General features: G+C 42.3%; 6 protein-coding genes across 8 annotated transcripts; 4 read left to right on the top strand and 2 right to left on the bottom strand.

Moving 5' to 3' along the window:
• Window positions 1-3,143: 3,143 nt before the first annotated feature.
• LOC114139283 (uncharacterized) lies at window positions 3,144-5,556 on the top strand. Its single transcript, XM_028009110.1, has 2 exons — window positions 3,144-3,808; window positions 3,900-5,556. The coding sequence occupies exons 1-2, from the start codon at window positions 3,688-3,690 to the stop codon at window positions 5,207-5,209; spliced, it is 1,431 nt and encodes a 476-aa protein (XP_027864911.1). The 5' UTR covers window positions 3,144-3,687; the 3' UTR covers window positions 5,210-5,556.
• Window positions 5,557-11,260: 5,704 nt separating this feature from the next.
• LOC114139657 (uncharacterized) lies at window positions 11,261-18,646 on the top strand. Its single transcript, XM_028009697.1, has 2 exons — window positions 11,261-18,122; window positions 18,571-18,646. Exons 1-2 carry the CDS (start codon window positions 12,274-12,276, stop codon window positions 18,644-18,646), a joined length of 5,925 nt encoding a protein of 1,974 aa, XP_027865498.1. The 5' UTR covers window positions 11,261-12,273.
• Window positions 18,647-28,018: 9,372 nt separating this feature from the next.
• On the top strand, window positions 28,019-35,477 carry sting1 (stimulator of interferon response cGAMP interactor 1). The gene is made up of 7 exons (XM_028009827.1): window positions 28,019-28,143; window positions 29,278-29,504; window positions 30,035-30,227; window positions 30,564-30,672; window positions 31,555-31,793; window positions 32,865-33,051; window positions 34,143-35,477. Exons 2-7 carry the CDS (start codon window positions 29,278-29,280, stop codon window positions 34,382-34,384), a joined length of 1,197 nt encoding a protein of 398 aa, XP_027865628.1. The 5' UTR covers window positions 28,019-28,143; the 3' UTR covers window positions 34,385-35,477.
• A 6,119-nt stretch (window positions 35,478-41,596) lies between these two features.
• On the top strand, window positions 41,597-42,907 carry LOC114139187 (DNA damage-inducible transcript 4-like protein). Its single transcript, XM_028008942.1, has 2 exons — window positions 41,597-41,862; window positions 42,170-42,907. Exons 1-2 carry the CDS (start codon window positions 41,685-41,687, stop codon window positions 42,601-42,603), a joined length of 612 nt encoding a protein of 203 aa, XP_027864743.1. The 5' UTR covers window positions 41,597-41,684; the 3' UTR covers window positions 42,604-42,907.
• Window positions 42,908-43,656: 749 nt separating this feature from the next.
• On the bottom strand, window positions 43,657-59,502 carry brd8b (bromodomain containing 8b). 3 transcript variants are annotated; one of them, XM_028008939.1, is made up of 19 exons: window positions 59,392-59,502; window positions 58,693-58,789; window positions 57,311-57,380; window positions 57,134-57,183; window positions 56,910-57,032; window positions 56,678-56,758; window positions 55,923-55,987; window positions 54,744-54,910; window positions 54,469-54,660; window positions 54,167-54,260; window positions 52,358-52,500; window positions 50,877-51,312; window positions 50,746-50,783; window positions 50,468-50,667; window positions 49,222-49,314; window positions 48,983-49,051; window positions 48,591-48,876; window positions 46,395-46,439; window positions 43,657-44,785 (listed from the first exon to the last, which is right to left on the bottom strand). In XM_028008939.1, exons 1-19 carry the CDS (start codon window positions 59,408-59,410, stop codon window positions 44,726-44,728), a joined length of 2,328 nt encoding a protein of 775 aa, XP_027864740.1. In that variant the 5' UTR covers window positions 59,411-59,502; the 3' UTR covers window positions 43,657-44,725. The 3 variants fall into 3 exon arrangements, with proteins under 3 accessions (XP_027864740.1, XP_027864741.1, XP_027864742.1); XM_028008940.1 differs by having other exon boundaries at window positions 50,468-50,658; XM_028008941.1 differs by lacking the exon at window positions 46,395-46,439.
• A 1,883-nt stretch (window positions 59,503-61,385) lies between these two features.
• gpc4 (glypican 4) lies at window positions 61,386-108,345 on the bottom strand. Its single transcript, XM_028009056.1, has 9 exons — window positions 107,296-108,345; window positions 78,195-78,353; window positions 68,204-68,601; window positions 67,705-67,870; window positions 65,486-65,616; window positions 65,257-65,403; window positions 65,057-65,181; window positions 64,259-64,431; window positions 61,386-63,790 (listed from the first exon to the last, which is right to left on the bottom strand). The coding sequence occupies exons 1-9, from the start codon at window positions 107,450-107,452 to the stop codon at window positions 63,573-63,575; spliced, it is 1,674 nt and encodes a 557-aa protein (XP_027864857.1). The 5' UTR covers window positions 107,453-108,345; the 3' UTR covers window positions 61,386-63,572.
• Between the last annotated feature and the right edge of the window lie 320 nt (window positions 108,346-108,665).

Genomic DNA, 108,665 nt, shown 5'->3' with positions numbered 1-108,665 from the left:
AATCAGCCACACTGGACGAGAGTCAAAAGCCAGCTTACGCCGACCAGGACAGCGGGTAGGAAGCCGACAACCAGGGCGACGGGTAGGCCGCCGTCAGCCAACGACGAATAGCCAGGTCGCAGGCGGACGGACCGTCAACCAGGGACAACAGAGTACGGGCAAGCAGCCGGCCAAGGACAAACAGCAGCGTCTATCAAACATACATGTCAAAAATAGAATCTGGAAGCATACGCAAAATGAGCTTTCGCTTACCACTGAGCTTGATGCGTTATGCCTCTGGCAGGGAGAAGAAGCAGTCAGCTGGTACAAGTCACCTAGATGTTACAAGTAAAGCTGAGCTAAACTTACAGATATTAAAGGTGTGAGAAGCTTCTTACCAGAAGAAGGCTTGAACAGCAATTAATGTCTTAAGCGCGTCAGTCGTATAGCGCCAGTAAACAGTGAAGTCTGAACCGGAAGGAGAACGTGTTGTCTACCAGGTGAGGGAGGGCCCTTTATATGCAGGCAGCGCTACAACCAATTAAAGTCAGGCACTTGTGTGGTGCGTTCAGGGCCCACAGGGCATACTGCCACATTCCACCCCCCCAAACTGCATCGTCGTCCCGACGATGATCCAACTTAACACCAAGGTCGAAATACCGCAGACATGGTACTGGATGAAGGCGTTTCTCTTACGGCTGGCCTTGGAAGATGATGGAGATTATAATGCTGGCCAGCAGTTGATCGTACAGATTTACGCACCGACACCCTGCTGGGACCAGACTCTGCAGCTGGTACAACTGGTAATGAGGTAGGTTGATTTGTGGCCACGCTAGGAGCCACAGCAGATCCTGAAGGCCTAGGAACCGCATCAGAAGCCACAGCAGCAGGTGGTGCAGATGTTACCTGCTCTTCAGGACATGGCCTCAAGAACAAATCACAGCTCACCATCTGAAATGGAATAATGTTCAGGAGATGCAACTTCAACAGAAACTGGAATAGGTGCATCAGCACCCATTAAAACCTTCAGCAAGGAGCGATGTACCCTTCTTACCCTGGTCTGGTCATGAACTGGTGCCACCGAATACACTACCCCGCCCTCTCTTGGGACTTGAACAACTATGTGTTTCACTGAACTCCACAAATCCTGAGTTTTCTGACGACCTTTACGCCCCAGATTTCGGATCAACACAAGCTGGCCCTCCTTAAGAGGAGCTTCTCTGATGTTTTTATCATGATTAGCTTTTCTGCGTCCTGCAGAAGTCCTCAGTTTTTCTCTAGCACCCTCAAATGCTATTTGCAGGCGGGTCTGATGTTCTTTGACCCACTCATGAACAGTTCCAGCAACTGGATTTTGAACTCTTCCCAACAAGAAATCAACTGGAAGATGTGGTTCTTGACCAAATATTAGGAAAAATGGTGACTCACCAGTTGATTGATGAGGAGTGGTGTTATATGCATAAAGCAACTGGGGCAAACAAACAGTCCAGTTTCGTTTCCGGGACGTGGGCAAAGTTCTCAACAGGTTGTGAAGCGTCCTGTTAAAACGTTCACATTGACCGTTACCAGCTGGATGGTAAGGCGTGGTACGAGATTTAATGATACCGTATAGACTGCAAAGCTGTTGGATCAAATTGCTTTCAAAGTTGCGGCCCTGATCTGAATGGATGCGTGCTGGTACTCCAAATTTTGCAAACCATTCCGTGACCAGGACCTGCGCTACAGTGGAAGCGCGCTGATCCCTGGTTGGGACAGCCAAGGTATACTTGGAAAAAACATCGGTCATTACCAGTACATTCTCTAGCCCAGATGGAGTTGGCTCTAACAAAGTAAAATCCATTGCCAGAATTTCATTTGGTTTCGATGCAAGCAAATGGCCCAAGAAACCACGAGCAGGTGGCTGGCTATCTTTGGCAACCTGGCACCGCTCGCAGATTTTACACCAGTCTGCTACCTCTTGTGACATACCTGGCCAATAACAGCGAGACCGTAGCAACGCTAAAGTCCGATCCACTCCCTGGTGTCCATGTTCCTGATGGACCTGAGTCAGTACGTCCTTTATCAGGGCCTTTGGCAGGAGAAGTTGGTACACTGCCCCACCACCATCGGAACGAAACACCTGCCGATATATTAGGCCATCCAACTCAGTCAGGCGATCCCCTGGCTGAGCAATGCAAGAGCAGATTGTGAAAGCCCTTGCCGCTCAGTACGGTTTGGCCGCTCTTTTCTCTGCCAGAAGGAAAGAACCTCTTGAAGAACTAGATCAGCCTGCTGGAGAACACGGAGATCACCAGGGTCAAAAGAGGGAAAGACAGTTACAGAGGACTGGAAGATCTGTATTTGCTCACTTTTCACAGCTTGCTGTAGTGGCTGAGGCACAAGAGTACCTGAACCCAAAGAAGTCACTTCCGGGGGAGCCGGCCAAGGCCGGCGAGACAAAGCATCAGCATTTTGATTGGACTTAGCAGGCCTGTATTTTAACTCAAAGTTAAAGGAAGCAAGCTGGGCTGCCCAGCGCTGCTCTACTGCTCCAAGCTTGGCCGAGTCCAAATGGCTCAGAGGATTGTTGTCTGTATAGACAATACACCTGTGGCCCAAAAGGTAATCTCTAAATTTTTCTGTCATTGCCCATTTCAGGCCCAACTGCTCCAATTTCATTGAGCTGTAATTTGACATATTTCGCTCGCTAGGTCTTAACCCGCGGCTAGCAAAAGCAATGGGTCTTATCTTACCATCTTGCTCTTGTGACAAAACTGCTCCCAACCCACTGTGACTTGCGTCCACCTCTAAAATGAAAGGGAGGGAAAAATCTGCATAAGCAAGGACTGGAGTAGAAGTGAGCTTGGCTTTAAAATGGCTGGGTTTTCGATTTCTCCCCAGAATGGCTGAACAGGGCCAAAAGGCCCTGAGTCCACCCTGACGACTCTGATGGCTCAAATTAGCTTTCTTCTTCAATTGTAAATGTGGCCGTTGACCGTCAGGCCAGAATGTAGGAATGTGAATAGTCCATGTTCGAAGCATACATGAAGTGTTTTTGGAGAGATGTGACCTTTTGCAGCTGATCCATGATGTTGTGCTGCATTATCCAGGTCATTTTGCCAAATGTACATAGAGTTTGCAAAACATACAATCTGTTTCAAAAAATATGCAAAGGTTTTTCTAAAAGAAATTAGTAATGTTTCTCTTTGAAATAAAGCTAAGAGGGTATAACATGACAGTTTAGAAATAAACTAACCAAATTAATTGTGTTGATCCACCTCAAAAAAACATGAAAAAAGTGTAAGCAAAAGAGATCTGGGTCTCAGGAGGTTATAATGATTTCATTGTGCTTTGGTGCACCAGTAATGGCTTTATTTACAGAACAATACGCCTGATGAAACCAGATTATAGAATGCAGGCTAAAGTTCTTCAGGTCAGGTCAGACGACCCATCTCTGGGCTACAAAAGGTAGAAATGTAAAACGACCCTTATCTGGTCATTACCGGGGTTTTTGACCTCCCCCCTGAATACAGAAACTGAGATTGGCATCCCTTCTTCAAGTGTGAATGTGGCCATTGACCGTCGGGCCAGAAGGTGGGAGTGGAAAATCATGCAAAACGTGTAAGCAAAAGAGATCTGGGAGACTTTGCACATGCAAATTTGCATGCAGCCTTTTGTGCTGTGGAGTATAAATAGGGGACTGCTTCACTGTAGTCCACAAAAACCAAAATGCAGAAGAGGATCTCCGCTCAGCAGGCATTGGAACTGATTCAGAGCAGTGCTAGCCCTTGGGAGTCAGATGGAGAAGACATCGACCTTCAACTGGATTCGGACTCTGAGCTGTCTTCAGGTTAGATTTCTCAACCTACCTAATATATTTTCCTGACTATTTCTTATTTAGAACAAAACAAAAAGTTAATTTGAAATTTTTTATCTTGCAGATGAGGAGACTCTCCCTCCACCTCCACCACAAAAGAGAGCTCGTTTGAGGAGTGAGCCGTCGGAGACAGCGAAAGATGGCACAGTGTGGCGTGAACAACAAGTGGGGACACATCTCGATTTCACCCCTATAGAACCGTACGCCACAGATGGAGAGCCAAGCGCTAAGGCCAGAAGAAGTATCCAGAGTCGCCTTCACAGCTTCCTCTGCTTTATCACCATGGACATGCTTCGTAGCATTCAAGAATGGACTATTCAACATGCACGTCACACGGAGCAGCAGGATTGGTTCATGGGTCTCCCGGAACTTATGGCATTTATTTCCGTCGTCATCTTGCGGGGGGTGTCCAAGGTACCATCAGTAGGTGACAGCTGGTCAGCAAACCTGGGAAACCCAAGGATCATGGCAACTATGACCCGATGCCGCTTCCAAAACATCATGCGACACCTACGCTTTGATGACATGCGTACACGCAGAGAGCGAGCGGAGACTGATAAGTTTGCTGCAATTTCCGATGTTTGGAGAGCGTTTGTCACCAACTGCATCGCATCCTTCAACCCTGGTCGACACATCACTATTGATGAACAGCTTTATCCATCAAAGACTCGCTGCTGTTTCCTGCAATACATTGCAACAAAACCGGACAAGTTTGGCATCAAGTTTTGGGTGGCTTGCGACTTGAAAGCTAAGTACATCTGCAATGTCTTCCCATATCTAGGCAAGGACCCCAGTCGTCCCAGCGGGGAGAGACTGTCCGAGACTGTAGTGATGAGGCTGATGGAACCGTTCATGGACAAGGGCAGAACTGTAACCACGGACAATTTCTTTACATCACTGTCACTTGCACAACGACTGCTTAGCCGGAAAACCACTATCCTCGGCACAGTCAACAAGAGACACCGGGAAATTCCTCAATCCGCTAAACGGAAGGATCGCACTGAATTCACCACTCAGGTGTTTTCAACCACTGGTGCCACGCTGACGGTGTATGTGCCCAAAAGGAAGAAGGCCGTTTACATTCTCAGCAGCATGCACAGCGTTGTTGAGACTGAGGATACCACCAAAAGGAAGCCAAACACGGTCACGGACTACAACAAAACAAAGTGTGGTGTGGATGTCATGGACCAAATGGTGCGGGAGTACAGCGTGCGTGCAGGAACACGGAGATGGCCAGTTGCGGTGTTCTACAACCTGATTGACATGGCAGCACTGAATGCACATGTGCTTTATCAGGCATGCACTGGGGTGAAGGAGAGACAGGTAGACTTCCTTGTTGAACTTGCTAAAGAGTTGGGTAACTCATGTGAGTGAGAAGAAGGCACACAAGGAGAAACTGCTTCGGGAACAACCTTCCACACCCAGCCCAGGCAAAAGGGCGAAGTGCCAGGTCAACCAGCGATGCAAAACCAATAATGCGACTGTGAGATGCGCTGCCTGCTACAAGTACACATGTGGCAAATGCACCAGGGTCATACCCTGGCTGTGCCAGGTATGTTCCGACAGTGCAGACGGACTGTGAGTGCTGAAATTCCAGTCACACAAGGACATGCCACTCAGCCCCCCACTGTGCCTAGTGTAAATATGTGTGGAATTGTTTTATTTCTTGTATTTTTTGTGTCGTTTTTAATGACAAAAATAAAAAGCATTTCAACAAATAACAGTTGTTCTTTTGTATTTCTCTCAGGTCATTTTGCCAAATGTACATAGAGTTTGCAAAACATACAATCTGTTTCAAGAAATATGCAAAGGTTTTTCTAAAAGAAATTAGTAATGTTTTTCTTTGAAATAAAGCTAAGAGGGTATAAAATGACAGTTTAGAAATAAACTAACCAAATTAATTGTGTTGATCCACCTCAAAAAAATCATGCAAAAAGTGTAAGCAAAAGAAATCTGGGAGACTTTGCACATGCAAATTTGCATGCAGCCTTTTGTGCTGTGGAGGATAAATAGGTGACTGCTTCACATATTTAGTTCACAAGAACTAGGTACCTTGCACATGTACATAGCTAAATAACTTCTATTTTACTGTCAGTCCTGCACTTTATATTTTATATTTAGATTTATATTCATATTTTATACTGTATTTTATTTTACTCACAACATTGGAACCTCAAACATTATCCTGAGCCGTATGCAACGAAATTTCGTTCTGTATACACCCTGTGCATTGAAAATGACAACAAAGTCAGTCTAAGTCGAAGTCGAAGTCTAAGGAACAATTGTGCAACTGTGAGATGCGTTGAGGCCATTACCAGGGTACTTCTAAGGTAATGGCCCTAAGTAATGGCCCTATTTACTGAACAAAAGGGCTTCAGTGCAACGGGCTTCAGGCCAGTTGGACTATCTCTAGCCTGAATAGGTATATGTCCAAATGGCCTAACTCCAGCCATTCTAGTGTTAAGAGCCTCAAAACTCTGTTGGCACTCCTCAGTCCAGGCTCCAACAATACTCCGAGTAGCCTTCCTTTTAGGCCCTAGTTACTAGTTAGCTCTGCTGCTCTACGATGCAAGGGGGCAGCCATCTTAGCAAAACCTTCTACAAACCTACGGTAGTAGCTAGCGAATCCCAAAAAGGAACGCGACTCAGTGGCTGTGGTGGGCACAGGCCAATTTGCTACCACCTTGATTTTAGCAGGGTCAGTGGCTACTCCCTGGTCAGAAATTACATGGCCCAGGTAGTGCACCTCCTTCTGGAAGAAGTGGCATTTGCTCAGTTTGGCTTTAAGGCCCTCCTTCTGCAGCCGTCCCAACACCACATCCAGCCTCTCAAGATGTTGCTGTATAGAGGATGAAAACACAACAATGTAATCTAAATACAGTAAAAGGGATTGGCATTGCTGGTCACCAAAAATGCGCTGCATTAAGCGTTGGAACGTGCTCGGGGCATTGCATAGGCCGAAAGGCATGCGATTCCACTCAAAAAGCCCGAAAGGTGTACAAAAAGCGGTTTTATGGCGATCACTTGCTGTGACAGGAACCTGATTATAACCACTAGCCAAGTCCATAGTGGAAAACCACTGGGCCCCTGTCAAAGCATCAAGGGACTCCTCAATGCGAGGGAGTGGAAAAGCATCCTTCCGTGTCTTGATGTTAAGTTGACGATAATCAACACAAAGCCTAATGCTGCCATCCTTTTTGCGCACAAGCACAATTGGTGATGCATAGGGGCTGGAACTTTCCCTAATGACCTTTGCTGCCAAAAGCTGATTTATGTGGTCCTTCACAAGTTCATACTCTGATGGAGGAATTCGACGGTACCGCTGCCGAACGGGAGCGTCATCAAGAAGGGGAATGTCATGACTGATCAGGTTGGTGCAACCCAAGTCCTGATCATTAGTGGCAAACACGGAAGTGTATTTACCCAAAAGTGCTCTCACCCGACCCTGTTCCTCCGCAGGCAAAGATGATAAATCAATTGCCTCGATCCCATCTGCGGCAGGAGCAGCAGCTGTTTGGGAAGACACATTTACAAATAATGGGACTTCAGTTACGCCCGCTGGAAGACTCACCACACTAACACTATTTAAAGTTCCCACAGTGGTACGAGGGTAAAGCAACACATCAGTGTGGCCCACATTTACCACTGGAACATAAGCAGTGCCCCGGACAACCTGAACTAGCGCAGGGGATGCTAACAAACCAGCTGGTAAGCCAGATTCCGATGATTCAAACAAGACAGTAGTGCCTGAGTATTTCTCACAGCAGGTGGTAGGCACAATCTTCATTACACCTCCTGGAATGCGGCAGGCCCTCCCACCACGCACCCTAACCTTAATAGGCTGCTTAGGAGTCTGCTGCATTTCAGCTGCATGACATTTCTGTAAAGCATTAACCAAGGGTTTGGGAGATGCCACAACCGGAGTCGTATTAAACAAAGCATGACCATGCTGTCCAAATAGCTCTTGGTAACACTTATTTATGACGTTCATCCCCAACACACCAGGAACAGAAGCTGACCCACTATCTGGAGGGTTTCTCACCGCCAACACCCCACAGTGGGGCACCAACTTGCCACACAGTTCAATAGATACTTCCAAATAGCCGATGTAAGGAATAGGGAGACCATTGGCTGCTTTTAGCTGTAGCCAGTGGCAAGCTCTCAAACGCTCTTCGCCCCAGGGCTCAAAGAATTCAATAAAAAAGCTCTCTGTAATAGTGGACACCATTGAACCAGTGTCAACCAGGCACGGTACCTTTACCCCAGCCATGTCCACTTCAATGTGTGGGCAAGAAGCAATTAATTTAGGTGCATCTGCTGAATACAAACCATTAGTTGAGCCTATGAATGCCCCACCCGAGCTGTGGCTCTGCAACGTGGTGGGCGCTAGTTTTCCGGAAGCTGGCTTCCCTGACGTGACCCTGAGAGAGATTGCTGACGGAAGGCAACGCGGGGCCCCCCACACTCCCTAGCAATATGTCCGGGCTGTTGGCACCGTCGACATATAATAGGACCGCGACGTGGAGAGCGGCTACGCCCTTGTGCAGTTTGAAGGAGGGAAATGCTTTGAGTAAGCTGATTAAGTTGCTCCTGTTGCTGTTTTAAAAGCTCTTTTAACTCATTAACCTCTCTCTGAGTGGGGCCAACAATAGATGGTGCCCCACCACGCACAGCAAACTGGACGCTAAAGGCAGAGAATTACTCCTGCCTCGCATACTAGCTGGCAACCCCTCTAATTCCCACCTCATTGCCTCACCTCTGACATCAAGCAGTGTTGATGTATGTTCAGACGAACATACTGTTTCAGCGCACGACTGAGCGCACCATCAAGGACATATTCTATGAACTGGTCACGCAGGAGAACTTCAGTATTAGGCATATCCCTAGGAGCCTGTGCTTTTACTTTCTCCATGAGGCTCATCAAAGCAAGGGAGAACTCTTGCAATGTTTCCCCTTCTAATTGCTTTCTGGAGAAAAAGGCCTCCTGTAATGCAACATGTGACTCATTACATCCATAGAGTTCCTCGAGGATAGAAATAATTTTAGCTGGATCCCCTCGTTCCTGACTAGAGCGATATTTGATTTCATCCCTAGCCTCTCCTTCTAAATGGTCGTAAAAAAAGAAGGCCTGATCTGCTGCTGACAAATTTCGTGCCCGCATACACGCCTGTACCTCCTCAACCCACTCGCTCACACTAATCCCCATCCGTCCCCTAAACATAGGACACTTACGATCACGTGGGACAAGCACTAACCTGTCTGTTACTTGGGCAGCAGAGGGTGCAGAAGCTGAAGATGGCCCAGCCCTGGAGCTAGATGTGGAAGGCGAACGCTCTGCACGCAGCTTCTCATTGTCAGCCTTTAATTGAGCAATCAGGGTCTTCAATTCCAGTAGTTCTTCCTCCATTACTACAAATAACCAGCTCAAGAAAATAAATTAACCGCTGCTGTTTGTCCTTAGAACCAAAAAAAATAAATAAAAATTACTGCTTGACCATTAAATAGCACAAAATACAATGAAGTAATGGAAAAGTCTCAGCCTCAAGATTGTAAAAAAAAAGAATCCTGCTCACAACCCCAAAATGTGACGGTACCTATGCTTTCCCGATTGGCAACTTGAATTTTAAGATCACTAATTTAATAATACTGTAAAGTTACCTTTAAGGCACACAGGCCCGCTACATATGAGGCACGAGACAATTCCACTCAATCCAATCAGTTCATTTATTTCAATTTCCTAGTCAGAAATATATTAATCTAAAATCACTCACACATTAAAATGACACTTACGGCTCAACTCGAAGCTGGCAGGGACCTACAAAGAAAACACAGCAAACCAAACAAAAGAAAATCGTGCACCAAACCAAAGAAAATACCACACGGAAAGTCCACCACCAACACCCCGAGCTGGCCGTTCCTATCAAAAAAGAAGAGACATTCAAATTACGTACATTTCTTGGTTATACAGTTCAGTCCTCACAAATCAAGCAATAGCAGTCCAAGTTAGGAGTCCGTCCTGAGACAAACCGCCGCGCCACCGCAAACGCCAGCCAGAGTGGCACCAGAGGGATCAGGACGAGCTGGTCATAAACCAGCCTGAATCAGCCACACTGGACGAGAGTCAAAAGCCAGCTTACGCCGACCAGGACAGCGGGTATGAAGCCGACAACCAGGGCGACGGGTAGGCCGCCGTCAGCCGACGACGAATAGCCAGGTCGCAGGCGGACGGACCGTCAACCAGGGACAACAGAGTACGGGCAAGCAGCCGGCCAAGGACAAACAGTAGCGTCTATCAAACATACATGTCAAAAATAGAATCTGGAAGCATACGTAAAATGAGCTTTCGCTTACCACTGAGCTTGATGCGTTAGGCCTCTGGCAGGGAGAAGAAGCAGTCAGCTGGTACAAGTCACCTAGATGTTACAAGTAAAGCTGAGCTAAACTTACAGATATTAAAGGTGTGAGAAGCTTCTTACCAGAAGAAGGCTTGAACAGCAATTAATGTCTTAAGCGCGTCAGTCGTATAGCGCCAGTAAACAGTGAAGTCTGAACCGGAAGGAGAACGTGTTGTCTACCAGGTGAGGGAGGGCCCTTTATATGCAGGCAGCGCTACAACCAATTAAAGTCAGGCACTAGTGTGGTGCGTTCAGGGCCCACAGGGCATACTGCCACAAATGTTAGAATCTTTTTGTGAAATATCTGAAGTTTTATATCTTTCTTTAGGATAGAAAGGCGCCACAAACCTACAATATAAACAGAAACCTTCCGTAAGTACGAAAGAAATAAAAACACATTATAATTTGGAGTATTTCTGAGTTATTATCGCAGGTAATAAATCATCTGACAGTTTTGATTGTGTCTCTGTTGTGTTCTAGTCTGAATGGTTTAAAGAGCTGCTTTCAGTGCCGCTCCATCTCAGCCTTAACAGACATAAACATGCAGTAAAAAATAAATCAATTTTCAATCAGTGTTTTGCACCAAACAGTTTTTACTATTAACAAGTTTTTATTATTGTAGCCCAGTGATAAACTGAGGTTATGGTAGTTACTATTTGTTAAGGTTACTTTTACATAGTTCAAAATAAGATACAAGTATATTAAAAGTAAATTACTGTTTACTCAAACATACATTGGTGAACAACTAAGTGTTTAGTATTCTTCTTTCTGAAAGAAATACATTGGTATTGTCCTTCACCTTAATAGTTGAATAATATAAAGGTCACTATTGAGTAATTATCTTATTTGATGATTAAAACTATTGTTTGTTAGTGAGCTATTGTGTAAATATTGTAACTGAAAGAAGCAGTGTGACGTAAGCTGCACTGCGCATTCTCTGATCTCACCATTTTCATTGGCAGTGGGGACAGTTTGTCCGGTGCGGGATGGGGATTGGTGGAGAGGAGGAGGAGGCGGGAGCAATGGAGAGAGTGGTAAGGGTGGAGAACGGAGGCGGACGAGGAGAAAAAAAAAAGACAATAACAAAAGAGGAATAAATAAGAAAGAGAAGAGAGACGAAAAGGAGAGACAAAGGGACAACAGGACGTGAGAGCACGGAAGTCGGGAGAAGTTGAAGGAGTTCAGTTGACGCTGGAGGGACGAGCCAAGAGGGGACCGGAGCAAGTGGTCGCGACGGACTTCGGGCTAAGCTAAGTGGGCTAACGCTTTAGCGCCACGGTCCTGCGGCAGCCGTTGAGCCGCTGCGAAGTTGAGAGGAGGGAGGCATCTCAGCGTTTCCTATGTTTTCCCCGAATTGCACCGCTCTCAAATTGTTTCTTTCATTCGTCCTCCCTCTGGGATTTCAACGTCTACTCCTCGTTGGTCACAGGCCTGCACCGTTGGGTTTTCTCGGGGTTTTTTTTCCCATTTCTCCACCACCATTTGAAGGTCGTGAGTAGAACTGACTGTTCAGGACGATATATTAGCTTGGACATTGCTTGTGAACATTAAGTGTTTAGTGGGCCTGCCTTATGTGCTGCCTTATGTGAAAAGTATATGTTGTTTTCCATTTTTTGTTTGTTTTGTTTTCCTAAAACTTAAAAGTATTCACAGCTTACAGTTCAATGGTGATTAACAGTGAGGGTTCCCTGTCACCGTAGTTAATAAAGTGAAGCTGAGTAATTTTGCCTGAATTTCTATTTCTCTGGGTCATATTTGTTACAAACCAGGTCAGTGGTATTACCTACATAATGGGGTACCTCATTAATGTCGAACCCAAGCACCCACCATTTTAGTTTTTCTCATAGAGTGGTTTAAGGTGCTACATAAAGTGGTGGCCCGTACGGGGAAATGTAAAAATAAATAAATAAATAAACTAAAATAAAATATTTCTAGTCTGACCCAGAGAAACAAAAAAAAAAAAAAAAACTAGTTTAAACTTGCTCAGTTTGCTTAACCTAACCTAACTAAGCACTAATCCTATAGAGAACTATAGTAAAGGTCATGGGGATGGCTCAGTTGAGGCACTGGTGTAAGGGCGAAGGTATTGACCCAGAGTATGCCATATTGGTTAAGAATGTCCCAGAAGAGGTAGAGGTGAATGCCATTGAAGAAACTCTGCAGTCAATCAAAGCACTTGGTCGGGTTAAAGTGAGAGGCAGGATGTATGATCCGCAGACTCAACGTTTAACTGTGCTGTGTGAGTGTAGGCAGAAAGTCAATGCAAAAGCCTGTCCACTGGATGTCTTGCCAGAGGGCTCAGATGAGCCATGGAGAATCTTTGGACCTTCTGAAGAGGAAAATGAACCACAGAACTCTGGAAGTGGATGTAACCCATTTGTTGACTCGGGTCAAGATTCCCCATTTAGAACATCCACCCCTGAAGCCATTATAAGAGCAGTTGGTGAAGTCCTTCAAATGACAAATCCTCGTTCAAGCAGTGAGGGAAGCCCTTACCGACGTCTACGCACTTTCTCTGGAGTGCAACCCACTCCTCCAGGGGAGGAGACATTGGAGAACTGGATTGAACAAGCCAGGCTTATGATAGAAGAGTCTGATCGACCTGAGAGAGAAATGAAAATGAGAGTTATGGAAAGTGTGAAGGGTCCAGCTCTGGAAATATTGCAGGCCGTTCGATTCAACAACCATGATGCAACCGCTATGGAGTACCTCGAAATATTGGAGAGCACGTTTGGCACGCCTGAAACTGGAGAAGACCTGTACTTCACATTCAGACAGCTATGTCAGCAACCGAATGAGAAGCTCTCTGAATTTCTGAGGCGCATGGAGCGAGTTCTCAATAAAGTTGTTAAAAAGGGTGGCCTGCAGTCAGCTACCGCCAACCAAGCACGTATTGATCAGCTCATTAAAGGTGGCACTCGATCAGATCTAATGATGTTAAATCTTCGACTGAGAGAACGCCGGCAAAATCCCCCTCCATTTCTACAGTTGTTGAATGAAATACGGCATGAAGAGGAACACGAAGCTTCCCGTCGTAGATTACAACCTCCCAAAGCTGTGTATGCTAAAAGTACCATTGCAGTGCCAGACAAAGAGGTGATGGATCTGAAAGCCGAAATACAAGGGCTCCGCACGCAAGTGAGTGAATTAACTATCTCATCATTCACGCCAAGCACTGCTGCTGCCACTTCTGAGCTAACAGTCAACCCACCGAAAGTGACAGTAGAAGATAAAAGCATGCAAGCTTTGAGAGAAGAAGTTAGAGAGCTCCGAGAGCAAGTTTCTGTTCTGTCTCTTCGACCCAGTTACCGCTCCACTACAATGTCACATCACGATGAAGTCAAGTCAAATTCAGTATCCCAAAGACCTTTCACACCAAGGGACTCGAGTGATTTTTTCTGCTACTGGTGTGGGGAGGATGGGCATTTTGCAACTAAATGCACAGCCCCAGAGAACTACCCTAAAGTAATACAAAAGTTGATACAGGTGCAAAGAAAACAAAGAACAAACCAGAAACAAAACAGCAACACAAGAACAAAACCTACCAATGTGGATGTAAAGAGAAGCGCTATCATGGTAGAGACCAGTGGCTTACCAGAGGGACTAATTGGACCTCCTTCCCTTGCCGAAGTGAAAATCAATGGCAAGATTTGCACTGCTCTGATGGACAGTGGGTCCCAAATAACCATCATCTTTGACAGCTTTTACTCAGAACACTTGTCACATGTCCCACTCCACCCGGTTACTGGTCTATCCATATGGGGCCTCAGTGAATCAAAGAGTGGTTACCCATACAAAGGATACATCCACATTGATCTGGAGCTCCCTAGGCAGTCCAAGTCTGAAAAAATCAAGTCAGTTCCGGTTCTGGCTTTAGTGTGTCCTGACCCACGTTGTTCTGAGACCGTACCAGTCTTGGTCGGCACAAATGTCAAAGGGATTCAGCCTATCAACTTGAACCCAGAAGTGAAAGGCTCAGAGCAAGTCCACTCAGCCAGAGTCCAAGTGCAGGAACAAAGTTCTTTACCTGCCCATAAACCACAGCTTGCAAAAGATATTAAAGACTTACCTGTGGCTGATGTAAAGTGGACAGGGCCAGGCCCACTAATCATTCCTGTTGGCACAGAACACATTGCCATTTGTAAAGTCAAAGAGAATAAAACAGTAGGAGACAGCATACTAATAACTGAACGTGCTGCCTCACCTGCTCTTCCACCAAGTGTATTGGTCCAGCCCACGGTACTGTTCTCTAAGATGCTAGATAAGAACAGCTTTCTGGTGCTGCTGAGAAATGAGTCATTAAAGCAAACAGCTATTCCATTGGGCACCATTATTGCTCACCTGTATGTAGTTGACATGGTGATGGATGCCCCAGGAAGGAAGGTCAATGCTGTTCCACCCATTGACCCTTCTTTGTTCTATTTTGGAGATATCTCAATCAGCAGAGAATGGAAAGAACGACTACAGCACCAGCTGTCCCAGCATTCCAATGTGTTTTCCACTGATGAATGGGATGTAGGTTTGGCCAAGGGTGTGGAACATCATATCCGTCTGACTGACAGTACACCCTTCCGGGAGCGTTCCCGCCGCATAGCTCCTGCCGATTTAGATGACCTCAGGCGCCATCTTCAAGGGCTGCTTGCAGCAGGCATCATAAAGGAATCAAGAAGCCCCTACGCTTCACCCATTGTCCTTGCCCGGAAAAAGAATGGTCAACTGCGGATGTGTGTCGACTATAGAACCTTGAATCGCAGAACCACCCCAGATCAGTACACTGTGCCCCGGATCAACGATGCCTTAGACTGTCTGACGGGCAGTAAGTGGTTTTCTGTCTTAGACCTCCGCAGCGGCTACTATCAGATCCCTATGGCTGAAGAGGACAAGGAAAAGACAGCCTTTATATGTCCTCTGGGGTTCTATCAGTTTGAACGGATGCCGCAGGGGATAACAGGGGCTCCTGCGACATTCCAAAGGCTGATGGAGAAAGCGGTAGGAGATATGCATCTGCTGGAGGTCATAGTGTACCTGGACGATTTGATTGTGTTTGGCAGAACCCTTGAAGAGCATGAAGAGAGGCTGCTTAAGGTCATAGCACGCCTTGAGGAGGCTGGACTAAAGCTGTCCCTTGACAAGTGTCAGTTTTGTTGTTCACAAGTTACCTATGTTGGCCATATTGTCTCTGAGCATGGCATTGCTACTGACCCCAAAAAGGTGGAAGCTGTAACCCGGTGGGAGCAGCCAACCGATCTCTCCTCTCTGCAGTCGTTCCTTGGATTTTGTGGCTACTATCGGCGATTCATAAAGAACTATTCCATCATCGTCCGACCTCTTACGGAACTATGCAAAGGCTATCCCCCCACCCAAAAGAGAAGTAAATCTAGTCAGGGGACATGCAAAACCTACTACAAGGTTAATGAGCCTTTTGGCAGTCGATGGGATCAATCGTGCAGTGAGGCCTTTCACCAGATCATTCACTGCCTCACAAATGCACCGGTACTGGCGTTTGCCGACCCAACCAAACCCTATACCCTCCACATAGACGCCAGTTTGCATGGCCTGGGTGCAGTTCTGAATCAGGAATACCCTGAAGGAATGAGGCCTGTGGCTTTTGCTAGCCGGAAGCTGAGTGCATCTGAAAAAAACTATCCGGTGCACCAGCTTGAGTTTTTGGCTCTAAAGTGGGCTGTAGTTGACAAATTCCATGACTATTTGTATGGAGCTCAGTTTAAAGTGCAAACGGATAACAATCCGTTGACATATATTCTTACAACAGCCAGGCTCAATGCCACTGGTCATCGATGGCTTTCTGCCCTTTCAACATACAATTTCACATTGCAGTATAGGTTAGGGGCTCACAACATCGACGCTGATGCGCTATCACAAAACCCCTTACCAGCAGAAGATAAAGACTGGAAAACTATGCTGCCTGAAAGTGTCAAAACACTGTGTAAGCAGGTCAACTCACAGAAAGTTTGCGATGAGACAATCACAATAGCAGAGTCTCTAGGGATCTCCCCTGATGGCATACCTGTCTGCTACGCTTATCCAGTTCACCTCGATCTGGGTTGCTTGATGCGACTTAGCCACAACGACATCGTCCAAGCACAGGATGCAGACCCAGCAATCGCTCCCATCAAGCGGTCACTTTGCCAGGGTATACCATTCTCACCAGGGGATAAAACTATGGCTAATTTGCTAAACAGGGAGGCGAGTAGACTGGTCATCAAAGATGGTTTGCTCTACAGAAAAGTTAAGAGACCCTCCGAAATGGAAATTTATCAGATAGTGCTCCCTAAAGAACATGTCTCCATGGTGTTAAAATCACTCCATGATGAGTCTGGGCACCTGGGAGTGGAGAAAACTGTCGGACTCATCCGTGACAGGTTCTATTGGCCCAAGATGGGAGCTGAGGTTGAGCAATATGTAAGAAACTGTGGAAGATGCGTCACTCGTAAAGCACTTCCACAGCGAGCTGCTCCCTTAAAACAGATAACTAGTCAAGGCCCTCTTGACCTTGTGTGCATTGATTTTTTGTCACTTGAGTCGGACTCACAGGGGTTTTCCAACATCCTAGTAGTGACAGATCATTTTACACGATATGCCCAAGCTTTCCCAGCTAAGGACCAAACAGCTGCCACGGTGGCAAAGATCCTTTGTGAGCGTTACTTTGTCCATTATGGACTCCCAGTAAGAATACATTCGGACCAAGGGAGGGATTTTGAAAGCAGGCTGATCCGAGATCTCTTGAAGATGCTTGGGATTCGTAAGTCAAGAACGTCTCCCTATCATCCGCAAGGAGACCCACAGCCCGAAAGATTCAACCGTACACTTCTGTCAATGCTTGGAACCCTTGATCCAAAGCAAAAGAACAAGTGGAGTCAAAAGATAAGTCAGTTGGTTCACGCCTACAACTGCACTCAAAATGAGGCAACAGGGTACTCGCCCTACTTGTTAATGTTTGGACGAGAGGCCCGGCTACCTATAGACATATGTTTCAGTGTGTCGGATGAAAGTCAAAAGTCTGTCTCCTATCATCAGTATGTCACCAAACTGAAGAAAGATCTCGAGAGAGCTTATGACTTGGCGACAGAGACAGCTGACAAGAATCATAAACGGAACAAAGCAGCCCACGATAAGCGTGTGAAAGAACAAGTTCTGGAAAAAGGGGACAGAGTTCTACTGAAAAACTTTGGTGTTGCAGGAAACCAAAAGCTGAAAGCCAAATGGAGACCCATACCCTATTTTATTGTGGATAAATTGCCCAATCTCCCCGTTTACAAGATTAAACCTGAACGAGGTGGGGGTGCAGAGAAGACGGTTCATCGGAATCACTTGTTGCCTATTGGATACCTTGTGAGACTTCCATTGGATGACAGTGGCACAGAACCACCAGAAAGATGCAGACCAAGAGCGCAACAAAAGGTGGGTGGACGCCTGAAGTCTTCCAACAATGAAGAGGAAATGTACCCAGAATCAGAGTACGAGGAGGTATTCTTACCCAAGCCACAGGGTGTCGATTTGGATGGACTACTGACTCATCCAGAGTTGTCCAACAGAATATCTGGGCTCACTATCAGTGAAAGTGATAAAACAAGATCAGTCCAGGATTTGGGAGAACTGGAGGCAGTCTCTAGTACCTATTCAGACATTACTGCTATTCCTGATCCAACCCTTGATCCAGTGGAGGAAACAGACCTCTATCCACCACAGATCCCTGCTAAAAGATCACAGAGAGTTGCCCGACCTGTAGTTCGGTTGAGCTACGATGAACTCGGAAAGCCTTCTGACCAGCCGGTGACAGTCTTCAGCCATGGAGTGTTGGTGGGAAGTGGAATCTACCAAGTCCCTAGAAGCCAGTTTTGCCATACCTTCTGGTGCCACCCCATGGCCATGTGTGAAACATGTTCTAGGCCGAGTTCTTATCAAAACTGTCCTCTGTTAGTTGTCTCTCGTTAATTTTGATGGGGACATCAAAACCTTCTAGAAGGGGGAAGATGTAGCCCAGTGATAAACTGAGGTTATGGTAGTTACTATTTGTTAAGGTTAATTTTACATAGTTCAAAATAAGATACAAGTATATTAAAAGTAAATTACTGTTTACTCAAACATACATTGGTGAACAACTAAGTGTTTAGTATTCTTCTTTCTGAAAGAAATACATTGGTATTTTCCTTCACCTTAATAGTTGAATAATATAAAGGTCACTATTGAGTAATTATCTTATTTGATGATTAAAACTATTGTTTGTTAGTGAGCTATTGTGTAAATATTGTAACTGAAAGAAGCAGTGTGACGTAAGCTGCACTGCGCATTCTCTGATCTCACCATTTTCATTGGCAGTGGGGACAGTTTGTCCGGTGCGGGATGGGGATTGGTGGAGAGGAGGAGGAGGCGGGAGCAATGGAGAGAGTGGTAAGGGTGGAGAACGGAGGCGGACGAGGAGAAAAAAAAAAGACAATAACAAAAGAGGAATAAATAAGAAAGAGAAGAGAGGCGAAAAGGAGAGACAAAGGGACAACAGGACGTGAGAGCACGGAAGTCGGGAGAAGTTGAAGGAGTTCAGTTGACGCTGGAGGGACGAGCCAAGAGGGGACCGGAGCAAGTGGTCGCGACGGACTTCGGGCTAAGCTAAGTGGGCTAACGCTTTAGCGCCACGGTCCTGCGGCAGCCGTTGAGCCGCTGTGAAGTTGAGAGGAGGGAGGCATCTCAGCGTTTCCTATGTTTTCCCCGAATTGCACCGCTCTCAAATTGTTTCTTTCATTCGTCCTCCCTCTGGGATTTCAACGTCTACTCCTCGTTGGTCACAGGCCTGCACCGTTGGGTTTTCTTGGGTTTTTCCCATTTCTCCACCACCATTTGAAGGTCGTGAGTAGAACTGACTGTTCAGGACGATATATTAGCTTGGACATTGCTTGTGAACATTAAGTGTTTAGTGGGCCTGCCTTATGTGCTGCCTTATGTGAAAAGTATATGTTGTTTTCCATTTTTTGTTTGTTTTGTTTTCCTAAAACTTAAAAGTATTCACAGCTTACAGTTCAATGGTGATTAACAGTGAGGGTTCCCTGTCACCGTAGTTAATAAAGTGAAGCTGAGTAATTTTGCCTGAATTTCTATTTCTCTGGGTCATATTTGTTACAAACCAGGTCAGTGGTATTACCTACATAATGGGGTACCTCATTAATGTCGAACCCAAGCACCCACCATTTTAGTTTTTCTCATAGAGTGGTTTAAGGTGCTACATTATTAAAAACACGACAAACTAATGATGGTAAAGGGATTAACTCTGGGTTAACTCGGGGAATCTCATCTGTCCGTGTATCAATCAACTCCAAACCTTTTCTTTGTTCTGTCACAATTATCGATTTATTCCATTTTGATGATCAGGCTCCAAACTTTGCAAGGACTGACCGCCCCGCTCACCGCTTCCTAAAACACACAAAGCCAGTATCCTTCCCATTCATACCTGGTGACGTCACGTCGACACACCTAAGTGTCAAAGCCTCCTGCTCCTGTCATATCAATAATTACTTATTTCATTTATGGCTCTTATAGAGCCTCAGTGAAAACTTGTTTATTATTATTAACTGTTTGGTGCAAAACACTGATTGAAAATCGATTTATTTTTTACTGCATGTTTATGTCTGTTAAGGCTGAGATGGAGCGGCACTGAAAGCAGCTCTTTAAACCATTCAGACTACGAACACAACAGAGACACAATCAAAACTGTCAGATGATTTATTACCCACGATAATAACTCAGAAATAGTCCAAATTATAATGTATTTTTATTTCTTTCCTACTTACAGAAGGTTTCTGTTTATATCGTAGGTTTTTGGTGCCTTTCTATCCTAAAGAAAGATATAAAACTTCAGATATTTCACAAAAAGATTCTAACATTCATGGAAAAACCTCACATAACCTTATATTAAAGCAGAAAGTACGGCGCCCACCGTAAGAAAGGCTTACAGTATTCAATTATGCTGCATAACTGACCAGTACAGTATTGCGAGGGAACGCAAAGGTTTTGCGAGGGAACGCAAATGAAAAAAACTCCCCCATGTCCCCTAGAGGGCTCCGTACGCTTCAGCCTTTCACATCAGCTCTGAAACGGCCATTTTTCTCTCCTCTCCCTCGGGATATTTTTTTAGCAAAGACAGAGTGTTTGCTCTTGAAATGTCTTTCAACATTTGACTTCTTGTTGTTTGCCAGTCTTTCGCCACATATTAAGCAGACTGGTGAACCAGTTTCATCAGCGGTGAAAGCAAAATGATCTGTCCACGTAGCATTAAATGTTCTGCCATCACTGTAAGCATGGCCCATGGGACGATCCACTTTTTTACTCTTGAATAAAATATGCATGAACCTTTGGGATGGATTATGAGTCTTTATTTTTCATTGAGCACACACACATTCTTGTACCACTCAGAGGACTCTCTGTGTATTGACTTCCATTTATGCCAAATGGAAGTCAATATATATATTTTTCCTTAATCCTAACAACTGAGTATGTTCCTAACCTTAATCAAAACTAATCAATAAAAAATAATCCACACCATACTTCTAGAATTGAAATTAAAAAGTGAAGACGGGAAAATGTTGTCACTCCACAGATGATCTTTGATTGTTGGTGAAAAATGTCCTCTATATGTAGCATATACAAGCTCACACAAACACACTGACCACTGCAAAGGGTTCTTCAGAATCTATACAAGCTCTTCTTTTGTCATTGCCTCCTTTTTTTTATTTGTCTTTTTTTCTACTTATCTGTGAAACATTATTTGTAAACCGTATAAAGAAAACCTGTGGATAACACTGGGTACTTGTAAATATGTGATCAAATGCATACACAAATATGAAGGAATTACAAATAAAAAATAAAAAGTACACAATTACAATTTCTACAAACGTTAAATTTCTGCAAACAATTTTTTTTAACTACAACCTCACAAATCTGACCATTAGGAATTCAAACCCTCTCTTAGTCCTACAAATATTAAAGAAGTTCGCACGAGTCGCCTGATACACAGATAAAACTGCATTTACGCACTGATCCGGTTATGAGGACAAAAGCACTTTTGACTCATTTCACGCTTCAAACAGCCTCAGATTTGTGCACAAGTGGTGCGTTTAAATGCTGGTGAAAAGCTGGGTCATATGATTTTTACTCGCAGTCTAGTGTTTTCATCCTCTGAACGTTTGTCACTGTGCTTGTGTCGAAGTGGCAAAGACGTTATTTCGTTGGAAAAGGGAATATTTACGTACTTCTTTATCCATCTTATTCCGAGCCCCCATGAAGCTTTGTGTGATTTGTGGGCGCGACTTCCGCCGCAAACCGGAACCGCCGTTTGTTTACATGTTAGCAACTCGCTAACCGGCTTTCGTCAGAGCTTTTAGGCTGTAAAACATGTGGGAACTCCAGCTATCACAGCTTAAATGTGGCAATATTGTTTTACCGCTACCTACAGCTAATGCGGGGAGGGATGGCGACTTGAAGAAATGGCCGCAAATAACCCGCACTAGCATGTTTAGCTACTTCACTGGCTCAGTTGCTTCGGATGCAGATGCGGGTTTTCTTCCGTTGGCTTTTTGTCCACACAGTGAAATGATCACATATGAAGCATTTTGGTTTCTCTGTTCAAGTTTAGAATTTTTAGCCAAATTCTTTTTGTTTCCTTATCTGTCAGTAGGCGATGAAAACTTGCTGCAGCCACAAACTAAACTTGGTCTGATTAGAGTACAACCAGGAGCAGCACAACAGTTACCCCCCAAAAACCTTCCAGGAATAAGGTGGATAATTCTCCAAAATTGTTTATAGACGTATTGTGCATTTTTGAGCGATACAGATTAGATTAAAATCGATCGTTAATCTCTTTGTTAAATAAATAAAAAATATTACTTATTTAACCCTCTATGTAGGGCAAGTCTAGAGTATTCACTCCCCTGGTTGGAAAATCCACATACTGGTTGAAGGGAGGGAGAACAGTCTTCATGTTGGCCTGGTTAAAATCCCCCAGCAAAGACGGATAGATATATCTATTTATATATAGTAATGGTAATATTAATAATAATTATTATCATTATTAACATCCATCCATTATAAATCACACTAAATCTTTTTGGACTGTGGGAGGAAGCCGGAGCGCCCGGAGAGAACCCACATATGGACATGGAGAACCAGAAAACCCCATGCAGACAGAACCAGGCTGGGATTCAAACCCAGGACTTTCTTACTGCAAGGCAGCAGTGTTACCCACTGAGCTACTGTGCAGCCCTGATGTTTTATTCACACCAAAGGAGAATTTAGAAACTAATTAACCAAACAGTGATGACTTTAGCTTGTGGCAGGAAGCCGGAGCGCCCGGAGAGAAACCTGCATACAGGATGTTAACTTTTGATAGTTTATTCGCAAAATTCAATGTTTCTTCCTCCTAGTGTCCCTTATATGACAGTAGGCTGACAGGAAGGAGAGGGGGGGAAGACATGCGGCAAATGTCGTCGGGTCCGGGAGTCAAACCCGCGACGACCGCGTCGAGGACTCGAGGCCTCCAAATACGGGTCGCGCTAACCCCTAAGCCACCACGGCACGCCCCCGGTCCCAACTGGTTTCCTCTTCTTCTGAGGTCGAGCTATCCCAAAAGTAGTAGGTTTTCTTTGGGGGAATCAGTAACATCCTGTTATAAATTTCATGCTCTTCTGGGGTCAAAGTGCACCGTCTGGGGTAGCTTTTCATTTGGGAACTAGGTACTTGTGGTTCCAACAGTCTTTCTTCATCTTTTGACTTTGAGGGGTATCTTGTGCCCTCGTTCAGGGCAGTTTTCTGTTTGTGGACTGTCTTACCTCCTGGAGCTCCACTGCTGCTCCTGCGTGTTGAACCTGACGCGCCGTCTGGGGAACATTTAAGGTCAGAGACCCCGGAGGATGTGTCATTTCTCGATGTCTTCGCTGAACACTCCGGACATAAAATTGTTGAAATCGAAGGCTGAGCTTTGAGATTCGCCGCAGAAGAAACTTCCCCAGCCGGGTCAGCTTGATCTCTGGGAACCGATGGAATCCCGTCCCAAAACAAGTCTCCCTCAACATCCTGGGAGCTTGAGAATCGATTCAGATTCGCCGCAGAACAAACTTCCCCAGCCGGGTCAGCTTTATCTCTGGGAACCGATGGAATCCCGTCCCAAAACAAATCACTCTCAACCTCCTGGGAGGCACTTTCATCTGAATCATTTCCAGGAAAGAAATGGTCGAATACTTTCCTCATTCCTGTCGTCACCAGATATCCTAGTCCAAAACCAAGTGGGAACATTAAAGCGTATGGCATTTTAGAAACACAAAAATCCTCTCTAGACACAAAACCTGAATCTCACTGAAACGTTTGGATTCTAACTGATGTGTTGAGATTCAAGCAGTTAAAGCCTCAGAACTTCTTTGATCTATTGTGATGTTCATGATGTCATCAGTGAGGTCACTGTGGTTCTGGGGAGGGTCCTGCTTCTGATCGTTGCTATGGGAACGAACAGATAAGTTCTGCCCGACTCAAACTGAAATAATGACCAAATATTTAATAAGTAATTTTTTTTCCCATTTATTTAACATGAATTGATTAACAATAGATTTCTACCTTGGTTTTCTCTACCTGCTGCCATATGAATTGTCTTTATCCATTATTAATTTGGTTCTGGGAGGAAATTGTTCAGATTTTATAAACATTTGCTAAACAAAATTTTCTCTAATCTTTGTTAACTCTCTGATAATGATCACATTTTATATATTGTTGTTGCGCAACATCTCCCCCCTCTTCAGTCTCTCTCTCTCCTCTCTCACTCTCTACTTCCTCTTCTGAGAGGGGAGATGTGCTACCAGCTCTCCGTCTGTCGGGTTAATTGAGTTTCCTAAATCTGCTGGGTTTTATCCTGTCCAGAACTGACGTAAACTCTGTTTAAGCTGGCATCGAGAAAAGATTCGCCTGGTTCCTGACGAACTACATCCAGGTGTCCCAACCTTCTTCCCCCTGTGAATTAGCCAGACTGAGCAGCCTGCAGCCAACTAGTTTCACAGAGCACACCTGTTAACGGTCGCTCTTTTCTTTATGACAACTTGCACTTGGTACAGAACCAGGTTGGTTTTAGTGACTCGGCGAGTCGCAAGGATGTTGTTTTACATATGAGCTACCAGCAACCTAAAAACATTTTCCACTTTTTCCTCTCCAGAATCAAACATCACAGCTATTTTACAACCATCAAAGAACCTTAAGGTGACTCATTAACTGAATGTCCACAACATCTTTTAGATTTTCTTTATGCTAAGTATTTTATTAGTAAGGCAGTTTTGCAAGGGTCAGTACAGCTTAATTCAGTAGCAGAAATAATCAAATAAGTAAAATCAATCATCTATGGCATGGCGTTGCCTGTAATAAATTGAGACCGTTTCCCTGGCTCCTCATCTCTAGGGCTCTTAATTTGGCAGAGTTTGCTGAAGGTTTGCAGTTTCCATTCAAATGACAAAACCAGCTGTATGGTATCTGCAACACAACAACAGCAAGAACATAAAGTAATTATACAGAAATTATATTATACATATAATTTCTACGTCATATGCGACGTTCAGCTTGCTAAATTAGCTCTGATCTGATGAATTACACTGTAAACATGCAAAACAATCACAACAAGCACTGTTGCAGGAATTGCATCATAACATGACTAAACATGTCAATATCGTATGAAACAACTTAAACTCACGTTTTCAATTACACATACAAAGTTCCTTACATGTGTGTGTGTGTATATAAGAATAATATAAACTTTGGATTATGGAAAGAAGCCGGAGGAAACATCATTTTGGTGCTATATTCACTTTTCTTTTCTTTGTTTTTGCTCACACCCATGGAGACGTTAGAGAGATTGATTGACAAAAGTCTTGATTTTCGTCCGTGACAGGAAAACAACACGGTGTCTTTACGTTGTAGGAGACAATCTCTGACTGCTCACCTGGCAAGTTCGAAGGGAGGTCAGGGTCACACGGCTGCGCTGAGCCACCCCCCCCCACACTGATCACACTCACCAATGTACTCGTCACGCATGTGCTGGATAGACCTTGTCTCGTGTGATTTTAATTGTTTCTTATTCAATGGAAACATAAAGTTCTGTTTTTTCGACATTGACTGAATAACAGCAACATTTCTGTAATGGAAACACAGCCTGTGATCAGGGGCCACATAAAATCAATACAAAGGCCTACCAATGACCCTCAAGCCACACTTTTGACACCCCTGTGTTAAAGAAGGATCCAATTCAATTGACAGTTTGGAGGCGGCTAGAGCAGATTGAGACTTCCAGTATGGTGTGTTTTGTTAGTCAGAGTAATCATCAGCTGGGGAAAAAGCCCTGGAGGACTTGGTGAGAGAACAAGGTGAGCTTGCACAACCGACTCTTTTTTTTTAAACGGTTGTGCAAGGAGACGGCGCAGAGCTCCACACCCATACAAACCCACACACTTCCCAAGAAAGACACAGGCATCAAAATTAAACTCCATGGAAAGGAGGAATCAAACCTTCCACAGCACATCTGGACTTGTTCGAAAACGGCTTCCGATTGGGGGGAGAGATATTAAAATTACTCAAATAGAAGTAAAATAGTACAGTGTAGAAAAAAAAAAGACTCCTAAAACTACAGCTTCTTTAACTCTGCAGAGACGTGGCGCCAAAACAAGTGGCTATACGAAGCATCATTGTGCACAATTACAACTTAAAACGCAATAAAACTTGTTGAAATGTTTCCTTCTAAAGGGTAGGCTCAGGGAGAGTGAATCCATGTTATCACATCTACCTAAAACTAACGACATAATAAAAACTGAAATTGAGAAAACATTTTCGTTATCTGAAATGAAAACGGTAATTAAACTATAACCACCTGGAGCTATCATGCGTTTATAAAACCAACTAAAAATACTGAAATTACAGATATAATATTCTTAGCTTACATGTTTATGAATGTATTTATCCGTCTTCCGAACTGATGAGAAGTTTACGTCAGCTGTCGGCAAATTACGGCACTCCACACATGCGGCACTTAAGCTAGTCCGCAAAATGGCGACAGTAAAGTTGGTGCGCCAGAGTCACTTCTTTGTTCAGCAATAATTTCAAACATTTTTATTTTATTTTATTGTTGAGTATTCATTACACAATCGATGTAAACAAACATAATCACAATTAGTGATGGTGAGATGAAGCCTCATGAGGCATTGAACCACTTGAGCCAACTGGTTCGAGAAGGGTTTATTTCTTGAGGCTTCATGTGCACACGAAACCACCTACTGGCCAGGTGTATAATCACAGCCAGCTGTATCTTAATACATGTGATGCATTGAATTTTTGTCTATTATGGCTCTTGGGAAGGACTTCACAAAAGGTGTAGGACGAAATCATTTGTCTACATAAATTATGTATACACATATGTGTGTAATAAAATATTGTTTGAATGCATTCTCTGTGTGTAATTATTCCCAAAATAGTAGTGTCATGTGATATGGCATGTTGTGTAATAATGTTTTTCTGTGACTCTAGAAAAATGGCATGGGCTTAATCAGGCAGAGGACAGTTAAAGTGCTTGTGGAACTAGGGAGGGGGTAGTGAATAGGCTAATGCTTGTGTAACTTGGATGATTTCATGCATTTTTATTAAGAAACAACAATTTCTCCACAGTTTTTGGTTTCAAACGATTTCTCTTTTTTGACACTACATGGATGAGGTGTTATTATTGTACCCCAACTCCTTGGAGCACAATAAACACCTCACCTTTACAGAACATAAGAAACAGTGAAAAATACAGTTCCTCATAAGCAAACCTAATGCATCTGCAAATGTTCAGTTCACCTTACCTTGTTAGGGCTTATCAAATCAAAATGTTCCCACATAGGGGAAATCCTCCTCTTTCTCGCCGGCTCCATCCTTCTCCTATCCTGTCCTCGCACTCCTAAATCTCCTGTCTATCTATCTATCTATCTATCTATCTATCTATCTATCTATCTATCTATCTATCTATCTATCTATCTATCTATCTATCTATCTATCTATCTATCTCTCTGTCTGTCCTAAACTCACCAAACTAACTGTCTCAAACTAAATAACCACTATCCAACCTCTGCTATCCAAACTATCCAAACTCTTTCCACTCTCTCAACTGACCGCAACTCGCCTACAACAACCCACATTTTGAATGGAGCCTGTGGGGTTTCTAAAGCTGTCAAACCCCGCGCCAACATCTGAGCCACTTCCCGAAGCAGTCACGTGGTACAGCCGGGCAGCGAGGCTTCGGACGTCATCGTTTTCGGCTCCTCCCCTAAATGAAGCAAGCCTCGATACGCGCTTTACGGAAACGCCCCCTCCATTACTCGACGCCTCGGCACATCATCACTAATCACAATACTTTAAACTTTTTGACTTCTGCACCAAAAATTAAAAAGCATGACAAAACTGAAACTAGTACCGTAACTGAGACAAACTGAAATTGAAACTAAACACTGTTAAACTAATGACTAACAAACACACCTTAAAAACTAATTTAAAAGCCAACTGAATGAAATCCTGCTAAACTATAATGAAAACCACAAAACTGTATAACACTAGTGTGAAATATATGCTGGGCACTTGTAATCTTTAAGCCACCATAAGATCTAGTGTTTTATCTCCGTCCCTTACCATGACTCAGGCTGATTACGATCAGCGCTCCAACAAGGTCTGACCTGATCTCTGTGTAAACCAACCTGGGCCAACCCACTTATTACACAGAAACACAAATGAAGATGCTTAGAAGAAACTGAAAGTGGCTGAAGGAGGCGGACTCAGACGGGCAGAGGCAGAAGAGGCTCATTGCAGTACAGAAGTCACTCCAGTCTTTCAGTCAGAGCAACCAGAGAGACCAAGGTGAGTCCCTGCATTCATTTATTTCTCTTTCTCTGGTTTAACAACATTTTTTTTTTTAGTGCTGACTTTGTAGTTCTTCCTCTGCTGCATTTTATGAACACAGAGATTTTGACCACCCCTCAGGTCAGCGGTTTTGAGATAGCTCCGCTTTTCTAATCCACCGCTTTAAGCTCTGACCATCATATTGTGTTCACAGAACAAGAAAAACAGGTTAAGTCAATTCTTTGCGTATTTTATTTTCACAGAATGTCAGTCAGTCACAATTTGTTCCCATTTCTTTAGCGGACTCTGAAAAACAGCCTGAAATCTTTTCAGAACATTTTCCAACAGCCAAGGTTGATTCTCAAAGAGCTGCAGGCTGAAAACTTGGATTAGATATTTAAATCAGCAGCACAAATGGCAAATGTCTGATTTGCAAACATAACAAGCTTTCAATTTCACTGCACGCCTCGCCACATTTGTTTTGCAAGCTCCTCTGCACCTGGAGCTCTATTATTAGCTGAAAGAGAAACCACCATCCTTTTGAGGAAAGACGCAAACTGTGGTGTCTGACCAGATTTCAGATTATGAAAACACAAAATTCAAAACAATTTACTTTAAATATCTTATAAGACTTGAAATAAGACAAAACTAACTTACAAGTGACTTTTTAGCAAGATGTATAAGGTTGTTTTACAGGGGCAGTGTGATGTAAAATTTACTTTTTGGAGCTTTGCATCATGTTATAATGCTATTCCCACATCAAAAACATACCTGGAGTGTTGCCTTTTTCCTTTCATCTCCCATGACAACCATTCAGCTGTGCAAAACACCTGTGTGGACCTAGCTCCGCCTACAACGACAAAGCTCCGGCAGTCATCAAGCTTCTGTGTTTTTATAACAATTGAAGTTAAAGTTATTTGATGGTTCTATAAAATGGAACTATGTGCCTGGAAAACATAACACTGCCTCTATAAGTGAGTATTTTTCATCAATACACATAAACTAGTCCCTTATCTATATTCAGGATAAGTTCATTAAGTTGGTTGGATATTTGCACTAAAAAACTAGACAAAAATACTTGGTAAGTTCTGCGGGGGTTTTTTTAGCGTACCTCACTGAGCTCACAGACTTTCTTTTTTAATCTTTGGACAGATGCATTGCCTTAGAGATGAGGACGCTCTTATCCCGTCACCTCGTGGAAGTTTACCAAAAGTTTGCGGTGCATTGGTGGCTGCCATAGCAACCGGGGGACTCCTGCTTCTGTCTCCTGGTAGGCTAATTCACCTGGTAGCTTTAGCAACACTCATAGTGACTCTTGGGCCCCTGCTGCATGGACTCTATCTGCTGCTTGAGGAGCTGCTGCACCATTCAAACACAAGGTTAGCATGTCTTGATGTCTTCACTAACTTTCAGCTCGGTTTGGCGTTGTGACAAAGACTTCCTCTCATGGCTGTCAGTTATTAGACACTGTAGATATTTCAATATTACTTTTGTACTTTGAGGTCAGATCATAGAGAAACCTAACAAGCCTAATTGCATTGCTATTAAGCATTGAGTCCAGTAAGCAGATAAAAGTCTCATTATCAAGTCTTTTGTAACCTCTAGCAAGTTTTGTCCCCATTATTGCCGTGTGTTAAGCTCCATCCATGTTGCCATCAACTCTGACTAGCTTCCCTGTCTCTACTGAAAACAATAACCACGCAGCATAATCCACTACCATTCCAGGATGGCGTTTTCAGAGTGATGTTAGTTTGCTGTAATGTAACATTTTACATGTAGAAAAGTTGATATTGGTCCCATCTGTCCCCGACTTGTCCTGTTGGAGGATTTAAATTGTGCTACCATAGTACATGTGTCTGTTTGGACCTGTGACTTCGTTCTTCGTGCTTTCCTTCTTGACGTTTGTCAGGTACCGAGGTCGGTCGCTGCTCGGCCACGTCCTGCCAGCCTGTGGATTGGGGCCCAAGACTCTGCTGGCGGCAGCAATGGCCGCCCTCCTGCTGTACCTCACCAGGCACTCTCTGATGCACAAAGGCCAAAGCTGGGAGCTCGTTGTTCTGGTCCCTGTGCTTTACGCGCTCTTCAAATGCCTGGGAGTCCTGGTGAGATACAGACTCCACACACACACACACACAGTAGGGGTTTTTCTGCTTCTTCTTTGTTGTCATTCAAAAAGACTAAAATGTGCCTAAACCCTACGTTCAGAGCCAACCATTGGTTGCTCCAGGCAACTAACAGTTGACTCTACGCTTTACCAAGAACGGGCTCTGCTTATTTGTTCCTTAGACTGTCTGTTCTTTGCCTTCTAGCTGATTGTAAAAACAACTTTCTTGCTACTCAGAAAAGAAGGTCCTTAAATGGCCTTTTTAGTTTGCTCCGAATATTTCGGAAGGACTCCGCTGTCTCCTGAGCTGAGGTCCGTGTGTGTGGCTGTGCAGGGTCCGTCGGAGGTGGAGGTGTCGGACATCTGCGAGGAGAGGAAGATGAACGTGGCGCACGGCCTGGCCTGGTCCTTCTACCTCGGTTACCTGCAGTTGGTGCTCCCAAGTCAGTAGCGGAGCACAAATACACGCTAGCATACTTTTCCACATCGTTTCATGTTACAGCCACAAACTTCAGGGTCTTCTATTTGGATTTAGCTTCATAGCAGTGAATATTTATGAATCAGAAATAGAAGGGTTCAGGATTTTCCAAATACTATAAAAAAAAAAACAATTTGGGAAGTGTAGAAACCACAGGTTTTGTTTTTAACCTGTTGAGTCAATATGTCTGTCCTGTCCTCATCCTTCATTGCCTTGTTGGAGTCGACATTCAGAAAAGCTCCTCTCCAAAATGACCACACCAGCTGTGTTCTCTTAACTAATGCCAATTGAATTAGGGTAAAACTGAGAAGTGAACATATAAACTTTCATTAATACAGCACTTGAATCTACAATAAATTTGCTCTGGAGAAAATATTGCAGCTCAAACTTGTAAAAGTTCTTGTAAAATAAACGCTGTCTCCTAATTAGCTGAATTACTTTTAATAAACAAAAGTATTAATTGCACATTTTGGTTACATACCAACAATGCTTTCAAATATCATCTCCAACTTGAAGAGGTTGGAGTGTTGCTGAGAGAAAACCATGCTTTCAATAATAATGGCAGACTCTTGAATGCAGTACCTACTTCTGCCACTAGATGTCAGCAAAGTGAACATTATTACAGCATATTACCGGGACATGTCACGAAACTGACGGGCAACGGCACAATATTGTAGAAATATCTTTCACTGCAGTTGAAACTGTAAGTTTTTGTTCACTCCAACAGGTTTTCTAGAACCTGAATAAAACACAGTGATGTTTGTGTCGGTACCATAACAGTTCAGTGGGGGGTTTATAAATACTTGTACAAGGCTAGCTCTAAGAGAGTCTGTATGGATCCGTGCAGGTTTGGAGAAGTCCATCGATTCTTTTCGCGGCTCTCATCGCGACAGCTTCTGGGGTCGCGGCTCCCAGAAGCTCCTCATCCTCATTCCACTTAACGCCAACATATCGCACAAGCTGGAGGACGAAGACGGCAACATCCAGTTCTACGACAGCCTCCCGAACAGCGAGCTGGACAGGGCCGGGGTCCGGGGCCGCGTCTACAAGCACAGCGTCTACAGGGTGAAGGACAAGCGCGGGAAGGTAGGTGAACGTAGGTAAAGAAAACACACTTCTCAGGTGTTCTGAGTCTGCTGAGTGTTTGTGCTGCGATTAACATGAATGGGTTTTAGCCACAAATGGCACCTTTTCCAATACGGTGCCATTTGCAATGTGAACTTTATTCACTCCAACAGGTTCTAGAACACCTGTTGGATATTTGGCAAATACTCAAATTTGAGGGCTTGTCTGAATGGAAAAGCAACAATTTCTTCAAAGCAAATGAAAACATTAGTATTTAAAGGTCAAATTTAAATCAAATTCATAACAAATTTATCAGTCAGAATTATGTGGCTGGTTTCCAATGTTTCCGGAGTTTTAGTGTGAAGCTTCGACCAGCTGATAATTTCATTTTTATTTTAAAAACTAGGACATAAGAAAGTATAACAAAATTAAAAATAGTTGTTTTTAGCTTTTGTGCTCTGATAATTGACTATCATCATAGGTTAAATTACACCAGAAGTATAAGAGAGTGTAGTCACTTCAGACTTTTACTAGTATAATCTAAAATAAGTAAACATTCTATTTGTTTTTCTTTTGTTATTCTTCCTGAAGCTTAAAAGTTTCACAGAATATGAGAAGGACTTCATCGTCAACGAGTACGTGGAATAAAATCAAATGTACATATTTTTGTCTTATTGTATGAAGTGGAATCAGACAAAGCTTCTCCTGTTTTAGCCCAGTTACAATCAAAGTTATTTCTATTTGCAAAATGCCGCAATAATGACAAAATATGCCTTCAAAATCAAAAATAGTGGCATTGAAACTCTTCTGGCAGCTTGTTTTTCCCCCTGCATTACCGCCACCTTGTGGCCAAACATAAAAATTCACCCACAAGGAACTTAAGGCACCATAACAGCGTCATCTGAATAATTGAATAATTACACTCATTATACCGCAAAAATAATCTATGAAACATGTTTCCATCTTAGTGCCCGTCTTTATTCATGTTTCTGAACTTGAGGACTTGGAGTAACATTTCAGAAAAATAATGTACGTTATTAATATTGTGCTGTGATGTAATTAAAACCCTGCTTTTTGTCTGTGTGTAACCAGGCCCATGACTGCGCTGTGGAGTATGCGACCCCTCTGCTGACTCTGTACCGCATGTCCCAGGAGAGAAGCGCAGGTTTTGGGGCGTCTGAGCGCAGGCAGCAGGTCCTTCTCTTCTACCGGACCCTAAGGGACGTCCTGGACCAGTCTCTGGAGTGCCGCAACCGCTACAGACTCATCCTGATCAAAGGTACCAAACTGGCTCTACAGTTTTTCTCAGTCGCTTTGGGGCATTTCTCACAACAGAACTGAAAGTCTCAAAACTACTTGTTCAATCGTCAAGCCATTGAACATTAAAAAAAAAAAAAGCAGTTTTATATTCCTGCGCAAGTGGTTATGTACAATTATCTGCTTTTTTTCTACATTTTTAATTGGTTTTACTCAAGTTGATTGAGATGAATATTAAACGGGTCTCTGTTGAATTGTCTCAACATCCACATTTAAGCAAAAGTTCGTCGAATAAGTCTTAACATGCAGAATACTTGAACAAGTTGTCATAATGTGTCAGTGTGTGAAGCATTAGATCGACCAATTTTCTGAAATAGGTTGAAAGTGCATCTCGTTAACCATCCACTAGCAAATATCTAGTGTATATAGCCAGAGTACAACACCGTGCTACATTTCTGACAATGGAAGGACAAGGACTTGGACGTGGTCAGCAGCCAGAGAAGAAGAAGAGGAAAAGGAGAGAGGTTGTGATGCATAAGCATAAATATGAATTTTGTCCAGTCTCCTGCCATTGATCACCCATAATAACAATTTACATTTCCTGTCATCAAAACTTTAGCCATACATAGTTTAAGAGAGAACATCCATCCCCCTTGGGTACATTGCAATATTGACAACATGACTAATCAATGTGTCATATCCGAACGCAATGAAACCAGGACTTGTCATTCTGAGACACTGACATGTTCACTGACACAGATATTTACTTTTGAGAGATGAACTAAGGATTTTGAGAAATGGTGTTTTGGTGTTTGTACAAATTGTTTTGAGAAATGTGTTTCCTGTTTTGCAAATGCCAAGGGGGATTTGAGAAACGCAAACATGAGAAATACTCTGATCTAATACCTGCAACCCTAGAATCATGTTTGGAAAATGTGAGAATCAATATTACTTCTTTTCTTTGAGATGGAATTATGAGGGGAAACATTTTCTCAAAGCTTCTTCAGAATCTCAGAAACCAACAGCGACAATAGAAATCACATGACGTTACTGAGTGAAATAGAGTAGTGTGAAACCCTAAAACAAAGGTTGAAATGCATCTTCCTCCTGTAGATGAGCACGAGGACGACCCTAACTTCTTGTCCAACACTATCCTGCGGCATCTGGAGCAGCAGAACAAAGAGGAGTTCTGTCTGAACGGAGCGCCGCAGCAGGAGACCAACAAACCCGTGGAGGTGGAGGACTGGCGCAACTCTGAACCAATGAGCCGAGAGCCCACGCTGATGATCAGCCTGGACAGGCCTCAGCCTCTGAGAGGGCCCGTCGAGGACACAGACAGCTTCAGAGCAACTTAAACTGAAGCCCACGGACAGAGGAACACACACACACACACCACTGCACTGCCTTTCCCCACAGACTAGTTCCTGGATTTCGGTCAACACTCATTGGAGAGCTTAAAGCAGTCTGACTTGTCATTATCAACCTGTCTTGTGTTGCTGTTGCATGAGTTTCCTGCTTACGAAATTCATAATCTGGATCTTAAAACAAACAGACTTTGAATCGGCGAAGCTGTTTACTGTGTCTTTCTTTATTTCCCCCCAAAAATGTGTTAAATCAATTAAAGCAGGCCCACAGCATCATGGACCCTCCGTTTACTACAGAACTCGCTTCACTTGGGTCCAAAGAATAAAACTAACTTCCTCTGTCCCTATGATTCATCCCACAGAGATGAATCATATTTATTTAGGTGCATTTTAGTGTTGGCCTCTCATCACTAAAACTATTATTTTCAAATGTATTATTAATCCTGTTGAACATGCTCTGTGCTAGAGGCGTGCTACACGCAATATTTTGGTATTGATCAAGTAAAACCTGAGCCAGTATTGCCAATACTGATACCGATACTTGATTATTTAAGCTCGATACATCACCAAACGCAAGACTTTTAGGCGTTTGTGGTTTTTTTCTGTAACTTATTTTATTCAAACGTAGGTTAGAATTTGGACAAAGTTTACAGGTGTATAAATGTATAAATGATAAACAGAAAAAGAAAACAAATCTCTGTATTTCTTACAGCAAAAAATATATATATATTCTGCAACCTGTATTCAGGAAACCAGTCATGTTGTGAAAACTGGAACATTTTACTTGAAGAAGTGAAAGAATATATATTTTGTTTGTGTAAACTCGTTCTTTCAAAGAAATCTTATTTAGTCAGTTTTAATAAATGAATAAAAAGCAGATTTTGGTTCACCAAAGTTCACTTTTGAGGAGAAGTTATGGGGTAGATGTGATCCTGTGTAAATGAAATTAAAGAAAATGTAAAAAGTGTGGTTATTAAAAAACAAATACTTTCTTGTTCTGAACATTTTTCAACTGTAAGATTTGAACTTGCCTGTAATATTTTTGCCCCAACTAAAAATACAAAAAAGTCTCCATCTCCTTCCACCTCCTGTGCTTCTTGAATTGCAGTTGAACGCTGCACAAAATTTTTAGGCCGACCAGAGTTTTGGTCCGCATCAGAGTTCGATTGCACGTTCACGCCTCGCCAAACGGACCAAGACCGGCCCTCCAGGACCGACTTTGGGCACCCCGGAAACGACCGAGACCCTTTTCCCTCGAATGCGGAAGCTGACATGCAAACAGCCCATTGAACATGGTGTCAGGAGATTCATTTATGTGTGAACAAATATACAAACTGAACTACTTTTAAACAGCTTGCTAAATATAAAGCTAATAAAACACGAGACCATGTCGATTGGGAATCATATTAAATGAAATGTATTGGCTCGTTATTTGGCGGAGACTGTAATGCGCGGTACCTAAATCTTTTTTCCCATGTTCACACGCAAACACACATACTGGGTTTTGTCAAATCTCGACTTCGGTCGGAGTTTTTTAAAATATCATGAATCCTTTTTAGTGACGTTAAAAAGCATTTGCTTGGATAAAAGGCCAAAACACAGAGAAATGTATTCGGTTTCCCAGATAGGCCTGAGTTAACGTCCCAGTACAGACATTCTAACTTAACACACACACACACACACACACACACACACACATAGACACATCTTTATATATGAGAATTAACATGATGGCATAAAACTTGACCTGGTCATGCTGATGATCTTAGCGTGCTTTAATCAAATAAGAATAATAATTAAAAAAACAAAAACAGCAAGGCCCTCGTGGCTGCAGGCATGTGAGACTACAGCAGGCAGGTCAGACCTGTTCACCAGCAACACCAGCAGCACCAGCAGCTGACACAGCCAGCACTGCTGATGACGGACGGTCACAACCAGGTCAGTGGGCCAGTGTTTACACTCCTCAGATTAATAACAAAGGCAGAACGCAATCATCTGCAAGCCGTGAAGAAAACAAAAAATCTAAATCTACAAAAACACCAGCTTTTATCTCCCTAAGGTATTTTTTTAATACTAATTTGCCTTCAGCTTGAGATTTTAGACAAAGAATCTGTGAAGAAGATGCCAAGTTCAGCCAATAAATATGAACGTCTTTACACATGAAATTACAATTTTAGAATGGGAGGAGTGGATTCAGTTGTAAGACAACATTTCGATCTGTTCACCTGATGACTGTGACTCATATAGTCGTACTCTGACGGTTTCAGGCTTATTTCCTCCTGTCACATGTCCATGTGTCTCAAGGCATTTAACCCCACTTTGCCTACTGATTAGCATATTGGTATAAATGTGAGTGAATGCGGCTCTAATGTAAAGTGCTTTGAGTGGCCAGTAGGAGCGGAAAGACGCTGCATAAGTTCAGTCCCCATGTCGTTTGATCGACTCGTCAGTCCAAACAATCAAAATTAAAAGTCACCACCGCCAGACATGAGCTTTCAGAAGACGAGTCTTCCAACTGAGAACAGGCTGTAGATGTTGAAATAACATCTGAAATTTAACTTATGTTTAACTCAAGTCAATATTCAACACAACGAAAGAAAATCTGGATGGAAATCACTGCACCTCCTATCGTTCCCTTCCTGATCCAAACAGCCTTTCACCCTCTGGTTCCTTCTAAACAACACAATCTCTCTGCCTTCACAGCTGATTCTTCCCGGCATGGCTTCCGTATCAGGTTCCGTGTCGGTCCTGCTGCTGTATCAATCTTTCAGACCACGGCACTGAGGTCCTCTGGTTCTGCTCTGCATCCACAGAACCAGAACCAAACACGGAGAAGCGGCATTCAGCTTCTACGCACCACAAATCTGGAACAAACGTTCGGAAAACAGAAAAAACACCCGAAACAGTAACAGTGTTCCCGTTACAAACGTACGTGAAGACTTGTCGATATTCCGAAATGTTGAAAAAAAAAACACAATTATGGCGTTTCCATTAACTGCGAAACAAAATGAAAATCGCACGTGAATAAGTTTGTTCATTAAAATCATGCCACGCGTCCTGGTGTCGTCTTCTTTGTCGTTTTCATCAGCAGTAACATCCGGTTGTTGACCATGTGACTCGTGTGACAAGTGTTCCCATCGCGGTTTAGTGAAATACACACATTTACACACAGCCGACAAATCCCATCATGCAATTTTTGGTTTTGCGAAAAACGAGTTGTTTTTTTCCTAAATTGTCATGTTTCCATCATTTATTTTCGGAATTCCAGTTTGCGCAATTATATGGTCAATGGAAACAGATTTCATTGAAATCAGTGCTATAAACCCACCTGTCTTTAGTTGCCTTTCATTAGTATTAACTGGATCATCTATCAATATATTTAATGAGCATAATGATTTCAATGAAGGCATTTAACAAAATGTAATGTTTATTGCTTCTTTCACCATTGGTGACTGTCTGATGTTTTAATGATGTAAAGCATTTTGAACTGCATTCTTGTTGCTAAAATGTCCTACACACATAAACTTGACTTGACCAGAACCAAAGCAAACATGCAGATACTGATTTTTACACCATCTGTGTATAAAAAAACCAAAAAACATATTTGTGTTGTTGCTGTTTCAAAATGAAAAAAAAAGAAACTGATTTTGTTTGTATTTTTGGCTTAGTAGTACGGAAGAGGATTAGGGCCACCGGAAAAAAAAAAAAAAAAAAAAAGAATTCTGAGATTAAAGTCAGAATTTTTTTTATTTTTTCGGTGACCCTAATCCTCTTCCGTATAGTAGATATTGAATCTACAAAAAAAAAAAACATCTCACAACATTAGTTTTCTAGTTTAGTTTTCAGCGTATCAAACAGTGTGACTGTGTTGTAAGGGCATCCATGCGCTAGACTGACCTGTCCACAGACTGGATGTGTCAACACTGAAAACATCCGATCATCATGAAGTAACAATTTAACAAGGATGTTACTCGGCTCTATTTCGTTCTATGTTCGTTCTCTAACTCTTAGCTGCTAAAACTTTGGATGATTTTAATATCCAGGAAATACTCCCAAATTCTGCTGTGTACTGGTGGCGTGACCACACTCTGTAATTCCCCTACACTTCCTCAGAAAGACACTTCCTCCTTGGTGCTCCGTCTCTCTCTCTCTCTCTGTCAGACTGCAGCAGCTCTGGATGTGATTGGCCACCTGCCGTGGCGTCACAGCCACGGCATTTCTGGGGAGGGTGACTCAGGTGAACGAGAATAACCTGAGAAAGACGTCCTCCCCCTTCAAGTCACGCCAGCACAGCGAACTTTGGACCTTAAAGGAAGGACCTTGTTTCCATCTGTTTGACTTATGTTGAACTAGTTTCACATATTTCTATTTCAGACAAGAGCAAACTTGTTCTCAGATGTCAGTTTCACCCTGAAAAACACACTATATTCCCAATAGGTCAGTTTTCAGTGCTACAGAGGGTCTGTTAGCATAAATAAAAAGTTAAAAAGTGGAATGTTTTCTGTTTAAAAACCCGACTTGTAGTCTGCAGACGACTCCTCGCTCACCCGGTCATTCTACGTGACTCTGGTGATGACTTCGTGGATCGGGAAAAATAGAACGTTTAAAAAAAAAACCAACAGTTCTTGTTCACGCTGCCGCTGGTCTTTCACCAGGTGTGTGAGTGACGGTCTACACCGTCGTGAGTCAGACTGAGTCTTAGTCACCTGGTTGTGAGTAACTGCAGGGTTCGCTTCACCTGTAGTCTACACACAAACACGAGATAACGCTCGAAGCTTTAAAGCTTTAAATCACCTGGATTCACACGAAGCAGCTGGGCTTACCAAGAACACACATTCACAAATCACTCAAGATTTCTGGAGTTAAAAAAACAGACAGTTTAAAGGTACAACGTGTAGTTCAAAAGTATTCATAGCATTTATTTTACTCTACGTTTCATCGCTCTGTTAAGCCGAGAACAGAACTCCGATTTCAGTCGATTCAGTTCAACCAATTACCTTTTTAAATTCCCATATTTACAAAGCATATTCGCCTGCGTGTGATTTAATCAAGGGGGAGCCTGATAGTGTGGCCTAACACTTCACATTTTGATAAAAATATCATCATGGGGAAACATGGTGGTGGCACCATCTCGCAGTGGAGACGATTCTTCTTCTTTTCTTTTTAGTTAATGAAAAGTGGATGCAGGTAAGTGCAACGTAACCTAGCAAGAAAAACTGGGGCGACGGTTCAGTTTCCAGCAGGACAATGACCCTGAACATTCAGCAAGTGCTACAATAAAATGATCAAAGCATATTCACGTGTTAGAATGACCTAGTCAAAGTTCAGACATAAAAAAACAACGGTGACGAGACTTTAAAGCTGCTGTTTGCAGACACTCTCGATACAGTACAATGGGTATTGTATCGTTTATCATTTATCGCGATAGATTTCTTATTGTGATAGATTTATTGTTGTTACAATGAATTCCAAATAATGATGTTTTAAAGAAAAAAAATGCTCCGTGTTCTTTGGATTGTTATTATTTACTACCTCCTCCACTATTTGTCCAATGAGAGCATCAATAAATACCAATAACTTTGAAAATATGTAGTGTGTGCAGTTTAGTGATACAAATCAGACTTAATTATGAGATTGGTTTCCTAAAGAATCGTGTTTCATATGGGAATGTTTTTCAAGAGCAGTGTTTATGTTTGATTGCTGTGTCATGAACTCACAGCCATACAGTTTCCTACAAAAAGACATAATAAATACTTCTTAGTCACTTTTATTGTTATCACATTAATGCCGTGAAGTATCGCTATAAAAAATTATGTCCATATCACCATCCCAGCCAAAACTATTAACCTTTAGCTGGGCAAATGGGGTTGACAACATACTCCAAAAGGTATTGGTAGGCAAAGTTTCCATTTAATTTCTTCAGCAGTCCAACTTTCTAAACTAGCGCTCCCATAACAATAATAGTTTGGTTCAGATACATCTGAATTCTGACATAATGAACACTTCCGTAGTGAATTACAGAAGCTAACTTACTCATTGCAATTGTAGTAAGTGGTCAACAGCAGAAGGGGAAGTTTGATTCTGAATCACCGTGGTGATCAGCTCCTCATTCGACACTTAACACGCTGCGCACAGAGATGAATTTCACTCCAAAGCTCAATATCTGTGAGTCACGTCTAGTATCTTTCCAACACAGCTAATGTGAGTGTCGAAAGGTTTCACATTTGGGAAAAGTACAGCTGCATTCATCAAGCTTAAAAAATGAACAAGAAATATTAAATGAATGACAAAGGAGAGTTCGAGCTTAGTTTTGTTGACTCAAAATATAGAACTACTATATAGTGCCGCTAAAACGGAAATTACACACTTTACCAGAAGAATATATCTTTAATCCTGATTTCCGCTGAGCTGAACTATGATAATCAGTCCATGATTGTGAGATTTTCCGTCCAGTTGAAAATAAACCTAATCTTAAATCTATATTTTAAGAACAGAATCTTAAATGTTACTTTTTGAACATGTGTTTTTCGGTGTCACAAAAGAGCAAAGCAGATGTGATGGCAATACAATGAAACTCTTGAAATTCTAATATGTTTTTTTTTGTTGTCATTCATTAAAAACATTTGATTTAAAACCTACAGTAGGAGTTGACCTGTATAACTTTAGATGTAAAACAAAAATAATAATAATTAAGATTATTTTTCTATGCTATGTTTTAAGTTGACAATATAACTGTTTAAAATACTGAAAGAGTATAAAAAATATTTTGCTTTCAAATATTTTGTCTTATCTGTATAAAATTTGCCGAATACCATGAAGAGTTGAATTAAAATCGAGGCTCAGTTTCCAGACGAATTTCCTTCTCAAATAAATACAAACTATTAGACGCTCTGTATGATTTCCTGAATTATATATTCCTCGATAGGAAGTTCTGTATTACACAAATTATTTAAATATAGTTCAGAATATCTGGCTGCCTGTAAACGAAGTAAATTTCACGCTATTGTAGCATTCAGACTGACGTAATCCTCCGCAGCGGTTGCTTTTCCCTGGTTTACGTGACAGCTCTCAGCTGCAATCCGCAGATAGGTTGCGTGAGCCTTTGACCAGGAAGCTTCTGGATTCAACCGGCTAAGCCCCGCCCCCCCGGGCTGATGCAAGAGGCCCCTCCCTCTCCGGTATAAAAGCCTCGCGCTCAGCGCAGCGAGCCGCTTCAACCGTCTGACTACATGGAAGAAACACCGAGAACACAACTGGAGGAGACGCCGGAGCTCGACGGACTGCAGTCAGGATGGTCTATATCGCCGCTATGCCCTTTGGACACGGAGTGTCTGTCTTGACGGAGGAGGAAAGCGTGGTGGAGATGATAGGAAAGTACTTCTTCCACCACAACTCCCCGGGCCGCGGGTCGAGTTCGGCCCGGCGGGGAAGCGTTGAGAGCTGCGATGAGAGGGACAGCAGCTGGCCTTGTAAGTAGCATTTATATACTTGATACTGGTTATGCTGTTAATATGCAACCATATGTTGATTAAGAGTTTTAATACGTTTCTCTACACTTTTGAATGAATAAAAACATACGTTAATAGTTGGCTTATAGACATTTCTTTAAAATAAAATTACCTATATAATATGGCGGATGACAAATTGATCTAGCTGAAAACTAGCAACTCTTCACTAAAGTCAGTGATGTTCTGACCTCTAAAATGGGCGTTAAAAGGACTCGACCCGGATGATGCAATGAAGTGGTTCTAACCTTTGACCTCTGTCTCATCACAGCCGCAGATTTGGATGCTGGTGTTGAGGACGAACAGCAGCTCCTGCATCAGGACCTGACCCGGCAGATGGAGTGCTGTCTGACGGAAGCCAAGCCGTCCGTCCTGCGCTGCCAGGTGCTGCTGCTGCCCCTCAACATGATCACCAGGGTCGGGCACCACATCCTGCTCTCCTCCGCCAATGAACCCTGCGGGCTCCGGGGCGCCTCCATCAGGCTGTACGTTGAGGGCAAAGACGGCCTCAAGTCTGTGGGGACCGTCGTTCCGGACCCAAATGTGACCCCGACCTTTGAACTCTCTGTGGTGTTCAAGGTGGACAAGGAGGATGGCTGGCACATCTTTGATTCTGGAAAAGTGCTGAAGCTGAGGCCGGAGTACCGGCTGATGAAGAGGAAGCTCTACTCCTCTGAAAGTCCCGTGATCCACGAGTTCAGCTAGTGGTGGACGGGGACTGCAGTCATTTCAGTCCATAGTGAATGTAAGGCTGTGTACGCTGTGACGTTTCTGTTTTGATTAACTCTTGTTCATTTTATATATTAAGATAGCTGAACCTTTTTGAGCAGGCCCTCAAACTGACTTTGTTTTTGTTGCTTTTTCACTAATTGTCAGTATTTTGCACTGCGAGTTGTCTGACTGCTTAAATTTCAATCCAGTACTGGGCTGGTCTCACTACTGAAGTGTACTGTTTTTGTATTTTATTTGAGACTTAAACTGTGCAATAAAGTATTTATATGACGTTTTATGTGGGCATTTTGTTTCTTTTGCTAAATAAAAGTCAACTTCACTCCTTGGCCTTAAGCTATTAACTGGATTTCTAAAGGCTGAGGCAGAGGACTGGCCCCCTTAACTATCATTAGGAAACAATGGATAACGTGTTGTAGGTTGATAGCAGGTTGTCCACATCCTTAAGTTGGCCTTAAATAATTGCAAGTATTAACTTATGGCAGGACTGTTCTCTATTTAAGACCCGTGTGCCGACATATATATTGTTCTGTGACTTGAGCCTCAGGTTACAGTAACAAGCTAATGCTAGAGAGCTGTGTCATGTTAGTCCCCAGAAATTTTAGCTTTGTTATAAATTTGTCCATCTGTTGAGGGGTCTTAAACTTATTTGAAACCTGTATAAACTCTGGATAGGTGACAAGCTTGAAGATGGACTAGTCAACTTTGGAAAAATTGCATGACCAATGCAGTCATTGCTGTTTTAGTCATAGGCTAGGCTTCGGTTCTGCTCGTCTTAGCTGCAAAGTGAAACTGTTAAAGCTTTACAGTGGATACAGCAGAATAACCAAATCAGGGTTGGACCTGCTCCTCCCACAGAACAAGAACAGGCCGTCGAATATGAAACCACATGAGGCAACTATCATGTGATGAGAAACCTCAACCCTGTTTAAAATACTTTAACTGTTACATACAGTACAGTATGCTAGCTCAGTCACAACTCTAAAACGAAACCTACAATAAAAAAAAAAAACCAAGCAAACCACTCTGCCCTGTTTTACATTTAAATCAAATCTTTTATTTAACAAATGTACACCAAAAAACATACATACCCTCACTATATGATCCTTCTCAGGTACAAAACTCAACTTTGTACTCTACCACAACACCAGCATGTTCTTATGCCATTTACAGAGCGTTCACACTCACTCACACACACAGGCTACTTCCTAAGTGATGATCAGGGATGAGTAGTCTCGGCAATAATAAACTTTGCCCACCTTGTTTCATAAAATGAGCATATGCTTGTTTTAGCAAAGTCCTCAGAGGTCATCAGGTTTAAATTTGCTTGACGTCAGCAGGAGGAAGGAGAATCCTTTAGAGACGTTGTGTTTTCAGAGCCGACTTCTAAAGATGAAACCAAATCCTGTTGGCAAGGACTAACTGCAGATCCAAACTTAACAACAGTTTAATGTAATACAGTTAATGAGTTTTAATCCGAAGTGGAACTTTATGACTGAAGTGTTCTCTTGACTTAAATCATGCTTTGGAAAAAGATCTGCAGATATTTAAAGGTATATCCATCTTCGGTACCCTAAAACATGCTAATGTATGCCGTGGCCTAAAGATCGGAAGCATTAATAAAGAGGAAAAGAAGAAATGCCCAGTGAATTATACTTCAACATGGCCCAAACTGATTAATTGGTCCTGTGTGGCATTGGTCCAACATGCAGAGCTAATAAAACGGGTATTAAATCCTAAGAACATCACGTTCAACACTGCTGCCATCCAGTGTCTTTACATCCACCTTTCAGAGGACACACTTAGGTGCAGGACAGACTCAGACAGACTGTACTAACATACAAAATGTTGAGTGGGATCCAATCTAGCAGGTAGGACTCAACCTGCTGTTGATTGTTGATCCCAAACAACCAGCTGCTGGTGAAAATGTTCTCGTTAGAAAGTTTTCATTCAGTTTCATCAAACGGAAATGACTACTCGGGACCCTCGCCAGATACGCTACACACTGAGGTGCAATTCGAAGGAGCTGCGCACTAGCCCCATCAGACACAACCAGGCCACAGGGACATCAGCCATTTCCAGAAAAGCATCCCAGAAGCTACTTCTTCATTTTGAGGTCAGCTTCCATGGCGCTGCGGCGACCCCTGGTGCCTCCATCCTGCAGTGAGAGAGACAGAAAGGGAATCATTGCGTCAAGGCGCAAAGGTCAAAAGATCGGAGACCTCGTTAGGTGATCGAGATCCGCACAAAAACACGGCATGGTCTAACCTCGGAGGGCTTCCTCCCCACACGACGGACAAAACGGAAGAAAAATAAGGATGGCTGAAAAAAGGGAAAATTAAAAAAAAAAAAAAGATACAAAGAAGAAAAGAAATTAGAGCATGCAGAGAAAGAGAGACACTGAGAAACGCATGTGAAAAAAATGGAAAAACAGGAAAGCGGCGTGGACTGGGAGCTCGTACGATGAGAGGGTACAGGGAAGTTTGCGTGTGTGATGTGATTAAACTATGTGGAAACAGAAGCTAGAGTGTATGAGGGTTTCTGGAGATCATGGCTGGTTTATGAGCCTCAGTGTTTGGAGCAGCAACAGCCTGCTGACACATTGCGTGACTGTTTCCCCATCAACCAAAACAAAAGGCAAAGTCATGCTGAACAAAAACCAAAAAACTGCAAAACCTTACAGCTACCCGTACGGTCGGTCCTGTCACATTAAATCCCAATAAACTTTTTTTTTTTTAATCAAAAGCGGAGAAAATGTGAAATGTTTCAGGCATCGTATTTAGGATAAAAGTTATCGACTAACGATTTAATTTAACGAATAATTGATACGCGTCCGTTTTCTCTTGACCGTCTTTCCATAACATAAAGGGCTAATTTGTCATATTATGCTGAATATATGACAAATACACTTTGTGTCAGCCGAAGTTATTACTGATCTCAAATCAAATTTGTGGTTTTCTCTCTCATTACAGTTGGACATATTTCTAAAATATAACCAAACAGAACCACTTAGTTTGCTCAATAGCAACATAAAAGATGAAAATATGCGACACACTTAATTTCCTATGAACAGAGAGATGTTCACACAGAAGCACTGTGTGTGCTTGCTTTTGAATTTATGTTAAAACTTCGCTCGATACATTTAATTAACTCACAACAGCCCTCAAAAATAAATGTTGTTGATTGAAATTATGGTGTTTTTTTTAAATTCTCCATCTTGTTATATTTTTTCTGCGTTATACCCTCCGCTTTCGTAACACACATGAGTAATTTTTTAAGATAACGCTGCTTCACCATGTAGCATGGCTAAATGAGCATTTAGGGAGAACGAACTGTGGTTATATTTCACAACAGAACCGCATAAAGTCCATTTTTACCTCCCACACTGGACTCTGTTTGGACCGTTTCTCTTTATTGTTCTGTTATGATGACTCCGCCATCTTTAGCACTGGCTCTGCTTAAGGATGACCAGCCGCGCCCTCTGCTGGTTGGCGGGCAAACTACAACACTAAGAGAAGATCTAGGCGGACGTAATTTGTTTATCGACTGGAACTAATTTTAATCTAGCAAACCATTAATCGTAAATTAATCGTAAATCGAATAATTGTTTGCGCCCCTACACTGTATGTGTAAAACTGGTTGATTTCTGCATCTGTTTAGTGTTGGATGCCAGTGAAGAAGAAAAGTGACACATATGGACGGAGTGAGTGATGTTTGCGCTGAGACCTGGTTCTGGGGAGAGCTGAGGGAAGAACCTGAATACTTACAAAGAGAGAGAGAAGGAAAGCAGGAGAGGCCATTGGGACACTGTCCTGTAGGAGGACAAACATCGGAGTGAAAAAGAGAAAGCAAAGACACGCAGGCGTGAGAAAGCAAGTTTCATTGGAGTTCCAGTCAGACGAGATGCCGAGGGGGGGAGGGGGGGTTGGACCTCATCAGGTGGGAAGCGCAGAAACACACATATCCACAAAACATCAGGATGACATGTCAACACTTTAGCAAGTTCAGATTTGACATTACAAGACAAGCAGGTGAATACGGAAATTTACGTCACAACTCCCATCAAACTATACAGATATTTTTATTCAAAGATCCTCGCTGAGGAGACCGTCCAGACTCCCACGTCTAGCTCCAATGACGGAGGGCAACGTGCACGACTACGCGAAGAAAGTCCTACTTTAAATGATCTGCGGACACACAAGCATGCAGGTGGAGACAAACAGCTGCAGCCAAACATACAGGACGCGCATCAACGGGGATGTCGACAACAATCGTTCCAATGAGGCAGCGCCGCGGGCAACGAGCAGGGCAAACAAACTATCACAGATATGTAACAAAGGCATGTCCAACTTTTGACGTGCATGTGGAAGCAAAAACAATGGATTCCTGCCAAACTTTTACTGACTTCTAGGTCTGAATGTGAGGCGAACAGAAAAACAAAAAAAAAGGACCCAGTGGCGGTTCATGGTGACATGGCTTTCTGCCCAGGGCGGCACAACCCAATAAATAGAAACAACCACCAAAAATGAAGGAGTTTGCTATTAGTTAAGGATTTAAGTTGTTCTTTCATGCGCAGCTCATGGTCTAAACTTAATGGTCACCTTTAGGAGGCTTGTCCACATGGAAAGAACCGCCCCTGGGCCTACTACTAAAATACACATCGTGATGGTGATGGGAGGAACAAAGATCTGTCATCAAAGTTAAACTATGTTCAATAAAAACAGCTTTACATTATTATTGCACAAACATAAATCAATATAAAAATCTGTTTTCACTGACACTGGGCTCGCTGCCCCCCCTCTCGGTCAAGATTTCTCTCGTACGTCCAGGCTGCATCACAAGGACTTACCCAGAAACCGATGACATTTATTTAAACTGAATCTGTCTCACGAAAGAAAATAAAAACAAAACTGCTGTTGGGTCTACAAAAGTAACAAGAAATAATTGGGCTACTAGTTGTTAAATTTTCTACAACTGATGGATTTTTTTCCTATTATTAAGTGGAAAAAACATTATTAAAATGTTGCGTTTATTGGTCATATTATTACATTTTAAAAGAAGCATAAACCCAGAACTTTCCACCTGCCAGCCAAAGTAAAAGCACTTTAAATTACAAAACAAATATAGGCAGAGTGAGATGTGCAGAGTTCCATCGTCTGTCCAAAATATGAGACTTGTTCATCGGCGCTTGGTGAAACATTTGATCTTTCAAACAGATAATTTGACGTGATCTTAATGCAACAAATGTCTAAAATCTCATCCATAAGGGATGCTTCTCAAAATGTGTCGATTAATCATATTCATCTTGATTAATCTCGATTAGCAGATTTCTGAAATTATTATCAACTAATTCAGTAATCGATTAATCGTTAACTGGAATATACAGATCCAAAAACGGCCATTTGATGAAAAAAACCCCCAAAAACTCCAACATATTCAGAGCAGTAATTAATCCAAAACTGTACAAAAACTATATACATTTTGCATTTAAGATAAAAAGAAATCTTTGTCTAAATTTTTCATTTTTTTTGCCAAAACGTCTTGGGTGGGTGGCGGTTTTAGCTTCATGTCATTCAGATTTACTAAAAGATTGCATTTTAGGTTAGACAATGTTTATTTTCTTATTCAAAAAAGGAGCTGAACTATTAGCTAGTTTGCATCCTTTATTGTATTTCTAATGTATAAAAAGGTGGTTAAATAAAAAACATGTGTAAGATGTGCCATTTTTTTTATCCGATAAATTGTCAGAACAATCGATTAATCGATAAATAAAATAATCATTAGCTACCACCCTATGGTTCATCAAACCACGGTAAACGTTTTGATGCGTCCTCCAGTTTTACCCTCTTTGGGCGCAGAGTAATTACGTTTCTGGAGAGTTTTTCAGCTACAAACACGGTTTATAACTTCAAATGCTCTGTAAAGTAAGCTCCTTCTCCTCCTTCTCCTGCCGCTCAACCCACCTTCTCGGCCGGCTCCCCTGGTTTGCGGTTTCCCTCCCTGCCGCGGAGGCTCTTGGCGGAGATGGCGCTCTCCGAGGTTTGCATGATGAGCTGGGTGGCCAGGAACTGCTGGACGTGCTCCAGGACGTCGCGCTGCATCTCCAGCGCCATGTGGTACACGTCGTGGTCCGACGAGTTGTACATGATGGCGTTCTGGAACATCAGCATGATGTCTCGCTGGAACTCGGCGGTGGTGCGGATCACGCCGGACTCGATGTTCTTCTTTATGGCCGACAGGTCCATGGGTCTGCGTGAGATTTATTTAGATAAAAAAAACCAAAAAAAAACAGGTGCATTTGTTTATCGTATGTTCGCTGAAAAGTAGATCTTTAATGGATATTGTGTTTTCTGACCTGTGCACTATGCTGTGGTAACCCGGGGCGATGTCGTCTGACACGGGCTGCAAGAAGACACTGGCGTACCTGCAACCATCATCACATCTGCTTTAATACTAAACTAAAACTAAAATCAATTCCATGATTGACAATTAAGACAAAAACAAAAAAAAAACACTCGTGCTAAATGTGGCTAACAGGGAAGTGCTGGCAGTCTGTGATGTTATTTAGTGTCTATGCTTGCCAACAAGCATCACCTGTGATTGGCTGCAGCTCTCCACACCAACATGATGGCTTTCTTCCAGATTTTCTGCGCCTGGACGGCCTCTTGGTCTTCACCACACGTGGAGCTGATGCACATGAAAGAGAGAGAGAGAAAGATAGAGACAGACAGAAAGAGAGATATATAGAGAGAGAAAGAGAGACCGTGTTAAGATTTAATTTATGGAAAATCAGAATCCCCCCCCACCAATCAACTCCTTGGATTGTCATAGTTCAGAGTGATGTCAGCACAACCAGAGACAACCAACGCTTGTCACACAACAATTTTGTGTGAGAAGCGTGTTTTACTCCAATTCATAAAATTAAGAATGTTGAGCATCTTGTGAAGTTATACTTTGGTATAAGTTTGACGGATAATAATTGGTAGAAATACTTATCTGAAGATTTTATTTTTAAGCCAAAGTCGCCCAGGTCTACACAACAATAATTGGAAATATGAAGTGGAACACCAGCTGCGTTACCATTGGTCATATATTTGTGCAATTTACTTGACATTTCAAAAATACATTTGCTTAATAGAAACTCGCCAATTTCGTCGTTTTTTCCAATAAAATGTTTTTGACTGTACTGAAATTGGTTTATTATGCAAAACTGCATTAGAAACACCAGTCATGTGTTTCTAATGTTGCCATTTTCACAAACCATGAAGAAGACGACAGGAAGTATTTAGAAAATGCGTGGCGTGTTTTTTGTAATAAATTATTACATGAACAAATTATTCACCTGCGATTTTAACGGTTTAAAATTTAATGGGAACACTGCTATGGCGAAATTGTGTTTTTTCAACATTAGCCGAATATCGAGAAGGTTTTGCGAACATTTGTAATGAAAATGAAGTTATAGAAAAGTGCTAAAAGTATTTAAACGAGCTTGTTGTGATGTAGATTTTATAAATTTGATTTTTAGTGCAACTTTTCTTGTGTAATCTGTCCGATTAGAGCAGGGGTGGGCAACTCCAGGCCTCGAGGGCTGTTCTCCTGCAACTTTTAGATGTGTCTCTGCTTCAACACACCTGAGTCAAATAATGAGGTCATTAGCAGGACGCTGGAGAACCTGACTGCACTTAGGAGGTGATTCAGCTGTTGGATTCAAGTGTGTTGGACCAGGGAGACATCTAAGAGTTGCAGGACACCGGCCCTCCAGGACCAGGATTGCCCACCCCTGGATTAGAGTTTTTAAAGTTTTGTTTTTGGTCGGCATGTCGGCCAACCGTGCACCTACAGCTGGGAGGAGGAGGCTGGGCTGCTGGCCAGGGAATCCACGGTGTAGCGCTGGGACGGTGGGCCGTAGCCATCTTCGCTCTCGCTGGCAGCCCGCTCTACCTCGGACAGGTACGGACCCTCGCCCTCCCCGCAGTCCTCCTTCAGCTCCATCCCGTCGTCCGGGTCGCCTTCGCTCCCTCCCTCCTCTTCCTTCACCTCCAGAGAAAAACAAACGGAGTCGAGTTTTCCATGTAAATAAGAGCCGTCGGTGGATGCTGGCGTGTTGATGTGGGTTACCTTGGACTCTTTCCCAGACACGGAGCTGTCTTCTGAGTCTGCAGAAGGAAAAAAAGTTTTAAAAAAAACAGTTTAAGGAAAACAAACATGAGCTTTGTTTCCGAGTATAAACATCCAGGCGTGTTCCCCACCGAGGCAGGGAGGGTTGGGCTCCGGCTGGCTCCAATCCTCTCCCTCAGTCTTCACTGTAGCTTCAGCGGCCTCCTTCGCACCGGCCACCGCCTCCTCTGTGACTTCGCTTCCTGCCGCGCCGTCGTCGGAAGCCAGCGAAGAGTTGACGTCGCTTCCTGCCGCTTCGGTTCCCTCGTCGCTTCCCTTGAACTGTTCTTCCCTTTTGACGTCGGGCTGGCTCTGCGTCTCAGGGCCGCCGGAAGACGGAGCTGGTGCGGCGGAGGCGTCCTGGTTCTCCTGAACCGAGGCGGCGTGCCGGACCGGAGGCTCCGACGGCTTCAGGTCCTGGGTCTCCCACGGCCCAGGGAGGGTGTGGCCTTCTGAGACGGCTTCCTCGCACAGAGACAGAGCTGCTTCCACGGCGGCGGCGTCTAAAGCCTCCACCGAGTCATCCACCTACGATAACGAACAGAGAAAAAGAAAAATTATTTCTTTTAAGGATTTTTTTGGCTTCAGTGGCCTTTAATTTGATAGTGAATCTACAAGGAAGGAGGCTGTGAGCGAGGGGGAAGATGTGCAGTTGACATTTTTGATTTCTGAAACTCAGAAATTTTCTAGAAAAAAAACCCCCAAGGATTTTCTTTGGGTTTTTTTATTGGAAGTTTTCAACTTTTGGAGCTCAGAAATGTACATGCTTTTCCTAGAAAATTTCTGAGATTAATCTAAAAGTTTCTGATTTTTTTCTCACAAATTTTCAACTTTTTTCAGTTTTTTTCTTGCAAATTTCTGACTTTTAGACCTCATAAGGTTACAAGACGTCTCTAGAATATTTCTAAGATTAATTTCAAAATTTTAGTCTTTTCATTTTGCATCCCACACTGGATTCTGTTTGGACCTGCTGTGTCCAAAAAGTCCATTTCTCTTTTCCATTCTGATACGGCCATCATCTGTTTTTCTTACAACTAGCCCCGCAAGTGACCAGCGTCGCCCTCTACTGCATGGAGGTCAAACTACAACCCTAAAAGATCAAGTGGACTTCATTTGTTAATCGATTAGAACCAATTTCTATCTAATAAACCATTAATCGACAATGAATTGTAACTCGATTTTTTTTGCATCCCTAATACAAATAGTTTAGAAAAGGGACTCTATGATCATATCGTCTTCTTCCCTTATGAGAAAATTTTGAGAACGTATAACTTTCATAAAGTTTTTTTTGTGGCATGACTTTATCTTTTGCTTCTTTTTATTTTTTCAAACCTAATGACTCAACCAGAGCTAATACGTTATACATTAGCGTATGGACTGTTTGTTCCTTTTATTTTGTTATTTTTTACCGTTCTACTGAGACAGGGTCAAACAGCCACATCGTGTAAACATGAAATGATGACAGCCCTAAATCCCTCAAACCCATTCTGTTGTGATAAACTGCCGTTGTAAAACCGTCATATTTACATTCTCGGTCTTGAAAGCATTTATTTGGCGAGAGACACGCCCGTACCTTCTCTTCTATGATGGCGATGATGTCTCCCACAGTCTCCAGGTCCAGCTCGTCCCCCATGTACGACACAGCTACCAGATCCTCATCTGCTAGCCCCGTCTCCTCGCTCAGCTCTGCCTTCACCGCCGCGTCTGCATCGCCCTCTGCAAACAGACATTAAAGTATCGAAAAATGCAAATAGGTTTACACTTTATTCAGAGTTCATTCTGATTACCCAACAGGTCAAACTAGACCCACTCAAGCTGCTTTATTCACAATAACATGAGTACAGAGTAGCCATCTCAAGATATTCTTATCCAAAAATCGCAAACTACAAAAAGGGTTTGATAGATCATAGTAGACAGTCTGCCAACAATAATTATGTTATGAAATAAGCAAAGCAGGAGTTATTCACTTGACTTATGAAGTACCTTAAAGGACTAGTTCAAGAGTTTGAAGTGAGGTTCTGTTAAATGGTTATAAATAATTAAATTACTGGACTCCAGTAGAAAATGTCCACATCTCCCAGCATTAAGCAACTATAGACTCTAAACTTCAGAGCGGTTTATGTCAACACTATTTTATAAACCTTTAAATTCTCAACATGTTTACATAAGGTTATTATTTATGCAAAAATTTATACTTATTTACACAGGAAATGAAAGCTGGAGGCTGTGCGCCACCAATGATCTTCCAGTGTGAAACACGACCTGAGGACAAGCATGTGACTCATTTCTGATCAGAGCAAACCAATAAAATAGTGTCTCACTTAAGTCACTGGAATATTTTGTATTACGCAGCAAATTTGATCAATCAATTTGATCAATTCAACAATTTTTTTTTTGTTTTTGAAAATGTAATTTTTTGGAAAATATGGATTTTTTTTTTCTCTCTCACTGATGCACTTCCTGGGTTTCCAGAGTGATGTTAACCCACCAAAAGAACAACCATCTTGTTTGACGAGCGTGTTTTATGGCTTCTATTCATTTTGACTTTGAATTCAGATCAACTCCCAGAAGTAATTATTGAAATAAAAGTCGGTTTTTTTAAGGATATCTTCTGTCATTTGTAAAAAAATAAAAAATAAAAACATTCAGAGAAAAGTGAGGACATTTTTTCGTGTGACTAAAATCGGAAAAAAAGTTTTGTTTTAAAAAATGTAACATTTTATTTTTAAACCATGTCTCTCTGCCCTACTTGAAACATTTTACATGCAAGCGTTTCAAGTAGAAAGATCATTGGTGATGCATAAAACTCTAACCTCCATCTCCAGTGTAAATAATTGTCAGCTCATAATTAAAAAAGAAAAACATCAACTGAATGCCAACATGACTATGGTTTTAAGGGCTCATAAAACATGATGTTTTTAGCATTGGAGTTGCTAAATAATCTTTGGTCTTCTGGGACAAGCCGTTAGCTTCATAATAGATGATTTTAGAATTGATTTTTTTTTTTTTCGTTTTTTTTTCTCCGAAGAGTTTTTGCGGCGCTAGTGGCTCGTATTTTTTTTTGTACAGTAGGCAGACAGGAAGGAGGGTGAGGAGAGGGGGGAAGACATGCGGTAAAGGTCGTCGGGACCGGGAGTTGAACCCGCGACGTCCGCGTCGAGGACTAAGGCCTCCAAACGTGGGGCGTGCCAACCCGCTGCGCCACCACAGTACGCCCCTAGAATTGATTTTTTAACTATTTATCTATTCATTGTGCTTCTTAAAGTAGGACCAGAGTTTGAATTTTGTACCATATGGACTGGTATGACAACACAGTTCCTTGAATCCTCACAGGGCTAAAAAATGCCTCTGCATCCACAAGCTTTCATTTGAGTCTGCTTACCGGTGAAGACTTCATGACGGGGGACTAAAGCAGCAGCTGCGGCTGCCGTCTGCACACCGTTGGTTAAACTCGTCGCCGTATCTCCTTCTGATACCTGACGCCAAAAAATACATCAAATACACCAGGCCAAATAGAGACACAAATAAAAATCTTTACATTTACACAACTTTCCTTCCAAAAGTTGTTAAAATAATTTAACTCAGAATAATTCAACAACTACTTTCAAAATCCAAAATTTGCTAATTCAATTCCGATTAATCACCAGTATGTTTCTTGATTGTTGTTATTTTGTTAGCACTCACCAGGCGTGGGCTGGCTGAGATGAGGTTTCCTTTCTTTAGCAGCTCCGATAACAGAGGCGACGGCGGCGGTGTGGCTTTCTGTGTCAAGAGTCTCTTCTGAGGCGAGTCCTCCGCCAGAGAAGCCGGGCCTCCGTCTTTTGGCCCCGACACCGGAGGCTCCGCTGCTGGCAGGAGCTCGCCCACCCCCTGAGCCTGACGGAGACGGGTCACTCGTCACTCGTCTTTTTGAGTCTCTCACAAATTTACACCTGATGTCCGGCTGAACGGTTTCCTACCGCTGAGTGGACAGCGGTGTCCTCCGAGGGGACGCCTTCGGTGTCCATGGGTGGCGTGGGGACCACGGAGTCTGCCTGAGCGTCGTGGGTCGAGGGGCTGGCCCCGAGGGACGAGCGGACCGTCACGCTGGGGAGGCGCTTCGGCGTGTTCTTCATCGCCAGACGCACTGTGTGACACACAGAGGGGAGGGGGTGGGGGGCAGAAAGGAGCGACTTTAGATCTCTCGATGAGGAATTCAAAAAGCTGCTACATTAATAATCAGTCATGAATCATTAATAAATATTTTTCACACAGGCCAAAGGACACATGAAGCAATACATCCCGGTACATTCGCTGGTGGCAAATTTTGGACACGATTAGTCGAATTAATCGTGATGGATTGATTATTGAAATAATCATCAACTGAATTAGTAATCGATTAGTCGCTAACAGGAGTTTACAACTTCAAAAAAACAGTCCTTTTGCTGACGGAAAAACACACTCGGAGCAGTAATTCATCCAAAACTCTACAAAACATTTACACAATTTGCATTTAAGATAAAAAAAAAAAAGTCTGCAACTATGATAAACTCGAAACTCCTTAAGTGGCCCAATTTTAGCTACACTGGTTAAAATACTGCATATAAAAAAGATACAAATTTGTTTATTAAAACATTTTGTTTTTAATTAGGGTCAAATTATTACTGACAGTTTTCTTACAAAGGAAAATGTTCAGTATGACAAAGCTTTTGTCTTTTTTGCAACCAAACACTTCTAAGGAGTAGAACCACATCCATCCAGACATTTTCACTGAGAAGCCGACTTCGCTGCACCCAAAAATCAGCTTTTAATTCATTCATTGAATTTGGCTAAACATTAGCAAGCGTTTTGAAAGAAAGCGACCGAAATCTTGTTTTTAATAACAAATAAACAAATCAAATCATTTGTTGATTTTTTTTTTTTCCTCGCCCCATGACTTCTTTTGACTTGACAATTTTGGCCTATGTGACAAAAAGTCTAGTCAGCCCCGTTTTAGTATTTATATCCTTCCTCTGAGAATTCATTGTGTGACTTTAGTGCTGAATCTGCTGCAACATGAACCAAGCTGCAGTCGCCGCCTGCAGCTTCCCGTCTTAAATCCAGTGGAAGCAGCAGGAAGGCCGATTGGTCGGTGTTTACAGCGAACGCTCTGGACCTACCTTGGTACGCCATCTCTGTGGCTTTCCTCTTCTGCTCTGCCTCCTCCTCCTCCTGCTTCTTCTTTCTGGAGTTGGAAAAACAAACGCAAAGTTTAAAATATGAGGCGTGAGGCAAAGGAAATGAGGACGGCTAGCTCGTTGTAAAGATTGTGACAACATTGGCCTTGCTTTAGAGCTGAGGGGGAGGACTTCTGCTGGAAAACGAACTAAAAATTCTGGAGAAGTTGATTTTAAGAGCAGAAGCGGTGGAGGTCAGTAAATAAGAGCTAACCCTGGGCAGCTTACAACAAGATATTTTTTCCATGTTTTAAGTGACATAATCTGCTAGTGGAACCAGTACTTTTTCATCAATATTAAGGAATTATTAACTTAAAACAAACTCCTATATATTGCTGAAAAGTTATTTGCAAGTTAGTTTTGTCTTATTTCAAGTATTTAAGATATTTGCACTAGAAACTAGAACGAAGATACTTGGTAAGAGTTTGTGTTCTTGCAGTGAAATCCGATCCCCTTTAATTACCGTACAGAGGTTGTGCTCACCGTTGCTCTTCAGATCTTTAAAGAAATTTTTTATCGTCGCAACAGAAAGAGACGGAAAGAAGTCTCAGGGGGGGAAAAAAACAAACATAAAAAGAATCGGAAATTTGACTGCAACTCTTTGCAAAAGGTGCCGCAAAATCAGGAATTTTAGGCCACAACTATCACAAGAAAACATGGCGACATTCTGGAGGGGCTAAAAAAGGGAAGAGCCTCACTGTGTGATTTCTGCCCACAAGTCCTTGAGCTGGGAGTCCATGTGACCCGTCTGGATCAGTTCCACCTCCTTCTTCAGCTTCCTGTCAGGACAAGGACAGCAAATACAGAGGAAATCATTTTTATTGCGCCATCATGAGTTTCTATTACGCTTAGTTTCATTTGTAGCAATAAAAGCAGTAACTTTGAATTAATGCACTAATCAGCACACTGTGTATCAGTATGTCCACCTACCTGTACTGCTCCTGCGTGTCTCTCTGTAGTCTTTTTAGCTCCTCGATCCTTTCAGTGGTCAGCCTGCGGACGATGACATCTTCGATGGTCTCCACCACCTCGCCCTTCTCCCCACGCTTACGCCTTAGAACAAGACAAGAATGTTTAGAGCGCCTGTCGCTTTAAGTTGGAAAAGTCAGGAATCAAATTCTGCAACGGTGACGACGCTCCGCCGAAGCACTCACTTTGGAGCTTCCGTGGCTTCCAGCAGCTCGGAATATTGTGAGGCACAGTGCTGAGAAGCAAAACAGGAAATTAGCCAAGTTAGCTAGAAAGACTACAATTCAACACGAGTGACTCCTGTGGCTGGGGGATGGAGAGAGAGGGAGAAAGTAGTGGGTTATCGTCTCTCTCTCTCTCACCTTCTGAGAGAACCAGTCGGGAGGACGACCAGGCTCAGAGAAAGGCTTGATGGCTCTGCTCACAGACACCCTGAAAGACAAATAAAACAAAAATATAAGATGACACTTTATTGACCACCGTAGAGGGAATAGGAGGGGGGAAGGATTTAGTTTGTCCCACCACAGCACACAGTAGAAACAAAAAATAAGCAAATAAATAACATCTTAGAAATAAACAAGAAAAAATAATGACTGTATTGTGGCGTATACAATGTATATATTTCACACCAAAATGTATACTTTTATTGTGAAGGGGAGAACGGCTGCATTGTGGGCATCGTTGGTGAATAATAGCTGGATAAATCGCCTGCCTTGGGTTTTGTTGGGCCTGCGTTCGGCTCCAAAAGAGGACCGGCGGTTTTCTTTAGCTGAGTCCATCTGAAAAGAAGCCGTGGTGGCCGACTTATTAAACCCCCTAGACCAGGGGTAGGCAACTCCAGGCCTCGAGGGCCGGTCTCCTGCAACTTTTAGATGCGTCTCTACTTCAACACACCCGAGTCAAATAATGAGGCCATTAGCAGGACTCTGGAGAACCTGACTGCACTTAGGAGGTGATTCAGCTGTTGGATTCAAGTGTGTTGGACCAGGGAGACGTCTAAGAGTTGCAGGACACCGGCCCTCCAGGACCAGGATTGCCCACCCCTGCCCTGGTCGTTACCGTTAGGTATTTCAATTGTTTTGTCTGTTGCTGCTGTTTAGTTTTTCCTTTGTGTGTGTTTTCTTTTATGTACTTGTGATGTTGTTTCGAATGTTATGTGTTTTTGTGTTTATGACACTCCGTGTGTTCGGGGGGGGGGGGCCCTGTGTGGTGGATACAATGTGTATAATTCACACCCGAATGTATGCTCTTATTGTGAAGGGGAGAAGGTGAGGTGAGAAGACACCAATGGTTGTCCTACATTCTATTTTTGGTTTTGAGTGGAAGACATTCAGAATAAAACAAGACTTAAATTATTATTTTTGTCTTTTTCCACAATATTACCCTACAATGAGAACAATAAAACACTTTTTTTTTAGCAATGAGCAACAATTTAGCAACAAAGACAGTAATATCAAATCAGATAATTTAAGTCCTCTTTGACTTTTATTACTGTAAAATAGCTTGTTGCATCTCTATGCTGATATTTAGGAGTGTTTATTTTCAAATTAATATAAGCAGGGAAACCTTGGTTAGAGATCATATCTGTGACACCTCAGTTTCCCACTATATCACCTGTTTTAATAGCCAGACAATTTAACTAAGCACCGTCTTGATGGACCTTGTTTGTCTCTTACATCTCTGATCATATATGGTTGATAGGGAACAAATTTACTACAAATGACAAATACTTTCATCGATTTACCAGTTTTGGTCTCCGCTCCTCATCACAGATGACGCCAGGCACAGTTTCTCCCTGATTGACCACGGCTCCGTGGGTCCCACATTCACAATCTTGTGTTCTGTTGCATAAAAAAAAAAAAAAAAAAAAAAAAAGAATTTAAAAGATTACAAACATCTAATATGTTTGTTAATTTGTAAATGGAGAACGAACTAAACCAGAATTTAAAAAAAACTTGAATTTAGATCCTATTTTACAAAAATAAAACTTAGTAAGGGTATAAAACGGCTACCAATAGCAACGGAAGCTGCCAACGTAATTAGAAACGCGAGGATAACCGCAGCATGTTTGACGTAAACAAGCAGAACTAGCTTACTACAGCTAGCCACAATGCTCTAATTAGCCTGATATTGTTTGCAGGACGATTAAAACTCCTAACTTAGCTGAAACGCAAGCAAGGCTTATCAACACATAGCTGGCAATATCTCGTATTATTTTACAACCAAGATAAAACGGCACAGTAACGTCTAAACGTCTAGCGTTAGCTTAGCAATGTTTGGGGGGACACATTCATGGGGCACACACACATAGCGGCGATATTTGGGGCAGCGAGGCTGCTGTGTCTTTACAAGCTGGACGAAATACGTCCCCTATGTTATTTTTCCTTCACTGATCCCTAAAAGTCTCGAATAACATTAAAAACTATATTATAATATTACTTACTGCCGATGCCGCTCGCCATTGTTTTTACGACGAGACTCCTGGCACAACATCCGCCGGACAGATTTGGGTGATGCACACAACACGCCGCCGCCAGTCAGAGAAATAATACACTAAAAAAAGCCCTGAAGCAAAAAACTAGCACGGGGAGTGTCAAAAAGCTGTTTATGCTGTTTCAAATCATAATTAACAGAAAAGGGGTTTTCAAACATCCATCTGCGTGTAATCTATATCATTTGTTTCTATTTTGTTTTGTTTTGTAATAAAGTTCCTGAAATAAATGGGCTTTTCAGTGATATTCTGATTTATTGAATGTGTTTGCACAATAAACACTGGAAGGTGGTCAGTGATATTGTTAACTAATAATCCACATGTCATCTAGACAAGTACAAGTAGTTTTTAATTTCAATTACATTAGTTAACGCCCATTAAAGCAGAACTATGAGATGTCATTTTACTGGGCATGGTGATTGCAGGAAAGACTGCAGACTGCACATTAAATTTAAGAAATCTATATTTTTCTATGTTTCGGTTTAACATATCAATACTATAAATATCCACACAAATAAAAATGTTTTTATTATCCATTTATCTCTAAGCTTTCCATCCAATATCTGAATATTTCAATACTTGAACCTGGAGATGTGTACATAAGTGATATCTTTCTTCTTTTTCTATGCAAATCTGTAAGACATCCCAGAAGGCTATCAAAAGCCCGCGTCATAGCGTCTACCGCCTTAAAATAAAAATTCTGATAAACATTTTTGGCAACATCACCTCCATTTTTGTTCTGTCTGTTGTATATGAATTCATAGCATTCCATCTCAAAGTTGACTTCTCTTTCAACAATTGCTGTTATGTTTAATGAATGTTGAAATGTCTGCAGATAATCCCTGCTGCTATTAAAGTTTGTATTTAAACTTCAGCTATTGCAGTGAATTCTAGAATAATTTGGCTACAAATTTAGTATTATGCTGATCATTGCTGTAGTAGTGACATGCATTATTTATACTATTTATAACGGAAACCCTGTAATCCGTGAAAGACGTGTACAGAGCTTGTGCCAGAAGGCCATTAAAATGCTGTCTGCATCGTTTTAAACTGTGTGATTGTGAGCGTGAGTGGGAATAAAAATAGCAACAGGTATTTTGTTCCATATAACACAGCAAGAGTGTAACAGGTAAACCTTTATGGATGCAAACTCCACTAAAAACCCACCTGTTTAGGATTGTATTTGAAATGTAATCAATTACAAATTTATTGATGGAACTTGACTTAATGGTGTGTTTTGATTGTTGATTCTATGTTGCTTTGTGTTTCTGTGTTTGTAATGATGTAAAGCACTTTGAAATGCCTTGCTGCTGAAATGTGCTATACAAATACAATTTGATTGATTGATATTATTTTAAAAAATCCTTTTGGTTCTGGTGTTTTTAGCCCGTGGAGACCCAGCACAATTATTTATACGATATGCGAAGGCGCCCGACATACCAGAGGATCTCGTCGTGTTGCATTTCTTGGAAAACAAGAAAACCCAGTACTTTGATTTGCTGTTTTTTTTTTTTTTTTTTTTTGTTTGTTTTGTTTTTCACACCACCAAATCCAGTATTTGCAAGAAACACTCCGACTGGATAAAGTGCAGCATTCCCCCACTTTCACGTCTAGATGGGAATTGTGACGCTGTGGCCATTTCTCCCAAGATGCCTCAGTACATGTGTCGCGTGCTCTACTCCTTGCGCCACCACTGTGCCGCCATTATATTTTTTTTAACCATTACTCCGGTACGGTATGACTACTCTCTTCCTTGTAGGCTGTTGCGTTTTATTTTTTTAATTTTTAACAAACACGTACTCGTATATCCCTAGCGTTTTCCTGTACCTTCGCATATCGTATAAATAATCATGGCCGCCAGTCCAGCCCTGCCACAGTAAACACGTAATGTGATTCAGAGCAGCAGAGGAAACTCAAAACGAAAAAAAAAAGACAATTCACACTCATTTAAATATTGGAAGTCTTTATTTCCACAAGACTAAGAAATGTTTAATATACATTTTCTCTTACAATTTAACATCTATCTCATCTTCTTCCATAACATTTATTTTTACTCTGACAAGTAAAAATCTGGTGTACTGTTAAAGCCTCTTTTAGAGACATCTAGAAACGGCTGCTCTCTATTTACACATCATTCATACTTTTTCAGTCAGTCAGTCAGTCAGTCACCCTCTCATCAGAGAGCGAGTCCATTCTCTTCTTGTGGGCCAGAGGCAGGCGGAAGGATTTCTCACACCTGTCCAAGTTCGACTTTTCTTTTCCTTTTCTAATTATTTCAGTCATGGGACTGACATTTCTCTGTGGATTGAATATCCAGCAGCCGGACCGTTTCCTGCCAGCTGAAAAACAAAAAACAAACAAAACAAAAAAAAAAAAAAAAGAAGAAAAAAAAAAAACGCCACTGCTGCCCTGGCCTGCAAACAAAAGACATTCACCATTGTCACCTGAAACATTTCCTCCGAATGCTTCTTTGACAACTTTGCTCTTCCGGCGCGTGCACAAAACCCTCGCAGAAATGTTTGCGGAACATGAAAACATGGAAACGTAATGGCAAATGAAGCTGAAGCGCAGCCTTGCTGTTCTTCCTTATAAAGGCTGCGGTGCTTTACAATACGTTGCATAGAGATTTCATCAAATCCTTCAAAAACAAGATTGTTAAATTGGAAAATGGTCTAATGTTTACGTTTTTCCTAAGTAGCTTTTTCAGAGCAAAAAAAAAAACAAAAAAACAATTTTTGCTAAATTGTTATTCAAACCCATTTAGTCCATGTAGTAACTTGATTTAAAAATTATTTTTTCAACCTATGTTTTTGCTCATCTGGTTTTGATTAATTTTATACTACATCATTGTTTTCCAATCCCGTTAAAATACAGACATAAGTTACTGTACAAAACGCTGGATTTTACGGTTGAAATGTCGAGGATAGGCCGCAAATTACGAAACATCTACATTCTTTGCTTTAACAAATAAAAAAAACAAACAAAAAAAAAAAAAAAACAAGAAATGACAAAAAAAAAAAAAAGTACCAAAAAAGTATGACGACATTAACATTTTGTATGCGCTAATGATTTTTAAAGTAGGTAGATTAAACGGGTGAGTGAATGACGCAGTAAGAATTTCGTAAAATCTACCGTAGTACCAAATTTATTCTTTCATATCAAATAATTAAAAAAAAACAACAACAACCCTGTAATAAACTTTGCAGGTTTTTTTTTTTTTTTTTTTAAATCAAAACGCTCTCCGGTTGATCCTCCGAAATGCTCCGACTCGGACCGTTGCAGAGCCGGACCGCCTTGTGATGAACTGAGCTAACTCGACTCGTGACTCGCCACCTTCTTCTGGGCTGTCGCCGGGGGAAACGGGGCACCGGTTCTTCCGGACCGACTCCGTGTCGCCGGCTTGCATTGAGAGTATTCATGAGGTATGAGATGAGCTGTGCAAGGTGTGGAACTAAAAAAATATATGAAATAAAAAAAAAAAAAAAAAAAAAAAAAGAGGGAAGGTTTAGGGTGTTACGATACGCTGACATACAAACAACTTCCTGTTGAACAGGTGTTCAACAGGAAGTTGAACACCTGTTTTGCAACATCTTCCTGTCATTCTGAGTGATGAGTGCTTGAGTGAAAAAAACAAAAAAAAAAAAATCATGATTTGATAGGCTGATTATCCAGAGTAATTCACAGTTTGCATGTTGTATGAATGATCCATGAGTGATGGACAGCAAGAACATCATCAGAAATATGAAGATGCCTCAACACAGGCACTTCCTGTTCAACCAATCATTGATATCGCTGGGGAGACAAAAAAAAAAAAAAAAAAAGGCACAATTTGCTATATGTTTGTAACGCTGCAAGCAGAACCTAAAGGAAGTTTATGAAACTGCGAGGTGGGGGTGTAAAACAGGTGGATTTTTCATCTGAAAAATCCACCTGCCATACACTGATGTCCTTACAAACATACAAATAGTTAATAGTGAAGTTATTGTAATATCAAGAAGATTCTCTCCCCCCCTCCCTCATCCGCCCCAGTCTGAGGTCCTGAAGGCAAGTCTTTTTAAAGTCTCTCTGACAGGGCTCCCCTTCATTCTTGTAATCCTGGTCGATCTTCTTTTCCTCTCCTGTCCTGATGGTCTTTATCTCCAGTGGGGGGCGAGCAGGGCCAGGGCCGGCCCGCAGAGCGCCAGCGCCGGCGCCAGGCTTCCCCGCGAGGACGGTGATGACGAGCCTTTTTGCACCGGTTTGACCCTGGGATTCTCCGGGTTCTGCGAGGTGGAGATGTAGATGTCGTTATCGCCGCACGACGGGGAGTCGCAGCCGCTGCCGCTCTCGCCGTCTCCGCTAGCGTCATCCTCTGTTGAAGAAAAAACAAAAACCAAACACAAAATGGTCGGGTCAAAGAGGGTTCCTGTTGGTCAAAATGTTCTGGAGTTTTCAGATCAGCTTTAAAGTGGACATATGAGTTTAAGGTTTAAATATGGAAGCAAACAAAAACAGAAAACAGACTGACAAGAAAAGGGAGGATGGATGAATCTGAGCCTTCAGAGCCACATAAAGACGATTACAAAACCAGCCTTCTATCACCTGAAGAACATTTCCCGGATTAAAGGACTAATATCTCAATCTGACTATATAGCTTGTGAACAAACAGGAATGGAAAAATACATCTGAAAATAAGAAAAGTTTCTCATTCACATACTTTTTCCTACTTTGAACATAATTAGACTCCCCACCCTCCCAGACTGCGCAGGAAGAATAGATAAAGCTCCAGAGGAGATGATCGGTTATGGCACAGATAGTGAAGGTGACTTGGCGCCCTCACCTGATTCAAAGGTCATGTCGTTTCCACTGTGCGCCGCTTTCAACCGGTTCGTCATGTCCTTTAAAACCGCAATCTGGGTGCGGATCACGACATCTGGTTTGGTAATGTCCACCTCAACGTCAGGGTTTGAAACCTGATTGGCCAGCCCGTTGCCAATCACATCCGACTGGTATCTAAGGAGCACAGAGGTGTGATTGTCAGACATACTCAGCAGTTTTCTATTTAACGTAAATAAGAACAGGGCTTGTACACTTTTCTCATAATAGACGTCAAGCACTTTTCAAGGTAAGTTTTCAAACTTTTCTTGCACCACACTTTGGAGATAAAAACAATAGAAAATTAAGTTTCAATTCACAAAGATATATAATTTATTACTGTTATTAATAATGTCTTGAGATCATTTTCTACATTCAACAGCAGGAACAATGTAAACCAACATAAAACAACATTTTATGTCTTGAAATGTCTCTCTTACACACATACCCTATACACCTGATTGGTTCGAGAAAGTTACGAAAATAATAATAAAAAATGTTCTATGTTAGCAAATAAAAATAATTCTGGCAATTCTAACAAACCTAAAACAAGAAAGGTTTGGTCTGATTTAACTTCCGAAGGTTATTTAGGCTTTTAGTCGAAATTCCCTTCTTTCCCAAACTGCATAGTTTGAGTACCAAGCACTTTTAATGAATTTATTCAGAAATTAAACACTTCCCAAACCTTGAAAACTCCCTCAGTGAAACCCAAGGATTTCCAGCACCGTACAAACCCAGTAAAAGTAATTTTTTTTTCTCTGACCTGCTTTTGGCTGTACCGTTCCAGCACTCGTCGCCAGGTGCGGTCCTTTCCGCTGCGCACACCGTCTCCGGCAACGTCGACCAGAACTTCTTTGCGTGTTTCAGCTTCTTCTTCACCTCCGTCGTCTGTGCGGCGCAAACAAAGCACATTTTAGGCAACAGGACAAACACAGAGCTGCGGCTCATTGCCCGGTTCCTCACCAGCCGATCTAAACTGGTCCCCGCGGCGGTTGTCGGTCTCGCTTCTGGACTGAAGGGCCGGAAGCGGCCGGTGAAGCCCGTTTCCTTCCCTGACCGCTTGGAGCGGAAGGCCTTGTTGGGTTTGGGCGTCCCGCATCCCTGGAAGACCTGTTCAGGGAGGAGAGAGGCTCGGTAAAATGGAATCTGCCGAGTTGGAGGTTCTGGACAAAACGGCGGCGCGGAGGCGGACCCTCTGTGAGACTTGCACGCTGTTCTCCTGCATGTTCATGATGGCCTCGGAGATCTTGACGTCGAGGGGGTCCATGACGGACTCGAAGTTGAAGGGCCCTTCGAGCCTGTCGGCCAGGCCCACCATGGCATCTGGAAAGCACAACGCAAGGACTCTCAATCCAGAGCTCATTTTTCACTAGAAATCCACAAATTCCACAACATATTCTGCTCTTTCATGAAAAATACATCAAAGTGAAAGGAAAATGGCTGACAGAGTTTCTGTATATTTAAAATATGTAACATTATATATCAATTAGCAGCTAATTATAAAAATGTGGGGTGTATTTGTACAGAGAATGAACGCTCTGCCAATTTTTCCCCTTCAAAACAGCCTCAGATCGGATGAGAGTCAGAACATCTGATTTCAAATCAAGCCAAGGATTTTCAATTGGATTAAGTGTAGACTTTGACTATACCATTCTAAAGAGAAATATGCTTTGATCAATCAACCTCTACATTAATTACTTTGGCAAAAAAAACATGGTAAACGAATTAATCAGGGTTTCACCAACTCAAATTTAAAACTTTTTAGACCGACAGGAATGAAATGTAAGACTTTTAATCAACAGAAATGTACAAAACAGTTTTTTTTAAAAAGAAGGTGTATTTCATATAGTACTGCCAAAGCTTTTTTTGACCAAAAACAAACATGTTACTTTGTAACATTGTAACAACAAAAGTGAACCGGTGACAAAAACAAACCTGGCAACTGGCCTTACCAAGGATGGATGCAAAAGCGCTTGCTAGCTAGCACGTGTGCATTAGCAGCTAATTAGCAGTAGCCTCAAGTCACAGAACTAAATGAAGAGGTCTGTGTGTGACTCAAATGTTTGCCTAACAAAAAAGTCCCACGAGAAATATAAACTTTATAAAGTATCAGATTAAACAGTCTTCTCAAGACAAAATTTAAAACATATTTAAATTTATATATTTTTTAATGAATTTCAGACATTTTAATGCCTTATTTTTTGATTCATGAATTTAAGATTTAAGGATGCGCCTGTTCATGCTTAGACATAACAACAAATGCAGATCTAAGTAGTTTGTCATTATTTTCTCAAGGAATGGTTACTATCTGCCACGACTGAATGACACTAAAACAGCAGAATTCCTTTAGAACTGTTTTTCTTGTCATTAGGTTGTAAATGATGTGCTTTTTCTTTTTACATCATTCAAATATCAAAATCCTGAAGAAGAAAATGCATTTATCCTCTTCCTGTGAGAATTTTATGTTTTACTTTATTTAAAAATATAAAATCTAATCAATCTGAGCTAAAATCAAAATTAAATGGTGGTTCTTGACATGACAAATTTCTGAAGGGAGATATTTATCAAAAACATTGTTTATTTAAAATTGGTCATGGTTATTTGTACTGTTAGTTTTCTTTTACGCAGTCTTGTTAGACGGTAAAAACTATGCCACAGCCTTTTGTTTCACATGTTTGTTATGCAACAATTCAAATTAAACGTTTACTCATCCTTCTTCCTGATCTTCCTGCCATTTCTTTGGTCTACATGATGCCGTTTGTTCTCTAATATTATTCACTACATTCTATTTAGTTGAATATTAAATGTGCACCACACTCCAGATTTATTCTTTACATAATTTCCTTGAGCATTTTAGTCATGCCCTACTTTGTGTTGGTCTACAACATAAAATCCATTTAATTTTTTCAGTTGCAATAGGCCAAAAATGTGGAAAACGAATTATGTTCACCCGTATACTCTGTATGCTCTTGCATGCCGTTACTAAAATCTACCACTAGGTGGCAGCAGCTCATAAGTGAAATTAGAGCACAGACGCTGCAGCAGAAGAGGAGCAAACAGAAAGCGGAGCATAATAAACAGAGTGGAGAATAGAGGAGATGTGCACCACCCTGAATGTAATGGACCAGATCTGAGTGTGTTTACACTAAACAATAACAGCTTTCATCCTGCAGCCAGTCACATGTACACCCCTCCCTCTCCCTTTACATCACAGTAAATAAGCCACATGTTTGTACAAGATGTCTAACAAAGAGGACCTTCAAACAAAACATTCCTGTTTAGGTTAAAGTCTGAACTGGATTGTGACAGAAGATTCCATTTCTATCAATCTCTGGTGGAAAATGGGAATGAAAACAGAAACTATTACGGTCACAAGAATTGGTATTATGGTCGCGTTAGAAGTCTTCTTACCGAGGAAGTTGTTCCACTCCGTGTCCAGGTCAGCCTGGTTAGCCAAACACCCCCGCATCACGTTCAGACAGTAATTCTGGCAGGGCTTCAGGGCCACTTGGCCGGAGCAGTAGGGACAGTACAACATCTTCATGGCTGCTCGAACACAGCTGGGAGATGCGCTGACCTGGAGGAGGTGGGAGGCTGTTAGGAAGGCGGTTTTCCACCAAATCTCAGCGAGACAAACTCATCCAAGACGCATACTTGGACTAGGAAACGGCTTAAACATTTCATTTTATAGGGCTAGGTCCACCAAGCAGAATAATCTAATCATCAATGAATCACATGGAAAAACATGTCAAACCAGTACAGTCAAAGAGGTTTGTGTTGAGACTGGCTGTCTATTGCAACCGCAGCTGGCGCAAACACAAAAGATATGAAGTCAGAGGCTCTGAAGGGAGGGGTCGGCCGACTTCTACTGCCTTTTTTAGTGAAGACAAAAAAAGCTGCGTTCGCTTACCGTGGACACCTTATTCACCACGTCTGGCATGAGGGCGAGGCCTCTCACGAAGGTGCGCGCGGCCACGAAGGCTCGCGTCATCTGGATCCGCATCTTGCGCGGAACGTCGCCGAAGGGCTGCAGCTGCTCCGTGTGCTGGCTCACGCACTCCATGTAGGCGTCGCTGAACTCGTACTGGACGTTGACCAGCCGGAACATCCTCTCCAGGAGGTCGGCCCAGAAGTCCGACAGCATGGATTCCAGGTTGACGGCGGAGCTGCCGGAGACGTAGTAGCGGGTCAGCGAGGCGAAGAACTCCGTGAACAGCTGGGAGTTCTCTATGTACATCTTGCCGTAGGTCCGCACGAACATGTTGTGCAGTGACGTCTGGGAGTTTTTCAGGAGCTCCTTGAAGAACTCTGTGGAGAGAAGAAGAATGCGCCTTAGAGGACATGACGGAAACAATCTGAGCATTGTTTCAACTTGACAACTTGTTTTCACATCCGACAGTCCAGAAAAAGGGTAAATGGCCGGTGCTTGTATAGTGCTATTTAAGTCCAGAGGCAGGTTTAGTGTTTTGCCCAAAGACGCATCAAACCAGCAACCCATCGATTGCGGGACAAACTTCTACCACCGTTGCCACCATCGCTCTGGTAAGCTCAGTTCGATTGGGGACCAAAACTGCAACATCTGTTACATTTTCAGCTGCTGGGATTCATTCTCACACTGCACTGTAAACAAAAATGGAGTAGCGTTGGATTTTTAGCGGCTGTTTTATCTTTGGCAAAAGACCACAAGATATTTCTCCCACTAGAGCTGGACTCTCAGAATGTTTGGATTGTATTTACCCAGAATATTCTGCACTTTAGTTTGTTTCCTGCTTTTGGAGCGGTCTTCGGACTGCTTGGCGTTCGGTTAAACCGAAACGAGACCTAGATTTGTAGGCGGACCAGAGTTCACGTTTTTGGCGTGCATCAGAGTTCACACTTCTTCAAACCAACCAGACTTTCTAGGCAAATGAGATTAGGCTTAGATTAAAGCGGACTATAAAGAGCAGGTGTGAATGCACCCTTGTGATCTCAATGAGGAAATCAGTGGTTTACAATTACAGATTCCTTCTTGAACATTGTCTACAGAAAACATTCTTTACAACACTCTTCAAAGATGTTGAAAAAGATACCCATACCTTTCAAATGTCTCTCACTACAAACTTCAAAGGATTTTATAGGGGTTTTATATGACAAATCAACAAAAAGAACGGCATCATTGTAAAGTAAACAGAACTCTGTCACCGAATCCGTTACAACCTGGCTGGAGTTCATACCGTTTGAAGCCTGACTGACGTTTTATGCACTTCACCATTGCTGACTGTGCCCGACAGCGAAACAGCAAAAAAAACCTGATAGTTAAAAGGCCTCTGGGCCGAAGGAGGGGGACGGGACGGTAAATGGTGGAGCTGCATCATGTTGGCCGCTGCGCCGCCTCTCCATTCAGCAGAGTTATCTCTCCGCATCAACATGCGTTAAACTGACCACCATCAATGGCATTTCTCTGTTGTCACATTCCATTCGCTTTCCCTTTCTGCCAACCTCTCTTGGACTGTCCTTCAGAAGCCTTTTCAATAGGATTACTGAATAATGCGACCCCCTCCTCCCGGTTCGCCTTTGCATAGATGGACCTGTAGCCTCCACACCCCGTCCACCTCCATCCAGTCCTGCATCTCCCTCCCTCCCTTTGCTGCTTTCACTTCATCAGTTCCTTCAGAGAGCTCTCTTCACTAGAGACAGCGAACAATGACCTACTTCATCTTGAGGAATGTCCATCACCCCCCACACCACCGCCACCCATAATCCAAGCCTCTTCTCCCATGGTCACCCCTCCTCCTCACCCCTTAACTTTCTTAATCTGAACAAAATGAGAATTCCTCAGAGTCCCTGAAAATGTTTCACCTTATGTTTCACACGCATGCAACCAAACACTGACCCCTCACACACATACACTTTGACAGTTTTTTTCTAAAATCCACTCTCCTCCCCCTCCCACCCACTTGCTGACCCTTGTGGATAAAACTCGTGTCCCGTTGCAGTATCTCTAGGTGCCCATAGCGTGGCTTTGAAATGTAAAGTTCCCATGCTCTCACAGGGGGAGACACAAAACACACACACACACACACTCCAAGTAGTGCTGTCACTTCCACTTCAGACTGACACATTAAGAAGAAAAAAATTAGATAGACGAGGGGGTGAGGGCATCTTGGGGCGGGTTAAGTTGAGGGCTTTTTTTAACTCCAAATCCCCACTGTGTCGCCAAGGTTACCGGAAACATTGCAGCCCCTCCATTTACCTCCACACCACCACCGCCTCCCCTCCCCTCCTTCAACACACACACGCATGCGCACGCCCGCACACACACACACACACACACACACCCACACCCCCCTACACACACACACACGGAGAGCCAGGGGAGAGGGCACCAAGTTCCACGCTCCACTGACAAAGATTAAAAGTAAACGGTCCACCCCCATCACTGGAATGTCACAGTAGGCACAAGTTGAATGTCAGTGGAAAACACTGAGCTGGAAGATGATGCAGTGCGGCGTTTTATGTCCAGGGTCCCAGGCGTTTCCACAAAGCTCATTTCATCCATTTTGAAATGCATAAACACTAAAACTCTCCAATAAGTTTATTGGGGCGTTTACTCATTTGCACGAGTCAGAACTCATTTGAGAATGCAAGAAACCCACAAAAAGGACTGAAGGAAGGAAGTGAAAGAAGGAAGGAAGCGAGAGAGGGACAATGAGGAAGGAAGGAAGGAAGGAAGGAAGGAAGGAAGGAAGGAAGGAAGGAAGGAAGGAAGGAAGGAAGGAAGGAAGGAAGGAAGGAAGGAAGAAAGAAAAAGTGACCAAGGAAGAAAGAAATAGCAAGGAAGGAATGAATGAAAGAATGAACTGGAATTACCAAGAAGGAACAAGTAGGAAGAAAAGATTTTTAGTAAAGTGAAAAAGGAAAGATATTGGAAAAGATGAAAGAACAGAAGACAAACAAAGAAATGACAAAAAACACTGGAAATGAGGTGAAAAACTACAGAGCGACAGAAGCTTGGAAAGAAAGATGGACAGCTGAAGATGGACAAGGAAAAATGCAACAAACGACAAGAAAAAAACGGAAAGATTTCAGGACACAAGAAATGGCATTGAATGAAAAAAAGACTAGAAAAAACAGCATTTCACCCCCCAAGGACCAAAACATCTAATCCCATTTACTGCCTTCATCGAGCAGGAAATGGGATTAGATCATCTCAATTTATACATCACAGCATCTGATAGTCACTAAACCCAGAAAGACTGATCAGTTTTAAAGCATTTAATAAATACACGAGGAAGCAAATTTAGTGTTTGAGTTGTTGGTCACCGACCGATCAAGAGGAAACTGATATTTGAGTCTCTGACTGCATTACTGGTGAATCTCTGTGTGTGAGTGTATACTTGTTTAGTTATTCTTCTTAGGACCATTTCGGTCAAATTAACCGACCTTATTAACCAACCAATAGGCCTTATGGGGACCAAAATTCACTTTTTCCACTTGTGATACAGATATCTGAGGTTTAGCATTGGCTGAAAAACTGTGCTGGATTGACTACAAGCCTTTGACTTTTTTAATACAGACAAATGTACTGAATTTCAAATGTATTTGATAACTCTGCACCAGGACAGCTTAAATACTTAAATACACCGTTGGCTTCACAAGCTTGGTCAGCTATGTAAACACAACTTTTATGTGTTCACTGTATAATGAATAATAAAGAAACTGAAACTGACAAACACAATAGGCTGACTGACGTAGCCAAACATGTAAAAATAAACTGAAAAACGTTCTTTCAAATGGCCCAGGAAGTGAAATTAGTAATTAAACAAAAAAATAAAGCCCGACGTCGCTCAGAGTACAAAACATAGAATTAGACTTAGTAGATCTGCGCTCTGCTTTTAGGGTTAGGTATTTGTTAGTAATGGTTGGGGAAAATGTCTGGGTTAGGCTTTACTGAAATGAATGAAAGTCGATGCAAAGTCCTAATGGGGTAGAAATACAAACTAGTGTGTGAGTTGATGTAGAGTCTATCTTTTCCTCTATCTCTTTTAGCCTCTTAACTGCTTACACGCACATGCTGCAACTTACATAACCATGTCTATGTATGACTGCCGGCAGTCATACATAGACAGACTGAAACTGATTAGACTACCGTTTAGGGAGGGTACAGATTGCAGAGAAGAATAAAAGCTAAACTCACGCTACAATCTTTGCCTCACTTGGTTACATCCATAAGGTTTGCAAAGCGTGGCCCAGCGCTGGACGGTGAATGTGTATCTGTTCTATTTTTATGACATGTATGGCTTGTAACATTTGATAATTTTTCAGGATTAAAGCCTGTTTTTATATAATCAAATCGCATTATTTCTCAAGGTAATTTACACTCAGGGGTTCTGGTCGGGTCCTGAAACTGGTAGATGGACCTGGTGGAGCACAAAGACAAAAATGAATGAACTCCAGCAGAGTGCACCATGTTTCTATATCCTAGTGGGGACCTTTTCCCATCTACCTTGTAAGGTTGTGGGGACCAATGTGGGTCCCCATGAGGGGAAACGCTGTTTTTGGCTTAGGTTTAGGAGTAAGGTGTGAATTGAGTTTTGGTTAGGTGTTAGGCTGTAGAAATGAATGGAAGTCAATGGAAAGTCCCTACAAAGATAGAGGCACATGACTGTGTGTGTGTGTGGGCGTGTGTGTGTGTGTGCTTGCGTGTCAGCTCTAAGGTCTTCTAGTCAGAGCTATGAGCAGCACTAACCAGGTTTCTTGCGCTGCCATTAAAACTCAGTTTATGACACGGAGCTGTCTGCCAACAGGCCGCGGCGCTCAGGAGCTTTTCCATTAAAACACTGCTTGTGGCTCAGCCAGCAGTGTGAGAGAATATGGGTGAAGGGTCAAACAGCAGAGAGGGAGAGGGGACATGGTTGGGGGGGGGGATGGCGTCTGAGTATCAACCCCCTCCACTTCCCCCCTCTTTCATATAACCTCGACCGTCAGCGTTTCAGCATGTAGCGGAGATGAGCAACGATCCATCACAGGAATAGAGAAGCTGACCCATCTCCTCCCACTTCCTCCGGCGTGGAGATTCCCACTCCCCCCCCCCGTCTGCCTGGCCCCCACCACCACACCACCCACTGGTGGCCTTATAAACCCTGCTCCTCCCAGTCCCAGTCCAGGCAGTAATTGCATCCTATTTGTGCCAATTAGTCGTTGAGCTCCTTCCCCCCATCTTTTTCGGACGGTATGGGATTCCGTCCCTCCTGCCCCGCTCTGTGTGTGTGTGTGTGTGTGTGTGTGTGTGTGTGTGTGTGTGTGTGTGTGTGTCTTAATCCAAGTGTTTAATTCCCAGACATGGACTCGCTCTGCCGGACGGGGGTCAATGCAGCAGGGACAGAGGGTCCAAGGCCAGGACAAACACCGTGGAGCGGGGCAGAACTATTTCTGGCTTCGGGTCGTAATTGGCTGTGACTCTTCGCTCCGGGGCGCACGACGAGAGCCGACCTAATCACCGCTTCCTGAGTTTGTCCGCCTTCACGTAGCCATGTTCATGTGAACATGCTTCCCCTTCCTGCTCTGGCCGGCATCATTGCCACCGGGGTTACTCTGGAGGTGAAGACTTTCCCCGTCCCGACGGGAGACGTAAGGAGTCAAGTCCAACAGATCGGGTAGAAGAGACGGCAGCCGAAGGAGCGAAACGATCCGCAGGGACTCAACGAAACTATTTAGCTTCAGTGTTTTGGCCCTTGTACACCAAAAGCTGACATTTGTCTGGGTGAAACATCTGGAAGGCACGAACCCTCCGGCTTATTTAGCGCCTAATTCAGCGCTGTCAAACTCTGAAGTTTTATTTAGTTAGACTTGTCCATCAGTGAAGGGTCACTGTGGAATATCAGGCCTCACATGTATTTGCTATCAACTGTCAGATCCTTGGCTGCAACACACTATCAGGCGTTCCAGCTTATCCGAGGTCAGATGTTTTACTGAAGGAGTGAAACAGAAAAAGGAGGGGAAAAAATCCTGCTGTTTCGCCAGTCACGATAAATGTTGCTGGACGACAAACGCTTCCAAAGTTATTGGGATAAATGACGATGTTGTTGTTTTGAGACCATTTTGGAGTTGTATAACAATAAAGGCATAATAATGTAAGGACACCCTCTGAAAGAGCAATAGATTTTAATTTCTAGCAAACTTAACACTAGAATATGTCAAATGTAAATAAACAAAAACTATTTACTTGAAACAACAAATAAAATGGATACTGAAGTCTCTGTAAATGAAATTGCCCTTCAAAAAAGGGGCTAGTTCAGACCAGATTGAAGACTTTAGTCATCCAGTCTAGAGACGAGAAAAATAAACAATCGGGCAAACGGAAATTATTGAGCTTGTTTTGTTTTATCATGCGATTAATTGATTTATTGCGGCAGACTAAGCTGTAGGTTCTCTGGTACTCAAATTATGTCTCAAACCTTCCTCAGATTTTTCTAAAACTTATTTAAAGTGCTTAAAAAACATACTGTGTTTACAGCACTATAATTCTGTTGGTTTTTGGTTTTGAGCCATTATATAGATCAATTTCCAGTATTTGAATTTCCAGTCTTTATCCTATGGATTGGTGCATTTTATCATCGACTCTGCAAAAGGTGACACGATTGTAATTTTCTGTCCGATCACAGATGTTTAAAAAGCCCGACCCGCCAGTTCCAATTTTGTCCAAAGCAGATTTTTCTGTCAGAAAAGTCACTAAATTTGATAAGTTGCTAAGTTGTAGCTTCCTCAAAAGTATCAATAAATATCAATGAATTAGAAAATATGATCCAAAGGAGTTACTGTGTGCAGTTTAGTGGTATAAATCACACTCTTTTAAGTAAGTGGCATCCTGGAGAAGAGTCCATATAAGAATTTCTTTTAAGGACGTTTGTATGTGTGGCGTTATGAATGAAGTGCCATGCAGTGAAACTATAATATAATAACTACCAAATAGTTTCTTTTCCCTCATAATCTTTGTCACAGTAGCATTATAAAATATTCAGATCAAATTCTAAGTCCAGATCGCCCATCCCCAGACTGGTAAGCTTTCCAAGCTGTGCCACGTTTGAACAACTTTATCACTCCATTTCTGCATGCGCAGCAACGTCTGGCTGCAGACCGCTGGGCATCTGGCTAAAGGAGCGCCGCAACATTCCCCCCCTGACTCATCACAGACAAACTCAGCTGTTTGGAAACATTTCTGGTCAATCATGGCTGTTACTTTCTGCAAGTTAAAACTGGTTGAAAACTACAAGAGGCTTCTCTACGTCAATCGGGCAACTTCTGATAAATATCGACTCAATAAAGAGCAGAAAAGCCAAAACGGCGTCGTTTTTCCCAACAAGCATTAGTAACCATTTTCCTACTCTTAAAAATCAGCTGGTTACAGACACTTCCAATTTACTACAATAAAATGTTATTTTAGTGGGAACAACTTTTGTTTTTCTGTTTTGTTTTTTAAACTATTGTTAATATTTTTGTAAGTACCCCCACTCTGAAACTCGGCCATGTTTTCACGAGGTTATCACCCCATGAGAGTCTCTATGGTCCCACGCCTACTTGGCTGTAAATGAAACACAGATGCTTAAGTGACTGTATTAAATCTAAACAAAGTCAACTAAACACTTGAACACACAATTTACTAATACTACTACTAATAATAATACAGACGACAGTGTCATGAGAACATTGCTTTATTCTTTTAATAGTCTCTTTTCTGTGCAGTCGAGCTTTACTCTCTGCTCAGTTGTTGGACAATAAGTCGAGACTGGATGTCCATTTGGGTTTTAGTGCCGAAAGTTGCCTCTAATTCTGGATCAAATGTCAGTTTTAGTTTATACAAGTCACTGCAGGATTTATGTGAAGAGAGCTCACAAATCAACAGAACTGATGTGATCATTTGCTTAAGTTTGCCGAGTTCACAGCTGAGTGGACGCATTCAGAAAAGTGTGGCAATGTGGCCCGCTGAAGGCGCATACGTTTTAAAAAAAAGAAAGAAAAAAGCAGACGCTCCTTTGGTTACTTAAGAAGAAGAAGAAGAATTACTTTATTCATCCCAGCAGGGAAATTATTTCGCAGTTACAACAAGAATTTTTTTTTTAATACACAGATTAACACACACACGCATCATAGTATGTTTAATGGGTCTGAACATTGTACTTTTATTTTTTTCTCAGTTTTACGATATGTTTTGATTTTCTGCAGTATGATGTTCTGTTGTATGATGTCTTGATGTTTTCTCAACAGGTCGGCGTTTTTAATCAACTTACCCGGTTAAATAAAAGTTAAATGACATAAAAAAAATGCTACAATAAATTAGTAAGTAACTTTTATTTAAAAAAAAACCATATATTTTTAAAAAAAACTGTCACCATGTCTAGAGTACGATATAAGAGATGATCTGTGGGAAAAAAAAACAAAACTAAAAACAAGCTCCACTGCTTTGTCCCAGTGGTAACTAGAAAGAACCAATCAAAGCCAGGAGGCGGGCCTTAGTGCTGCCAATCACCGCTCACACACCAGCGCTTTCTCTCTGCTACTCTATGGCGAGTCCACCACAACAAAGCTTGCTATGAATGCTAACGCTACTTAGCATGGTCACCAGTGATGGCAGACAGTTTATCTGCCAATAGCACATTTATCACCGCGTACACAAGAATGATTGACAGCGCTGAGACCCTCCTACTGGCTCTAATTGGTTGTTTTTGACCAGAAGTGGTGCATTTTTTCAGACAGCAATAGAAGCACTGAGAAGAACAAATATGTGAAAGCCCCATTCCTTACAGAAGTTACACACTGCAGCTTCAAGGGAAAGTCGAGAGGAAATCTGGTGACATCTGCTTTTGAATCCAATCGTAGGGGGTTTCCCAATAAATCAGGTTATTTTCTCATTGGACAAATTATTAAGACAGTAAATGATGGATGGATCAGCCAGTGAAGTCAGGCCTAAAATATTCCTTCAAACTGCCAGAAGACAAAGGGAGATGGGTGGAGGAGGCAGACAGGAGAGCATACATTAACACACGAAGTGTAAAGTTTAATTTGAACAAGTTGGATGGAAAGGGTAAAAAAAAATAAAAAATGAAGAGGGGGGGTAGGTGTTTAGGAGAGAGGCATGAGATGGGCCCAGAGGGCAGCAGGAGAGGAGGAGAGGAGGGTTGGGACAGGCCGAGCCGCCGCATTCCTACACGTCACATTCCTCCTAACATCTGGCTGCAATACACAAGCTCCCTGTTACCGACCATCCCTCGCTGCCTTTCACAGACACATAAGATCCCGAGGTCCCTGACCTGCAAACGCGCAGGAACATATGTGCACACAACACTCTGCCAAACTACGTTCCCCTTAATAAGCCAAATTCCAGCGCCGGAGATCAAATATGTTCCCCTGTTCTCCGGTCAGTCCTACTGGGACCCTCGGCGTCGGCGTCGTTGCGGAGTGACTCCGCAGCGATGCAGCGGGGGGTAAAGGCCAGGGGAGGAGGGCGAAGGGGGGTTCGGAGCCGAGCCGCTTCCTCTGTGAGTCAGCGCTGCGGCGTGTTCCCATGCGCTCCGGCCCTCGGCAGGCGAAACCCGATCCCGATATTTACAGGCGGAGGAACAGGAAGTACAGGCAAGACAAAATCTGAAGATGTGTGTGGTCCGTCTGGAGTCTCTCTGGAGAGAAGGGAATTCAGCACAACGTTTGGGGTCGGGGGGTTGGGAGGTAAGACGCTGGTAGACAGGTGGACGGACTGGCGGACACAGACCCTACTGTCTTTGAGAAGTGGGCTGGCAGGTGGAGGCGTCCTTCAAAAATCGCTTAGCACAGCTACCACAACACAGGGACGGTGGCGCACCGTGGGCCGACGAGCTGCTGGTGTAAACGCGGTGTGTGTGTGTGTTTGTGTAAGAGTGTTTGCTTACTGTCAAAGTGGTCGTGTCTCTGTTTGAAGGTGGATTGTAGACTGGTGCTAAGCCGGGACACGGGAGCTTTGATCTCCGTGTGGCTCTGCTGGCTCAGCTTGTCCTCCATCTCGGCCGTGCAGCAGGTGAAACCCTGCGGACACACCTTCAGCGGCGCTCCTGCAACACACCAGACGCTACAGTCAGACTCAGCCACCAACACACACTCTGTTCAACCAATCATCGTCTAGAACAAAAACCTTTGTATGTCTTGGACCTGTTAACTTTTTGTCACATTACAAGAGAGTTTAGATCAGGCCTAAAAAAATGCAATCCAGGGATTATATCCAAGCCCAATCCAAAATGACTGATTAAAGACAGACAGGAAGACAAAAAGACAGACAACACAATTGGGAACCAATAGTTGAGCATGCGTCCTTTTTGGGATCTAGACTTTAAGGAGCTAGGTGAGGGGCTTCACCCTTCACCAAATCAAACACACCTTGGCTGTTTAGCCCCCTTCACCGCTCCTAATTGTAACACTCAGCACAGCAGCCTTAAGCTGGCCCACTTCACAGAGCGCGCCTCTTATCCTGGCCCTCCTCAGTCTGATTGATAGTTTAGTGCTGGAGCTCTTTTCTGAGTGTTGGGTCCTTCTGAAACAGGTTTAAAGAGATCTCTCTGGATTAACTCCTCACCCACTTTGCAGGTTAGATGTCCAATTTCAGCCTCAGGCATATTGAGATGCTTATACCTTAAATGCTTAGTTTTCCCCCCCATCTCTGGCTTTCGACTGCCATCCATTAAATAAAGATCTTAAAAATATCCTCCACAGGCCAATGTGTCCAATTTCCTAACAGCACCCGGGTCATGGACTGTTAGCTTTTCTAATCTGTTTCTGTAAACAAAAACAAAAAAAACTAAACTCTCTCTGCTGGCAGACAGAGATGCAGAAATATTTTTTTCCCCCCACTGATCAATGGTCAACATCTGTATCGACATGGGAGCAAACTGGAGCCAGAGAACGTTTTGCGCAACGACTTTGCTACGTTCCGACGTAAATAATGCGTTTGACCAGGAGCAGGCAGTCCGCTTTGTCGAGTTGGACGTCGACCAGAGGTTCACGGGAGGACGAACGCAGCGCCGCAGCTGGAATAATGTTTGGTTTTAAACGTAGCTGTTGGAATTTCAGAGAACACAGGGATCCTTTCACTGCATCTCAGCACCAGCCGTCTGTTTGGTTTCCCCCGCCGGCTTGTTCTCGCTCGCCGTCTGCAGGAACACGTTTCTATAGCTTGATGCTGTACCGCGTTTCGGCCTCATTAAAGCAATGCTGTCCTCATTTGATCGGGCTCTAGGTCAGCTTCCCCAATTAGCTACACGCTGTCTGAAGCTTATACAATCCTCTACGTCTTAAACCGTTTCGCTGTTTGTCGCATTACATGCAAAAACGTCACAGGATTTTACTGGGATTTTATGACGGAGCAAAACAAAGTACCGTAGTTCATCTTTTTTTTTTTTTAAAGTAGAAATAATTATGTTTTAGAGGAGAGGTCTGTAGCCTCTACAACCAAAACAGACATTTTGCTCTCAGGACAGACAAATAAAACGGGTTAAGGACCGCGAATGTCACAAGACGTTTTGGGGGAAAAAAGAAATATCTACTTTAGGACATTTCTTGTCATTTTTGTCGGAACAGCGTTTTACTTCTAGTTTTAAGATCAAAAACAATGAAACATAAAAGTGAATGGATATATATCTGTAAGATGTGCACATTTTTGAATTTGATTAAACAATTACTCGTCAGAATAGTCAATAGGAAAAAAAAAGATAATCGACTAAAATTACTTGCAGCCCTTATCTGAAGGCAACTGGTTGCACTAGATTTCATTTAGCTGTGTCAGCATAGATACAGGCTTAAAAACAAATCCAAGACACTTTTCAGATTCCCTTTCTTACATTTCACTATTAATACATGCTGTGTTTCTATGTCACACAATCCCAATAATCCACATTGAAGTCTGTCGTTGGAAGCTCAACAAAACGTGAATAGGTCAACGGGGTGTGGATATTTTTGCAAGATCCTGCAGATTAAACTAATGTTGTCTCTACCTGGACAGAGAAGGTTTATACACATATATATATAATTTCTCTGCTTTCCTCTTTCTTTGTAACTTTGTAGGATTTTAAACAACTTCCAGCAATACAAGTATCCAAACAGCCGAGGGAGGGATGCACCACGGCGCCATAAACTGGACCCCTCAGTCTGGGACCAAATCCAAAAAACCCTCCAGTCACTCCATCCCTCTCAAACCTCTCCTCAGACCCATCCCTCTGCTTCCAACACACACACACACACACACACACACCCCTACATACATACCCCGGCACAGTTGGCAGCGCCTACCAAAACACATTCACACATCACATCACTACTCGACACACGGCTCTTTGTGCGCTCCTGATTGGAGGTGCAGGGACACACATACACACTTAAAAGTTTTAGGTGAAACAGCCAGCCAGTCTCTCCTCTAGTGGGGCCCCCTGCTTGCCCACAGCAAAGGCGCACAATCCGAAGGCTATATCCATGTGGAAAATAGCCCTAGTTACCAAAGTACACAAATAAAAGTTGAGATGGTCAGTATTTCACAGGAATGTCTGCACACATGTGACACTGTTACCTCAAAGGATTCGCTTCTTGACGAGGTAAGACTGGAAGATGAACTGGTTTTTCCCCCTCAGAATGAAATAATAACAGGTCTTCTGAGAAAGAAAAAAAAATCATGCCGACATTTCAGCTTCAAAGTCTTTTTCTTCTTTTTTTTTGGGTTAATGCATCAGTTGTTCTGAACCGCCTCTGACATGAATAGTCCTGTGTAATGTCTGAACCGGCTCTCTGGTTTACTACAGGAATCCCTTCGGGGGCTGAGGGTCTCTCTCTCTCTCTCTCTCTCTCCGGTTTCCCAAGTAATTTAGGAAGTAACGAGACAAAGTGCCGTGCCATTGTTCCGGTGTCACTTAGGAGAGAGAAAAGTGCCGTTTATGGCGCGCCGAACAAGATGGCGGCATGCTGTAAACAAACCTGCAACTGCGTATCGTGGCGTTCATTTGCTCCGCCGCATCTCCTTTGTTTTGTTGGGGGTTTAAACGGCTCATAAAGTAAGTCACTTCCCTTTGACATTATCCTGTCGCTCACACTCCGTTCTCAGAGGAAGAGCGGAGGAGGAGGAAGAGGATGAAGGGGGGGGCGGTAGAGGTGAAAACGCCTCGCGGACAAAAAACAGATTAGACACCTCACCACCTCGCGTCCCTCAGCTGCCATCCTGTGTCCCCCGAACCGGACGGACCTCGTAGCGCCCACCACCCTGCAGGCTCAACCAGAGAGGTCAGGGGTCAATGGCAACTCCTCCGAGAGAGGTTGTGTCCTCTGACCCCTTCCCCCTCTACTCGGCCAGCCAGAATATCCACTGCACAAGGTAATTTGTGCTTCAATCATGACAATAACCCCACCAACACGCACACAGAATGTGGCTCGAACTTTTGCCTGACAAAAAAGTCCTGAGAGAGAAAAAAAAAAAATACATAAAGGATATAAATGGTGACCAAGCATAAACTTTGGCTTCTTATCCTGCTTTTAGCAAATTATTGGTTTGTAAAGTAGTATTTTTTTATAACAATGTTAACGTACCAAAATAAAGTGAATCTGAAACTCTGAATATGAGATTAAATAGCCGACCTATATAAGGTCAACTTACATTTTGGTTCATAACTTTAAGACATTTTAAGGCCTCGATTTTATGTACATGAAATTAAGGAGTTTCTAAAGATTCATTGACACTTTTGTTTTCAACATTATTCCCTAACAAAACAAATTCCTAAAAATGGGACCTGCTCTTGTATTCATCCCCCCCACTGCTCTTATACCACCAAATAAAATCAGATACAACCTACAGTCATCAGAAGTTTGATAATCAGTAACACACACCTAAAAAAACATGGACTTTATCTGAACTGACAAAAGCAGCTAGAAGGGCTGCAGAGGTGAACAGCTCAGGTGGCAGAATTTACACAAATCTAGCTTTTATTGCAAAATGGAAGCCATAAGAAGTTCTGTTTGCCTGTACGGCTGACATGTGAAAGACGGTGCCTCGGTCTGATGAGGAAATTAAGTTACGGGCAGACATGCAAAACATCACGGGCGGTTGGAAACACTCGACAGCACCCTAAACGCATCGTCGTCTCTGTGAAACATAGCGATGGCGTCACTTTTATTCAGCAGAGAGGTGGTTCTTCAGCTGTATCTAAACAGATTCATTCAGCAGAACTGCAATGGAAATACTTTTTTCACATCACACAAGTCACCTGATCAACAGCCGGACGTTACTACAGGTGAAAGCGACAAAGAAGACGACAGGAAATGGTAGCAGGATGAAGTTTGCCACTGGTTCCACCAGAGCTCTCACAGCATGGCACAGTGTGTCATTAAAACGTGTTGAAAACATACTGTAGGTCTTCTGTAAAACTGGAAAATACAATATTCCCAAAACACTGCGCAAGTAGTCACTCCCACGTTCGTCGCTCCAATGCCTGAATGTCTCTTCTGATGTCTGATAGATGGCCAAATTACGAATATATCTAATGTTGGAGAATGTTTTTTCCCCTCCCCGACATTAGCAGAATATTGACAAAGATTTGCACACGTTTGTAATGGAAATGCAGCTGCTGTTTGGAGACGGGCCATCACTGAAGCCTTCCTTCTCAGTTTCCATAAATATTAGGAAATTCATTGCTAACACATCAACTCTAGATGTCATCTAACATAGAAGAAGATGGTTCAATTTGATTAAAAATAACAATAATAATTCTCGTTTCTCTGAGTCATCTGTGAAAGCAGAAAACGTGTTCAGCAGCTTACAGTATCCAAAACAGCTCAGGAATGAAGAGGTAGACGTAATTACATAATTGGCAATTATAATGAAGCTCCCTGCTGCAGCATGTGCAGGAGGACTGCTGCCGGTCTGCAGAGTTGTAAATCTGCAGCTCCTGTTGCTCTCCTCCGTCTAAAGGGGGAGCAATCATCAGACGGGCTAACAGATGGCCCCGACTTTCTCCTCTGCCCTACATCCTGTCGCATAGACTCAGAAGCGCTGAATAGAGAAGTGAATGCTGCTGCTGCCGCCGCCGAGCTCTGAGGTGTGAAGTTTTGATCTGCGTGACATCCTTTGTGAGAACAACGATCAGCTTTTTGTCTGTGGGCCGAAAGCAGGGGCTGGAAGGTGTAACCATGATGAGATAAATGATGATAATGTTGTTATGAAAAATGACTCCTTCCTGTCATTTTTCGGTTACAAACCCAAGGTGTTAAAAACAAAAAGAAACCCAGTTTCTTTCATCTGATATTTAAAAAAAGATGTTTTTTTCCACACGCTGCTCTGTTAAAAGCATTTCTGGGAAAAGTCTCTGATGAGGTTTCTCGGTAAATAGCTGCTACAAACCGTTCTGCTGAAGAAAAAGGCCTTTAAAAGAAATTTAGGTTCGTCTTTTTGACAGAAACCAAAATTAAACTAATTTGGCTTTTATCAACTGTTAATTTCTTGGAAAACCAATTATGTTGTCGGCGTTGGCAATTAAATCCAACAAGCTTGCAGCCTCGTTCCATTTAATTAGAAAACTAGAGAAATGGCCTTCAAATTCAGACAGAAATTGGTCCAAAAAAAAAAAATAATTAAGTGACAGCTACCCACTCCGTAGTGCTATTTTTTTTTTTTTTTTAGCAGAAAGTTGAGAAAAATCCTATTCCATTGCACCCTAACCCCATTAAAAGAATTCCTGTAGTTGGGTAAGAGCTCGGTTTTTATTTAGAGGACGAAAGCGCACACGGGGGAGTTCAAACATTCACGCTCTGCAGCTCGGTGCGACCGCAGACTCCCGCCTAAAGCCACCAGCAGCAGTTTCAGTCTCACTAAGTGCACCCTTCTAAATACCGTTGATGCTCATCTCCACCGAGCACCAGGACATCAGCTTCACTGCTGGAAATACACAGAAGAACTAAAAAAAAACACAGATGTTTAAATCTCTTATGTTCCTGTCCTCTTTGGAATCATGTAAGGATGGAAACAGACAATTATTAAACCCGATGTTCGTATGGTAGCAATCAGGGCAGGACGACACATCCACCTACTCTTTGTGCGCTTTATATATGGTAAGTGTCTGGCTGTTCCAGTCAGAACAAGAGTTTTTTAGGCTTCAGTGCATAAAAAAAGTCCAAAAGACACAAGATATGCTGGGAGGGAAACTCCTCAATCTGAATGATGTGCTTCAATAAAGTGGTATGTATAAAAAGGAAAATAAAACGCCCAATGCCGTTTTCGCATTTGTCCTTTTAAGAGGTTCACTTTGCTCCCGCTTAGTTCTCCAAAACCCTGACTAAATGACTCACTTTGCTCTTTAAGTGATTGTTTGGAGTTTTGTGTGGGTTTATTTACTGGTGACATAAGGAAGAGTCAAGCGATGAGAACCTGCACAGACAAGCCAGGCTGACGAAGGTTTCTCCTTAGCCCGTTTAGGTCATGAGTAATGTTTAGCTTCTGGAAAACCTAGTGTGTTTATGCACAGAGTGGAGGGAACGGTGTTTGGAGCAAGGCACCAGCAAAATCAAGAGTTGTGAACAAAAGTGCTCTCAAGACACGTCTACGTCCGGTAGAGGTTTGGTAGCTTGTTTCTACCTGCAATCAATCAGAATCTTAGGAATTTATTTGGGGGTGAAACCAAAATCCCTGATGGACAAGTAGCTTAAAGAAGCTGTAGTGCTTCTATAGATCTGGTTGTGGAGAGATTTCAGGTGAGCTGCCGTACCTCTCACACAACTTTCAAACGACGGACATCCCTGGTATAGATAAGATTGGCAGAACAGCAGCAGCTCCCAATCAGAACCCATTCCTCACTGACCTACAGCTGTTGAAAACAAGCTAGCAGGCTGAAAATAGACTGACCGTCCTGAGCAGACTCATTGTTGCGGTTTCACACCTTGATTGTGTATGCAGCTACGGCACCAGTGCCCTGATTACAAACACACACCCTAGGTTACTGCTGGACAGTAGGTCAAAACCAGATCCCAAAACAGTTCAAGAAACTGGAATCACAAATTCTTTGATTAGGACCTCCATGAAACAAGAGAAGTTAAAGTAACAGAAATCGGATGAGTTTTAGCTTTATCGCCATTTTGTCACCAGCTGTTTGGAAACAGAAAGTACCATAAAATACCTAACAGCAGCTGGCAGCCGTCAAGTCACACTGACAAAAACACACTCTGGACACAAGTACAGAGAGAAAAGGACTCAAACGTAGCCATTTTAAGCACCAGTCAGGTCTTTAAGTTGCAATTAGAGACCACACAGATGTTTACCAGTTAGTACAGTGGGTCCACAGTTCAGTATAGTCTTTGTGGTATGAAACTTAAAATTATCTGCAAAAATTTTGCTCATTTACAAATTTCTTCATATAGCATATCAAAAATATTTAAAAGAAAAGGAAGCTTGGGAAGCTGAAAAACCAATGCTATTTGACCTGCTATTGTAAAGCTGCTGCTGTTTGTAAAGCAGCCAATCAAGGAGTTTGTGGTTATGCTAATACAGTTTCCACTGTAGGCATTCATGCACTCTAAGGTACATTTGGTGTTTTAACTATTATCAGGGTCTGCTGTAATGGGCGTACAAAAGCAGGCAAATCGCAAAGTTAAGCTCCAAACAAAATCTTAAAATATCATCTTAACACTAAATTTCTGCTGTACAGCGACTACTTTCACATGTGGGATAACGTTGTTTCTGCTTGAGATACATGGGTATGGATTGTATAAGGATCCTTAGGAAAACATTTTAAATGCAGTTTTTATATTCATCTTCCTATGTTACATCTTCAAAGAGAGGTCAGAATCTGCTAAATTTGCCATCAGCTTTACTTAAAGTGGATTTTGGCCACAAAACTCTTATTGGTGCCTCTGCCCTCAGGTCTGGGGCGGGACAATTGTTTTTTATCCATTAACCCTTTATTAATTTGTGGGAATTAATTTTTTTGATTTGTGGGAAATGTGGATTTTTGTTTTACCAACGCACATCTTGGGCTTCCATAGGTCAGAGTGATGTCAACATGCCCAGAGAGTAGCCATTTTGTTTTACAGCATGCATTTAGCTGGAGTTTGAATTTGTGTAAACTCCCAGAAGGTATGATTGAAATAAAAATACGCTTTTAAAAAGTTTTCTGTCATTTGAAGAATGGAAGACAAAAACAATGAGAAACCTTGGGTTTGGTGTGAAACAATCAGAGATTTCCCTACTTTAAAAGATGACCCTTTCTAAACCAGTTGTTTGTGGTATGTGGCTGTAACGAACAGCTAAAGCTCTTAAACAGCTGCTTACAGCACTCTGTGCAAAGTGGCTGCTTCCTGCTCTCGCCAAAAGACGAGGAGACGTGCTTGTACATAATGACAGAAAGGTGTGAGCTGATTAAATCATCTAAAAAGACAGCAAACTACACAACTACAAGAGCTGCAGTGCCCTGTGCACCAGTAACGTCTTAAAGCTCTACCAAAGTGGTTTGACCCGACATGCAGGAGGGGCTGACGCTACTATGAATCTTGAAAATCCCCTTAAACTTGAACTATGCCTCTTAGTTTTGCCATAATATTCTGCACGCAGTCAGCTGAGCATGGCTTACACGATGAGTCAGAGCCCTGGTGCCGATACGAGTCATGCTTCACCAGAGGTTAACGCCGACGAACAACTGCACAGAGCATCAGCAAGTCCCATAAATAAAAAGATCTAAGCCAGGGAGGAAACCCCTCAGTAGTACTGAGAGCTCTGAAAGCACGAGTTCTGCTTATGACATGAGAGATTTATGCCACTCAGAACAATGCCCACAATCCCTTTATGAGTCAGGAAGCTCTGCTTTAGAGCAGTGAATGTTTTCAGCTTACTAGCCCAACACTATATTCTGGGTAATATCTGTTTCCTTAAAAAAATCAAAACCGCTCCAAAATACAGATGTTAAAATATTAAATCTCTAAGTTACACGGCACAAGAAGGAAAAGAAAGAAGGTCACCCATAAGTCACAAAGCAGGACTCATTAAGCTCCGCAGCATTATATACAGCTTTTTAAATTTTTTTAAACTGAGCACTTCAGAGTGAAGAATTATCGCATTAAAATGTTAATCTCTGCCAAATCTTCCCCTCTTTTCCTCCTCTGTATGAATTCCTTTCTAAAAGCCAGTCAATTTAGCAAACAATGCCCACGCTGGGATCCATAAATCTGAGCCTGCTGCCACCGGAGTCCATTTCTGATTGCTAAACCAGTCGGGGCCTCAGGCCAATTAAAACTCTCCATTTGTGAAATTCCACAACGCCGTCATCCATGAACATTTACCCAGAAGCCCCTGGGGAGATTCCACAACATTGCCCTGGCCTCTCGCTCTGTCTGTCTGTCTGTTGCCCCCCTGCCCCCTCTCTCTCTCCATCCTGGCCCAGCATCTCTGGCTTTGTCTCCACACACAAAAGCTCCCTGCCTACACCACTTCCCAGGTCACCGCTTTGTCGCAGCTTCAGCTCGTTTCCAAGTAGTCCAACAAGTCACAAACCACAATCCAAAACTCTGCTCTGGAGCTAATTGTTGAACATACACACTTGGTATTGACCAGTTTCAAGGTGTTGCAGGGAGTTTTTAAAAAATTAGGGTTTCAAATTGTATTTTTCTTATCGTTCTTAACAAAATCGTTTCCAACAAAATTCCCAAAATTCTAGATTTTTCCTCAATCATGAATGATATTCTGCTAGGGTTGGGTGATTTATTTGAATTTTTGGTTTATGAAGTTTACATTTTTGGGAAGAAAAATTTTGATTTTCTTTCCCACTAATGCAGTCCTTGGGTTTCCGCAGCGCAAGGTGATGTCAGCGCATCCAGGGCCGCCATCTCGTTTGCCGTGTGCTATGGTTTCTATGTGATTGGACTAGTTTGAATTCATTTCAACTCAACGACAAAATATAAGGGTCAGGCTATATTTTTGGGTATTTCATGAGAACAAAGTCGAAATAATACAAGAATAAAGTAGGAATTTTGTGAGGATTCCAACACACAGAACAAATAGTTCCAAGGTCTTTTTTTCCTCATTACAACATTTTTCTTGTCATTTTAAGAAATTTTTCTGGTAAAATAGCAACTTTTATCAGACGGCCCTAATACGTTCTTCACAGAACTCTCAGAAGGAATGAATGAAATAAAAGCAACTTTTAAAAAATATTTTCTACCACTGAAAATCCCAGACCTCTCGTGACTGTGTAACTTTCCTGCTGCAAAAGCGATGCCAAAAAAAGGAACAAAGTGATTATAGCGCTCAGACTAATGCAGCAGAGCCCTTTCCCCACCTGTTGCTGTACACTGCCAGTAAGCTGCCTGAAAGAATACTGCTACAGTCGTGATTAATCTAAATCACCGTCTCAGTCATCAAAATAAAACTGCATAAATATGAATTGAAGTGCTATAATCAGTTGGAGCAGGAGTGGGAATGATCCTTACTTTTATTTTAATTAAAACAACTTTAAATCACTTAAGTCCAACCCATAACTAGATACCCACCTGGTTTAGATGAACTAAAAAACAAACATTTAACACGTCAAAGCAGCAATATATTGAACTGAGTTTTCTGTCCAGCCGTACAGCGGATGATGGTTGGACGTCGTAAACAGCACACAAAGCATTGGTAACTTGTTTCACTTTTTCCTAGTTAAAAAGAAAACTGAGGAGAAGCTTGGGTCGCACAGGGAACAAGTATCAAACATAAGACCTGGTTTACTTTAAAGGGATAAACACTACAAAATGCACATCACTTCTAATGATTTTTTTCCAATCACCTCTAGTTATCTTCTATAAAAGGTGATCTAGAACCTTTCCCTGTGTCTCTCTCTCTTCCTTTCTTGGTGTCTGAGCTTCATATCTGCAGTGTTTGTCCTGCAGCTTGTTTAAATGTCGAGTTTGACTTTGATACTTCACTCCACCCGCGCACCTTTGTTTCTGCACTGAAGAGCGAGAGACGTGGACTGTTATTTTTAAGACTCGCAAAGGACGGCGGCGATTTTACAAAGTGGAAGAACAAGTTGCAGCACAGCGTGATTATCACCAGAGACGACGGAAGCAGAGGGAGAGGAGGGGAAAAAAAGAAAAACGGGGCACAAAAGACCTTCCTGACTTGTTCCTCTACATCGGGCCTCCATCTTTCCACTGACTCATGGCACACTAATGAAAACAGACTTTAAAGGAGAAGATGAAAACACTCAAAAAACAAACAAGTGCTTTACCAAGGGACCCTGCACAAACACGGCTTTGCTGTCAGAGAAACGGCCTACTGTTGAGCTTACAAATAGGCTCTCTTTAAAACGTGCTTTGCGCACTGCGTGAGACCAAATGGACGAGGACATCTGAGGGGGGCTGGAAATGCTGGAAGGCCCGTTGTACCATAAAGATACAATCCCCACTCAAAATAAATGAATTTGTTAAAATTTAGAGTTTTACGGGAATTCTGGCAAAAAACAAACAAACAAAAAAAAACGCGATTAGGACTTTACGCTGACACTAGCCACATGCATTGCAGGTAGATTGTAGTAAAGCATTGATTAATGCCTGGTTTTAAAATTACGGTAGTTCACTGGACTTGTAGCCATTATTTTGTGCCCATTGTTGGACACCACAAGGCAGGAACGAACCCGATTGAACCATTATACCTAGGATTTCTGTCGGCTAATGTGTGGTCTGTCAGGTTTTGAAAATGGGCTGACAGCTCTAAGATCCTGTAGTGTGCTCTGGGCATTAAACTAAGGAAATTAGGAAGGGAGGGTCAGTGGAGAGCACCGGAGTTGACCTTTTTTTCATTCAGTGTCATCAATAGAAAGAGAAAAAAGCCAGAAGAGACGATAAAGCCGATAATTGAAATGACGTCGATAGTTTTAATTTAGTGCGATTAATTGATTTATTGCTTATCGTGACAGGCCTACACACACCTATAGGAACAATGAGTCAAGGTAAAGAGAATTCATTTTCTATGATGTAGACACAGAGACTGTTGTTTACAGTCAGCAACGGTATCTGCAACTGCTGTCCTAAGATGCTAACAGTTTCAAATGTCAAGTGCTACCAGTTAGCATCGACGAAAGCACTGTGGAGCAAATGACATTGCCAACAAAAGAAAACTCAAAGTTAGCAATCGTATCAGTGTTTAAGACAGAGAAAGTACAAAACACTATTTTGTTATGTGTGAAAACATGTCAGCAGCTCTATGGGGCTGTGAGAAAGGGAGAGAGAGCAAGACTTTCAGGTGAAAACAGGAGGGCTAAGAGTAAAGCAAAGTTGTTTCATCTTATTAGGTGTTTGACCTGCATTTGTCAAGGAGCAAGATGAAAATGTTGACAGACTTTTGGGAAACTCAGTTGAGGGAATGACAAACATTTTCTAGGAAATCCACACAAAGCCTCTTATTCTAGTAATGACTAGTAATGATCCCTCCAGGATGTTGCAATGTTTTTGTTACAACTTGAAATGACTGTAGTCAAATTCTTTTAAGCTTTATTTTTGCCATAATGTGGTCTGACAAAAAGTTGGAATTGTCGCAAATGATCTTCCGAAAAACAAAGTGAAAAAAAGACATGATTTTAACAGTTGGTATTTAAAGTGTAAATGATATTTTCAAGGACCTTCTTCAAATTGGATTTTATATGAATAAAGTCGTGTCTGGAAAAGTTGTCAAAGTACACAAAAGATGAATTCCAAACTAGTCATTCAAGTCAACGTGAACTGTTTACATAGAATCAGCAAATCCTACAGAATATCTCAATGGTTTTTGTAAAAAAATAAAAAAAAAAGAAAGAAAGGCAAATGTCAATTAGTGTCTCATGCTTTCAACGCGTAGTTTTGGCTTTCAAGAGACGTCGTGAAACAGGAAGTTAAATTAGAAGAAGGCTAAGGGGATTGGTGAAAATTCAGCGGAGTTGCAGTGATTTGGTCAGAATTGCAAAAAATGTTGTGGTGACTGGTGAAAATTACAAGTCTGCTCAAGATTTGCATATGACGACTGAATTTGCATTAATAGTTGCAATACCCCAACTTCCTGTAGGAACTGGAAAACCTCTCTCAGCCCAGCTTTCCAGAGTAATCACAGCTATAAAATGTGAACACCAATTTAAAATGTCGCCTTTCAATCACTTTGCTTTATTTTGAAATCCTAAAATTTGCTTTTACATCCACTGCTGTCATAAAATAACAACTGTCAATACAAATACTTAACCAACAGTAGGAAAGAAAGAAAAGGTAAGAAATCTGAATGATCAAAAACTTCTTAAATTTGTCAATTCTGAACTTATTAATCTCTCCAAAATACCCAAACAACAGACAAATAGAGAGTAGGTCTGTCATGATAGCAAATTTTACTGGACAATAAATTGCCTCAGAAATTATTGCGATAAACGACAATTATTTTAATCATTTTAAAGTAATATATTGATATTTCACTAATAATGGAAGTTTGCCAGCTCAAAGACTGATCAATTTTAAATGAACATTAGATCCTGGAACTGAAAACACAGCAACCAAAAACAATAAGCAAAAACCACACACAACCAGAACCATAAATAAAATGGGTAATGATGTCTAAGCAAAATCTGTATTTAAAAAAAAAAATTATTATATATTAGAATCAAAATTACTGTAGTCATTTTAAATTCACCATGAGATTAATTGAAGAGCTGCTGATTGCGACAGGTAAAGAGTTTTGAAATGATCGCCTGCATCTGACCAGATGTTGAGGCAGGACAGAGGCCTGGCAAAGCCCCCCCAGGCAGAATGAGGTCAGGTACAGGATCCGATTTCTGGAAGCTCAAAACCACAAAAGAGCAACAAAGATTCTGATATACCTGTTGGGCTTTAGGATACTGGACACCGGCGGGGGCGGTGGGAAGAGAACCACTCATCGCTGCCTGTCAAAGGGACCTCGAAAGCCTAAACCTTAAGCTACAAAGGTTTAATGGGGCCTCAGTCATGGATGGCTCAGTCTGTTCCCGATGACATGCTCTCAATGTGTCAATAAATCAAAGCTACTTGCTGCCCAGAAGACTCCCATTATTCCAAAACCCTGCACAGATTCCTGCATTCCCACACTATTTGTTTTATTGCATATAAAAAAAGAAGAAAAAAAAAAACTCATCTAATGATTTGCAGATTTGGACCCATCATTGTAGAAAATATTTGATCCTTTCATGTGTGGGTTTTTTTCCTCTTTTTACAGCCCCGTTCTCCGGTCGGCGCTAGGCCAGAAGGCTGTCTGCCGTTTGAAAATCAGAGTTCTGACGAGCTGCTTTTAACACATGGCATCAAACACAGTCAGCTATGCAAAGCGGCTGAAGACGCGGCTCGTTCTTTTCTCTTGGACAAAAAAAAAAAAAAAAGGCTGAGGTTTTGATCTCCAGCCCTGTAATTTATAAGAAAATGAGTCCAAGAGCGAGCACCGCAGAGCGGGACTGCATAAATATTAGGAAACCTATTAGGCTAACTGAGTTTTGGATATGCGAGCTGAGCGAGAGGCTAGTCGTCAGTGGGAGTCTTGATGCAGGCCTTGGGTGTGATTAGCGGGAGTTACGGCTCCTCTGGCCTGTGCCCAGCAGCGAGGCTTCGGCCAAACGCCCCGAGAGAATCCCTGGCTTCGCTCCCCTCCGAACCGCGCAGGCCTCGGACAAGCCCCACAAACCCAAACGATGACCGCGACTATCAACGCCGACACGCAGCGGGCCGTGGCTGCTCCCAAGAAATTAAAAACCTCCATTAACCTCGGTAGGGTTACACCTACACGCGCCACTGGGGAACTATGTGGTGACATGACTTCACACTCCACTCTGGCAGGCTGAGATCAGAGCCGGTGGCTGTTTGCCACACTCCTCACAGCTGGCTGAGTGACACCACGAGCGAGACGAGCATCACAAAAGAAACAAACCACTGCTCAAATATCAGAGAGGATGGTAGAAAAAAAAAAGAAGAGATGACAACGGACTTGAGAGAGCATCAGCAGAGTCGATTGTTTAAGAGGAGATCACGTAGCGCGACGTAGAGCCTCAGAGGAGTTGTCCACAAGCAGCCGCAGGGGTGAACTGATCCGAGGTTATTCTGGATGAAGTTTTTCCTGACTGATACGGGTTTCAGTTTTTCCTTGAGGTCCGATCTGCTGACTTAAAAACAATGCACTGTCTTCCCCTCAGCTACTAAAACCAACAAAGTGCAGCAGCATGTTTTCCAGTGAGTTTGTAGTTCTGAATCCCACAGACGTTGAAGGATAAGGCTATTCTCAGTTTTAGACACAAAGTATGATCAGTGCTGCCACTCCCACACCTGTTGCTTCACATTGCCTAGCAACTGACTGGCAAGATTTTCAACTTGTAGGCCAGATTTCAGTCGGGAAATCTCAAAAAACCTCTCGAGACCAAACGTGAGTTCAGAGGAAACAAACATGGCCGACCGAGAAGAAGCGACAGTGATAGTTTGTGGACTTTGTCCAACAGAGAAAAACAATCGAAAGAGACGTCTACAGTGTCCACCGAAGTTTCTGATGCGCCATAGAAGTTGCTTGTTCGTCAGTGTTTCCGTCACCTCCCTTTCTGATTGGCTACACGTCACGCTCAACAGGCTGCGTTCTCGTTTGTCCGCGAGCGCCACCACACACATTGCAACATTGGGTCGAGACGATCCAACGTTGATCTAAAATCAGGGATAATGTTATCAGATCGGCAGAGCGATCCTGACGTCCTTCATGACAGACCACATCCCTCTTAACACACCACACACAACACGAATAACTCAAGATCATCTTAATGGTCATTTCAATAATCAGATTGTCAGAAAGGGAACATTGGAAAGAAAAAAAAAAAACCTTGAACAAAGGTTATTCAAGTCTATTTATTTAAGCTGCAAATGTATATTCTAACTGCAAGAATATATTAGCTTTAGAAGCAGTGTGAATTTCTGTTCAATCAAAGCAACTAGATAATGGATTGGAAATTTTGAAAATGTTGTATTTCCATTCCGGAATCTTATTCTGACCCATGCCAATTGCAAGTCAAGTATTTTTTTTTAAGTTTAATAATAAAATAGTGGGGAAAAATATACACTTGGTACAAATCATAATTATAGGGAGTTTGGTGCCTCAGGCGATGTTTATCTTGGAAGAACATCCTCTACATATTCACATCAGCACATATTCTGAACCAGGAAAGCCAAAAGAAAGCCCAGCAAAAGCAGTGGAGATTACAGAGAGGTGTGTTAGAAGAAGCCAAGAAAGGAAGAACCTGTAAGGAACAACAGAAAGGACCAAAAAGAAAATAAAAAATCATCACTCAGGGATGAAGACAGGAAAAGAAGGGAAGAGAACAAAACCTCCCGCAGGAGCAGCTAGAGAGGGAACAGCGGGACAAGAACATGAACTGACATGTTAGTCAGGACAGATGGGGAGGAAGAGAAATGGCCAACTTTTAACAGCCTGCAAACAGGATGTGTTAACGGGGAACTTCATTGGTGGATGTGGCAGGGGGGAGGGGATCGCTCAGCTCAAAATACGGAAAACCACAAAGCCAGATCAGGATTTCTCGCAGTTTGCTGCGGCCACCAAAAGGATGGAGTCGAGTTCAACTGTGGTCACGAATGCTAAAAATACTCTGATGTGGGTCCTTTTGGGGGAGGAAACCTTTATTGAATCAAGGTGAGGCAGCCATGTGTTTGTAAAAATGCATGTATGTATCCAGTCAGATTTAAATATTCCTTGTGGACCAACTTTTCCCCTGGAAAAATCACTTTGACCCAGAGGAAAAAAAGCTTTCCTGTCAGTCAAATCCTCTCTCGGCTCTTCCAGCGCTCTCTTTGTTGCCCCGTGTTCCCAGTTCCAGGACTCCTGTGTGCAGGTCTTGGTGGTCCGGTGTGGAATGTGTTGAGAAGAGGGGAGGGAAGGCGAGCCTTAAAAAAAAAAAAAAGAGAGAGAGAGAGGGGGGGGGGGGGGGGTGCTCAATTGTTCCCACACAGAGCATCCACCCCCTACTGATCTGTCGCTCACTTGTCCTTTTTCATTGAGGGGACTGAAGGCACGGACCGAAGCAAAGGATGTGAAGTGATGGAATAACGGACACTCAGCCAACACACACACACAGCTATTGAGCTGATGCTACACTCAGAGCATACTAAATGAGCGTACCAGAGGAACTTAACATTCACCCATTGTTGAGGACTCTTCCTAAAGACTAAACAAGTTCTTGGATGTCAAAACTATTTCCACACAGCTAATTTCGCCAACATTCCTGTAGCTTTGGCCGTGCTCGGTCTTGTGTTGGGAAGGCTGGGATATGCTGGTTTGTTTTGGGACGGTGATAAAGCAGCTGTTGCCAGCCATGCAGCAGAGGATGCCACAGCAGTCCCGGAGATCTCAAGGTGGCCATGCTGTGATAGCACAACTCAGATAAGAACTGCCACATGTTTCCACCCCGTTTCCCTTCTCTGACCCCATCTGGACACGCACACTGCTTTTCCGGAGACAGATCTGTGAATGTGAACCACAGTTGTGTGTTCCTGGTGGAAGAATGAGATTTCCTAACGCCAAATCCAGTCGGGCACTGTGGAATACCAGGTTCATCCGCACGAACCACGACACTGCCAGTGGCCTCATCACCTTAGTAGGAGTTCGAGTAAGAGTTTGCCTGTGGGTTGCTGGTTCGATTCCCACTCTGTCCACCTCTGTTGTTGTGTCTTTGGGCAAGGCACTTCATCCACATTGCCTGATGGTGGTCAGAGGGGCTGGTGGCGCTGCTACATGGACGCAGATGTGGCTGTAACCCAAGGACTGAGTGTAGCGTACAGGCCATTTGCCATTTCAAAGGAGCAACTAACATGTTGGACAACGGGTGAAGGGTTTTCTTCCATGTTGTGTAACGCATTCCATCAATGACACGTTGACGGGATTCCAAAAACCCGTCCCAAAAACCCGTTGCTTGGTTTCCAAAAACCAACGGAAACAGGCGTTGGCGCTCAACAAAACACCAACATTCAGAGGCAAATGAACCAAAACCTGTTCTAGAACAAGAGCCCACACACACACACACACACACAGCGGCTATGTTTACGCTGCAGATTTTAATGAAATCTGATTTTATTTGCATGCTTGTTCATACTGATGAATGATGCGACTGTAATTGGACTTTTGTGTGAACGGTTCACTGCCCCAAGGCAGCGACCAGCATGCGCAGAAGAAGAACGTTGACACAGCAACGCACCGTTTACAGAAGTAATAATGGATGCTCCCATCTTTGGATCAGTTTTAAAGTTTATTCAGCAATGAGAGCCAACAGGATTGTCACAAGATCGTAACATGTATGAAACTAGTGAAAAGAAAGTACAACTACTTAATAGATACTGCATTTTGTGGTGCACTGACACCAACGTCTGTAGAAAAGTTTGTTTGAATTTGTGGGAGGAGCTAAGAGTTGTGGGATTGTGGTGTGATGCACTTCACTGGAACAGAAAAGCACTGAAGCAGAAATGTTTATGACGGATCTGGCTTCTTCTGGACGTGTTTCAAATCAGATTTTTGGAGGGGTTGAAACGATTGGAATTGGGACATTCAAACTGCTGTGAAAAAGTCAGATGTTGGCTACATACGAGTACATTTTAAATTTTTAACCCATTTGGGTCACATTCACCTGTTGGGGCTGGTGAATGTGACCCAGTCCCAGCAGGTGAAGGTAGTTGGCTAGGCTCCCCCATCTTCAGGGGCCCCAACATAATGAAGCTTAAACTCAATTATAGATCATTAAACTCTTGACAGGTGAGATGTCAACACCAGGAACGATCAAACTATCAATGCTTTTAGCCGACAAGAAGATGAAGTGCGGTAAAAATGTTTTGCTTCATTCTCATTAAACCAAATGCGCAAAAGCATAAGTGTGAACTGAAAGCAGATGTGATCTGTTTAAACTTAAGCTATGCTAACAAACACAAACTCAATAACATAATCTAAAGCCGCCTCAGAAAATGTGCAGAAGAGCTGAATTGGTTCCTGGCACAGCGTTGCAAGGACTCAGCTCATCAGTCAGGAATGTTATCAGAGCTCATTGCTCATGCTTTGGCTTTTGCTGCCGTTTTATTATCCAGCCCTGCAAAACATTTTTTCTGTAAACAAATCATTGATATTAATGTTTGTGCAGCTTATTCCACCGTGGAAAAGGCTCTGTTTTGATAGTGAGAACTTTTTATAACACATGCATGAACAAAGACTGAACCATAGCCCTGCTGTCAGAGGCTTAAAGACTTGTGCACACATAAGCCACATTTAACATGCAGCGAGTAATTTCCTGACTTCAGCGAGTCAGACTTTTAGGTGTGAAATAGTGATTCTGAAGTCCTTCGACTAAATGTAAAACAACTTCTTACAAACTTAGCAAAGGTTAGACAGCTTCTACGTTCCAGTTATGATTTCTTGAAGGATGGAGCTTCAAATGGTAAAACTAAGGTCATGCTGAAGCAAGAAGTTGGCTTGCTGAACGATATGTGCATCCCTCAAGCTTTTAGGCATCGTTTTGGAAAACTTAGAATCCTAATTTCTATTTCTACAAACAAAGCAAAAGTTTCAAGAATCAAGCAAAAATAATCATGTCTTGGTTTAATGTGGTTTTTGTGACTGTCCTAATCCAAGGTGATTCCAATGCCAAGAAACACTGACAAATGTTTCTTTGTGTTTTCACAAATGGAATAAAGGTTTTATTACCATTTTTTTAAGAATCTCTGTTTAATGTGAATTTGATTCAATCAGCAGCATCACTTATAGGATCCAAAGTGATGCAATGTGGAGCTTTGTTAGCCAGCAGCCTTCATCACTTACAGTACCTTTATTGTAAAAGGTAAATTCAAGTACTACCCTCCTTTCTTTAAAATAATTACGCTAAACATAGACATAAGGTACTAAACTTGAAACATTCAAGTTTCAAATCCAGCGCTTATTGTCGCATCTTAAATTTGCTTCTCTAAAAACCATTTACAAAATGTGTTTGAATATGAAAATGCACATAGTAATTGCAACTAAAAACAAAGTTACACATACAAATTATTTCAATACAAATGAGGACCTTTTAGAAATGCAACAGAGAAAAGTTTGAAAATTGGAAAATTCAGTGTGTTTACCAGCAGTCGGCTCTCCTGAACCAGAGCCAACCTACCTTCACTTCAGTAAATAAACACTTGAAGTAAGGCTGTTAGATACTAGGAAATTGAACTGGAATGCTATAATTTCCAACACTATGACCTTTGGCATCTTTAGAGCCATCAAAGCGTGCTGGGTGGAGACATTTACTACAGTCAGACTCCATACAGCAGGATTGATATCTTATTAGGATCCATTGTGGTTATTCATGGTGACTGTAAATGAAAACAACAAATATTGTGTTTGAAATCGTCCTTTGAAATGTGTCCATTGATATTGCAGTGATGCATTGTGCAGCCATTCCTTGGATCTCTGTGTGTTGCTAAAAACTGTAGATTCGCTAGAAAACCTTTAGCTCTGGTGAATTCCCCTCAGCAGAGGCTATCGGCACTTGCCTTCAAAACAAAAGCCGCTGTTTGGAGAAAATAAAAATAAAAAGCAGCCAAGTTATATTTATGTGCACAATTATCACCTTGTCAATTTTTCTGTTTAATTCTTGCCTGGTTGTGGTAAAGCTGGTCCTGATCTCCAGCAGGTCAACGGACGAGTGGGTTGAGTGAACACCGGACAGGCCCCCAATCAAAGGTTTGTGCATGTGTAATTATAAGTACCCCTGCTCCAACACACTTGAATCAAATGAATAGTTAATGACCAGGCCTTTGCAGGTGTGTTGGAGCAGGAAAGTGAATTAAATACTTTTTTTAGACAATTTAATGACTCAAAATTAAGAAAAGAACGGTCACTAACTTGCTAATATTACAGTGCGTGATGTGTGGTGTTGGTCCAAAAATGTCCCCAACTCCACACACCGATAGCGTAACATTGTAGATACACAAGCGACCCGAGAAGCCAGGCCACCTGCTGGTTGTGGAGACGTTTGCAGGGCCAGAAGAGGAGCAGAGTTAAAGCCAAGCCAGTTTCAAGCCATAGCAGCTGTTTTAGAGGCAAGATTAATAAATGTACAATTTTGAAGAACACAAATGGACTGTAAGGGGATTATTGACTACTGGAATGGGACTTCATAGCAAAATAAACAACAACAAAAAAAACTATAATGTGTTTATCTAAATAGCTTTGTTGTAGAGTGTGTGAAAAATACCTAACTCACTTTCCTTTTAATGAGAGCTATCGGTAAATAAGCTTAAGACAATACAAGACAACACAATAAAAATGCAAAATTACTTTTTGACTACAGCATAACTTTCTACTGCTGCTGTGGTGAATCCAAAAAGACTTGACATTTTTCTAATGAAGAATGAGAAAACATCTTTAGGCCTTAGATTTGACCTCAACAGAGGAAGTTGAACACTTGGCCAATGGGTAATTTGTTAATTATTACAGGAGTGAGAAACCTAGGCACCTGTTTTGAGCAGAGCCACTCATCCTGATCTTTGGACTAAAACAAAAAATGCCTGCAGACCTTGCACCCTCGTCCCCACCGCCTTTATCTAATCTGCTGAATGTCCCAGCAATGGCCAGCCTGTTATTTCTCCAAACGGTTACACTTCTGAGAAAGCTGCCTCCTCTCCGTTAGCTTAGCGGGAAAGATTCCTCGCAATGCGGGACTGAAGACGACAGCCTCTCGATCCGGCCGACGAGCTGTGGTCATGAACACTTCAAGTTTAGGCACAGGTATGATCAAGAGATTTTACTTCATAAAGAAAAAAACCCAAACAACAACAACAGCGCATTGAAGAATCCAGCTAAGCAGTGAGTGCACTCGCTAGTACCCTCAAGAATTCAAAAAGTTATGGTTTCAAAACTGACACCATCATACTGTTCCTGTGGTTTAAAAACCTTCAAATGAGAAGGAAGAGAAAGAGTCAGAATAATAGGTAAATCTCATTTTCGAGATCGTATTTAAACTCCATGATGTTGCTCGTCAAAGCGAAGTCTTTCCAGGAAGAAACTGTCCAGTGGCTGGGACCATGTGGCTTCATGTGGTGACGTCACTTCAAGCTATTGTTATGACTTTGGAGTTAAAGTATTTTTGACTTGACACGTTGTTGTATCCATGTTTGAGACTCTTATTTTGAAGAACAAAGGCAAACCAGACACTCTTTCACCGTGTTGAAAGAGTCAGCTATCAAAGTAGCAATGGGGCATTTTTTAAATTTATTAGTGTGTTAATGTTGTTGTTTAGCCATTACTGACTGGAACCAATTCTAACAACAAGACTTTCCACGTTTATGTGATTGTACAGATTTCTCTTTCTATTAAGAGGAAATATGGATGTAAAAAGATATGGTATGAACCTGAGTGAGAGGCGAAGGGAAGAAAAAGTCTGAAGGTTTTCATTTCTCTAAAAGGCTCTGTTGGAGAGTGAAAGGATAAAGGCACAACCTCAACCTAAATATTTCATATTTAATAGCCAGTTAAACTGTCTGCATACACTGCCTATGGTCCTATAAAGTAGAGAGAGGTAAATATAATTCTATGTGACTTAAATAAGTTGTAGCCAACAAAAGGTGCATTCACACCAGGCCTGTTTAGTCCGCTTTTATCAAAATCTAGTTTGTTTGTCTAGAACAGGGGTGTCCAAAGTCGGTCCTGGAGGGCCGGCATCCTGCACGGTCCTCCTGGTGGTACCAACAACCTTTTCAGCATGTCAGTCTTCTTCCTAGGCCTTCTAACAAGCCATCATTGGATCCAGGTGGATCCACCGACTCCAGGAAGAGAACTAAAACGTGTAGGATGCCGGCCCTCCAGGACCGAGTTTGGACACCCCTGGTTTAGAAGGTCCGGTTCATTTGCAAAAGCGTGAATGGGAAATTAAACCCTGATCAGGACCAGAAAAGCAAACTGTGGAGCACAAACCTAGGTCTGGGTTTGGTTGAAGTAAACTCTGGTGCCGTTTAAATGCCAAGTGAACTGGAGAGCGCTCCAAAAGCAGGAAGCTAACCACAGCGTAGCCTATCAAGGATAAATACAACCAGAACAAACGTGTGAATCTAGCACCAGCGGGAGAAATGGCTCAAACGTTTACCAAACACAAAACAGAAATCCTCAAAGGCTAAAATCTCACACCACTCCGTTTTTATTTACATTTTGTGAAAAAGAAAGTTGCGCTCAGCGTCGTCTTTAGACGTTTTCATGTCATTTATCTCAGTCGTTCTTGGTCCAGCGTCACCACAGGCGAAGTGGTTTTTCAAAAGTTTTAGTTCGTTTGATGTAGAAAACAAAGTGCAGGAACACTGCCTGAAAACCTTTGTCAGAGTACAAGTGAAAAAGAACAAATGGCACTGGTGATAAAACCAACTGTAATAATCAAACTCATAGCAGACGAGGAGACAATCATTGCTGTTGTGATTTAAAACCGATTTGATCATTTGGCCCAAGTTTACACTGTGATGCCATGACGATGCTGCGTTTCAGTCAAGGTTTTCACACGGTGAGGCTCTTACTTCTAATCTACAAGCAAATAAATTAATTCTCAGGATCTTCACCACTCAGCCAGTGAAAGCCTGTTGTAGTTTAAAGAATCAAATACAACAGTTGCACACAGTATTAGTTGAAAGTCAGGCAGCAAAAACCACCATTTACATTTTCCATGATTGCCAACATTATTTATTCACTGTGTTGGGGAAATTTACTTCCCAATTTATGCAAAATATTCCACCACAAGCCACAAATAAGTCATCCTCTGACAGACAAAAAGAAAACTTGGAAGCCAAGTCTTGAACCGGTTCCATGAGAAGCGGTTCAGCTGATACCATGGGATAACGGAGGAATTTACCAAGCAAGCCTGCTGTTCCTCCGTATCACTTCATTCCGTCTAAACTCGAGCAGTCTGGGTTTCTACTGCAGTTTCACCGCCTAAAACACATTTCACCGACTCGTGTCTGGTTTCAGATAAAGCGGTGGGTAATTTCGACGGTAACGCACATTAATTCTTATCTGTTGGCTGCCAGCAACAACTTGAGATGCTTGCGGTTCAAAATGCGATCTCTGAATGCCTGTCTCCACCGAGAACTCATGTTCCACACGCTGGATTTATGATGTTTGCGCCAAAGCGAGGGCAAGTCCAAATCTACTTGATTTAAAACCAAGACGGGCGAGTGAATCCTTTCTCGATGTGTTGTTGTCACGCACGTCTATCGAGCCGAATGGAAAGGGAAATTAATTCAGGATGAGCATTTTGACAACTTCACCGAGTTCAAATTATTGCTTAATTATGAAGTTCAACCAGACATTTTGAGGGTGTATCTGGAGACTCTTAACAGTCTTTTCCCCCCCATTGAATCATTTACTACAGTGTCTATCAAAGAGAAACATCCAAGCCTGGATGAACAGTGTCTTCCATTATTCAAGCATTCATAACCCTTCAACACATTTTGTTTTGTTAGAACCGCAACCTTCAGTGAATTTTATTGGGATTCAGCAAGAAAGACCACAAGAAGTTGTGAAGAGAAAGAAAAATAATCCATGGTTTCCCACACTTCTTGTGAACACAGCTCTGAAGTTGAAATTTTTTTAGGTACGTCCAGGGGTGGAAATTAAAACTTTCTCCGAAAGTTTTTTACCGGGATCTCAGACATTTCACCAGCCACAGTTTTTATTTCTTCTTTCGATTACAAACCCCACCAGTACAAGCAAATTATAGAAAATGTATGATTTATTCTTGACTCTATGAAAACCAATTTACTGACAATAAGTTCACCATACAGATGTACAGAATAATAAAACATAAAGCATGGACACCTTCCCAGGGTTGTAGTGCAATAAGTTAATTTGAAGTAATTACTAACGTCAAACTTTAACTACACAATCCTAACATTCTTACAATCACATGTTGAACATTTCCACATTTTGGCAACAACTCTCCCTGATAGGATTTATTAAATGTGTGTCTAGTCATTTTAAAAATATTTTTAAATTGTATCAATAGCCGTTTTCTAACTGTTTTATTTGTTTTCCCTTACTTATTACAATTATTACCAAAATATCTCAGAACGTGTTCATTATTAATTCCACTTGCCATCATCATCATCATCATTCTTGTGTTACTCCAGAGTTTTTCTGACTACCTGGAGCTCAGCTTCCCCCTCACACACACCTGCCTTCCTGCCCGCATGAAACTTTTTCTTCATGAACATTTTCACGCAGCAGCAGCTAACCTGAACTCTTCCTCCATCTGTCCCAAACATTCTTCTTCTTCTCCCGCCCCACAAAATGTAAAGCCGAAGCTCAGTCAGACTGGTGAGAAAAGCCTCCATCCCCCTCATGCTGCAGCCACCACCGTGTTTCACTGTAAGGATGGCGACTATACAGCGACAAAGTTTTATCACCGTATTTTGCGGTAGTATTGTGATAACGATAAGAATGATTTATGTCATTTTTAGGTAACTTTAGGCCACCAGTCACATTAAGAAGTGAAATCTGTAGCCGCATTTAATAATATTGATGCTCTCACACAACAAACAGTGGAGAAAACAGTAAAACTACCAATCCTGACAATACAGACAGCTTCAGGGTGTTTAAACACAATTATTTGGAATTTATCATGACAATGTTAGAAACAATTTCTTATTTTGATGAGAAATGTATCACGATAAATGACAAACGATATGGTAAAGGTCTACACCTTGTTTATCATTAAAGAAAATGCTATTACAAGAATTTTTACTTATTGTCGTCTCGATAAATTTCAATTATTGGTGTCACAAAAGACTGAAGGAAATGTTATTTTTACTATATTCTTCACTGTTTGTTCCACGAAAGCATCTATAAATGTCAGTAAATTCAAAAACGCAATCAAACGCAGTCGCTGTGAGCCGCTTAGCGATATAAATGACACCTGGAGACGAAATGTTTTTTGTGTTTAAGCAGCTGTGAATGTTGTGCCAGGAAGTCCAAGCCATAGAGTTACCACAAATGAAGCAATAAATAGCAGTTTTATCCACCTCTTCTTTTTTTTTTTATCGTCATCTCAATAGTGCCACAAAATATTGCTATAAAATACTACGTCCATATCGTTCACGCCTTATTCATCATGATGCACAGTATTTGTTTTCCCACCACTCAGACTTGAAATAGTTAATCAGAGGACCTTCTTCCACATCTTTGCTATGTGTCCTTACATTGTTTTCTTTGAACATGGCACCTTTTCTTTGACCAATAATTCACAAAAATTGGATTTTTGGACTGCAAAAGGTAAAACTAATTCCTCCATGAGAGGGGCCTGGTTGTAATATTTTAAAAAACGTAAAGTATAGGTGTCCCAATCCGATCTTGATATTGGTCCAATATCAACCAAACAAAAAAAAAAAAAAAAAGCAAGAATTTTTAGACTGCATCTAAAATCGCAGATAGACGCAGTTCGCCCCAGGATTCCACTCCAGCATTTCTATCCAGCAGCGCATGTATCCCACATGCAGACCCACTGGTTTATAATAAATGATAAACGACCCAGTCAGTTGTTCTCTAACTACTGTTGTTGACTATAACTTTATCAAGCGTTTTCCAACTTTCCACGCTACAAATAAGTAATAAAAGTTTGCATCGATATATCAACATCGGCATCGGCCAATACTCAAAGCAGCTATATCGGTATCGTATCGGCATGGGAAAAGTTGCATCGTAAAGGGAATGAATACTTTTACAAGGCAGCGTACATCTGAAAAGCTCATTTTGTCTCCATGCCATCACACACACGATTCTTCTACTAGTGGTGTTTGGCGTTTGCAGATTTGCTGAAGTGCTTTCTGTGAGAAACAACCAGAAAAAAAACCCCCACCAAGGAACAAAAAGGACCTAGAAATTTGCTATAAGATGACAAAATAGGCTGTTTTATGCTTAAAATTACAACAACAACAAAAAGCTTTGAGTACGACAGAGAAAGAAATTAAACCCAAGTTTTGATATTGTGCACATCAAAACTTGATAAGAGATACGAGCAGCCACAACCAATCAACGGAAATCACACCAGAGCATAACGCTGGAGCCACTTCACAGCTGCCAACAACACACTAATCGGTTAACTACTGTTAAAATTAAAAGGTGATGGAGAAAGGTGGGGGAGGGTTTAAGTATGCAGGGCACAAAGGAATTTCAATCCTCCTCCCCTCCTAACCCCTGCTTTCCCCTCAAAGCCTTCACTGTAACAGCCCCCCTACCCAAGTTTCCATTACTTGGCTGCATCCCATGATTGGCTTCATTGACTTGCCCTCCTGCCCCCCCGTCTAATTCCCAACACATCAGGCCCCTCTTCGCCGGTGCCCTTCATCCCGTCATGTGCTCTCGTCTGGGCCACGTTCGGCTCAAACAGAGCCAGCTTCGACCGCAAAAAGCGAGGACTAGCGGAGTCAGAGGAGAGAAATCCACAAGCCTTGTTCACGAGGAATGTTTACTAAATCACCGCAGGCCGCCTGCACCTCACAGCTGCAGGAGCCTCCGCCGAGGAAGCCTGGAAATAAACACAGGCCTGGCCTCGTTCAGCAGGGAGTCGGGCTTTTCTGTCGATTATACCCCCTCGTATTGTTATGAATTAGCTGCAAGTATTTCCTACATGGAAAACAATGTTTAGCCATGGGAGAGGTAAGGCGTCGCCACAGCAACACCTACAGTACAGCAGGAGATCTTAGAGATACAGTATATAGCTGATGGATAAATTCAGTCCATTTTGTGTCTGACCAGTCCTGGACCTGAAAATCTGATTTACTTTCTACTAGAAAGAGTTTTATGTCAGCATGCAACAAGAAAATGAATGCATGGTAGAAAAATTACTGGGGTTTTTGGCAGTTCTTGTGGGATATTCCGAGTACAAAACGTTCACCTAGTTGGGTTTTTACTTTACATGTTTTATTTACAGATCAATTTGTGACTTTCAGGATAACTTGGATCTGTTCAAATCTATAATGCTGGGATTCGATTATCCAAGATTGAACACAGATAACTTTCATTTGTGATTCTGAATTCTATTAAGTAGAAATTTCAATCCTCTGCTTGACCTATAAGCTACCTCCAGCTAAAAACCAGGCATCCAACGTAAACGCCACATGCATAACTCATTAAATCCTAGAAATAGCATTGAGATCACAAATGACAAGTTTAACTTTTGAAGGGTGCTTTTTCTGTTCGTTCAAACAAATCTAAATGATTAAGTATATGATAATGGTCATCTAAAAACACATAAATGTAGACTGTGAAAAAAAAAAAGAAACTTGGAAACTCAACCTTTATCTCACCCTTGATCAATTTTGACATTTTTTTTAAAGGATAGAAATCAAATTTCATGTTTTTCAAAATTCTGTACAAAACAGTCCTCAAATGTTTGACTATTTCCAAGTAAAATGTTGTTACTAAGTTTAACAAGCAAAGTTTCAAAAATGCCAATAAAAAAAAAAAAGATTAATTGCCTTGTGCCTTCTGTGACGTCACCAGAGGCACATGCTTGTGGAGGCTTGTTTCTGGGAAATGAATTTTTCTTAAGCCTAAATTAAAACAATTGATCAACTTTGTAATTACAGACACATAACAAAACACGTTGTCGTAAAAAGTGACTAACGTGATTCTGATTCATTTCACACGAGCTTGGCTGGCAGCTTTAATGCAACAACAGCTGAGCTGCTGCAGTTTTCAAGACCTGGACGAACTTAAAGCGGTTTAAAAGAAAAAAAAGAAGAAGAGAGAGACTATTTAACAAGTTTTTTTTTTTGTTTTTTTTTGTTAGCTAAGAATAGGAAACGGCTAAAACGGTGACCGAATGTTTCAAGCCAGTTCACCGGAGTTATTACAGCCAAAGTTACCAACTTAAAAACGTAAAACAAGAGCACAGGGAAATCTTTACAATGAAGCAGCTTCCCCCAGCCCGCCTCGCTTGAGGAGCCTGTGGGTCTTAAAAAGCGGAGCTGAAGGGTAAAACTCACCGTTGACCACTTTGTTGGGGGCATCGTTCATGTTGAAGCCTTTGGAGGTGAACGCCTCCCGAACCTCGTTACAGTTTTTCAACTTTGGCTCCGCGGTCGCCGAGGCGGACAACACGGCCAGCGTGCAGACTGCACACAGCACCGACAGCGGCTTCATGTTAAGGTTTTTTTGTTTTAAAAAAAAATTTGTTTTCAAAAATAATAAAAGCCGTAAAAAAAAAAAATAATAATAATTAAAACTCAGAATAGGTAGACGGCCTCCCAGGTGTCCTGTGTGTTTTTGTTAGTTAAGGCAAAGTTGGTGCGTCTCTCAGGCCGAGTTTCCTCATGGAGATTTTCTTCAGCTCGACAGAAACTTCATTCACAGCAGCTCCCAGGCCAGCCAGCTCTCCGGCAAACAATCTGGGAGCCAGAAAGGAAAAGAGAAAAACACCAACAACAACAACAAAAAAAAAAGGAGTCTAAACCCTGTTAAAACGTCGCAGGTTTAAAAGCAACAGGTATTAGTTAAGTATCAAGTCCCAGACTCGACAAGGGGGGAAAAAAAAAAAACTTTTGTGCGAAAACAGCGAGCTGAAAAAAAAAAAAAAAAAAACTTTCTCTCCAACCTGAGGCAACAATCACAGCCTCACGCAAAAACTGCTTCACGGCGTCGACGAACGGATAAACCACGGGAGGACAGCGGACCGCAGAAAGTTGCCGGAGGAGAGCTGGGTTTCTTCTGTCTTCCCTTTTTCTTCTTCTTCTTCTGTTCTTGCTTCCTTTCCCAAATTTAAAGACGCCGTGGTTTCTGCGGCACAGGACGCTGGGCTGTTTGCGACTCGTACTGGGATCCAGATGCGAGTAAAAAAAAAAAAAAAAAAAAAAAGCCCCGGTGGACAGCCAGGAGCGAGTTCCGGGGACAAAGAGCCGGGAGAGCGGGAACACCAGGGCTGGAGTGCGGAGCGGGGACTCTCCCCGGCCTGGCCTCGGTCACCCTGCTGTCTGTCTAGACAAGAAGGAGAATCACCGGTGCTGAAAACCAGGACTGGAGCTGAGGGTGGAGCCACGGGCTCCGCTCATTGTCGGACAAAACTGAACAAAATGAAAAGCGGAGAAAGAAAGAAAGAAAAAAATCTCAATATGTACAACTGGAAAGCACTATATCACATAAATATCTATCAAACGTACAGCATAACCATGAAAACTGGTGAAAATATAGATAAATAAATTTGCATTGCAAAATGAGGAGACGCATGAGTTTCAGTGCTTTTTTTTTTTAAATTTCTGTACATTACCAACCAAACATACCAGAACAGACCAATGTAACAGAAATGGAAGAGAAATTACACAGTTTCAGGTTTTTGTTTTTCATCAAATCTAAAATGTGA

The sequence above is a fragment of the Xiphophorus couchianus genome, chromosome 23 (genome assembly GCF_001444195.1).
Source record: "Xiphophorus couchianus chromosome 23, X_couchianus-1.0, whole genome shotgun sequence".
Classification (NCBI taxonomy): Eukaryota; Metazoa; Chordata; class Actinopteri; order Cyprinodontiformes; family Poeciliidae; genus Xiphophorus; species Xiphophorus couchianus.
This window is presented reverse-complemented; position numbering and strand designations above follow the sequence as displayed.

Excerpts from the sequence above, each read along its gene's own strand:
- LOC114139283 (XM_028009110.1), top strand. The coding sequence starts at position 3,688 with ATGCAGAAGAGGATCTCCGCTCAGCAGGCATTGGAACTGATTCAGAGC. Across the intron at positions 3,809-3,899 it reads GGACTCTGAGCTGTCTTCAG|ATGAGGAGACTCTCCCTCCA; the intron begins GTTAGATTTCTC and ends TTTATCTTGCAG.
- LOC114139657 (XM_028009697.1), top strand. The coding sequence starts at position 12,274 with ATGGGGATGGCTCAGTTGAGGCACTGGTGTAAGGGCGAAGGTATTGAC. Across the intron at positions 18,123-18,570 it reads TGGTGCCACCCCATGGCCAT|TGGGGACAGTTTGTCCGGTG; the intron begins GTGTGAAACATG and ends TTTCATTGGCAG.
- sting1 (XM_028009827.1), top strand. The coding sequence starts at position 29,278 with ATGCATTGCCTTAGAGATGAGGACGCTCTTATCCCGTCACCTCGTGGA. Across the intron at positions 30,228-30,563 it reads TCAAATGCCTGGGAGTCCTG|GGTCCGTCGGAGGTGGAGGT; the intron begins GTGAGATACAGA and ends GTGGCTGTGCAG. Across the intron at positions 30,673-31,554 it reads CCTGCAGTTGGTGCTCCCAA|GTTTGGAGAAGTCCATCGAT; the intron begins GTCAGTAGCGGA and ends GGATCCGTGCAG.
- LOC114139187 (XM_028008942.1), top strand. The coding sequence starts at position 41,685 with ATGGTCTATATCGCCGCTATGCCCTTTGGACACGGAGTGTCTGTCTTG. Across the intron at positions 41,863-42,169 it reads GAGGGACAGCAGCTGGCCTT|CCGCAGATTTGGATGCTGGT; the intron begins GTAAGTAGCATT and ends GTCTCATCACAG.
- brd8b (XM_028008939.1), bottom strand. Across the intron at positions 54,911-55,922 it reads CACAGAGATGGCGTACCAAG|TGCGTCTGGCGATGAAGAAC; the intron begins GTAGGTCCAGAG and ends TGTGTCACACAG. Across the intron at positions 44,786-46,394 it reads CTTTCCTTCTCTCTCTCTTT|GATGGAGGCACCAGGGGTCG; the intron begins GTAAGTATTCAG and ends CTCTCACTGCAG.
- gpc4 (XM_028009056.1), bottom strand. The coding sequence starts at position 107,452 with ATGAAGCCGCTGTCGGTGCTGTGTGCAGTCTGCACGCTGGCCGTGTTG. Across the intron at positions 78,354-107,295 it reads CCCCAACAAAGTGGTCAACG|GAGCGCCGCTGAAGGTGTGT; the intron begins GTGAGTTTTACC and ends GGTGTGTTGCAG. Across the intron at positions 65,182-65,256 it reads GGACCAGTTTAGATCGGCTG|ACGACGGAGGTGAAGAAGAA; the intron begins GTGAGGAACCGG and ends TGCGCCGCACAG.